General features: G+C 42.6%; 6 protein-coding genes and 2 pseudogenes across 9 annotated transcripts in view; 4 read left to right on the forward strand and 4 right to left on the reverse strand.

Annotated features, from left to right (window-relative positions):
* Window positions 1-6,775: 6,775 nt before the first annotated feature.
* On the reverse strand, window positions 6,776-7,453 carry LOC107527864 (small ribosomal subunit protein uS2 pseudogene; annotated as a pseudogene).
* A 30,937-nt stretch (window positions 7,454-38,390) lies between these two features.
* CYB5B (cytochrome b5 type B) lies at window positions 38,391-65,116 on the reverse strand. The gene is made up of 5 exons (XM_016200800.2): window positions 64,937-65,116; window positions 53,709-53,837; window positions 53,175-53,204; window positions 45,032-45,060; window positions 38,391-42,000 (listed from the first exon to the last, which is right to left on the reverse strand). The coding sequence occupies exons 1-5, from the start codon at window positions 65,096-65,098 to the stop codon at window positions 41,907-41,909; spliced, it is 444 nt and encodes a 147-aa protein (XP_016056286.2). The 5' UTR covers window positions 65,099-65,116; the 3' UTR covers window positions 38,391-41,906.
* On the forward strand, window positions 54,827-56,822 carry LOC148091040 (ER membrane protein complex subunit 3 pseudogene; annotated as a pseudogene).
* A 27,980-nt stretch (window positions 65,117-93,096) lies between the features above and the next one.
* On the forward strand, window positions 93,097-115,013 carry TERF2 (telomeric repeat binding factor 2). Its single transcript, XM_016200796.2, has 10 exons — window positions 93,097-93,495; window positions 93,604-93,699; window positions 94,374-94,504; window positions 103,400-103,486; window positions 104,537-104,683; window positions 106,110-106,216; window positions 107,485-107,877; window positions 111,161-111,246; window positions 113,004-113,047; window positions 113,869-115,013. The coding sequence occupies exons 1-10, from the start codon at window positions 93,117-93,119 to the stop codon at window positions 114,025-114,027; spliced, it is 1,629 nt and encodes a 542-aa protein (XP_016056282.2). The 5' UTR covers window positions 93,097-93,116; the 3' UTR covers window positions 114,028-115,013.
* A 103-nt stretch (window positions 115,014-115,116) lies between these two features.
* TMED6 (transmembrane p24 trafficking protein 6) lies at window positions 115,117-121,483 on the forward strand. Its single transcript, XM_016200801.2, has 4 exons — window positions 115,117-116,776; window positions 118,016-118,142; window positions 119,400-119,551; window positions 121,225-121,483. The coding sequence occupies exons 1-4, from the start codon at window positions 116,432-116,434 to the stop codon at window positions 121,456-121,458; spliced, it is 858 nt and encodes a 285-aa protein (XP_016056287.1). The 5' UTR covers window positions 115,117-116,431; the 3' UTR covers window positions 121,459-121,483.
* Window positions 118,497-124,520, reverse strand: NIP7 (nucleolar pre-rRNA processing protein NIP7). Of its 2 annotated transcripts, XM_016200798.2 has the most exons (5): window positions 124,415-124,520; window positions 124,207-124,293; window positions 123,965-124,103; window positions 123,334-123,474; window positions 118,497-123,128 (listed from the first exon to the last, which is right to left on the reverse strand). In XM_016200798.2, exons 1-5 carry the CDS (start codon window positions 124,468-124,470, stop codon window positions 123,009-123,011), a joined length of 543 nt encoding a protein of 180 aa, XP_016056284.1. In that variant the 5' UTR covers window positions 124,471-124,520; the 3' UTR covers window positions 118,497-123,008. The 2 variants fall into 2 exon arrangements, with proteins under 2 accessions (XP_016056284.1, XP_016056285.1); XM_016200799.2 differs by lacking the exon at window positions 124,207-124,293 and having other exon boundaries at window positions 124,415-124,515.
* A 201-nt stretch (window positions 124,521-124,721) lies between these two features.
* On the forward strand, window positions 124,722-132,903 carry COG8 (component of oligomeric golgi complex 8). 2 transcript variants are annotated; one of them, XM_087827504.1, is made up of 5 exons: window positions 124,722-125,108; window positions 126,167-126,374; window positions 127,153-127,980; window positions 129,519-129,687; window positions 132,494-132,903. In XM_087827504.1, the coding sequence occupies exons 1-5, from the start codon at window positions 124,729-124,731 to the stop codon at window positions 132,649-132,651; spliced, it is 1,743 nt and encodes a 580-aa protein (XP_087683630.1). In that variant the 5' UTR covers window positions 124,722-124,728; the 3' UTR covers window positions 132,652-132,903. The 2 variants fall into 2 exon arrangements, with proteins under 2 accessions (XP_087683630.1, XP_087683629.1); XM_087827503.1 differs by lacking the exon at window positions 132,494-132,903 and adding an exon at window positions 130,388-130,852.
* A 3,432-nt stretch (window positions 132,904-136,335) lies between these two features.
* Window positions 136,336-143,112, reverse strand: part of VPS4A (vacuolar protein sorting 4 homolog A) — a 10,754-nt gene continuing 3,977 nt past the window's right edge. Inside the window, exons 3-11 of one of the 2 annotated variants that reach the window (XM_087827506.1) lie at window positions 142,996-143,112; window positions 141,589-141,647; window positions 141,372-141,491; window positions 140,705-140,861; window positions 139,967-140,115; window positions 139,516-139,597; window positions 139,068-139,287; window positions 137,902-138,042; window positions 136,336-137,190 (exon numbers count right to left, since the gene is read on the reverse strand). The exon at window positions 142,996-143,112 is cut by the window's right edge and continues 31 nt beyond it. In XM_087827506.1, coding sequence (XP_087683632.1) covers window positions 137,089-137,190; window positions 137,902-138,042; window positions 139,068-139,287; window positions 139,516-139,597; window positions 139,967-140,115; window positions 140,705-140,861; window positions 141,372-141,491; window positions 141,589-141,647; window positions 142,996-143,112 — 1,147 coding nt within the window. In that variant the 3' untranslated portion in view covers window positions 136,336-137,088. Of the gene's footprint in view, window positions 137,191-137,901; window positions 138,043-139,067; window positions 139,288-139,515; window positions 139,598-139,966; window positions 140,116-140,704; window positions 140,862-141,371; window positions 141,492-141,588; window positions 141,651-142,995 lie in introns of both variants that reach the window. The other variant, XM_087827505.1, reaches the window with a different exon arrangement.

The following is a 143,112-nucleotide window of genomic DNA, read 5'->3' on the forward strand; positions in this document are numbered from 1 at the left end:
TTATCAGATCGACTGTCCTCCTATTGCGGTGCTTGTGTTCAAGTCACCCTTATTTCACTCAGTGATGGCCCCAACGTGCAAGAGTGGTGATGCTGGCAATTCGGGTATGCTAAAGAGAGGCTGAAAAGTGTATGTACGAATAGGAAAAAACAGCATCAACAGGGTTCGGTACTAGCTGTGGCTTCGGGCACCCACTGTGGGTCTTGGAATGTACCCCCTTTGGGTAAGGGGGGGCTGCCGTACTAGACTATCAAAGGTTTGTCACAAGCACCTGTGTGCGGGCGGTGTTCAAAGGTATGAGCGCTGATGGTGTGGGCGCAGGACTGGGTGAAAGGTCCCAGATTCCTGCCACGCTCGCTGCCTGAGCTGGGGACGCTGACTTTGATCTGCCGCTGAGACGCTGGGCACAGGCCTCGCTATCTGTCCATCTAGCCCGCAGCCAGGCAGCTTGGCCCAGGCCCTGCTTCTGCTGCATTTCTGTTTCTCAACAAGTCTGCGTCCAGTGACCCGAGCCCTGCACCAGGAGTCAGAAAAATCATATTTTCATTTTTGTTGTTGTTTTGTTTTGTGTTCCTGGCTCTGTTCCTAACAGAATAGAAACAGCAATATATTTGTTGTTTGTCGGGGCTTTAGGGAAATTCAATTCAGTCCAACAAATGCGTAGTGAATTTCTACTCTGAGCCTGACCATGAGGCCAGGGTTATGGCAATGAATGAGAAGCAGACTCTGCCCTAAAAATATTTAGGATCAGGCAAAAGCCTTCTTGAAGTTCTGGGTCACTTCGGTTTCTCAACTTTTCCAGTTTCTGCTCTGGGCCAGCCTGATTGCTGTAAAATGCTGCTTTCCTCCACAGCTGGGATGCCCCCCCCCCCCCCAAGGCTACATCAGGTCTTTAAATCTAACCTTGCTTATGTCAATTGCCTTCTTCCTTCACCACCCTCACCAGATGAGTTGATATGTTCCCTGCATTGTCACCCTGTAGGAATTAGGCTAATCTGTTAATGCCTCTGGGTCCATACCCCTTCTTCGGAATTCTTTGCAGTTGTTGGTAGGCTTATGCAACCAGGTTTTAATACACGACCTGTCTCCCGACCACAGCTGACTGGTTCTGGGTGCCCGATGGGGTAGCCATTCTAAGGCTGAGCTGATATTCCAGAACTGTTTCCTCGATATTCTGACCTGAAAGCTCAGAGAGTGAACGATGGCTGGCCCCGGATAGGGAGGGAATTATGGTGTTAAGGTCTCAAGCTTGCACCAAGTAAAATCCTAGTAAGAGAGGGAGGCGGGAGAATGGAGCAGACACAGAGAAAGGGGCAGAGGTGAGAGACCATCCATGAAGCATTGCTGGGGAACAGGAAGGGAGGAGACCAGACCCAGTTATACCCAGTTAAGCCTCCTCGTGTCTCTTCTGAACTCTGCTTCCTAGCTTGGATGTCTGGTATAGCCTTCAATAGATTCTCAGTTAATCTGAGCAAGTTTGACATGGCCTTGGTTTCTTGCAAACAAACTGTGACTGGAACTTCAAAATATTTCATCCATACCACCATTATCACGGTTTACAATAAGGTGCAGATATTCTGCCTGCCCCCAACAGATGGTGATGTCTTCTTATTTGTTTATATAGCTCCCCACTCTCCCTTGCCTCAGTGCCTCACAATGGTCCACGCTCAGGAAAAGCCAGATGAAGGGATGGAGGAATGTTCATCTCTAAGTTTCTCTGCCTGGCTTTCCAGCCTTTCCCCATCTGGCTCCATATCTAACCTCATTTCCCACCACTCTTCACTACACACCCTTCCGTGTGGTTAAACCAGTCTCACCCAGACGTCCGGCTCATTTCTCGGGGCCTTTCCTCAGGCTGGAATGCCCTCCTCCCTCTTTCTCACCCATTTAGCCTTCTAACGCCAGCCCCCTCCCTCTTCATTCATTCCTCAAATATTTACTGAATGCCCACTCTGTGCCAGGCATTATGCTAAGTGCCAGGCTGGGGCACAGAACAAAACAGATAGGCTTTCTGTCGCCACGTGCTTACTGTCTTAGGAACTTTCTCCAGGAGGCCTCCTCCAAGGGCCACCCCCTCCCCAACTCCCACTCACCTCTCTCCTCTCTTACCCCTCCTAAGATTCCTTCTTAGTACTCATACCACTATGTTAACAGTTTCTCTTGAGTTTGTTTTGCCCACCAAGCCTCCTCCTGCTAACTGGATTTTGTGTGCCTGGAGGGCTAGAGCCTGAATTTTGTACTTTTTCTATTAATATTTATGTGGCTCAGCATCGGGGACGCAGTGGGCACCTAAAAAATAATTCTTCACTGCCTGCCTGCTTGATTGAAAGTGTCTCCTGCCCTCTTGGCCTGGAAAATGGAAGGACAGAGAGGTATTTGTCTCTGCAATCCCAGGAATAAACATCAGCCTGGGTTTCGGCTGATCCCAATAACCCTGGCCATAAAGCACCATCTAAATCCAGGGTAGAGATGAACAAATAGAGGTTTTATTTGTTCTGTGTAGTGCCGGGTAGTCTGGGGGAGGGCTTCACAGACCTCCTCGCCACAAACCCACGCTAACAAACAAGAAGCCACTTCTCTGGCAGCCTCCTGTACAGCGTCCTTTTACCTACGAGTCAACTCCCTTGTCCCCGGCCCTTCTGAAAGACACCTTTCAGCTCTGCGTCTTTACTGGGTGGGAGGGAAAAAAAATAGGGGCGCTAGATTTCATTCTCTCCCCAGACATAAGCAAAGGTGGCTCATCCCAAACTGAGTCTAGCGAGCCCTCGCCGCAGGATTTCCCTGCATAAAGAAAGTGCTTTCTGAAACACAGAGTTACTCTTTCAACTCCGAAGGGAAAAAATAACCCACCCACCAACCCCCAAACCTGCACCTGGCCAAAATCCTGAGGTCAATGGCAGGATCGAAGTGAATCATTTCTCTTTGCTCTGACTGCATCAGTGGCGGGCCAGGCGGCGGGGAGCTGCTTGGTCCCCAGCAGAGGCCCCACGCCACACTTGTGCCTATTTCTGATCCCCTTTCTGTCTGTCAGCAGGACCGTGTTAAATTAATGCAGGACAGGAATTAGGTGCAACCCACTGGTTGAGGCCAGGGACTGAGAGCTCTGAGAAAGAAGCTGTTGTGCCCTCTTGAGTCAAGCTCCAGACCAAGTAGCTCTGTTCGACGCCCGCCACAGCCCCCCCGAAGTGAAGTCTTAGCTCGTTTGTACCCCAAACTCTGCATGATAACAACTAGCACCTTTTGAGCTAAGTCTTCCTATGAACCCTGTCCTTGCTAAACTTTATTTATAGGTTTAGTCAGCCCTCCTGTCCATATCCGAGGGTTCTTCATCCACAGACTCAGCCAACCACAGATCAAAAAGACTCAGGAAAACAATGTTATCTTGTTCCCGACACGTACAGTGTAGTCAGGCCTAAGACGGTTGTGGTAGGATTGGACATGAACGGACTTTCTTCCTTGTCATAATTCCTTAAACAATCCAGCACGACAACTATTTACACAGCATTCACATTACATTAGGTATTAAAAGGACTCTAGAGGTGATTTGAAGTATACAGGAGATGTGCATGGGTTAGAGGCAAACGCTACACCATTTTATATAAGGAACTTGAGCATCCAGGCATTTTGGTATCTAAGGGGGGGGTCCTGAAACCAACCCCCCTCAGGTACTAAGGGACGACGGCATTGGGTTAGATCATTAAGACAAAATAAAACCAAAAAACAACCCTATGAGGTAGATGCAATGATTATCTCTCTTTTGTAGATATAAAAACTGAGACCTAGAGAAGTTAGGTGGCTTGTCCACAGTTAGTAAGTAGCTGAGCTGGGACATGAACCCAAGCCAACGGACTTCAAAATACAGGCTCTTCATCGCTACGCTAACACTTCTCTCTGTCTTCTCACCCTTCCAAGGACTTCCCATTCTCCAAAGACTGAAGGAAATTCCGTGTCCTCCCAGGTATCTGCAGCCCTTTCTTGCCTTCCCTTAACTAACTTGCTTCCTCCTATCTGTTAGCACCTCTCGGGCCATTCTGAAATAGTCATTCGTTCATGCAATAAATATTGAACACCTGTGTATGCCAGGCACTATTCTAGGAGACTCAGCAGTGAAGAAAACAGGTAAAAATCCCTGTCGTCATGGGCTTTACAGTCTAGTGGAGGGAGGCAGATAGTAAAGAATACAAATTCATGACGATATATGAATATTAGATGGTAATAAGTGCTAAAGAGAGAAATAGGCAGAGAAAGGAAATAGAGAATATGAGAGAAAATGTACAATTTTAGGCAGGGTGGCCAGGGCAGGCCTTGAAGAGATACCAGACTTAAGATGCGGTAGTCATGAGAATGAGTCATGTAGGGGGAAGGGCATTTGAAATAGAGGGAAGGGTAACGGCAAAGGTACAGAGGCAGGAGTGTGCCTGGTGTGTTCAAGGGATGGTGAGGAGCCAGGGCGGCTGGAGTAGGACAAGTGAGGGATAGGGCAGTTGGAATTGAGGTGAGACAGGTACCAAGAGGAGGCCAGACTGTGCGGAGCCTCACGAGCCTTTGTAAGGATGGTGGCATTTATTCTGAGTGACATGAGAAGCCATTGGAGGGTTTTGAGCAGAATTGTTTTTTGTTTTTTTAAATATACCTTTATTGACTTCAGAGAGAGGAAGAGACAGGGAGAGAGAGAGATAGAAACATCAATGATGAGATCAGCTGCCTCCTGCACGTCCCCCATTGGGGATCCAGTTGGCAACCTGGGCATGTGCCCTCATCGCGAATCGAACCTCGATCTCCTGGATCCTGGGTCGGTGCCCAACCACTGAGCCACACCCGGCCGGGCCAGACTTGTATTTTAATAGTATCACTCTGACTGTTGTGTTGAGAGCAGGCTGACAGGGGACAACATCGAGAAGCTATTGATAATCAAAACGAGAAACGATGGTGGCTTGGATGGAGGGAGTGAAGGCAGTGAGAGCAGTGAGATTCTGGATGTATTCTGAAGTTAAGTCAACAGGATTTCCCGACAGATTGGAGGTGGGAGGTGGGAGAAAGAGAGGAGTCAGGAATGACACCCGAGTTTTTGGCCCGAGCATCTAGAAGAACAGAGTTACCATTTACTGAGATAACTGTGGGAGGAACAGGTTTGGAAGAGGGATATGAGGAGCTCAGTATTGGATATGAAAAATCTGAGATGCCTATTAGAGATCTAGGTAAGCAGGTGGTTAAATGAACAGTTCTGGAGTTCGGGGGAGAGATCTGGCTGGAAACAAAAGTGGAAGTCATTAGGGTGAGGATGGTATTTTTTTAAGCCACAAATTGAGTGAAATAACCCAGGGAGTGAAATTAGCTACAGAGGCAAAATCTAAGGACCATGCGTGGGGCACTCCAACATTTCAAGGTCGGGAGTGAAGAGGAACCAGCAGGAGAAGACCCAGGAGGAACAGACAGGGAGGTAAGAATCAACCCAGGAGTGCTTCAAGGAAGAGGGAAAGATTAGCTAAGTCAATGGCTTCTGACAGGTCAAGTAACAACAACAGGGCTGAAAATTGACCCATCAGATAAAAAGAAGAAATGCTTAATTGAATCATTTTCTTGTTTCATTTGATGTGCATCTGTCTAGACTTCTCAACCAATGGCAAGACTGGAAAGGGCAGAAATTGTCACATTTTTCTTCTGTACCCTACTCCCCACCCCCGCCATGCCCCTCCTCCCTTTCCCAGGGTTGTCAACCCCCCCTTGCCCCACCCCCACCCCCCAGCCCCCGCTGACTTTGCTGGGATCTGGGGGTTCACTTACCAGCCAAGGGAGCCTTGGGCCTCAGCTGAAGCCCCCAAAGCAATCGCTCCAGCAAGTCACTGCTTCCCCGCTTAGCGAAGGGAGTAAACTGCGGCGGCCGCCTTAAAGGGAAGAAGATGACTAGGTGAACCGAGGGTGGTGGAAGGGGAGGGGGAGACACCTATCTAAAGGGAAGACATAGTTTGTTTTTAAAAAATGCCTGCAGTAATTTTTTTGTTTTTGTTTTTAGAAAGCAAAGCAATTCATCTTGAGGCTGCATGGCTCCTTGGTTTAGGTAAAGCCATTAAGGAGCCCCTTGTAGTAGGATCCATCCTGGAGCCTTGACTTGGGTAGGGATTGAGAATAAATTCCTCTGCACTGACTTTGCCCCTGGCAGCGGAGGGAGGCAGGCGTGTCAGAGCCTGGGAACTGGGAGAAGAGATGGGACAAAGATGGCCAGTGAAGAATTCCCAGGGGTGGGGCCGGGCTGAGAAACCTGTTTTAAGAGCAGTGAGGTCTAATATTAATTTTTTTGAGCTTTTAAAATTGAAGCAGTAATAGATAGAGAGAGACATGTGCACCACAAAAATGTGATGGGCTTTTACAAACGGAACACTCCCATATAACCAGCACTGGAGCCAAGCCCCCCACGAGTCCCCCTCATGTTCCCATCCGATCATGACTCCACCCACAGGCAATCACTATCCTGACTTTGAACAGCAGGGACTAGTTTTGCCTGTTTCTGCACATTATATAAATGGGTCATGTCTTTTATTTATTTACTTATTTATTTTTTTAGAAACTGTTTCTTTTCCGTCGACCTTATTTCCATTCTGTTAAGAGTCCGTGCAGGGACAGCTTAGGACCTCGCGGTGGTTGTTCCCACCCATCCGGTGGCCTGAGCAGTGGGCCGCGGGCCCTCTTCAGGAGGAAGCCGCGGGATGGGCACCTGCGCCTTCAGACCAGCCGCGGCCTCAGGCCGAGCAGCCCAGGCACCCGCGGCTCCTCCTGGTCACCGCCTTTCAGCAGCAGCCTGCTCTTCCTTTCCGATCCCTTCAGGATCCCTGTAGAGGTAAAGGTCAGGCGTGACTCCCACGGGTGTTCACGGGGCCGGTGCCAGGCACGCGCTGCCCCTCCCTGCCAGCATCCACCGCGTCAGGCCCACCGAGTGAGCCCCTTGCTGTTGCCGGGGACGGCAGTGCCCACAGAGCCTGGGCTGCACAGAGCGATGGGGGCAGGTTCACAGGAGACGCCCCTGTGAGAGGCTGGTGGTCAGCCCGGGGACCAGCGGCCCCCAGGAGTCTTGGTCCCCGGAGGGGCCTGGATCTGGTCGGCGAGGCCTCCAGGAGTGAAGTGCCCGGCAATAGGAGGGGCTCCGGCGGCGGCCGCGAACTTCAGCACCGCTCGCTGGCCAGTGTTCCTGGACGATATGACGCTGACATCAGCAGGGTTTTCGATGGCAACAATGGCACAAGTTGCCACCAGAAGCTTCTCCCAGGCTCTCTTCAGATTTATGATGTAGATGCCATCACTTTTCCTTTTGCAGGTGTGCTGTTCCATTTAGAAGTCAAGGTGGGTGCCGCCTAAGTGGGTTCCTGCTGCAAGGAATTTGAGGACAAACTCCTCTTTCATGTGCAGGACATCAAGGGCTCCGGACATTGTGAAAGTTTCCCTTTAAGTTTCGTGGGAACCGAGAACAAGGCCCTATGGACCCCTCTCTGGGGAGCGCGGAGGGGGGGGTCATGCCTTTTAGAATCTGACTTCTCCACCAGATTTGTGAGGTTCCTATGGTCATATATTCCCATTCTCTGCTGTAGACTATTTCAGTGTATGATTATAACACCGCTGATTCATCTTTTCTACTGTTGATGGACATAGAAGTTGTCTCCATTTTAGAGCCATTACAAATAGTGCGGCTACAAATATATTTGGGCATGTCTGATGTTTACTTTTTCCCCCTAATAGTTGATTTTGAAAAATTTCAAACATAAAAAAAATTGAGGGGGGAAAAAAAAGCCCTGGCAGGTGTGGCTCGGTTGGTTGGGCATCATCTCGCGCACTGAAGGGCTGCCAGTTCAATCCCCGGGCAAGGCACATGTCAGGGCTGAGGGCTTGATCCCCGGTGTGGGACATGCAGGAGGTAGCTGACCGATGCTTTGCTCTCTCACATTGATGTTTTTCTCCCGCTCTCCCTCTCCCTTCCCTTCTCTTTAAAATAAAATCAATTTAACACATTGTTTGTGGGTAGTTTTTATCGCGCGTTCTACTACCAGTCAACGTAAAACGTATAAATACGTTCCCCGCATACAATGTGTTAAAAATATTTTTTAAAAAGGTCTTTATTTTAAAAATTTGAGATAATTGTACAGTCCTCTCTTAGTATCTGTGGGGGTTTGGTTCCAATACCTCTGCAGATACCAAAATCCACAGATGCTCGAGTCTCTTTCATAAAATGGTGTAGTATTTGCATATAACCTCACACATCCTCCCACATAATTTAAATCATCTCTAGATTACTTACAATGCCTGATACATTGCCAATACTATGTAAATGGTTGTTATACTCTATTGTTTTGGGACTAATGACAAGAAAAAGTCTGCACGTGTTTGGTGCTGATGCAACTATCGTAGGCCTAACTACATAGTACCCGTCAAAACAACAGGACTTTTTCCCCCTCAAATATATTTGATCCACAGTTGGATGAATCTGCAGATGCTGAACCCACGAATACAGAGGGCTGACTGTATCATGCACATCTATATATGAAGCATTTATATACTAAAATTAACATTATATTTCCTTCATCACTTATCTATCCTTCTACCCATCCATAAATCCATCGTTCTTCCTCTTTCGTATCATTTCAAAGTAAGCTGTGCACAGCAGTACATTTCACCCCAAAACACATCAACATACATATCATTGACAAAGGTTTAACATTTCTTCGTAAGTTTTTCTTTGAGGGGAAATTTGCACAAAGTGAAATGCATGCATTAATAGTATGGATTTCAATGAATCTGAGAAATGCATATAGCTGTGTAACCCAAAACCCTATCAAAATATAAAACATTATCATTATTCCTAAAGTTCCCTCAGGCCCCTTCCCAGTTAATTTCCCTCACGACCACCGTGTTCTCATTTTTTTCACCATAGATTAGCCTTGCCTGCTTTAGTTCTTCTTATAATGCAATCATAGAGCATGTACTCTTTTGTCTAAGGCTCCTTTCACTCAGCATAATGTTTTTGAAATTGACTGCTGATGTTGCATGAATCAGTAGTTTATTTCTTTTCATTGCGTAAACACATTGCAATCTGTTTATCCCTCCTCCTGTTGACTGACACCTGGGACGTTTCCAGGTTGGGCCTTTATAAAGAAAAATGCTATTACCATTCTCATACTGGTCTTTTTGTGGACATATGCTTTTATTGCTCTTGGGTAAATACCTAAAACCAAAATTGCTGGGTTATAGGGGTATGATTAGTTTCATATGAAACTGCCAGGCCTTAATTTCAGAGGTTGCATTTTACACCCCACCAACTAGATAGGAGAGTTAATATTGTTCAAATACCCTTGCTGGCATTTGGTATTGTCAGTCTGTTTAATTTAAGCTATTCTGCTGGGTATGTAGAGGTACTTCATTGTGGTTTTAATTTGCATGTCTCTGATAACTAGCGAGCAACTTTTCAAATGTTCATTGGCCATTCAGTCATCTTCTTCTGTTAAGTGACTGTTCAAATGTTTTCCATTTTATTTTGGTTTGTTTATCATTTTTGCTCCTGAATTGTAGGAGTTCTAAGTCCCAAATACCAATCCTTTGGCCGATAAATGCTTTCTTGACAAATAATGTCTGCCAGCCTCTGGCCTGCCTGCCTATTCCTTTTCTTAAATGTCTTTTAAACAAAAGCGTTGCTTATCACCAAGTCATGAGTCTGATCGTACAGCATTAGTACGATCGGGTTAGAATTATTCTTTAATTATTTTATCAGATCAGTCCCTTTGCTCCTTGCTTTCAATTCCAGCAGTTCTTTTCCACCTTATAGCCAGGTAAGTCTCTTAGGACCTTTTCCAAGAACCCAGCAAAAAAGACACTAATTTCTTAATCAAAAAGAACAGCAACTAAACCCCTATGAGGCCCCTAGGATAGCTGGTCTCTTTCTAATTTTTCATAACAGCTTTATTGAGATATAATTCACATACCATACCATTTACCCACTTAAAGTGTACATTTCGATGGCTCTTAGTTTATTCACAGTATTGTGCGGCCATCACCACAATCCATTTTAGAACATTTTCATCACTACACTTTCAAAAAGAAACCCTTCACCCATTAGCAGTCACCCCTCATTCTCCCATGCCCTGCAGCCCCAGGCAACCCCTAATCCCCTTTCTACTTGCCTATTCTGGATATTTCATAGAAATGAATCATACATTATGTGGCCTTCTGTGTCTGGCTTTTTTTACTTAGCCTAATATTTTCACCCATATTGCAGCAGGTATCAGAACTTCATTCCTTTCTATGGTCGAATGATATTCCATTGTGTGGATAGACCACATTGCATTTATCTGTTCATCAGCTGGTGGACATTTGGGGGGTTTCCACTTTGTGACTTATTGTGAGTAATGCTGCAATGAACATGGTATGGTGTACGAGTTGTTTAGACATCCAGTACGTTCTCAATTCTCTTGGGTATGTATGTCTGGGAGTGGAATTGCTGGGTCATATGCCTCTTTATACTTTTCAATGGAATTATGTATCAATTATCTATTCTTGCATAGAAAAGTACCCCAAAGCTTTATGGCTTAAAATAATAATCACTTATTACCTCTCACAGTTTATGTGGGTCAGGAATTTGGGAGCACCATGAATAGGAGGTTCTGCCCCCAGGTCTCTCATGAGTTTGCAGTCAGATGCCGGTCAATGTGGCGGTCAATGTGGCAGTCACCAAAGGCTTGGCTGGAACGAGAAGACTCATTTCTAAGATGGCTCACTCATACCTGGCAAGTTAGTGTTGGCTCTTGGCTGGGGGGCCTCAGCTCTCCCCATGGGCTTCCCACAGGGATCCTGAGTGTCCTCAAAGTAGTTGGCGTCTTCTAAAAAACACCAGCCAAGAGACCAAAGTGGAAGCTGCATTATCTTCTATGACTTAGGCTCAGAGGTCAGACACTATCACCTTCACCCTATCCTACTGTCCACCGGGCCAGCCCTAATTCACGTGGGAGGAGACTAACGGGGAAGATACCGGAGAGGCAAGGTCGGAGATCATCTCATCCTGGAGGCCGGCTACCACGGACAGGCTGACATCGAAGCTCTATTCTCTGTTGCTCCTGTAGAGACAGTTCAAATTTACAGACCCCAGGCAGGAGGTCAAAAAACACATGTCAGAGTTTGGAGGATCCTGACAGCACTGTGATTCTCTCCCTGACTTGGGGGACTTAACAACTTGCAGTGGAGCTTCCTGACTCTCCTGCTAGGGAATTTGAGAAGGAGGACTACGCAACAGAAATCTGTTCAAGAAGTCCAAGCCCGCCTCTTGTTCTTGGAAAAATTCTCCTGGTATTCACCTCTGGAGAAGCCAACCCTTTGTCTCTCTATTGACATCAGCAAAACCTTTCTGGAATGTCACCTGGGTTATTTAACCAGGTCATTAATCCACTTTCTCTCCTGGCAAATCAGCAAGTGCTTATTAAGCATCCATTGTGGACCCACGAGCTAATCCCAGAATCATCTGAGGAGACTAGTGTAGATGGGTAAGCCAGAAATACCCAGGCAGGACCAAAATAGATTATTGTCAAACGCACCTGTCTTGAGGCTTCAAAGGCAAGGAACTGAAAAGGACTTTTTTTTTTTTTTTTTTTTTTTTGAGTTAGCCTTTAGAGAAGTCACAGCCATGAGAATGCTTTCAGATTTGTTTTCATTTAGAAAACTCCCAAGGACACAAAAGACAAAGATTGAAAAATAATTCGAGATTAAAGAAGACTAAAGACACTTGGCAACAACATGTGATGCTGATCCTGGATTAGATCCTAGATGGGGGGAAAGTAGCTATAAAATACATTATTGAAAACTGATGAAACTGAAATAGGACCTGCAGATTAGATAATAGTATTGGATTGACCTTAACCTTCCTGAATTTTAGAATTATGGTGTGGTTATGTAGTCAAACGTATTTGTTCTTAGAAAATACACACTGCAGTATTAGGGGTAAATGTGCCTACAACTCACTTTCAAGCAGTTCAGATATATACACACACACACACACACACACACACACACATATATATATACACACACACATATACGGGGTGGGGCAAAAGTAGGTTTACAGTTGTGATACAAATATATACAATAATAAATAAATAATAAACTCTGTGTTTCGTGTACTCAGAACTATAAGTCTACTTTTGCTCCACCCTGTATATACATATATATACACACATTTTGAAGGCAGTGTTTATTAAAATACATTTCATTTTCCAAATTGAGCTATCAGCTGTTGAAGTCTGTATACATTTTTGCAGGACACCCTGTACATAGAAAAAGAGAGAACAAATGCAGCAAAATGTGAAGAGTGAACTAGGTGAGGGTATTCTGGAATTTTTTGTACTACGTTTGCAGCTTTTCTGTAAATTTGAAATTATTTCAAAGTAAAAGTTTTTTTAAAATAAAAGGGAACTCCTGAGGGTCTTCACGAACAGACTGTGATGCCACTGCCCCTCACGGAATGTGAAATGGTAAATAGGAGGAATGGAGGCCAGATGGTGTTGATCACTCACACGACCAAGCTGACACTGCGTCTAAGGTGCTAGAGGTGACAACTGCCAGAGCTGACACCATCTCCTGGCAGCTGTTAGGAACCCCAACATTACTAAAACTTTGCACTATCCTTGTGACCCCCAGTCAGCCCCTAAAAGTGGCCGTCTCACCGTTCCACCCCCTGCCCTCTGGCGACCATCTCAGTGGCTCCTCCCTGAGATCCAGCTGGACAGTGGCATCGCTTGCCCCTCGCTCCCTGCGACTGAGTGGGTCCTTCTGCTGAGCTGAGCCCTGGGCCTGAAAACAGGAACCTGTCCTGTTCCCTCCAGATCAGAGACAGCCTGTCCAGAAAGCCGCGCTGCAAAAATCCCCCAAGTTTCTATGAACATCTCAGAGCCTCAGAATTAGAGAAATGCCTTTGAGCTGGCCTCAAGTAAGAAACCCCAGCCCATGGCACTGCTCAGTCCCAGGCGGCGAGGTGCACTTGCTGGTTCCTGTCGCACTAGATGGCTCAGAGGAGGCTGGGAGCTCTGCTGATTGCCCAGAGACAGACCCGGTCAGGGCCCTGAGGATGCCCAAGTTCAACACATTGGCCCTCCGGCCTTCAGAACCCACTCAGTATGAACTCTACAGCATAGTTTCAATGTCAGCCAAGCCTGGGTATCACCATCTGCCCGCCAGAGCCAACACACTGGCTTCCAATTAGCAGTGAGAGGAAGTGGAAAGGCCACCAGCCCCAGGGGCTTCAAAGAGGAGGAGGTCGGGGAGATCCCGAACAAGAGAATCAGTCACAGTCCTGAATGGGAGCAGCAGGAGGCGGGACTTTCTAGTTCGCCTGAAAGTGGTTACTAGACTGTGATGGCCCCAGGCAAGCCCATGCCCCAGAGGCCTCCTGCTGAGGACAAAGACACTTCTCCTCCAGCTCCAAGGGCTCTCTGATGGGTGTGTGATTAAGATCAGCCTCCTGCTGTTGCCATTCACGGAGGACGTTCTCTGTGACTGCCGGAGACCAGGCAAGTGACACCAGCCCTGCACATGCAAGTTCTCAGGAAAGCAAACACTTTCATCGCAATCCCGGAGCTCCAGGCACGGTCCCAGGCACCCTACAGGTAACACCCGTAACGCCCCCAGTCATCCTGTGAACATGGTACTATTATCATCCCCATTTGGTAGATGTGGAAACTGAGGCACAGAGAGGTAGAGTAACATGGCCACTGACCTAGTAAATAATAAAGCCAGGATTTGAACCTCAGTGTCGGGCTTGAGTCTGTGCTTTTAACCACTTCCTTGTGCAAGGCCTCCCTATGCTCCGCTTCTAAAAAACCCATAAATGAGGAAATAAACTCATTTCAAAACTCATATAGACAAGAAGAGATGGATAAAGGGGTATGCAAAGCGGGTTGGGCGATGGTAGGAAAGAAGAGCAAGCCTCACGGTGGCCGCATTGACTTGCAACCTGTGCTGTATCATTCATTCACTGATGCACTCATTCATTCATTCATCCTACCAAAGTTAGAAATCGGTGTTGGAGGGGGAGGAAATGAGAGGAGCGCAAGTTAGTTACTAAAATGAAACCTGAGCACACACATAATCAGAGAAGGGAGACTTTAGGCCAAGCGAATGGTGCTGACCTCAGGGGCATCCGAATCACCCCAGGATCCTGTGAAAATGCAAACCCTGCCTCAGTAGGTGCCTGTAATGACCTGACGGTCTTCATTTCCAACAAGCCCGCTGGTGATGCTGCTGGTCCCTGGGCTCCACTTCTTTGATCCCTGGCCCTTCCTAGCCCCAACAGAGCCTCAGTCCATGCCAGGACCCTCTTCCTTCCTCTGCCCACGTGCTCCCCGAAAGCCCTTCATGTCGCCTTAAGCACAGGTTCCACTGACCTCCTTCCCAAACCCAGGCGTGAATACCACCTACCAAATCCATGCAGTTCCCACAGAGTATGGTCCACTAGTCCCGAGGGAGACGGGTGAGGGGGGCTCCTGGGGTCAAGGACATCTCCCAGATCATGTCACATCTCCTACAACTCAGGGCCACAGCACGTTAGCATCCCTGAGGCTCCAGAAGTCCTGCCATGATAAAGCTCCGCTCAGGAGCTGAAGGGGTGGCTGGGATGACAGAGACTTAATGCCCCATAATCTCCATCAGCACCACCTCTAGCTTCTCAAATCTAAGTACAGTAAAGCCCTGGTGTTGGCTCCACATCGGTGGCTCACCACTGGAAACAGGCCAGGTTTGTCGCTATTGCAGGGGAGGGTGGTGCCAGTCAGCGGTGCCCCTCTTTTCTAACTCTTCAGGACCCTGATTCCTAGTCTCCTTTTTCTCTCCTCTTCTTAAACGACCTGTTGCCTTTACACCGAATTGTACTTCACTGAGAAGACTCTATGTCCCCTCTGAAGGCTCAGTCTCAGTCTGTTCTTCTACCCCCAGTCCAGATCCATTTTTTAGCTCTCTGTTCCCGGGAGGCTGACCCCTGAGGATCACACCACCAGGCCCCTTCATCCTCTGGCTTCCTGCTGGGTTTGGCCAGTGGGGGACCCTGCCAGGAGACCCGAGGGCAAGAGGAGGGAGCATGGAAATATTTCATCCCCGCTGCAGCCTCACCCCACAGGGCTGTGGCTGCATCTCTACAGCCTCTGTCCCCCTCAGGGAGGCTCCTCCACAGCTCAGCTCCCTTTGGCCCTTCCACCCTAGGGTGCTGCTACCAGCTGCCTGCTGTCCAGGCAAGTCCCAGGGTGCCTCGCCATCCTGCTGGCTCCTTCCATCCTGCCCACTCCACGGTAGATAGTCCTGTCCCTAATTGCCTTATTTTATTTTTCAGTTAAATCCTTTTGAGTGTCCTTCTGTTTCCTGCAAGGACTCTGATACAGAATGTTGCATTTTTATTAGCTACAAGGTCTGATTTGACTTAGTACAAGCTCTAATCATAGAATGTGGGGCTAGAAGGAGTCCAGAGAAAGGAGGCATTTTTGAAGGGGAAAGTGGGCCAGGGTTTCACAGCACCTTGACATCCAACTACATCGAAGCCCGGAGGTTAGCTTCAGCTTCTCAATAATTGTATTCTGAGCAGCAGCCACGGACTAAGCAGCTGCGTGTTCCAGACACAGTGCTCAGGATTGTGGGAACTAAGGACGACAGAGACCAGGCCCCACATCCCAGAACCTCACAGTCAGGGACACTCAGGGCAGGATGAAAGCCCTGGACTGGAATTGAATGTGACAGGCAGCCAAGCAGGGCAAAGCCACGGAGATAAGGGCCTAATCAGAGCTCAGACAGAGAACAGTGGCAGAACAGCAGACTGGGGCTTTGTTCCAAAGCTGGAGACCTGGGAGGACCTCACAGGGTGGAGGAGCAGGTCATACAGGACCTTGGGGCCCCTCAGCAGCCTCCGCCCAGAAGCGGGAGCAGGCCCCTCTCTGCAGCCTCCTTGGCCTCCCAGGCAGCTTTATCTGCTCCTCCCACGGACTCTTCCTAAATGTCCACTTTCCTCCGACAGCTCCCAGGGATGATCAAGTGCTTGCCCTGGGCAGACACCATGCTCATTCAATCTTCCCAACCACCCTTCTGGGTGGGTATTAATCATCCTATTTTACAGTTATGGAAACTGAGGCTCATTCCAAGTCACTGGCCGGCAACTAGAAATAGATGCTAGAGGAACCGGAGTTTGAATCCAGTCTGCCTGGCTCTGAAATGCACGCTCTCAACCACTGTCTTATCTGCCTTGATTTCTAACCCTTAGAGGAAGAGCAGTACCTGCGACCGGTCCCGGTGGTACTGAGCACTTTGCATGGTGTGTCTAATCTAGTCTTCACAGCACCCCCGTGAGGCAGGCGCTGTGAAGAAACCGTTCCTAAAGAAGAAACTGTCCCTCCAAGAGGTTATGTCACTCCCTCAAGGGCCCACTGCCAGGTCATGGCGGAACCAGGGTTTGAACCCAGTTGACCAACTCAGAGTTCATGCTCCCAGCCACCACATTCCTTGAGGACAGGGCCTAGGCTACTTTTTTTAATAGACTTTGTTTTGTAGAATGTTTTTAGATTTATAGAAAAATGAAGAAATTATAGTGTTTTTAATTGCTCTGGTGAGGACAGATAATACAATGTTGGATAAAAGTGGAAAGATGACTATATCTTATTCCTGATCCTAGAGGAAAAGCTTTGTTAGCTTCTACCATCGAGTAGGATGTTGGCTATGGACTTGTCATATGTGGTCCTTATCATGTTGAGGTACACTCCTTCTACACCACTTCGTTGAGAGTTTTTATCATAAACGGATGTCGAATTTTGTAAAATGCTTTTTCTGCTTGTTTTGAGATGATCACCTGACTTATTCAGTTCATTATGTGATGCAGCACGTTGATTGATTTGCATATGTTGACCCATCCTTGCATCCCTGGAATAAATCCCATTTGATCACGATGTATGATCCTTTTAATGTATCGTTGAATTCGGTTTGCTAATATTTTGTTTGCTAATATCTATGTTCATCAGGGATATTGACCTGGAATTTTCTTTTCTCGTGGTGTCCTTGTCTGGTTTTGATATCAGGGTAATGCTGGCCTCATAAAATGTTTTTGGAAGTGTTCTCTCCTCTTCTATTTTTTGGAAGAGTTTGAGAAAGAGTGGTATTAATTCTTTGAGTGTTTGGAAGAATTCACCAGTGAAGCCATCTGGTCCTGGGCTTTTGTTTGTAGGGAGGTTTTTGATTACTGATTTAATCTCCTTACTAGTAATCAGTCTGTTCAGATTTTCTATTTCTTCATGAATGCGGAAAGACAATAACGTATGATCTCACTCATAAGTAGAATCTAAAAAGAAACAAACAAAGACCAAATTCATAGATATAGAGAAGAGATTGGTAGTTGCCAGAAGCGGAGGGTGGTGGGCAAAAGGAACAGTGACAACAACAAAAAGCACAGTGTTGCCATGTTCCCCAAGCCCAGTTTCTCCTGTTAACATCGTATATTAGCGTAGGGTTTATGTTACAAGCAAGGCACCAGCGTTGACATGTCATCATTAACCACAGTCCACAGTCTATTCGGATTTCCTTGGTTTACCCAATGTCCTTTGTGTGTCCCAGGACCCCATCCAGGATAGGACATTACATGTAGTCATCAGGTCTCCTTAGGCTCCTCTGACTGTGACAGTTTCTCAGACTTTCCTTTTTGATGATCTTGACAGTTTTTGAAAATTGTGGTAAAATATGCTTAATGAAATTTACCATCTTAATCACTTTTAAGTTTACAGTCAGCCCGGCCGGGCGTGGCTCAGCAGTTGAGCGTCGACCTAGGATCCAGGCGATCGGGGTTCGATTCCCGGTCAGGGCACATGCCTGGGTTGCGGGCTCGATCAACGACTCTCTCATCATTGATGTTTCTATCTCCCTCCCTCCCTCTCCTTTCCTCTCTCTGAAATCAATAAAGATACCTTTAAAAAAAAAAAAAAAGTTTACAGTCAGTAGTGCTCTAAGTACACTGACATTATTGCGCAACAATCCTCCAGAACATTTTCATCTTGCAAAACTGAAACTCTACACTCATTAAAAAAACTCCTCTTTTCCCCCTCTCCCAAGCCCCTGGTAACCACCGTTCTCCTTTCTGTTTGTAAGTGGAATCATGCAGTATTTGCCTTTCTGTGACTGGCTTATTTCAATTAGCATAATGTCCTCAAGTTTCACCCATGTATATCGTATGTATATTCCACATTTTGTTCATCCATTCATCCACCGATAGACACTGGGGTTCCTTCCACCTTTTGGCTATTGTGAACATAAGTGTACAAATATTCTCTTAGAGACCCTTCTTTTAATTCTTTTGGATATATGCCCAGGAATGGAATTGCTGGGTCATATAGTAATTAAGGAACCACCATACTGTTTTCCACAGCAGCTGTACCATTTTATATTTCCATCGACAGTGCGTAAGGGTTCCAATTTATCCACATCTTTCTCAACATCTGTTATTTTTTAAATAGGAACCATCCTAATGGGTATGCAGTTATGTCTTATTGTGGTTTTGATTTGCATTTCTCTGATGATTAGTGATGTTGCCTTTCCACGCACTTATTGGCCATTTGCATACTTTCTTTGGAGAAATCTCTATTCAAGTCTTTTGTTTATATTTTAATCACGTTTTTGTTGTTGTTGAGGCATAAGAATTCTTTATATATTCTATATATTAACCCCTTATCAGATCTATGATTTGTACATATTCTCTCCCAGTCTGTAGGTGGCCTTTTCACTCTGTTGATTGTGTCCTTTGACACACAACCTTGACAGCCCTGGGGACTGGTCAGGTACTCTGCGGGACACCCTCTACTGAAACTTGTCTGATGTTTTTCTCATGATGAGACTGAGGTTATGGGTTGTGGGGAGAAAGATCAGAGTTCAAGTGCCATTTTCATCACATCATATCAAGGATACATACTATCACCATGATTTAGGACTGTTGATGTTGACCTCAGTCACTTGGCTGGGGCAGTGTCCGATTCCCCACTGTAGAGTTACTCCCCCCAGCACCCCTCGCTCACATTTTCCACACACAGTAGTACTCTTTGGAAGGAAATCATCATGTAAAACCTTTGTGGTTTCTCTGCACTAAATAGACCTTCATAAATAGTCCCTTTATTAGACACTCCTCAAATTAAGGGCTGGGACCCTGGCTACAACACAGACAGATAACAGGTTTGATTTTTTTGTTTTTAAAAACTTTGATTGTGGAACATTTTAAACACACACAAAGTAAATTGAATAATGTACCTCCCTCCCGCTTTCAACAGTCATGAACATTCTGTCATTCTTGTCTCATTTCTACCTGTACCCACGTCCCACCCCTACTCTGTGTCATTACTATTTTCTTACGGCCCCCCCTTTCTTTAGGTTGATTTGTGCTGTTCTAAAACTTCACATAAATGCCATTGCACAGTTCGCACTCCTTTTTCTTTTCCTGGCGCCTTTGAGTCCAATGCCTTTGAGGTTCACCCACGCTGCTGCGGCCTATCAGTATTTCGCTGTGACTTTTTATTGCCGAGTGGTATGCCACTGAATGCACGTGTCACAACTTGCTCGCCCGGCCTGTTGGTGGGCACTTGGGTTGCTACCAGTGGGGACTACTGTGACGAAAGCTGCAGTGAACATCTTTGCACAAGTCCAGGCTTTTTTTTCTCATTTCTCTTGCGTAAATGCTTTTTTGTACGTTTCTGGATCCACCGGTGCACAGGGTCAGCACTCAGAAACAAACGTGATCAAATGAACCGAGTCACGGAACTAAGAGCTATGAGGGGGCGACAATCGTGTCATATACTCAAGTTCCAGTGTGAACACGAACACCAGCAGCAAAGGCAAATAGAAAGAAAGGACAGCTAAGGTGGCGGCTTAGGGATTCCGTTAAGAATTCTGAAAACGAACAGGCTTTGAAGAAGAGCCAAAGCATGGGGACAACCAGGAGACTTGCCCCTGCAAGGGACAGAGACTTCTCCCGCACCCGCTGGCTGGACAGGGAGTCCTGGAGGGTGTTCCTGCTGGAATCACAACCGAGGGCAATTAGGGGGAGGCAGGCCCAGCTACAGCAAAGGTTACGATGCCCATAGATTGTCAGTGAGATTTTTCACGATGTTTTGTGTCCTGTTGAGGAGCATTAATCCCCTTTGTTTTTTCCTCTCTAAATGCGCTCCTGAATCGCCACACTGAGAGCCTTTGTCCTGGCCAGGGATAATCCAGAACAGGAGACAATCCAGCAATTTTTTCTCTTTGGCTCGGGAAGATGTTTGTGTGTAGTTGGGAAATCTGGATTTCTGCCACTAACTAGCCATGTGTGCCTTTGTCTGCAAAGTTTCCTCCAGCTCTGAAGTAGTATGACCCAGCAACTATACTGCTCTTTCCAATACATGGTTTTTTTCTTATTACAAAGGGATATGCATTCACCTTAGAAAGTTAGAAAATACAAGCAAGGGAGCGGAAGAGAATGTAAAATCGCTCATAATTTCACCACCCAAAGCTGTTATTAGCATTCACTCATTCACTGAACACATATTTGTGGAGCACCTGCCATGTACCGAGCTGTTTGAAATATATCGTTTTAGACAATTTATGTTGTAATGAAATGTTTTAATGAAATTTTCCTGCTTTGTAACCTGGCTTTCGCTTAAGAGACAGTTGTGAGCATATTCCCATGTCAGTAAATATTTCCCTACGACGTTCCAGTTTTTCATGTTAATAAACACTCAGAGCTACATTCTGAGCAAATTTGTAACCGTTTCTTTAGGATAACTCCTAGAAGTAGAATCCCCAGGCTAATTAGTAATCACATTTATGAGGCTTTGGGCAGGCAAGGCCCAAATGGCCTATATCCCCAGCATTTCTCTGTATCCTTCCACTCATACATATGCATTAAAAAGGGGGTAGAAGTTAGAGAAAGACAAATAGCACATAATCTCACTTACAAATCTAAAGAACAAAATAAACTGACCAAAAAAATAGGCCAGAGGTACGGATGCATGGAACAGAAGAACAGACCTCAGTGGGACTGCCCCCAGGGGGTACAGGGGAGGGGACAGGAAGAGATTAAGCAAAGAACATATATGCATATATGCATAACCCCAGGACACAGCAAGGGGAAGACCTGGGTGGGGCGGGGTTGGGTGGAGGAGGCAAAAGGGGAGAAAATGGGAGACATCTGTAATACTGTCAACAATAAATTTAAAAAAGAAGAAAAAGCCCTGGCTGGTTTGGCTCAGTAGTTAAAGCATCGTCCTGTGTACGGAAGGGTCCCAGGTTCGATTCTGGCCAAGGGCAGGTACCTGGGTTGCAGGCTCGATCCCCAGCCCGGTCGGGGTGCGTGCGAGGGGCAACCAATTGATGTATTTCTCTCATATTGCTGCTCCCCCCCCCCCCCCCCGTCCCCTCCACTCTCTCTAATAATCAATGGGAAAATATCCTCAGGTGAAGATTAACAGAACCAGGCAGAACTGAAAGTCCTCACTGAAACACCACGTGCCAGCCAAGGCACCGGCGGCGTGTCGGGGTGTCCCGGCTCACCCCAGGGCCCTGAGCGCCGCGTCCCTCCGAGGCCCGCGGCCAGCTGCCTTCCCCGGAGGCGGGCTGCGCTCTCCTCTGGACGCCGGACCTACCTGGTTCCAAAACGTGGCGCTCCCAGTGCCTCGGTTTCCTCCGCGTGGGCTTCTAATGCCACCTGAAACGTCAAGCCCTGGAGGACACGGGCAGTGTCTACCAGTCCATCTCAGTGAGTGTATTCAAGCACAGCAAAAACGGTAAGGAGAAAACAGAAGACGCAGTCCTCCCTGCGGGGAGCTTGCAGTCCGGTGGCGGGTGCGCACACCCACCAGGTCGCTAAAAGCGCCAGAGAAACACAATGTCAGGCTCCTCGTTGTAACCCTGGGTGTAACCCCGAGTGTGATGGGCTGGCTTTTCCTATGTGCCGTCGCTGGGGCTGCTGCTGAGACCGTCCGGGGCAGTCAGGACAGGTGGACCCTGCAAGGCCCACTCCCTTCTGGGTTGCTCTGAAAGGCCCGAGACCTGGAGTCATGGGAGACACAGACCGCTCTGAGGCTGCTGGCGGGACAGGCCAGGGGTTTTGCTGGAAACAGAGAAGCCCTCCTACCAAGCAACTAAGAGCAAAATTTACAGCACAGAATTTCTTTGTCATCAGGGTCTTCGTGCACCTCCGTGGTACATTGGTGGCCACCATCAGTCTCTCAGTTCAGAAGAGGCAAAACAGATGGCATAGATTCCATCTCCCCCGTAGCCCTAATTGCTTTCACCCTAACTGATTCTCGCTAATGAGCCTGTTTATCTCGAGACCCAAACAACTTTCTCCGTTAGATTTTCTGGGACCATTAAGTCTTCTGACCATGAAGGAATGCGTTCAATCATTATTCTTGAACATCACTGCCCTCAGCACACACCCCCATGGTCTGGAAAAGGCAGTGGACCCCCAGTGGAAACCAGTTTTCACCCAAGGAGGCGCTACAACCCGGGGAGCCTTGGGGCCCTTAAGGCCCCCTCAATGCGCTCACCTGGGCTCCCCAGCCAGGGACGATGGGGAAAGAATTGGAATTAGAATTGAATTTGGATCCCAGCTCTGCCACTTGCTAGCTATGTGACCTTGGGCAATTTACCGAACCTCTCTGAAGGTCAGTTTCCTCATCTTACAAGAAGAAAAAGAAAGAAAAAAAGGCGATAGAACATTCACATGAGCCCTGCAGGGTTACTGAGATCGAGGTATGCAGTTGGCACTTAATACATATCAGCCCTTCCTCCCTCCTCCCGCCTGCCAAGCAGAGTAACATCCTGAAGACAAGAACAGCCAAGCAACTTTCTCTTAGAAGGATTTGTGTCTTGGTTATTGTTTTTTTCCTGGAAGGGCACAATCAGAAACCCGGGGACTGGCAGGGACACAGTCACTTTGGCCCTTCCAAAGAGTAGTAAACGCAAGTTTCCACAGGGTCTTAACCGCAGCTCATTCTAACATATTATGCACTAAATGGTCCCCGTCACCCCATCTGTACCACCACCAAGAGGTGCCGCCCACCGTCACCCACTCACCTGGCCCACGACCCAGCCTGGCACCAGCTCTTGCTCTCCCAGAAAACGCTTCTCCCCACGGAGGCCACTTCTCACTGCAAATTAGACCCGCCAGGCAGGCACCTGCTCTCTGCACGCTCCGCTCTTTCCTGCGACGCCCAACCCTGTCTTGCCGACCCCTCCCATCCCATCTCCCACCTCCCCCACTCCTGACTCTGCGCCAGACACACAGGTTTTTCTTTTCCTCAAACAGGCCAATTTGTTCCAGCCTCAGGGCCTTTGCGGCTGTTCCCTCCACCTGGAGCTCTCCTCCCTCAAATGGATGCTTCCTTTTCAATGCTCAGTCTTCAGCCCCAGTGCCACCTTCTCAGAGATACCTTCTCTGATCGTGTCCCCACCATCACATCTATCGCTTCACCCAGTTTTACCTTCATCCTTGCACTTGTCTCCACCTAAAATTCTCTGCCACTTTGTCTGTCTTCTTGGCCATGGACCCCCAAGACCTAGAACACAGCCCAGCCCACAGCAGGCACACAATATGTGTTGGTTAAATAAATGAACCTTTGTGGCCACGTTTAAGCATAAATCAGTGATCTTCAAGATGGTCTCTCTTGGTTGTAGAGCTTCTAATATGTAAGTGTCTAGACAGTCCTTTTATTTTTGGCAGTTTTGGCAAAGTGACTTGCTTCTGGAATTTAACAAAACCAGACAACGCCTGTCGCCCTAGTCTCATCCAAAGCTGTGCCACCTCTTCTAGAATCTGCCTAGACTCTAGCTGCCCAGCCTCTTCGTAATAACGAGGCACAGATGAGCCCAAGCTTTTACAAATCCCACTGGAATATTCTGCTGCCTGAAAAATTGAAGTGTCACTGGATTGGAGCCTTCAAGCCAGAGGCAGCCCGAATCCAGCCAGGGCCCCTGCTCCTCAGCGGGTTGGACACGTGGGATTAATTCCGGCAGACACGCTGGCCCCTGAGAAGCACTAAAAAAAAGGGAAATTTAAGATTCAGACTGAAAAGAAAGCAGGAGAGGGGAGGGAGAAAGTGGGTGGAGGGGTAGAAAGAACTCACCCTACTTAACCCAGGGGATCTTAACCTGCTAGGATTGATATTACATGTTACTTTTGATGTGTATATGTGTTTAGGGAGAGGGCCTATAGTTTTTAATCAGGATTTCAATAGAATTTGTGCCCCGAAAGGTTAAGAACCACGGGGCTGGAAGGCATGCAATTAGGTTAGCGAATCATCTCCATCCTAAACATGACCTGAACTGAAACAATCACGAGAAAGGAAAAGTGCTTCGTGCTCCAAAGAAAACAAAAGCCATTTCCAACAGGAATTGGCTGTCACATTCTCTGCACTAGGAAAAAAAAAAATCAACAGAGCATCCGCCCAGCCTGCCCAGGGCCCATCCCTTAAGCCCAGGTCTCCAGGGAAGGCAGTGAGCCTTTGTTTTCCAGTCTGTGGGCAACTGGCTGGGCAGGGAGCCAGAGGGGAGAGACCTCGATGGAAGAAAATACCGAGATGTGCCAAGTTGTGCGGGCTAGAAGCTCCTAGAGGTGGGCCCTGGCCGATGCCACAAGACCTACCGGGTAAGAAGGAGTGTGCTGGTCACAGACTCTGTGCTCTCTTGGGCTTTTTGATTTGTCACCAGCCAGGCTGTTGGGCCAGCTTCTCCCTCTGGGTGCTTTGGGGCCTGAGTGCTTTTCTAAGTAGATTTGGACCCTTCATGGTTGGCAAGCCCATGTTTCTCCTTGTGGCCACCCCAGCTATCAGATGGGAGCTCCTGCCTATTTAAGGCTATGTGTCACATCTGGTGTTCAGAAAGGACACTCCCTTCCCCTGGCCCTTCTTGCCTTTGTAAGGGGAGGACCTGGGACGTGGCAGAAGTCCCAATAAATTCTGGAAGGAGACGCGTGAGCAGGCGGACAGGCCCGGAGCCAGCGCGTTGTGCCAGCACTTGGTATAACCTCCAGGGAGGGCGCAGTCCACACACGTCCTGGCTTCCGAGAGGCAGGCCCTGGGTGTGAGCCCACAGCCATCTCCTCTCCATGAGCCCCACAGATTCTCACTCAGCCTTGTTACTTTGCAACGTTTGTGTATGTTCCATCTTTACGAAATCCCAGAGGGGATTTTTTTTTTTTTTTAATATGTCTTTATTGATTTCAGAGAGAGGAAAGGAGAGGGAGAGAGAAACATCAATGATGAGAGTCATTGATCGGCTGCCTCCTGCAGGCCCCCTGCTGGGGATCGAGCCTGCAACCCGGGCATGTGCCCTGACCGGGAATCGAACCCTGATCGCCTGGATCCCAGGTCGATGCTCAACCGCTGAGCCACGCTCAGAGGGGATTCTTGATTTCCTCTCTCAGAGCTGATTCTCCTCCAAGCTTCCCCTTCTCAATAAACGGCACCTTCATCACCAAGAAGAGGCTCATCCTTCGGGACCCAGCTAAACAGTGCCTCCTCCTTGGAAGGACCCTCCCAGGCACCAAATCTCACTGCTCCCCCAGCCACCCCCACACCAAGGTGTCCCCTCTTCCATCTCAGCCTGTTTGTTGACCACGTTCTGAAATTCTTTTAGTTTTCTGCGTCTCCCCACGTACAGCCCATGAGGAGAGACAGTCTCCGTTTGCATCTCCAGGGTCTCCCCAGCCCTCTCCCTGTCCTCTCGGCCTGAGGAGGCCGACATGCGGGGAGAGCGGACGGGGAGCGGGGCTCCGTCCCCGCAGCGCCAGCGCACCAGCCTCTGCGGCTCTTGCCGGGCCCTGGTCGTGCCCTTCTCCCCTTGCCCTCCGAGGCCCGGCGGGAATGGCTGCCCTCTGCTGCCAGCCCAGAAGTGCCTCACCACCCCTTCCCCAGCGCCCTCCTTACCCTGCGCTTCTGAAACAGGCCCTTCATTCAGCTCTCCTCAGCCACCCTCTTGAATGGGCTGCTTGTTACCTGACGGCGGTTCTGGCCAACCGTCTAAGTCACTGACCACTGTTTCCCAACAATGAACGGCCCGCGCGTCTCAGGTGCTTAATACACGTGTTTTGAATAAATAAATGAATGATAAGGATATTGTGTTTTTGTTTACATCTTTATAAAGATGTATGTAATTCACATACCATAAAATTCGCCCTTCTAAGGTATTACAATTCGTTGGGTTTTAGTATATTTGCAAACTTATGACACTACCATCACTATCTAATTCCAGAACATTTTTATCACCTCACAAAGGAGTCTTGTAGAAGGGAGGTGGGAGGGGATGAAGGGGGTCAAATATATGGTAAGAGGAGAACAGACTTTAGGTGGTGAGCACAGAATGCAATGAACAAATGATATGTTATGAAATTGTACAGCTGAAACATATGTTATCAACCAATGTTACCCCAATAAATTGAATTTAAAAAAAGTAATTGTGGATTAAGGTCACTGTATTTTTTTAAAAAAGGGACCCTGTAGAGAATTAACATTGTTACAGATTTAATGCAATCCCCATCAAAAGTCTAATGGTATTTTTCACAGAAATAGAACCAAAAAAATCCTCAAATTTGTATGGAACCACAAAAGACCCCAAGTAGCCAAAACAATCCTGAGGAAAAAAAAACAAAGCTGAAGGTATCACACTTCCTGACATCAAATCATACTATAGAGCAAAAATAACAGCAAAAAAACAGCATGGTATTGTCAGAAACACAGACACACAGACGAATGGAACAGAACTGAGAGCCCAGAAATAAACCTATACATATATGGGCAACAAATATTTTACAAAGGAGGTAAAAACATACAATGGAGAAAGGAGGGCCTCTTCAATAAATGGTGTTGAGAAAATTGGAAAGCCGCATGCAAAAAAAAAAAAAAAGAAAGAAAGAAAGAATGAATGAATGAATGAAATTAGACTGCTATCTGACACCATACACAAAAATTAATCCAAAATGGATTCAAGACTTAACTATAAGACCTGAAACAATTAAAACATAGAAGAAAACACAGGTACTAAACTTAAGGACCCTGGTCTCAGATGGGTCCTTGTGAACTTGATCCCAAAGGCAAGAGCAGTAGAAGCAGAAATAAATGAACAGGACTCCATCAAACTAAAAATCTTCTGTACAGCAAAAACAAACAAACAAACAAAAAACCATCAACAAAACAAAAAGGCAACCAACTGAGAGGAAAAGATAGTTACAGATGATACTTCCAGTAAGAGACTAATATCCAAAATACATAAAGAACTCGTTATATAACTCAACAACAACAAAAACCAAACAATCTGCCCCAGCCAGATACATTTCCCAAGAAGACATACAGATAGCCAACAGATATATAAAAAGATGCTCAACATGACTTGTTTTAAGGGAAATGCAAATCAAAACCACAATGAGATACCACCTCACACCTGTTAGAATGGGTATTATCAGCAAGACAAGAAACAACAAGTGCTGGGGAGGCTGTGGAGAAAAAGGGACCCTCAGTCACTGCCGGTGGGGATGCAAGTTGCGGCAACCTCCATGGAAGGTAATATGGAAGTTCCACTCTCTCTAAAAAATTGATGGGAAAAAGTATCCTTGGGTAAGGATTAAAGAAGAGGTTCACTTTGAATTATCTTCAGCTGTACCTAGGTGCTTACCCACTCATGCACCATTCCAAAATTCTATTTCACAATCCAAAGTATAAACAGAACAGAACTCAGGTCTAGGTGTCAGGAGGCCTGGATTCCAGGTCAGGTTGACTATTAAAGAGCTGTGTGACACAGGCAAATTATTTAACCTCTCTGCCTCAACTTTTTTAATCTCTAATATGGGGATGATGATAACAACTGTCACTTATTCCAGGCCTACTATTTCGAGGCACCATGCTAAGTGCTCTTACATATCAGTAGTCATTATGTGTGTCCCTTGGGCACAAGAAACACATAACTGAAGGCAGTTTAAGCAAAAAGCGTTACAAAGATGCAGAAACGTGTTGGGGGACAGACGGGAACTCTGCCTCTTTGCGTTTCCTTCCCTGAACGTTACGTTCTTCTCTTTTGCTGTAAAGTGGTTGCCTTTGTTCCCCTGTCCACGTGCGAGAAAATGACCACCCACAACTCTCAGGTTTGTATCTTCCGCATTCAAGACACCAGCCAGACTGAGCTGGAATTTCTCAACACAAATTAGAAAGTTCCCTGGAGAAAGAATTCTTACTGCTTCAGTTAGGATCCAGTGTCCATCCCTGATCCACTCAACCGTGGCAAAGGGACAGCATCGCACCATGCAAAATGCTGCGTGCTAGGGACAAACATCATGAAACTCAGTGGGGACTGTGGACGGCTGGCGGTCAGCCCACGGAAATCTAGTTCTGGAAACATGTACAGTCCTAAGCTGCCTTCAGCTCCTAGAGAAGAGAGTGGACAGACAACCCAATACCAACTGCTATTTAATCTGCTCTGTATAATAACCTAATGAGGTGACGTTGATATCCCCATTTTACAGATGAAGAGACAGAATCAGATAGGACCCAGGGATTTTCCACAGCAGCACCATTAACATTTTGGGCTGAATAATTCTTTGGGGGGGGGGGGCTTTCTGTGCATTGTAGGATGTTTAGCAGCATTCCTGGCCTCTCCCCACTAGATACTAATGGCACTTCTCCAGTTGTGACACTCAGAATGTCTCCATATTGTGAAATGTCCTCACACAGGCTAAGTAAATGGCACACCACCACTCTACCAGTAGGCAGGCCGGTATTCAAGCCCAGTTCTGACCCTAAAACCTGTCTCTCATGATCATATCTAACTTACCGACTTCCCAAGGTTGTAATGAGGATATAATTATGTGAAAGGACCTTGAAGGGTTAAGTGGAACATAAACGTCTCCACATCCTTCTTAGGAGCACCCTTCCAGTTCTGTGGATCTATACGGCTACTCAAACAGCACAGGGCTCTACATCTCTAGAAAGTTGAATTCCATGGTTCAGACCACCAACCCATTTAGTTTCATGATGTGATTCCTCTCCAAATCCTCTCCCTCCTGAAGACTGATATTTCCCATTCTTGCTGCCGTATGTCCAATTCCACTCTCCAACCTGACTTACAGTAACTTTCCTTAGCTGGCTTTCCTGGAGCCAAGTCTTTCTCCTGATAATTTGGTCCCCGAAGCCCACAAATTCTTTCACAAACTGACTAAACATGTTACAACTCTTCCTCCATGAACTAGGTCTCAGTAACCTAGGCTGCGTGAGGTTCATGGTTACATTTTTCCAAACCCAGTGTTTCCCTTGGAGTGGATCCTCACGTAGGTAAAATGCATCTCTGAGAAAGTTGCTTGACAAAGCCCTACATGGAGAGACTCCAATCTGTTAGTTTTGGTTCTGGTGTTTAATATTCGTTGTGACTGAATTATAAAAATGATAACGTCCTTCATTTGCAAGGCTTTGAGGCCCTCCCAGTCAAACCATAAGGGGAAACATGTTGGCTGAGATTTAGAGGGGGTTGGCCATACACTAGTGACAGGAGGTCTTGACAATGAGCTTCTGGAACTTTCTCAAAGAAAGCATATCCTTACAGTTTAATTTGGCTGCCTCGTAAAATGACCATGATATGTCATTCATATCCTTCCAGTCAAGATATGAACAGCTTGTTTGGAAGCCTGGTTACAATATAATATTTTAAATAAACTTTTTTATTGAAGTATAGCTTACGTACAGAAAAGTACACAAATCATAAGTATACAGCTCAGTGAATTTCTCCCTAAGTAAACACACCCGTATAACCACCACCCAGATCAAGAAATTACAAGCATTCCAGAAGCCCCTCTCAGGCCCCCTCCCAGTCACTAGCCCCACCCTCTCCCTAAATGTAACCATTATAATTTTAATCTTATGACCTCCCTATTTTTTATGTATCTGATGGCCCAGATAATTATCTCTGGAGGCCAGAGTTAATCAGAAGCTGGGAGGATTGTTTTCCCATGAGTCATTTCTCTTAAGAATAGCTTATCAGTGAGGATGCTTCCAGCTGCAAGTAATAGAAACCCCAATGCGGATGGCTTAAACAATAAGAAAATTTATGATTTCCATAAATGCAAGTCCTGCTGTACTCGTGATTCAGGATTGATTGAATCAGCAGCTTGAGTCAACAAAGTCCCATGGTCTCTCATCTCGCCACTCAGCCATCTTGGTGTTTGTTTCATTGTAAGGCTGGTAGCAGGGTGGCCACAGTTCTTTCTGTGACTCTCTCTTTGGAGAGGAAACTTCTTCCAGAAGTCTCATCCCACTGGTGAGAATTGGGCCACTCGTGCAACCACTCAGTCCAGGGGTATGGGATTGCCCCAAGTGTCTTAGACTTATAGTCGGGGTGGGGGGTGAGGGGGTTTGAGAAGCCCACTCCAATGCTCCCTACAGAAAACCACATAATAAAAATGGGAAATGTCTAGCTCAACTCATTTACAAAAATGTGTGATATTGCCAAATGGTAACAAGGGTTATAGTGGAGATCTGTGGCTGAACATACTGTTGGAGATTCAAGGTTAGAGGTAAGTAACTCTCTGTGAGGAAAGAATAAATTGACCGTGACAAAATAAACACAGCGGCTCTTGCCCTCTCTCTCCTCTCCGAATTGCCTGTTTGGGCACTGAGTCATAAATAAATTTTTTAAAGTTATTGGGATAGTGTCTGTTGCCAGTTATGTTAAGCACAGGACATAGCGTTTCAGTATACACCTAGGACAAATCTTACCTTTTCACAGATCACATGATGGCAGGCCATTAAATGCTACACGGTGTGTGCGTCACGGCTCCTCGACGGATTCCAGTTCTTTCAGTTACCGTGATAAGCCCCGACAGCCATTCAGTCCCCCTAGATATTTGAATATTCTCCACATTAAAATCCCGAATTTTAAAGAAATATTATTATAAATGAGAGCCATATATATATACATATGTATGTATCAATATTTATTTGCTTAAGGTAGTCGGGAATGTAACTTGTTTACATCCCTCTATCAATGTGCTGGTCACGAATTAGAACACTGGTGGGTACCTGGTGGAGGATCTATCATCGAAGAACATCTCGGCAGGTAAGGTTGATCCATCAGTGAAAGCAGTGATATTCTCGTGTTAAATGGTAAAATGTACATGTCTGTAGGTGATAAGACAAATAGACAGGTTTTAAAGATAAGGTATTACATTGTACATGTATATAAATTTTACATATATGTATATGTGTACCACTAACTATATTTTGTTTAAAAAAAGAAAAAAGTCTTTAAATAATTATCTATACTGGATAAATACATAACTAATACTATTCTCAGCATCAATAAGAAAGGGTGAGTATAAAGGCATTTCCAACTGAGGAGTAAAAAATTCAGCATATCCTTCAGAAAAACATTTATCACAAAGCTAACATTTCTGAGGAAATTTTTTCTCATGACTGTTTCTAATTTTAATTGCTATTATATTTATAAGGTAACTATCAGCACAAATATTACATCTAATATGTATGGTTCTAATATGAGAAAGTACATCAATAACCCATCAATCTCAATAAGCCCAAGCCCCTCAAGTTCCAAAAAGTTTCTTTTTAACTAAAGTGAAAACACAGTATCCTGTGATCAATCATTTTAGTTGCATTTTTTATATCCAACAGCCATCAAGTATCCTCTGGAAATTTGAATGTTTGTTCTAGTTCTTTCTCAAGAACAACATGTGAGGTGTATATATTTTCCTATATATTCTTATGTCCACTGAGAATGTATCTTTTATTTATAATCCAATACTTCCCCCCTCTCCTTTTTTGGTATAGGTTAGGCCTTTTTAAAAGAAGTTGGATATTTCACAATGCCAAGGCCCAATCCAGTTAAGGATATTCTAATAAGTGCTCTAAATGTCATGAAGAAGCCTCTGTTAATTTGCTCTATAAAGGTCAGATGGAGGTTATAGATTTTAAGAGAAATGCTCTTTTCTGCCATACCAGCAGAGGGCACATTTCCCACTTCAGTGTAACTACTCCAACCTATCAAATCCAATGGGTGGCATTGGGTAAAATCTTAGAGGAATCTGAAAACTAGGTAATTCTTTTTTAAAAATTTTTATTGATTGATTTTAGAGAGAGAGCAAGGGAGAGAGAGAGAAACATCGATTTGTTGTTCTTCTTATTTATACATTCATTGGTTAAGTCTTGTACGTGCTCTGAGCAGGAATTGAACCTAAGACCATGGTGTACGGGGACAGCACTCTAACCAACTGAGTTGTCGGGCCAGGGAGGCAATTCTTGAATAAAGAATGTGTTTAAGAAAGAATAGCTTGGAAGGAATATGCATAGCAAATATGGAAAATCTCATTTAGAAAAAGCCCAAACCTTTTAAGAATTACTACCAAATTATGCGTGGTAATTCTTAATTCATATGAACAACAGATTTCTTAAATGCCCTGAATTCTAGGTTAAAAACATTTTCCTTCAGAAGGCATTGTTCCACTGAGTTCTTGTTTACAGCGCTGCTGTTGAGAAGTTTTGATATCTGTTTCCTGATTCTTTGTAAGTGAACTATTTTTTTTCTCTTTGGACGCTTTTAGGACAGTGGTTCTCAAGCCTCGCCATGCACCAGATTCCTCTGATTCAGAGATTGTTTCAATTGTACTGTCAGGGACAAATATTGGTGTGGTTTTTTTTTTAACATTCCAAGGTAATTTCAAGGTGATTCAAAGTGTGGCCATGGTTGATGGTTCTGGATTTTGGTCTTATCTCTCCTGTTCTGAAATTCCACAATGACAGGCTTTGTTTGGTGTAAGTTATTTTTCATCATTGTGCTGAGCACACAAGAGATCCTTTCAGCCTCAAAAAATCATGATCATTAGTTCTGGGATGTTTTCTTGTATTATTTCTATAATTATTTCTTCCTCTTTTTTCACTTCTAGATCTATTGAGATAGGGTATCTCATGGTATGAACCTCTAATTTTCCATCTTTTCCCTTTTTTTCTACTTTGTGGGAGATTTTCTTATTTTTATTTTCCATACTTTCTCTGGCTTTCATTTTTAAGACCTTTGTTTTGAAGTACTTTTAGGCTTACAAAGTCTTGCAAAGAGAGTAGAGTTCCCATGTATTCTTCACCCAACTTCCCCTAATGCTAATGTCTTATGTACCTAAGTGCAATTGCTGCAGACTTCCTTGGTCTCCTCCAGTCTGCAACAGTTCTTCAGTCTCCCCTTGTCTTCCGTGACCTGATACTTTTGAATACTGGAGAGTGGTTTTTTAGAATGCCCATCAATTTGGGTCTGTCTTGATGTGTTCTCATGACTAGATTGGGGTTAGGAATTTGGGGGAATACAACAGAAATGATGTGACCGTCTCAATGTGTCAAGGGTACATGATATGGATATGTTATTACTGGTGATGTTAAACTTGATCACTTGGCTAATGTGATGTCTGCCAGCTTTCTTCAATATAAAATTACTGCTTTTCTCTTTGTAATTAGTAAATACCTTGGGGGGGATATTTTGAGGCTACGTAAATATTCTGTTTCTTCTTAAGCTTTTGCCCACTAACTTTAGCATTCATTGGTAGCCTCCAACTTGTAATTGCTAGACTTATTCTCTGAATGTTCCTTTTTAAATACCATTGTATGTTTGTATTCATGGATACAATATCATCTCTCAGAAGTTATTGGGCTTTTTTTTCTTTTCTTCTACATTATCTCTTCCTCTGACTTTTTCTGCTATTTGTCTTGGTCACTATCTTTCATGTTAAGGCTTTCCAAATAATGGCTGATAGTCTAGTCCACTAAAAGCCTTTTGGGATGCTTTGTATCAGCGGAGCTTATTGAAGGATTTCACTGCGGGGTGAGCATGTGGAAGCTGCCAAACATCAGCATCTGTAGATCTTTTCTCTTGGACTGGTGAGCTTCTCCAGAAAGGAATCTTCCTATGCCCTGCCTGGGGTTATAAACTTGGCCGTTGGGATTCTAGAATGGGGGTGGGTGTCAGCAATTAGGATGAACTTCCTCTGAATCCCCACTCTCAGCTCCATGCTCACCAGTGCCCTCAGCTTTGCCTGGTAATCTCATGTTCAAGATCCTCTCAGGTTCTGGCCGAGAACCTGTCCTTTCAGTGCACAGGACGCCCCTCAACTAACTGAGCCACTCCGGCCGGGCTATCCCCTTCTACCTTCGCTGGCCTTCCGTCTTCCAAGTTTCTTGAGGTCCTTCAACAATGGAGGTGTACCCTCTCCTTCACTGTGTCTTTCTGGACTTTTGTTTATTCTCATCATTTATGTGGCTTTTGGAAGGGAGCAGAGATAAACAAGTTTGTTCAAACTACTATGTTCAATCAGGAACCCTGTATTGTTATTTTTAGGGTAGTCAAAACACAATGAAATGTTAATCAAGTATAAAATTCTATGACCCACTATCCTATGCAGAATTCCAAATAATCTGTGTAGATACTTCACCCTTAAGGAGGTAAAGCACAGCTCCTTACTCCTTAGGTGTGGGCTGCCCATAGTGGCTTCCTTCAGATATGGAGCAGTAGGAAAGTTCCTCCTGAAGGATAACTTTCTTGTAGAGAAACCTAATAAACACCACCTCAGCCCGGTGGTCAAGGTCAATATCAACAATCGTAAGGCATACTGATGGCATATACCCATGATATGATGCGATAAAAATGGCAATTTACCTCTATAACTTCTGTGGCCTCCCCGCAAACCTATAACCTCAGTCTAATTATAAGGAAAACCCAAATTCCAATACAGGGCATCCTACTATGTGTCTGACCAATACTCCTTAAAACTGTCAAGGTCACAAAAAACAAAAGTCCAAGGAACTGTCAGAGTCAAGAGGCGCCTAAGAAAAAACATCACGACTAAATGTAACATGCGATACAGGAACAGAAAAAAAGGCATTAGGTGAAAACTGAGGAAATAGGAATAATGTATGGACTTTAATTTTGGAGGGCTTTAATAACGTATCGATACTGGTTAATTGTAACAAATGTAACATACTAATGTAACATGTTAACAGGGGAAACCGGGTGCTGAGTTTATAGAAACTCTGTACTATCTCCACAATTTTCCTGTAAGTTGTAAAAAATTGTTCTAAAAAATAAAGTTTACTTAAAATATTTTTATGAAACCAATGAATGCTGGCAGCTGAATCTATTTACAGAGAAAACAGGATTGGCTTGTAGGTATGCCGGAGTGAATGGGGTTTTTGGTTGTTAGTGATGTGGGTAACACTGGGATTCATCTCAAAACTCTACTTGGGAGTCCTAGATAGTTATTCAGCAAATTTGGCTACGGTTCAAACACAGCACGATAAACCATCCTGGATCACTCAGCCTTCACTGTGGTCCCGCATGATATAAGACACCCCGAAGAATGCAGAAGGCCCTTCCGTCAGAGGTTATACAGTCCATTAATGAAGACTTAAAATACACACACACACACACCAAGTTTGTGATTATAGTATCTGCCTTGGGTTTTAACCTCAGAGACATTTCTGTATCTTATTCTACAATAATAATTAATCTGAGTGTGTGTATATCTTTTTTAACGTGAGGAATATTTCTTCTTCCCGAAGACATCCAGACTTGGCACAATAAAAATGAGTTTCTGCCTAAGTATACATGAAGAGGCAGAACCTTTACTAAGACATCACCGAGGCAGGCGTTTTAAGGTCAGAAAAATTGCAGAGGCCATAGCAGTCAGGATATGTGTGTCTCGGACACCCACTTCGAACCAGTTTACACAAAAAGCAAAGTTACTGACGCACACATGAAAGGTCCAGAGGTAGAATTTAGCCTTAAATGAAGGTCAGCAGAGATGTTCAAACAGAGCTGCACTAGTTTATATAAATGGTCCAAATTCTAAACAAATCAGCTTTATTTCTTCCAAATGTTCTCTATGTGGTACATTTTTGTACCACAATACTTAAAAATGAAGAGAAGCATGGCCAAAGAGCTCCCTTGTCATTTACTGGGTAAAACAAAAGGCAAAATAGTTCAAAGTAAAACATAAAACAAAGGGGCAAGGCAGGGGTTAGGATGGGAGGTAAGGAAAAAATCCCCCCCAAAAAAGTAAAAAGCATCCAGAGGAAAAGCAGGTCATTGAAAGTCTTGGAAAGCTCAGTTTCCTGTGCTGCTCCTGGTTTAGCTTCTCCCAACTTCTATTTCTATTTGCTCCTGATAGATTTCTTGGGTAATTAAATCAAAATGGGCAGATTTGGGAGGCCTGTTTTTATTGTGGACACCACGCTGTAAGGTAATGCGACACTCATTTCTGAAAAACTTACATGAAGAAACTAGAAAAAAGGATCTCCAAAATAAGCTTTTTTAAAGGAAAAATGAAATTCAAGCCCCTGGGTCTTTTTGTTTCACCTTCCAGGTCCATGTGGTTCTAAAGTTAATGTTGTTTCAGTCAGAGATTAGGATCCAGAGGAAACAATAGGAAACTGCTTTGAGACTGGCACTGACGGATCAAAAATGACATCTGTCACACTTGTAACAAATGGCACTTGTATTTGCATTATGTTGTGCTTTCTCCAATGAACTTCAATCATCTTTTCATGATACAGTATAACAATTTTGAAAGCTGGAAATGACAAGTTTCCAAATCTTATGCCACATGCTCAGGGTAGATTTCCATGATTCAGAGAGGTCAGTCCAGATGAGGCCAAGGTCAAGCCAACCAATTAACAATTACTTCTCATTAAAAACAATATACATATATAGGTTCGGGTTAAATCTCAATCCAAGATCGCAGGTTGGGTGATGGGATGGGAAAAGTTATGAAGGGACTTCTCATCTGTGCTGCTTAAAGATTTCCTCAACTCTCTATTCTGTACAGGCTACCTTTTATCAAAAGTTGTTTCTAATAACATAGTTCAAATCTAAATTCTCACTAATTGGCTTCAGGAAACTGTTTTGCAAGGGATGTGAGGATCATTTTAAATAAGTTGTTTCTACTGAATCAATATGATTCTCTTCAACAACTAAGACCTCTAAACACTAGCTATTTTGTAGTATCTACTACTTAAGAAAATGATAACATTATTGGTCCCGTTTTATTCATCATACACAGAAACATCTATATGGGAATCATTAGTAGATATACTGGGCATATTATTTATTTTGGCACAGTTTGAGCTTGGTTTTTATATGGAACCACCAACAGTAGAAACCGAGTCTTAGGGCTAGATTTGGGTTTAAATTGTAGCTCTCCTGTTAGCTGTGTGGCCTCAGGCAAGTCAAGCGGCTCTCTGAGCAAGCCACTGGTAAAACTGGGATTATTCCTCTCCCCAGTCTATCATGTAAGGATCCTATCGTGGAAGGGGCAGAAATGTTTGTAAACTATCCAAGACACTGCATGGCACATGGTAAGTGTCATATAAATGACAGTATTACAACTGAGTCCTCATGTTTCATCTGAAAGCAACTCCAGTCTCTCCATAATGTTTCATAAAAGAATTAAGTATTTAAAATGCTGGTAATATATGCAATTAAGCTGAGTGGGCGCTGAAATACATAGTATAGACTTCTACTTAGCTAATTAAAGTTAGGTTACTGACATTTCCTACAATTACCAACAATTTAGTAGACAATTTCTTACCTTTAAATTTACATAACTGGAATCATACTCTTCTACCCTGGGTTTTCAGGAATCAGCCAGGATTTGTCAAGCACCTGCCAAATACTCAGGATCAGGAAGAATGCAGTAATGTTAATTATTATGACTGAAGATTACACATTAGATTCAAATGCTAGCAATAAGAATGGACTATCCTCTCCTGTTAGTAATCCTCAGTTCATGTGATAGTGAAATAACGAAGCCCTCATGAACTATGTCTCATTAGTAATGTTAGAAGGCTATCAGTAGGTTTTAAAAGTAATGAGAAAAATGGTTTATTTCCCTTGCTTTATTAAACAATCACTAGAACTTCAATCTGGGTGTTTAATTTTCCCCAACAGTTTAGCTATTTCCAAGAAAAACAATCATTTTGAAGACTGGCATTGCAGATAACAAAATATTATTACCTTGTACTGGCTTCTCTTTCGCAGATGGTTTCAGTAAAAACAGAACTCCCAATGTGTCTACCTGATGGCCCCTTCATATCCATCAATACAGCAAGTATTGATTTTTGCCTCTCATGATTATCAAACGAGCCACTCCCTTCAAGGAGAGAGCTGCAAGAATCCTGAACCGCAGGACTGCCTACCACGTTACACTAAACACAGTATTAGCACAAAAACAGGTGACTTTAATGCTTCTCCAATGCTTTTCTTCTAGAACACCTGAAGATCACAAAGGCAACACTTCTACTTTTAAAAAACAGTTTGTGTGTGTGTGTGTGCGTTTTAATAATTGTAGTCAGGGCAAGAAAAGGCAAACAGTGTCTTTATTGTGTTTAGTTCTAACAAACATTCACTGTGTGCACATTCCAGCAGAAAGAGACAAAGATCTTTGTTCAAAATATGTTGAAATAAAATAGGTAAACAAACTCCATTATTAAATACACAAAAGGAATGTTAATATTACTTGTTCACAGTTGAGGGTGAAGTAGAAAGAAGTCAAATGATCGTAATATTTTGTCAAAATAGCAAGTGTAGAATATAGATGCAAGCGAGTGCAGTTCCTAAAACTCAGGAGTGAGACGCTAGATGTAGGGTAGGTAACTTACATACCGCTCTGCTTCTGGAACCTCCCTCTGAGATCACCCCAAATTCCAACCTGGGCTTTCAGCGCACAACAACCCAATGTGACCAAGCTCCCCATTACTTTTGTGATATTTGGAAACCGAATGAGATGGCTTAAAAAGAATCAATTTCTTGTTGAGACAAGACATGTCTGAACCTATTTCTCCTGGGGAAGGAAGTAATAAACATTAACATTCTGCATTTTAATCTCCTAAAACGGAATTTAACCAGATAGCTATCGCTTGAGATTTTAGGCATGAGATACCACGGGTAATGATATACCTGGCCTGTAAAAAGCAGTTTTCATTGCTCCACATTAGAACTAAATGGCTATAAACCCAGCAATGCTCTCATTTCCCAACATATGCATTTATGACAACTGCTCAGAGAATTTTATAGACTCAAATGAGGGGTTCTAATGGATTTTTGTGTTTCTGCTTAAGCAGTCACAGAAGAACTAAACACAGTATGTCTTGTCTTTACAAATGTTGAAGTTATGTGGAAAACAAAATTCTTAAGAGAGAGGGGGCCAGGAAATTTTGGAAACCTGGCACATCTCTCTTTCGGAGGCACAAATGTTCCCTCACCTGCTCTTTGCGACGCCCAGCCCTTATGTGTACAGCGTGGTGCGCAGCAGCAGCTAATCGCCACTCGGGAATTAACCAGCAAACACCCCAGGCCAGTTCCAGGGGGCCCGGGCAGCCAACAGGGGCAGGCCCCACGTGTTCCAGAGGGGTTTTCAAGACCTACCAGTGTTGAGACTGTTTTGGGAATTCGAGTCTACCTCTTAAAACAAAAGCCCTTTTTGATGGATTTGGCTAACGTACTGTATTACTTTATTGTTTAGAAAAACCTCTGCAAACTCCCACACAAGTTCTACCTTTCACCTGGCTGTTTATGTAGGCAGCAGAATAACAGTAAATGGACCCAAAAGTGGTTTTTTATAATGTAAAGTGACATCACATTAGCAGATCAAAAGAAGCCCTGGGTATTGGATGAATTTCATAGATGGCAGAGACAAAGTCTGAAAATCTTTTCCTCTGGCTCTCAGTCCAGATATAAACAGGAAAAGACAACCAATATGAAATAGAAAAACATACCTTTTGCATTAATGTTTACCCTAAAAATATCAAAAACACCAATTTTACTTAAGGCTATCATTCTTCAATGTTTTTCATAAGCCAGATGTTTTTCATTCAATTTTGGAGACTGCCAAGACATTTTTGATCGATCCAAATTATCTTCCGGCTTAGTTTTAGCTTGAATGTTCCCTTTCCAGCTCCTCAATACTCCTTTGTTCTCTACTTCTACCCCAATGTGGTCCCATGTAATCATGCAACTTATAGCAATTATATGCCAATTCTTATTCAAGGAAACCCTTCCTTGCCTTCAAATAAAGGAGCATCCATAGTCACACCACTTTTGCTACATAATAACCAAAGATTATTTTTTTCAAGGAATTGTCTTAAAGTGGCATCTTATAATACATACAAAATTTTCTCTAATGATAGAAGTTTGACTATAGCATATCCCTGATACATAAAAGTCCACCAGAAATCCCAAAACATTACTCCATAGTGTCATATGCAAGTGTGCAGAAATGGGTAATATTATTTTGATGAATTCTGAATTTAGTCAACTGCTAAATCACAGGATACAAGACCTGGGTTGAACTTTTTCTTAAATAGTTTTCATGGGCAGAAACTGGTTTGCTGGGCAGTTTCCGGTCTCGCCAAGTCCCTGGCAAGCAGGAAGCAGGAGGAGGTACTAAGCAGCGCCCACGACCCTTCTTGAACCATGCTGCTCCCTGCTGCCTGTGACAATGGCTCAGAAGCAGACGGGTGATCCTCAAAAGATGGGGAGAAAAATCCCCACAAACAGTGGTTGGCAGAAAACAGCCAGAGTGCTGTCTCCTCAGGTGCTTTCACATGGGGGGAAAAAAAAGTAAAGGCAAATATGCCAAAGAAATTCCTGAACCAAGAAGAAACAGTAACATAATTCTAAATAATAACCGACTCTTCAATGAAACACTCATCCGAGAAACACACACACACACACACAACTACCAGTTTTTAAATTCTCAATGGAAAAATAACAAAACCACAAATTAAAGCCATGGAGGTAAAATACAGATGAAATGGAAAATATTTTTTTGTCACCATCTCCCCCCTTCCAAATGCCACTCGACTATGGAATTTGCTTAATTGGGCAAACAGAAGATCAAATACTGCACCTTTGATCAATTTGGAGTCTCTTACGTTCATTAAAACAGAGAATAAAAATTTTGCTACTCAATAAACAAAAAAGCAGCAAAAATCCCTGGTAAAGCTCTACAGACATAATTACAAATTTTTATTTTACCAATAAAGATGGTTAAGGGAAAGGAAAAATAAGAAGGTGGACAGCTAGAAACCGCTGCCAAACCAAAGGAAAGGATGAAGTCTTTGGCGCTTTTTCTAAACTCCCATCCTATAGCAGTGTTTCTCAGTATTTTCCAGAAAAACTCGCCCTATCACTCCAGTTCATCTCTCCCTTTCCGTTTCTCTCCCCCCAGAAACGAAAGGGAAGCACAGTTGCGTCCAGCACACGGTGGCCGCGGGGGGCTGGAGCCGCCTGCCGCGCCGGCCCCGAGGGAGGGGATCCGCGGCTCTTCCCGGCTTTAGCGAACAGAAACAAGGAACAAGATCACCTGGCAGGTGTGTTTTTAGTTACAGGCGTACAACTTAGTTCGTGAATTAAACCCCTTATGACAAACAATAAAATTAAGTCAGAATTTAAAAATAATGTTTACTTAAAAGAAAAACGGGAAAAGGAAAGCTTCAAACCCAGAGTGTGCTGCTGTGTTAAGGATGTCTACTGTGCAAGGTACTGGAAAGCATCTGACCAAAGGAGGTGTCACTAGGGCACATGGATTGCAGTTATTAACAGAAAAGTTTGTAACATAAAGGTGCTCATGAAAACCAGTGAAGACAGGAAACCTCGGCAAGGACACCGAACAATGAGCGGGTGCTTTGGGAGTAAGGCTCTGAGAGAGGGACACGGCCCCCAGGTCTGAGGCGGGTGCGCAGCCAACCAACTAGGCTCCAAGGGAGAAGGAAACGGCAGGAAGGGTCTGAGAACAGGGCACCGCTGCGGCCTCCAACCAGTCTCTAGTTTTCACTCCCAAGTGGGCGTGCTTTCCAGACGTCAGCAAGGCCTCCTCAGGAGGATCTGCTTTCCGACGAGTAGTAGTAACGGTACAGGAAACCTAAGAGAATAGCGCCTATGATGGGGAAAATCCAGTATGTCCAGCAGCTGGAAGTTGGGGGAAAAACAATAACATCATGAACATTTTATACCAAACGTTCGCTATCTTTCAACATTCACATTTTAATATTTTTATGAGCAAAGAGTTCTGATCTACTTTGGAAATTTTAACTGCTTTTATCACACAACAGTTGGAGTAGAACATATATATCTGGATTGGAATGACAATATTAAATAATAATATTAAAAACAATGTACAGTATGTTACCGAAAAAATATACACATATACACATATATGTATATATGCATGCATACATGCATATATATGTATACATGTATACACACACAGCTTCATGTGTGCTTTTACAGAGTCATATAATGGTTCTTTCTCGGTTATGAAATTATGGACCGTTTAAATTTTTCTTCTTTGTGTTTTACACATTTAATATTTTAACAGTTTAAACAATTAACATTTTGAAACAGAAAAAAAAGCCACCATTTTATATATATATAATTATAAATTTAGAGGCATTAACATCTAATAAACTATTGGCAATAACTGCCTCACATGTATTTTTAAAATTTAATCCTCACAACAACCCTATAAAATAGGTTCTACTGTTATTCTCATTTTCTGCTTAGGAAATATAAGCTTTGCACCTGAAATCACAAAGCAAAGTTAGTGAGTCTGACTCTAAACTCACCCGCTTAATCTCTAGTTAAGTTTGGACACTAATAAGCACAGACGGACACACACACACACACACACAACATGTTAACTGTTCTAATAAAGTTAGAGAAATGGCTTTAAAATCCTGTAAGAGATTTTTCTTATATATTCAGAAAAGTCACCATTCTCCTTAAAACAATTCTCCTTCTCTAATAGAGCTTACTAGCACTGCTAGTTTGAAGGTGTTAATTCATGATCCAAATGACCCGGCTGGCCTTCTACTTAAGACATGTGCAATTTTGGTATTAAAAGGTTTTGAAGCCAATAAACCCAGCTTAGGTTCAATAACAAAAATGACTCTCTGCCTAAACATGTTTAGCACTTGTACATTTAAGTATGGCAAAAGCTGCTCTGGACAAGTTTAGCATATTTAGCCAGGAAACTTTGTTTAAAAATAAAAAGCAAGTTGGCATGTACAACAACAGTATGACAGGGGGGAGCTTTGAAGTAATGTCCCCATAAGAGTCATGAATTCGGGTGTCTTGGAGAGGAACCACAAGAGGCAGAAGAGCTAAAGAGCAGGATCCTTGACAAAGTAATGAAAAGGAATCCTTCAGCACAAAAGACCGAAGATAGTTGACCACCAATCCTCACATAATCCTTGGCAATACTTAACTGCCGCTGAGACTAGAACCAGAGAAAATGCATTTATATCGCATCAAAGGAGACTTAGGTTCAACAAGAACTTCCTGGCCACCACACCGAACTCTCTTCTTAGCGATTCATTCAGGTTATTGCATGTAGTTGTGATTCATTTATTTTTATTGCTTTGTAGCATTCCACTGTGTGACTATACCACAATGAATTCATTCATTTTATTAATGAATGGTTATTTGGGTTATTTCCCTATTTTAAGATCTTGAATAACGATGTTATGAACATTCCTGTACGTGTGTCCTGATATACCTGTGCATAACGTTTCTCTTGAATACATGCCTAGAAATAGAATTGCTGGGTCAAAAGATGTTCATATTATGCCCCGGCCAGTTTGGCTCAGTGGTTAGAGCGTCGGCCTGCAGACCGAAGGGTTGGAGGTTTGAGTTCTGGTCAAGGGCATGTACCTTGGTTGCAGGTTCGAGGTAACCAATCGTCTCTCTCACGCCCCCTCCCTCCCTTCCACTCTCTCTAAAATCAATGGAAAAATAACCTTGGGTGAGGATTAAAAAACCCAATCAAACAAAAAGATATTCATACTGTCAAGTTTAACAGATGATGCTAAACTATTTTCCAAAGTGATAGTCCCCTAAGAGGGCCTAAGGATCTTGGCGATCTACTTCCTAAACAACTCCTCTAATTTCAAATCTAAAGATTTGAAATTTTTGCCCATCTGGTAAGTATGAAATATACCTAATGATTTTAATTAGCACCTCTCCGATGACAAATGAAATTAAACCTTTCTTTCATACTTATAGTTGTGTTTTCCTCTTCAGTAAGGTGCTTAAACCTTTTCCTCATATTCTACTAAGTTATTTTTTAATTGATTTATAGGAATTCTTTAAGTATTCTGCATAATAATTCTTACTCAGTTTTATCTGTAGCATAAGTCTATTGCAAGTTTAGGGCTTGTATTTTTGAATTCTTTATTAAGCATAAGCCCTTAACGTTAAGGAAGCTGAATTTACTGTTTCCTTCAGATTAGCACTTTTCTAATACTCTATCACCTCAAATAAAAAAGACATGACCCTTTTATGGGAGAAGAAGACACATTCTCTCTCTCTCTCTTTGAAGTGCTTTAAGTGGGACCTCAGAAAGATAAAACAGATAGCTCTAGGTAATCTCTATAAAAGTTTTTTACAAGCCAAGGATTCCACAATCATCTCAAGTAGAACCACTTAAGGAATGGTAAATTTATACCTCTCAGAGCTTTATTATTGCTATTACTGCAAAGTAAGTACACTTTTGAGAAAACCAAAATTCCTGAATATAATTTCAATACATAATTTTTTTATTCTGTAAAGGTAGTAACAGTACCTACCTTATAGAGTGATTGTGAGGATTAAATGACATTAAGTTTTAAGTGGATGTTGCACAGCTGAGCTGAGCTGCAGAGACTGGGCTTGACTCAATAGTAGTTACTTGTCCACGCATACCAGCCTTTTACTGAGTGTGATTCCAACCTGATTTAAAAATTACTACAGGCATGAACTTTTGAGATTACTCAAAATGATTAAAACTGTAAAAATTAATTTTGCTAATGCTAAGAAACTTCTGAATTTGCAATAATTTTGGCCAAAAAGGAATTTGCTGTCACACTGTACTCTGAGGTTACGTCATACATGTAGATTTCTGGAAGAACCTCTTGCCAGACGTTACGTTGAGCATAATGAAGCGCATTAAGGGGATACTAACCTTTTGCATGCGTTATTTTTCGAAGGGTCCTGAAGAAGATGCATATTCAAATATGACAAACAAAGAGAATGAAGATTAACACAGAGTACATAAATCTTCTTGAATACCTGTATAAACACTGTAGCTAATAACAGAACTTTATCAATCATGCAATTTGATATCTACAAATCTATATGCGTTGGGAGTACCAGGAATTCTATTTCTGATAATATACTGGTATTCCCTAGTGAACAACCATTAATGAAAGCATAAAGAAATGACCTAAACATTTTTTAGACATTAAAAAATGCTACTGATACAAACTGTATTGAAATGGAACAACTTGTAGTCACAATAATATGACTGGTTCAGTAGGGCTTGCCACTGGCAGTAGCTAAGATCACATATTCTGAAAACATATTTTAAAAATAAAGTCTAGTCTTATAATATATACATTAGCTGTGAAATGCTCTAGAGCATGGAGATGATTGTTTTACGGCTTACAGAAATGAACTGGCTTACTCTCTGAAATCATACTAATTACGATTAGAAGCCTCAGGGATTATTTCACAATGAAAAGGGGAAGAATGGAGTTACAGGGGAAAAAGTACCAAAATAACCTTAAAAACGAAATTTTGGCAATAAAAAGAAATCATGCTACAGCATGGATGAACTTTGAAAACATTATGTTAAATGAAAGAAGCCAGATACAAAAGACCACATCTTATATAAGTCCATTTGTATGAAATGTTCAAAATAAACAAATTTAGAGGCAGAAAGCAGATTGCTGGTTTCCTAGGGCTCAGGGGAAGAAGAGCTGGAGGAAAATTGAAAATGACTGCTAATGGTTTAGAGTTTCTTTTTGGAATGATGAAAATGTTCCAAAATAGACTGTGATTATGGTCGCACAGCTCTGTGGATATACTAAAAATCCTAACAACAAAATTTTAGCATAAATAGATAAACTGGATGGGATCTGAATTCTATCTTAATAAAGCTGTTACTAAATTTTTAAAATTCAATTTAAGTAAATATCAAATGAAGTTACTGATTCTATCAATAAACTGTGTAGTACAAAAGACCTGCTAACTTACTGCCAGAGGGCAATAACCCACTAGTGTAGGCTACTGCTGCCCAAAATATCATCTTTGCCAATATGCAGAAATACTCCAGGGTGTGAACACAGAACATTAACTGTTTAACAACCATTATAGTAACCTCCCAGAATTTTCAAAAACCCTACATACTGGCCTAGATACTTTAGAGCAGACTGTGAAATGAGTTTCAATCTCATATATCCAAAACACTGTCATGCAAATGAATACATGCCCCAAACCTGAAAGAAATTAGTCTATAGGCAAGTAAAACTTCTAATAAAAATTTTTAGATAAACCATATTAACATACTAGTACACTTCATTGAGACCTTGATGATTACTCCTATCTGGGTCATATCTACTGGAATAGCACGAATTGGGCTAATTAAAACATGTCGCAGGTCAATCTTTAAGAAATACAATAGATGTTTTACAGATTTGGAAGGTGGTGGCAGTGATGATGGTGTGCATCAAGTTAATTTATAATGTTGCCTTTTAAAATATTAACAATCGTAGCCAAGAAGTAATTGAATTCCATCAAGAAAATGTCCATGGTTTTTTATGCTTTATCCACATATACACCAATGATTTAAAAAAAACAAAAGATACAGAATTAGTACTGATTTTCAATGGAATGATTTGAAAGATTTACATGACAGCACTGTGGAGTGATGTATGTATTATGATGTTGAATCTGCATCATTAAAGGCCATACATATAGTTCATATAAATGGATTCTCTAGATTTCGAAGCTTTTATAACCAAAAACCCTGGATGTGTGCTAACTAGAGTGAGTCTTAGACAACGTAGTGAACTGAGAGAAGAAAGAGGAGAGACAAGAGAGAACCAAACCATAGGATGCTGAAATTGTAATAGTTTCTAATAAGCAATAAAAAATTAAAATGTATGTTTTTAAACTAAATTCTTCAACCCCTGTTTTAAGAGCAATACATCCCTGGAGTCAAAAAGACCGACTTCCTAATGCCGGAGGAAAGAGGAGAGAAAGAAGCATACCTTCTCTTTAAGATACTGACAGCCAAGGAAATGCCAAGCTACAGTGACTCCACTTTTAATCAACTATAATGAAAGAGTTATTTAAGACACTGCTCTTAGTAGCCAAGTACCTCAGCCAACTTTGGAAAGAAGCCAAATAAGTTATTTTTAAATTTACAAAATTAAAAAGAAAAAGGTTCTATTAACACAAAACCTTCCCTCATCTCCGCCCTTCTGTACTCTCTCTCGTTTCCCAATTCTCATTTCCATTCCAAAGCTCTGTGCTGGATCTAACGGATGTTTAAGTGAAATTCCTACAGTTTATGACTGATTTTAACTTATCCCTTTGGGTGTTCAGGCATACTGGCTGGTTATGTTCTTGCACACATTTTAATTTACATGCAAGATTTTTGGTCGAGAGAACAGTGACTGCTCTCGATTTCTGGCATGGAAAGTAGTAATTGCGGTACTATATGATTTTAGTTACAAGAGAGCAGATCAAATCCAGAATTCTAGCAAAAGCCTTACCAGGTAATTAATATGCATGCTTCTTTATTCTCCAAGGAGTCTGGAATACACTTCCAAACAACCACAAGTCTACTCTGATTTTAGTTCAAAATGAACAGAAATTAACTGTTTAACTATATTGGTTCCTAAAGTTCGAGATTCATTAGGGGCTTCATTTCCTCGTAAAATAAATATACACATTAATATACATATAAAATTCAAACCTGAACTTTGCAGAATAAAGGAAATTTCATAATATCTGAGTAACCTTTTTATAAAGCTGCTCGTAAGTAAAATTATGTCTCAGATCTTCAAGCTCAACACTAAATCAATTCCCTCACTTGTAAAATTGAAGGCTCAGACCAGATGAACCTGAATTCTAAAGTCACATTCAATTACCTCAACACTATTTTCTAACCCAAGGGCATTTTAGCAAAACCTACCAAAGCAGCTTTCTGAAGGTTAGAGGAGAAGGAAACACCATTCCCCCATGTCTAGGAAGACTGAAGGAGCACTACATGTACATTTTTCTACCTGACATCAGGTTTATAAAGGCGTGTTCTAGCCCTGGCTGGTGTGGCTCAGTGGCTTGGACACTGTCCTGTGCACCAGAAGGCTGCCAGTTCAGTTCCCAGCCAGGGCACATGCCCGGGCTGCGGGCTCGATCCCCAGTAGGGGCGTGCAGGAGGCAGCCGATCAATGACTCTCTCATCAGTGATGTTTCTCTTTCTCTCTCTCTCTGCCCCCCTCCTTTCCTCCTTCCTCTCTAAAAAAAAAATCAATTAAAATATATATATATATTTTAAAAAGGTGTGTTCTTCTAGATAGTCTTTCGAGAGGCACTGCGCCATTAAGTTCTGACTCTCTTTGAAAAGAATAAGGAAATGTCATAATTGACAAATATATGAGATGGGACTTGGGGGTCAGCAGGGGTGGTTTCACTATGGAACCCTGTTTATGAGAAACCCTGTTTACACACCTAAAAAATGGTGTACTCTGTCATCAGGACATAAACATAGGAAACAATGTGCCAGAATTATGATTATAATGCATTAAAACATACAGAAGGGGCATTATAAGTGTACCTTCAACCTAAATCATTTATATTTAGATTTCAAGGGTTTAAATAAAAGAGAAATACATTATAAGGTATATAAGTAACTTATGTTTTAATTCCTCACTTGGGTGTCTGCTCTTACAAGAGGGTTCTAAATATTTAAAATTAGAAGTGGATTTTAAGCCACAGGACACCTTCAGCAAATTTAATGAGTATTTGGGTGGTCTGGTAGTTTTTACAGCTTTTTATTTAGAACACATTTGTACCTATGTGGCCAGTACTTATGAAAAACAACTTGGAAAATTTTGGCTTCAAATACTACTAGAGAGGATTTTCCCCCCATAATACAATGGACTCTAGCATGAGCTATCACTGTATGAATTTTAGTATTAGGTTCATCTTATGACCTAAGAAGTTTAATTACTAAAAGTACATGATTTCAACATTTTATAGTCCCAACGATGACACAGTCACGTGGTATGGATCTTGAGGACAACCTTCTCATGTCCTAACATTTCTTTCTGGATGAGAATACTGTTTAACAATTACTGTCTTGCAAAAAGCATATATCACTAGAGTCAACCCAGTCACAGGAAAAATATTTCCCTGTAGATAAGGGCAAAATTCAAGGATTAAAAACATCCTCTAAAACAAATTTCTACACAACTCTTTCAAGACACCACTGTGATACAATATATAAGACATCACTGAAGAAAAAAAAATTAAAACACTCATAGGATGATTCCTACAGGGACCTAAGAAATAAAAAAATTGCTATAACATTGGCATGCTGATTTAAAATGGATGTTACCTTGTCTTCTGACACCTTGTTTTGCAAAACTATGTATCATTTCTAAATAGAATGTTACAGAAGACATTAATCCTTGAGAGAATCCTTAAGATCCCTCGGCAAAGAGTATTTTGTATTTCAGGAGTGATTTTGCCATTATATTCTATGATTTATTTTAAAAGATTATATTACAAAATACAAATGTGAGACAAAAACAGGAAACAAAGTAACTTGAAAAAATTCCTTGGTAAATGGCAATCACTACTCATCTAAAGGGCATCTACCTCCTCATTCCAAATTTTAATAGATTAGGGTGTACGTATGATAGGAATATTAAAGAATTCTTCAAAGGAAATCTTCGGTATAATGCAACCAACTAACTATATTACATGAAAAATGTATCCTTCTCTCCTGTAAGAAAAGGTAAACTGAATGTTATGTATGGATAATATGTTATGTGTAATAGAAAACTGTATGTATAACAAAAGAAAGTAGCATGTGGGAGAAAAAAAGTATCTGCCTTTAAATGCAATGTATGGATTGCTTCTAATATGTGAAATTTACTAGATTTCAAAAGTTAAACTTAAGTTAAAAATGAATTTAAAAAGTGTTTAAGCCTTTATGGAGACAACCTTATTTGTTTTTCAAAAACAGGTCAAATTCTGTTACAGCAAATGTCATCTCATTAAAACTTCTGTCTACGAAATACTAGATATATATTTAAAAGAATGAGGAAGATCTTCATGAACTGATATGGGACAATCATGAATATAACATTTTTAAGTAAAAAGAAGCAAAGTGCAGAATAGTATTATGAGATTTTTTTTTTAAGGAATAGCTGCTCTGCCTATCTATCAAATAATCTATTTATCCACCCATCCATCTGTCTATTTATATTTATGTATACACAGAATCTCTTTGGAAAAGTAAACAAGAAAATGGTAGCTGGCTACCTCTGAGTAAGGGGAACTAGGAGACAGAACTGGGGATCGGAGGGATTCATTTTTTATACTACACTGTCTTCTTTTTTTTAACCATGTACATTACATACTACCCATTCAAAAAACATAAATAAGGAATGGTCAAGTTATTGGGTCTAGTCATTGTAATGAGATTTGACTAGTGAAGAAGCTGAACTGTCACTTAGGTAATATCTGTTGGACAAATGAATGAGAGGGTGCCCACCTTTTTGGTCAGGATATGTGTGTATCTTATCTCCTGAATCGACAGCAGTGATAAAACAGCTAATTGGGAAGTAAATGCATGCAGTACAGTAGGCAGGCAGGCAAACTGGCACAGAAAACACTAAGTCTGCTTCCAAGGCGAGTTTCCATAACCAAAAGCAGATCAAAAAAGTGTTAAGTCAAGTCTGAAGAAAAGGTCGATGGCTCTCAGCATGGGGACTAATCCAGCAAGGGAGACTGACAGAGACAAAGAGGTTTTTTAACTAGTTAGTTATCTTTGACTGAAGCAGGTAAGAAAAACATCACATACTCAAAGAGGTTCAGAAACCCTTAACCAAAAGAAAGTATTAATAAAATTAACATTACATCCATTTCAAGGTGAGTATTTAAACTAGGACAGTAAAATTTTTAAAAGAGACCTATTTAAAATCTCTGTAAGAAACAAATCTGAGGGACCAAGAATTTCTTCCTGGGCCTGAAATCAGGTTAAACTACAGGTCTATGACAGCCTATGTAGGTGGTCTTGAAAATTTTCCAAAAGGCTTTGCTTGCCTGATCTGCCCGAGTACAGCAGTGTGACTGAAAACACTCAATTGCCAGACTCTCTGCTTAATGGAGACTGTCCTCTGGATACAACATTCATGATAAAAACAGATACTTGAAAACACTGCCTTTAATCACTGTTTAATCCAGACAGGAGCCGAACTACATTTGGAGACTTCTAAATTATTACAGAATTTGGTCAGCTGAAAGAGTTTCTTTTTCTATATTTATTACAAGAAGTCCAAGGCTCAAGAGTTAATTTAACTGAGACATCTCTAATTAATTCTTTGGCCTATAGAAGGCAGACAGTGCTTTTTACGGAAGAGAATTAATTAAAGTTCCCTAAGTTTCCCAATGAAAGACCAACATATCATTCAGCAAAAAATCTGGTGCTTGGCTACCTAGATTACTTTAAGTGCAAATTCCCAAGTCCTATCTCCAAAGATGATGAATCAGTAGTAATGGAAGCCAAGAAGTACACATTTCAGAAAACATGCCAAAGGATTCCAATAGAGGTGGCACAAGCAGAATTTGAAAATCACCACTCTCCATTCCTATTAACTACATACTGTACTACCAAGGAAGGAAAACAGCAACAAGAAGCAATTTGTAGACTTTTAGACATTATAATTCCAAAAATATTTTTTCCATTATTTTAAAAAATTTATTTATTGGAGGGAAGGGGGAGAGAGAGAGAAACATCGATTTGTTGTTCCACTTATTTATGCATTCATTGGTTGATTCTTGTATGTGCCCTGACCAGGGATGGAACCTGCAATCTTGGCGTATTGGGATGATGCTTTAACCAACTGAGCATCTCTTGTACAAATGGGACTACCCCTCAAATCAAATGTTGACCTCGAAGAGCAATGTTTTCCAGACATTTCAATAAACAAGATCAAGCTTAGTTCAAATTTTCTCTCTCTCTTTTTTTAATCTTACCCAGATACGTTTTTATTGATGAGAGAGACAGAGAGAGAGAGAGAGAGAGACAGAGAGAGACATTTATCAGTTGCCTCCCAAACGTGCCCTGACTGGAGATTGAACCTGCAACCTTTTTGGTTTACAGGATAACACTCCAACAAAGCCACCAGCCAGGGTCAAATTTTCTTTTAATTACACAAGTGAGGATTCAAGAATGAATAGTACATGTGCTAGGAGGGGAGGACAGACAAACCAATAGTGCTCACAAAGCATTTAAAGAACCATGTCATCTCCTTCATAAACAATGTAGCAGTTAAGAGGAGCAGAGTATAGCAAGACAGAAGAGTTCATTTACACACTCTGGGCTGCAGGGTAACCGACGGCAGACACTGTCAAGCAATCTCGGGTTGAAAGAATTCTTGTGTCTAGGCCAACTTTAGCTGCTGTGTCAAATGTGTTCAATAATTCCAGCTCAGTGAGGGGAGGGAAGCAAGAAGCTAGGAGGAAAAGGGGAAGGGGCATCACTTCCTCGATGTTCTAGGCAGTTACTGAACTGTGGTGCCTTTAAATCAGAGGGTAGCGTAGGAGCTGATGGACAGAAATCAAGGAAAATTGTGAGGGAATTGGGAGATGAACCACCCAGCTTGTGGGAAGCAAAAAAAGCTTCCATATTTTCTTCTAAGATTTGTAAGAGAAAAATCAACTTTCCAATTCTTTGTCCAATACAGGAGCAATTATCATCACCTGTACTATTTAGTGTAGGAATAATAAATATTTTTCTACAACTGAACCCATAAACTAATTTCTTTCAAAACCATATAGGGCATGGCTTTAGAATTTCAATTTTTTTAAAAAAAGTAAATAGAAACATGAACAAATGTTTCCTACTGTTCAAGACTCAGCTATTCTTTTTTCCTGAGATGGCACTGAGTCCAAATTCCTGAAAAACAGGATTTTTGCTCGAGGGATAAATAAACACTTCTCTTGTTAAGATAATTTCTTAAAATTCTATTTGAGTAAATAGAAATATAAACACTTGAAACACACAAGAAAAACAGATGACTTCTTACCTTGCTACCACTTTCAGGTTTAAGGTCATTCTGTGAAAAGAAGAAAACACGTAATATTTTAAGACATATCCAAATGAACACTCACTATGTGCTTGTTTCTAACCTTGGAACATGAGACTACATTCTGACAGAAGTGAATTCCCTGACAGACATCAGGGTCTGCAGAAGGGTACTGCTCCCCACCTCTACGCCATACCCGACTCTGGGCACATCAAGGTCTCTTGTTAGAATGGTATGGTTTAAAAAGTCCTTTAGAAAGGAATCTGCAAGAGCAACCAAACCACTATTTTAAGCAGAGATGTTAACTGCATTACAAAAATGAACCCATTAAACAAAAACATCCAAAATCAGTTTCCTTAACTTTTCAGAGATACATGTGTTGCTTTACAAATGAGATGCTATATCGTAGCAAAGTAAGGCAGGTGATTCTGGAGAAAATTTAGCCGGATGGCTGGGCCAAATGAATTTCCACTGTTCTGTGACTGCTAGGGCGCTTTCCTCTCCATAAACACTCCTAGCCCAGTTGTTTCTTACCGGATGCACATCACCAATATAGTATTGCTTTAGCATTTCTCTGGCATCAGAGGAGTGGCCTACATCTTCGAAGCTTTCACTTGCATCTGCCCCAGCCTGTTCCAGCAGAACCTCTTCTCCGCCAGGATGCTACAAGGGAAAGATATTTACTGAATAAAAGGCTCTCTGAAAAGCGAACCAATAAAAGTTACTTTCCCTCCCCCTCTCTTTTCTCTTCTCTCCCTTTAATGGGAGTAATGAAACCAATAGGCATTGTATGCCACCTGATAAGACGCAATGGGAAGAACACAACATAACTTCCGTGATATTCTGGCCAAAAATGCACAATGTGGGTATAATTGTGAGGAAACCTAGAACAATTACCAATTGATAGTCTACAAAACCATGGACCTTTGATCTCCAAAAATATCAAGGTCATGAAAACTAAGGGAAGACTGAAGAACTGCTCCAGGCTGAAGGAGCTACAGAGAGACAAAACTGGGAACAGCGTGTGCTCCTGGGCCGATTCCTTTGCCAGCATTATTGAGATGGCCACAGAAACCCAGAGCACTGGGCAAAGAATAGATGAAGTCCTTTATTCTATTCTTGCAACTTTTCTATAAGTTTGAAATGGTTTCAAAACAAACAAATAAATAAGTAGTGCCAAAATTACTACCTCTATACCTAGAAAGTAGATTCTATCTATAACTTACAAGCTATATCACCCAGGACAAATTAAGAAATCTTTGTTTCCTTATTTATAAAATGGAGATAATGAGTACCTATCTTAACTACTGTATTGAAGGAGATAAGGATATGAAATACTTTGTACTCAAGAAGAGAGAGTTTGTATAATATACTATCATCTGTGATTTTAGAAAGCAGATACGCATATGTGTGCATATGCACAGGATCTCCCTGGAAACAGTGATGACAACATGGCAGCTCGGAGACAGGATGGGAGAAAGACTTCAAACTACATATCCTTTTGAAATTGTTTTACCTACTAAAGTATTACCTACTCAGAAAATAATTTTTAAAAATATGTTTTCATTGATTTTTTTAGAGAGAGGAAGGGAGAGAGAGAGAGAAACATCAATCAGCTGCTTCCTGCTCGCTCCCTACCGGGAATCAAGCCCATGACCTGGGTATGTGCCGACTGGTAATCAAACTGGTGACCTTTTGGTGCATGGGACAACATGCAACTTACTGAGCCACATTGGCCAGGACCAGAAAATAAATCATTTTTTAAAAGTTACATTTGGCACAGTCCTTGATCTAAAGTAAACAATAAACATTTACTTACACCTAGCAAATTTAGAATTTACATTATTTGACATATCTAAATTTGATTTTTGAACTATCAAGTAATGCTTTTAAGTAGTTTCTTTTTATAATAACCTTTTAAGCAGGACTAATATGATCATCCCTCTCTTAAAAATGAATTCAACTGAAGCATAAATGTAAGTGTAACCTCCCAGTCATACCACTTGCCTATGAGCTCCCTAAGGATAATTACTTCTACTTTGTCTCCTAAAAGGTCTCCAGCCAGTGGGTGGGTCTCCCATCCCAGTATTTAAGCATGCTGTTCTAAAGCAAGAGTAAGACAGTCACCACTCATCTGCTATTACATCTGAAACCTCTCAGCTCTATTAAGCCATTAGTTTTGAAATGTCCCAATTTGCTCTATGTACCTAAACTATGAAAGATACGTTTCTTTATGACATATCACAACTATTATGTTGCTTTTCAGAGTAAAAGGATAACAAAAAGTCTTAATAACTTGAAATATTTCAGGGAATGGTTAAATTTATGACTTCCTACACAGCTCTTTCTATGACAAAATATTTCAACGATCTCTCACCACTCATAAATAAATACTACAACAGAAATAACTACAATTAACATTTTTAGTGTGTAATATTCCAGTTTTTCCTATATATGCAATCATTTCAAACATTAGTCCATAAATTTTATTTGTAGTTACTATTTTACGTAATAGGCAGTGATAAATAAAAGGTTTTTGTGTTTTTACAAAAGTGAATGCATACAGTATATACTGTTCTCAGCCTACTGGGGTGAGGGGTCATAGTAGTAAAAAAAAACCCTTATACTTAGTAGCTCCAAAATGTGGTTCTGATACAGATGGTTCGGAACATGCAAAGAAGATTTCAAGGAATCCTTGGTTTCTGTTTCAGAATTCTATAACCTTTAGATACTCTTGTTTAAAATGAAATGGCATCCCACCTGGAGTCAGTGCGCTATGCCTGAGGCCCAGGCCTGTCCTGGGCCAAGATAATACCCAGGCTAAGGGGTAGGAGGCGGCCCTGAGAAGAATACTGGGGGGGGGGGGGGGGGGCCGCGGACGGCGGCAGCTCACCAGGGAGGAGAAGCCCTGGGGCCCTGGCTTAGCTGGCTCTCAGTGAAGATGGGCATGAGCTGCTGCTCTACGCCAACATCAGGTGGCCCTGTCCATCTTTATGGTAATGATCCACCACTATGCGTTCATCCTGCTGCAGAACAACAAGAAGCTTAACCAGAAGCAGGGATCGGACAGTTAAGTCCTAATTCGAAGCACAATCAGGTAAAATGGAAATTATATTCCCAGCCAGTCCTTGACATGAAAATTACTTTAACAACCCAGAGGATAGATTTAAAAAAAAAAATCCTATGAGTGATCCCACTATGCTCACTGACATAATGAAAGGGAATTAACAGATGTCCTCCCCATGAGTCTTATATTGTTAAATGAATCAACATTCTCAGGCTTTGTCACAACCAAAGTTGTATTTCCAGTGACCCTGTTTTAAGCCTATGCTATAGCAAGGAATCAAATTACTCACATTAACTGCATCCTGGTACTTATGCTATCTATTTGGGCTTCAAAGCATTTACTGTCTCTGATTCTGGGCCAATATAATGCCAATGACCAATCAAAAATTATGCAGGAGCAATGGCTGGAGCAGCCCTGGCCATGCCTGCAGACACCAACAAAGCTTTCAGACAAAGTGGGAAATTTTGGAGCTAATGGATCACCAGTGGGCACTAAATGATGTCAATGAGGAGCTCATAGCCAAAGACCTCCATTTTGAAAGCATGTTCAAAAAGGAATTACAGATCTCTATCTTTTTTTGAAGACCAAGCAGGGATTAGCTCTACTGGAAACTTGGAGTAGCCCTTAATCTTGTAACTTTTGCTTGAAGTGAAACCTCATAATAAAAAAGAGAATGCATGAGCTGACAGGCATGCAGCAAGGATCCTTCTTGTCTAAGCTGGGCTCCCCTTTGTGTTTGAAACTAACATATTATGTGCTGGGTGGCATAAGAGAAAGGGTTATTTTTTAAATGCTTTAAACTTTCTTTCTGGTGACTGTAGAAACGAAAGGCAGACAAAGAGGAAAACTCAAGCTAATATATAAAAACTTAGCAAAAATTCAGTCTTTGGAAGAAATACTGTCAATTATAATTACCATGTGTAATCAGCCTGAGTTCTAACCACAGTAAACTCTTATTTTCTTGAGATGCAAACCCCCTGTAAAATTTATGTAGCTGGTATTTTATAACTTACAAAAGTAATAATTTTATAACTCTACAAAAGTAATAATTTTCATTAATGAAAATTTAGAAACAATGGACGAGCAAAACAAATCTCCCTGTATTGTTCATTTTGAGTCTATAGAATGACATAAAGAACAAATGTGTCAAAACTTTATTCAAATAAACTATTTTTCAGAGTGGCTACTCAGAGGCCTGGGACAGACTTGGCAAACCTTCCATATCTCTTAATACTGTCCAGGGGAAATCAGTGACCTTGAGACACTGCTGGATTCTCCAGGACTTTCAGGATGACCAAAGATGGGTTAAACAATGAGAGGTCCTTGATCTGAAATTCAGACTATATCTAATCCACTGGGGGGGAAAAAAATCAATGGTTCTGTACTGTATATGGCCACTCAACTGAACTAAAAGACCCAGTTATTCTGGATAAGAGAGTTTATATATCATTATAAGAAGGGAGAAAGGGCAATTCGTGGTAAAGGCATAAATAAGGGTTGCTCATGAATAATTCTGTCTGGATTAAATGTTCCAGGGAAGCGGCAGGGTGTCATTTCTACAGCAAGAGGTAGGTGTAAGTTGCATGTTGAGAACTATAATAAAAAACAAGTAACTCTAAACTCTACAAATTAAACCATCCTGTTTTCTCTGTAAAAGAAAAATCAAATGTAAAAAGTAAAGCTGGAAATCAGAATAAGATTTGTCAATTATAAAAATAAAATAAAAAGATTATATCAATGCTAATATCACGGTTGTGATACTGTACTAACTTTGCAAAATGTTACCACTGGGGGAAAATGGATAAAAGGTACAAGGGATCTCGCTATTATTTCTTAGAACTGCATGTGAATCTATAATTACCTCAATACATTTTAAATTTTAAGAAATCAAATGGAATTTCTAAGTATATAACCAAGAAAAATGTATATAGATACATGTACTTATACACACGCACGCACACAAATGCTCACAGCAGCATTATCATTATGACCCTAAACTTGAAATAGCCCAATGTCTACAGCAGAGTATGAAGACATTGAGGGCAGTGAGGAAATACTGTTTAACGGGAACAGAGTTTCAGTTTGGGGTGATGAAAAGTCCTGGAGATGGATGGTGCTGATGGTTGCACAACAATGTGACTGTACTTAATGCCGCTAAAATGTACACAAAAATGGTTAAAATAGTAAAATTTATGTTATGTATATTTTACCACAAAAAAACTTGGAACAAATATCATGCTAAGTGAAGAAAGCCAGACACAAAAGGACAAATATTGTATGATTCCACTTACATGTGGTTCCTAGAATAGGCAAATTCATAAAGAGGCAAAATAGAAGTCACCAGGGGGCTTGGGGAGAGCAATAAAGGGGGAGTTGTTCCTTAGTAGTTTCAGAGTTTTTGGTTTGGGATGATGAAGTTTCAAAACTAGATAGTGGTGCTAGTTATACAACATTGTGAATGTAATTAATGTCACTGAAATTCTACAGTTAATAATTAAAATGGTAAATTTTACATTACAAATATAAAAAAAGAATAAAGCTATGTTTACCTACCTATAATTAAAATAAGTCAAAAATTTGCTTTTGTCTGAATCACAGCAAAACAAAACAAGTAAGGCCGAAGGAATTTGGGGGTTATCCTCAGTAACCTAGATTGGCTGTCCACACTATTCAAATCTACTGAACAATCATAAATTCCTCATTTTTATTAAATAAATCTAATATAAGGCAGTGCATATTTCCCATTTTTAATTAATATAATTCATTATGAATTTGCAAAAAAAGATGATTTGACCTTTGTGTTTTAAGACTAATGGACCTTGCCTCAGCTTATATAATGCAAGCAATTATACAATATTACAAATTAAAATTTTTCCAAATTAACTATACTGCAACCAAGATCATAAACTGTCAGAAAAGATGAAACAATGACTGTGATCAATTCATTTCTATCTCAGTCAAGCAATAATCAAGTGAAATATTTTACAGAACAAAGGAAATCTTGTAATATATCCTCTTTTGAAGGATTTTAGTTAGTTCAACTGTCCAAAGAACATGTGGAACGGAGCTGGGGAAGCATTCTGGCATTTTTCTTTTCATTTACTTTACTAAGTATTATTGAAAAGAGGGAAAATTTACATTTTAACATAGAAAAGAAAAGGGGACAGGTTACTAACAGAAAACACTACTTCATTACTAATTCTGCAGAAAGAACAGGGGGCAGATGGGCAGAAAAGAGAAGGTGAAGAATGACAAACGGTTACAGAATAAAAACCTTGCTGCGGGAAAAATCACACAAATTCTCTGTGGGTGGAAATGCCATACTGATGTAATAAAAATGTAACAACAGGGATGACCTAAAGACCACCTGACTTGGAAAACGTAACCTAGAAACATTAAGCAGGATTGCGGAAGCTGCGAAATTAGGCCAGGCGATGAGAAGGCCTGTCAGCCAGGTTCGCAGACGCCGCATCGAAATAAGCAATGGAGGCTGACGCTCTTTGAAGAGGGAAAACCCCTTCCTACAAAGTCTGACAAGGCAGAGAACGATGATAAGCCTGGGTGGGGAACTAGAAGAAATGGGGCAGTTCATAGGTATCTGCCTTTGGATTAGAAAGAGCCAGGGGTGTCACCTACACAAAGTCACCACTGCCCAGGGTCTGAAGTTCAGGTCTGCAGGTCCAAACATAACTTGACACCCTTATCCCCACCAGATCAGGTCCCCCTGCCATAGGTTTTCATAATTCCTTACACACCTTCATGGTATTTATTTATCACAATTACAATTATTTATTTAATGGCTTTCTTCCCTCACTAGACTATAAGCTCTTAAGAACAGGGACCACCGTTCTCTTACCAATGGCTGTGTTCCAGAACGCAGCACAGCACCTGAAACAGCGAGACCTAGGGAGCACTCTGCCCAGCTTCCCTCACACCTGCCCTCTCTCCGTCCCTGGCACGTGCTCACCCATGCTCACATACAAAAGAAATAAATTTATTTATTTATTTATAAGGAAAAATCAATTTGTTGAGCAGGGCCTCTCACCTGGAAAGTGCTGGAGGTTAAAGTTCACATCTTATTCCCAGCCTTCCTTAGGACTGGCCGCTTGAGGCTGCTCAAAAGAAGATAGCACTCTTTCCATAGGTGTGTTAACTCCACAAGATAGGTAAAATTGCACTTTCTTTGGACCAATCTTGGAGAAATCCGGTAAGAATTGTTATTAGTCAAACTCTGAAGCTTTCAGGAGTTATTCTAGGCTTGCACCAAAAGGAGCCTGCATTCTGTCTTACTGAAGGCAAGCCCACGCTCTACCTTCATTCGCCCTGCAAGTCCAAGGCAGCTAATTCATCTTTAAATCTTCTCAGCATCTGCTACTTAGTAAGCACTCAAAAGATGTTGCAGGAAAATACATTTTATCAATAATTAAAATAACCACTAACATTTACTGAGCTCTTTATACCAGGTACCATAAGTCGTTATATGCATTATCTAAATTAACTGTCCCAACAACAATCCTGTGGAGTAGGTACTATTACCTCCATTTTACAGAGCTTATTTGCCCAAGGTTACATAACTATTAAGTGGTAAAGTAGGAAACTGAACCGGACATAAATCCCAAAGCCAGCACCCAGCCTTTAGAATTCTATTTCATATATACAATTCCCCAAAATTCTCTTCAAAAGACACTGTTAAGAAAATGAAAAGGCAAAATACAAACTGGGAGAATATAGTCGCAATAAATATATATACAAAAAGGACTCGCATCTAGAATATATAAAGAACATTTCCAAGTCAATAATAAGAAAATAAATGACCCAATTAAAAAATTGGGCAAGACTGAACAGACACCTTACAAAAAGGCATACAAATGGTGAATCAGCTCTTAAAGATACTTAGTATCATTAGTCATCAGTGAAATGCAAGTTAAAACAATAACTATATGAGAGTACACACCCACCAGAATCACTAGAATGGCTAAAAGTAAAATGACAAATACGGTGTGTAGATGATGTGGAGAAACTGGAAAACTCATGTATTGCTGGTGGGAATGTAAAATGATGTAGCCATTTTGGGGAGAGATCTGGCAATTGCTTAAAAAGTTAAAAAAAAAAATATGACCCAACAATCTCACTCCTAGATATTTACCCAAGAGGAATGAAAACATATGTCCACACAAAGATCTGTACATGAAAGTTCATAGCAGCTTTATTCATAATAGCCAAAAAAATGGAAATAAGCCAAAGGTTAATCAAAAGGTTAATAAACAAATTTTAGAATATCGTACAATGAAATAAAAAGCAATAAGTAGGAACAAAACTGCTGATACACAGAAAAAATATAGGTGAATCTCACAGATCTATTAAGCAAAAGACGCTAGATACAAAAGAGTGCAAACAGTTTTCTAGCATTCGAAATCAAATCAATGGTTGTATGAGGGCAAAGGTTGTAGAGATATTCTATGTATTGATTGTGACGGTGATTACACAGGTGAGGTTTTTGTCAAAATTAAGTGAACTCTACATATAAAATCTATACATTTTATTTTATGTACACTGGCTCTCAACAGAGTTCACTTGAGGGGGGGACCAAGCTTGCAAAATACTACTAACAATGCAAATGTTTATCAATAGAAGACCACTTAAATAAACAATGATCCATACAACAAATTCTCTGAAGAATAAGAAGTGTTCCAGGTACCGAAGTGGAAAGATTCCTGATATGTACGGTTAAGGGAACAAGCAAGGCACAGAGCAGTGTGTACAGCACACGACCTTCTAGAAAAAAAAAAAAAAGTGGGAGGGACTGTGTTCACTTTTGCTTACATATGCAAAACAAAACCCTGGAAGGAAACACAAACAACAGTAGTTAACTTTAGGCAGATGGGAAGGCTTTCCACTGTATACCTGTATGACTTATTCAAAAATAAAAAATTAGCCTGAGTTCCAGAAAAAAGATACCCATTCTAATTTCCCTACGTCACACTCCCAATCGTTCCAAATCATATTTAAAATGTGAAAGAACTTGGCTGTAAACAGGCCTAATTCCTTAAGTCTTTCCCATCTCATGTAATAGAAACCCTATGCTCCCAGACCTGCAAGCCAAAATCTTTGGTGTCATCCTTGACTCGTTTCTCTCACTCCTTAAATCCAATGCATCAAATCCTACTGGCTCTATCATCACAACACATCCAAAATCTGACACTTCTCACCACCCTGGACCAAGCCACCATCTCTTTGCCAGCCTCCTTACTAAACTGGGCTCCTCAATTCCACCCTTGCCCTCCTTCAATCTCAACAGTGCAGAGTGATACTATTAAACCATTAAGTCACATCATGTCACTCCATGTCATTCCTCTGCTCCACTGTTGTTTTCCTTCTCAAAATGAGTCAAAATCCTTTCTAAAAAATGCACAGTTTCTTTTAGAACTTGATATGCTACCCTCTGGTCGTGATGACTTCATCTACTACTATACAGCTACTATGACCTTGCACACTGTTTCTCAAACACACCACGCATGTTCTTACCTCAAGGCCTTTGAACTTGCTCCCTCTGCCAGGAATGCTCTTCCTGCAGACACCCACATGGCTGGCTCCCTTAACTTCTGCTGGCCTTTACTCAAGTCATCTTAATAAAGCCATCTCCAGCCAGGATGCCTAAAATTTCAACCCATCTTTCTCATACCCTCACCCCAATACACACCCATAGTCCTCTTCTATGCTTTACTTTTCTTCTTAGCACTTACCACTATCTAACATAGCATATATTTTAGTTATTTACTCTGTCTACTTCCTACAGATTGTAATCTCCATAAGGGCATGTGTTTAATTACCCACTGTTGTATCTTCAGCACCTAGAACAGTACCTAGCACATAGCACACACTTGAACCAGCAAGTGAATGAACAGGCTTGGAATGAACAAGAAAACAGGAGCAGAGACTACAGAACAGGTAAGTAAAATGGCTAACTTGCAGGTTAAGATCTGCAGCTCAAGTTTCAAGGGAAGATTTGGCAGACCTGTGATGTCTCTGGCTCCATCAGCATGTAGTAAACCAGGTTAGCAACCATTACTCAAGATTGAATTTATGTCCCTTACATGCACTGAGCGTTCCTGAGAAACTTGGGGAAAAACAAATCCATAAATGAAAAACATTATTACCTACCCATTATGAACTACGCTTTAACGTGCTGCAATCTACAACTGAAAATTATAAGGCATACACAAAAGGACATAGCTAAGGCTAGAATTCTGAAATAATACCATGTAGACAAGTTTAAATCTGAAGAAATCCATGTAGACAAGATATATTTAAACCAGACTCTGCCACCAATCACCTGTACAACCAAAATCTCTCTGAACCCGTTTCTTGTATCCCTGTTAAAAAAAGGATCACTACTATCCAAGGCACTCTCAAATAGTTATTTTGAGGTTGAAATAATGGGAAAGTACTTTTAAAAGCACAAAATGCCATATACCATACAAATTCAAAAAGTTACTAAACTTTATGATGTTAACTTATTGGCCACTAGAAAGATTTATTAAAAACAATGTCCTTTTGGGGAAATTTTATGTTTTAAAAGGTTTTATAGATTTATGAATCAGGGTGTAGAGATTTTCCCCCAGATTAACAGAAAATATATTTTACTTGTATATTTGCTTCAGAGAAAGAATAGGAAGAAATTTTTTTCTCAATTACAGTAAGGTTACATTATGCAAAACTTTCCAAGGAAATAACCCAAAGGTTATTAATTTATTACTCAAAATGGTAGAAACCCATATGTAATATATAATAAATATTTATATGTATAAACACATCAAAGTCTCAGGATTGGGGATGGGAAAATAACTATTGCAAGTGAGCAAGAGGGAACTTTCTAGAGTGGTGGAAATGCTAGTAATTGAGGTTTTGATTACATGGGTGAACATACTGTCAAAACTCATCAAACTGTACGTTTTAAGTGGGCACACTTCACTGAATGCAAATTACATCTCAATAAAGTTAGTTTAAACAAATTAAACGTCTCTTCTGTTCCCTTAAATTGAAAGAAAAAAAAGTCACTCAGTTGTATCCTGGTCTCAAAGAGAACTTGTGTAATATCTAATAAAACACCTGGCAGGATGACAGAACCTGAGTCGATAGCCAAAAAAAAAGGTCAACTCATGACCCTCTGGCCTCAAGATAAACTCAAATTAGAAAAAAATAAACGCAGATAATGGAATGGATGAATCTCAGCTTATAAAGAAAATGAAAAACAAAAATGGTATTAGTTCAGAAGGCAGTGTGGAAAGAATAGAGGTTTGGAGCCCTTCAAAACTAGGTTTGAACGGCCCTAGGCTGTTAAGTGTGTGACCCTGAGTCCTCAGACTCTCTGAGACTCAGTTGTCCTTTCTGTAAAATGGGGATCATTTTGGCCAAGTGTAGCCTAGCACACAGCAAGTGCTCGATACAGGATAAGTAATACCCAGGATATTATTCAAGGCACTAGAATTTAGCGCTGGCTGGAAAGGCATGCACATATAATCCCCACCCACACGCCCCCAGTTTCCCTCTCCGAGGGTTGCGGCCCCTTTTGTGCGCTTTATCGCCCTCAGCCTGAAGTCATTCCCCCCCCTACACACACCCCTAGCAGCCTTTCCGGGCCGGACCACCCCTCATCCCAGCAGCTGCAAGAGGCCGCCCATCGCCCGGGCCCCACCTCGTTAACGAAGCGGGTGATATCGTAGACTCGCCCGTGGATCACCAGCCATATCTCCTTCAAGGTGCTGCGCTTCGCTACCTCCTCCAAACGGTAATAGGTGACGGGGGTCTCCACCTCTTGCCCCTTCCTATCGCTGCTGCTTGCTCCCACACTCGCCATTAGGCCTGAGAGGTCTTCTACACCGCTACCCGGTTTTCACCGCTAATTTCCGTGAGCTAGACTCTTGCTCAGCCCTCCCCGGCTTCCGTAACCGAGACCCATAAGGCCTTCGGAGGGCTCCTGGCAACAGCCAATCACGCTTCCGAATAGTCTCTGGTTAGTTTTCTTTTTCCCAATGAAACGAGGGATTCAGTTTAAAGTCCCGCCCACTCCTCACCTGTTCCTCCGGACGTGCCTCGTTCGAGAGCCACGTAACCAATCAGAATCGTCCATCCCCTCCAATCTCGCCAATCGATACTGTGATTTTGGAAAAGCGCCTAGTGGAGCCGCATTGAACGGTGTCACCCAGAGAAGTTTGTCCTTTGCTCAGCACACAGGCCCGCAGAGTCCCGAAGGAAGGATCGAGTCTCCCTGTCCCCGTCTCCCTTCCCTTCCCCTCCCCTCCCCGTGGTCCCTCCTGAGCCGCGCTAAGCTCGTTTTCCCCACCGCCCGCGCGGCCCGTCTCCAGCCCCCGGTTTACGTCTTTGCTTCGCATTGAGACCTGGCAAATCCCTCCTAAGGCTCAGTTTCCTCACCAGTGGGCATGATAACTTACACCTCATAGAGAAGTGCGGCCGTTTAAGTGAGAGAGTGCGTGTGCAGAGGTATTGGCACACAGCAATCGGAACTGAACCGGCGGCGTTGGACGAGGCGGGGCGGCTGGCCCGAAGCCTTGGACGGCGATAAGGGGTAGGGTGCGGAGCCGCCCAAGTTTCTGCCACTACTGAGAATCTGATTTTGTTATATGTCAATTATATCTCAATAAACCTGAGGGTTGGGTTGATTTTTAAATAAATCTGTGGTGATCAGAACAGACCTGCACTATTTTCGATTCTACGTGTTCTAAAATAGAGATTGCCTCGACTGGCATGGGATAGAGGCCGCCAGCGTTGTGGAATAACAAGGTTTGTGCAATTTTGTGAGCTAATCATTTTTAACTGCCATTACAACTGACAAATTGTGGTGAAATATTTCCATCAAGTCACTCTCCCAGGCTCTCCACAACCCGTCCCCAGTCCCTGTCTAATGTTTTACACCTTCCTCTTTTATAAGCCTTGTGCACCGGCCACTCACTCCTAAACCTGCTGGTAATAAAGTCGCATCTGTGGTCATACCAGGCCCATCCCCTTAAGATACCCCTTTCCTTCCCACGCCTACTCACTTTTCAAGCTCCTCCACAAATTCCTCCTGTTTCACAAACTCTCCTACCGTCCTGAGCTCCAGTGATGCCGTCTCCTTAGAGCGCCTAAGCATATTAACTATTTCAGGAAACCCTCTGTATCTAAAATCTTAACTTTCCACATTTACCTCCCTAACTAGATTGAAACTGTGAGAGCAAGCCCGAATGATTCTTAGGATATTCTACAAACTCTAGATTCAAATATTTTTTTCAGAGATATTTACTGAACATTTGCCGGGTCACAAGTACTGTGATTAACTCTAGGGATAGAAAGGTGACAACAAATAAGCCCTCTGAGATAAACAAAAGCATATACAGTATAGATGTTAAAGTGCTAGAAATAGAGATTTGTACCAAAGAATATGGGAAACAGCTCTGAACACATATTTGTTAAATAACACCCCTGGTGTGTATGGGTCACCTGACGAGGCTACGTTAAAAGGGCAAATTCCCTCCCATCCAGGCATGGAGTGTCTTCCTCACCTTGAATCTTGGCTTGCCTTACTTTGACCAATAGATTGTGGCATGAGTGGTGCCGAGCACATTATGAAGTCTAGACTTCAAGAGGCCTTCCTTGAAGTTTCCATCTCCACCATCTTAAAATATCACCCCAAGTTCATGATGGCGTGAAGAAGGCTGGGATTAAAGACCAGCCATTTAAATACTGTCTCAGCTGAGCCCACCCAATAATCAGTCTGTCACTGAATGCAAACACATGAGTAAGGCTAAATCAGCAGAACTGATCAGTCAACCCACAGAATCATGAGAAACACTAAAGCACTGTTTAAAAAAAAAAAAAAGCAGATTCCCAGCCCCACCTCCAGAGGTTCAGGTCCAGTGAGTCTGGATATAGAACCACAAACCAACATTTTTACCAAGTATTTTGGATGACTCTGAGGCAAGTGATCTGTAGATAACTCTGGAAAACACTGAACTTTAAAAAAAAAAAAAAAAGATATGTGTTTATCTCTCATACAATGAATTAGTAAAATTACACAGCATTTCCTTTTCTATCTCCATCTCTAGGCAGCTGAGTCCAGTAGTGTTTTTAAAAACTCTATGAGGATAGCCTGGAAGAACCTCTCAGAATGCAAGGGGTTGAAGATATATATATTTGTAGTAACACAAAAGCAAAAGTAGGCTTTCTGAGAAAAGTGGGTGGGATTCCTCCAGTAGTAGTGATGCCACAAGCTTCCTTAAAGGAACCTGAGTGGGTGACAGGACTGTGGAGGGGAAGGGCTATATGGTGCATGCAGGGAGATTGGACCCTCGGTGCCAGGGCTTCCAGCTAGCAGACATATTTGAGCCCTAGTGTGGAGGCTGTCAGCTCTGTAATAGATCTTTCCATGACCAATGTGGACTGAACTAGAGGGCCCTTCCTGAATGTTTTGTACCATGTGAAACCCCGAGAGACGAGAAGAACACCCCTATACATGACTGAGACTGAATTTGTCACCATCATGGCAAATGGAATTAGGATCAAATCAAAGTGTTTTTTAAATTAATATTTAAATTTCTGTTTTAGAATTTCAAACAGGTAAGTGGAAAGAATAATACAATGAACTCCCATATACTTCTAATTTAGATTCAGCGATTGTTAATACTTTTCCATATTTGATTTTTTCTACATAATGTTTATTGCTGTTGTTAATAATGTTAAGCCATTTCAGAATAACTTGCAGACATCATGACCCTTTACCTCCAAAGAATTCTGTATCTTCTAAGAATAAGAAAATACTCTTACATAACCCCAGTATGATTTTTAAATTCAGGGAATTTAACATTCATACAAAACATTATCTAACATGCTGCCCATATTGTTTTCCAATTATTAGAATAATGTCCTTTGTGGAATTTTGGTGTGTCTGTGTGATCCAGGATCCAATCCAGATTCGTGGCATTCTTCCCCCAAACCCATAATCCCTGTCTAAGCATGAGAAAAACATGAGGCAAACCCAAACTGTGGGACATTTTACAAAACACTTGACCAGTATCCCTCAAAACAATCAAACTCATTTCAAACAAAACAAAGAAACAAGGAAACACTGAAAAATTGCCAATTCTCACAGCCTCAAGTGGACTAAGAAGACACAACCAAATGCAATGTGGTATTCTGGATTGGATCAAGATAAAGTAACAGTAATGTACCAGTGTTGACTTCTTAGTTTTGATAAATGTACAGTAGTATATGTAAGATGCTAACATCATGAAAAGCTCAGTGAGAGGTACACAAGAACTCTATACTATTTTTGCAATTTTTCTGTAGATTAAAAATTATCCCCAAATAAAAAGGTTATTTTTTAAAACCAGCCTGTTAATTTCTGTAAAAGCTTATAGATGAATTTATAGAGAATGAACATCTTAACAATCTTAAGTTTTACAATCCACAAATATGGTATACTGCTCCATTTATTTGAATCTTTTTAAATTTGTAGCTTTCAGTATAGAGGTCTTCTACATCTTTTGTTAAATGTATTTCTAAATATTTTATGGCTTTTAATACTATTGTAAGTGGAATTATTTCATTTTCCAGTTGTTTGCTGCTATCATAGATAAATATAATTGTCGTTGTACATTGACTTAGTATCTTATGACCTTGCTAAATTCACTTATAGTTCTAGTGGTTGTTTTTAGATTTCTTGGAATAAACTTAAATGTAGCAATCATGTTACCTGCTAATAGAGACAGTTTTGCTTCCTCCTTTCCAATTTGTGTGCCTCTTTTTTTTTTCTTGCCTTATTTCACTGGCTAGGACTTCTAATACAACATTTAATTAAAATGGTGAAATGAGCATCCCTGCATTGTTTCAAATCTCAGGAAGAGGAAGAAAGTATTCAGTCTTTCATGATTAAATATTATGCTTTCTGTAGATTTTTCAGTAAATGCCCTTTATCAGATAGAGGACAGAATTGCCCTATAGTCCTAGTTTCCTGAGCTATTTTTTTTTAATCATAAAAGGATATTGAATTTTGTTTAAAATTTTTTCTGCATCTATTGGGGTGATTTATGATTTTTCTTTTTTATTCTGTTAATATGGTGAATTACTTTGAATGGTTTTCAAACAATCATCTTTTCATTCCTGGGATAAACCCCACTTGGTTATGATATTGGTCTTTTTTTATATATTGTTGGATTCAATTTGGTACTCATTCATAAGGATTTTTGCATCAATATTCATGAGAAATAATGGTTTGTAATTGTTTCTTCTTCAATGTCTTTAATAGTTTTTTTTTCTAAGCTCTTTGATAAATATTTACTAAGTAACTATAGCTAAGTATGCTGTCAACATGAGTAAATATTAAGTAAAACTTAGCAAAGTGCCTGCCACAGAGTGTTCTCAGTAAATGCTGGCTATTTTGGAGTTATTATTTCTAGATACTATAAATGAGGCCCAGCTCTTAAGGAAACTTACTTTCTAGAAGGAAGATGGCACTTACTACATGAGACATTTTTAACATTAACAGCTTACTTTTGCTATTTTTACCTATTAGAAAATCCTCTCCCTGCTGCTGTCCAGGTGTGTGCTCTGAAATTTATCTCAAATAATAGCAGAAGCAGTGTGTGAGATGCTGCTCCAGGGGAGTTCTTATTTACCTTGCAAGTTCCTTTTACTGCTTTTGTATAAACAGTAAAATTGGAACAGGAAGCCATTAAGGAAAACACTATGCCCACAATCTAGGTACGTGCCCTGACTGGGAATTGAACTGGCTACCTTTTGGTGCATGGGATGATGCTCAACCAACTGAGCCACGCTGGCCAGAGTTGTGCAATTTTATCTATAAGATATATTCCCAAGAGTGGGAATAGCTGGCCCAAAGAGTATGTGCTTTTATATTGTGGTAGATATTAACAAATTACCCTTCATATAGGATGTACTGATTTACACACCTACCCACATTGTGTGAGGATGCCTGCTCTCATAAAATCTTACCAACAGTGTGTAGTCAATAGACAGAGCAATGAAACAAAACAGAAAGTCTTAAAATATACAATCAAGAATAGGAGATATGGTAAAAAATGTTTTTTCAAATCAGTGAGGAAAAGGGGGCCTTTTCTAGTTGAAACAAAATCATAATAATTAAAGCTTTTCCAGAAATTATTTTCTGGAAAGAAATAATTTGGCCATGTATCCATATACCAAGAGAAACCTCAGCTTGATCAAAGATTTAAACATAATAAATGAAAAAAATAGAGTCTTATTCCTCCTATTCAAAGCTCAAAAACAAAACAATTACAACAAAAGCAGGAGTGATGAAAGAATAAATAGAAAAAATGGACTTTATAAAAATTTAAGTTTTGTGCTGCAAACAGTACCATTAAAGACTGAAATGACAATCCACAGAATGGAAGAAAATATTTCCAAATCACATACATGCATACCTTGGGGATGCTGTGTGTTCGGATCCAGACCACTGCAGTAAAGTTGAGTGTTGAAATAGAGTTGTAATCTTTTTGCTGATGGAGGGTCTTGTCTTCAATTTGTATAAAGACGCAACACCTGTGAAACACAATAAAGTGAGGCACAGTGAAAGGGGGTATGCCTGTGTCTCATAAGGGACTTGTATCCAGACTGTATAAAGAAACCTTACAACAATAAGAAGACAACTCCATTTAAAAATGCACAAAGGATTGCCCTAGCCGGTGTGCTCAGTGGTTAGAGTAACTAAATATAAAATATTTATGCTTAGTTTTATTCACTTTTAACTTAAAGATAGCAAACAATTCTGTTTTATTTCTCTCCATAGAACTCATGGCTACGTGATATTTTTCTGATTTATGTGTTGAGGGATCTGCATGCGCAGCATTGTATCCCTGGTATCTGACATGGTGCTTGGCACACAGTAGGTGTTTAACAACTATCTGTTGAACAGATAAATGCCCAACTTCTGGAATGAAGAAAAGGGGTTAAGTTTCTGAACAGGGTTTTGTGAAACTGGAGTGTGGGAAAGGAATTTGGCCTTGTTCCTGGGCTGAGAATGCCTACAGGCAGCCCCTAACCCAGAAACTTGACTCTTAAAGCATTTTAACTTTGTGCTAACTTTGAACATTGGACGTGAGACCCACCCTCGGTTAAGTTCAGGTTACGTTTGGGACACTGGGATATTTTCTTTCATCCATAATCACTGGATCAAGGCCTATAAATCAAATAGTTAAGACACAAAACACAAACAAGGTCGTAATTTGTTTCTTCCTGCCCTCTGTTTTTCTTGGCAAGGAAAAATTCAAGCTTTTCCTGACTGGGGATGGGTAATGACACTGGGGGGGTGATTCATTAAAAGTGGCCTGAGTAACTGGCCTTTTATTTCTTCTCATTCTTTCCCCTTATTGTCCCAACTCATGTAAGGAAACACATTGAATAAAATAATTCTCCTGCTGATAAAGAACTTTCCCTTGACTCTTTGTTCACTTGAAGCTATATGTTCCCAGAATCAAAATCTTGGAGCTCGGAGGCCAGTGTGGCTAAGGGTGATGTGATGGGCATTTCTGATAGAGAACGAAGGCCAAGACCTCTGGCTTATGGAAGCCAATTCTTTTACCCCCCTTTTCTTAACAAAGCTGTCCATTTTGTTAGAAAATCTTTCCTGTGTGCATGAGTTGAGTGTGGCTGTGGGTAAGTCTGAGAACCTCAGTTCCCCATCTCTAAAATGGGTGTCACAATACCAGGACTTTCCTCTTAAATGTGGGACATTAATGTCAACCATTCCTAAGGCCTGGAGAGAGAAAACAAAGTGGCAACAATAAAAAATATTCAATTTAATAGTACGCACAGATCAAAATGTTAAGAGAAACAGCAGAATATACTATTTTCATCTTTTACACTATACACTGCTATACTTATTTGAAATATTTTAATAATTTTTTAAAAGAAATAAATAATAAAAACATGCATAGAAAACAGGCTGCCCAATGACAGACCAAAACACCAACGGCTATCTCAGGGTGAGGGCTTGGAGCTGATTTTCGTTTTCATCTTTATCCTTTTGTGTATCTTTGTAGTTCTTTTCACAGGTTGTGTATTACTTTTGTAATTAAAAAATAATACTACTACTAAATGTTATTTTATTTAAGCAGGTTTGTGGGCCCCAGCCTCCTGCACCTTTCTGTGGAAGTGGAACAATTTATTTTCCGAGAGGTGGGTGTAGAAGGACACAAGTGGGGCGGGAGAGGTGGGGGACAGATGTGACTGTGATGCGGGTCAGGGTGAGGCTGTGGAAAAATACCAGGGATGCCACACCCTCAGCATAGTTTGGGTGAAGGCCACTATTAAATCACCCCGCCATTGTTTTTGTTCCCCCCTCCATGTGAAATAATCCCAGTGCCTCTCACCCGCTGCTGTAAATCCAGCGTCCTTGCCTTCCCCTGAGCCTGCTGCGAGGGCACTGCACCATCTCCCTGGATTCCCGGGAAGCGGAGAGTGAGAGAAGAAACCTGTGGGTCCCCCATGATCGAAGTTGGTGGTCCGCGTTGACTTTTGAGAAGGGGCTCAATAAATAGCATGCCTCTCCCCTACTCAGGCTCTGAGTCAACTGACGGTCTGATAAGGGCCGAGGTTAGAGAATGGGGCTCAGGGTTTGCGCCCAATAGCCGTTCTTGTGCCCTAATTTTTTTTTTTTAAATATATCTTTATTGATTTCAGAGAGGAAAGGAGAGGGAGAGAAAGAGAGATAGAAACATCAATGATGAGAGTCATTGATGGAGCCCGCAACCGGGCATGTGCCCTGCCCGGGAATCGAACCCTGATCGCCTGGATCCTAGGTGGGCACTTAACCGCTGAGCCACGCCCGGCCGGGCTTGTGCCCTAATTAAACAGGCTTTCCTGCCAGCCCCGCGCAGCGGGGGGTCAGGGGGGCCTTCCACTCTGGAGGGAGGGAACTGTGCTCCCTCCCAGGATCTTGATCCCAGGAGACCAGAAAGGGGAACTCACTGGGCAACTCATGTCCAGTTTTTTCTAATTGCTTTTCCTTCCCGAAGTGCAAAAGGTGAACGGCATGAGGAGGAGCCCGGAGCCTAACTGAAGACCCGCCACAGGGAGGAAATACCTGGAGTGGGGAGAAAGTATTTTCCTCTCCAAAAGTTCCTACTATTTCTTGGATTACAGAACGTTAAGAACATAAAGCAAGCTGTAAACCACCACCTCAGAAGAGGGCACGCAAGGGCTGCGCTTCAGTGCTAACCGTTTACATCCGCCTGCCCTTTTCCCTTTCTTCTGGTGTCAGTACCTGTTCCTTCTCCAGTCTATGGTTAGCTAGTGGGGCTGTCAATCAATAAGCCCCGCCTCCCCTTGCTCGCAGGTGATCCAACCTGTCCAATCAGAGAAGCTCATTTCCAAGGCCCTATTGTTTCAGAAGCCGGCATGGATTTAAAGCAGCCAATCAGAGACGGAGAGCTAAGTAGGGGAGTGGGGGAGACAGGCGCCTGCACCTGGGTTTGAAGAGTACTAAACCGGAAACGGCAAGGCTCGGGGCGCTCCGCGGCTGTTTTGTCTGCCAAGTGGGAAGAGTCTGAAGAATGGGGCCCAGCAAAGCAGAAGGATGGCCTGGGGACACTCTTGAGCCCTTGAAGTTAGTCATAATTAAATCTAGACTTGTTCCGTGAGCTACTAAATTTGCCTTTTTTCTTTGTTTCTCACGCTAGCGAGAGGTAGGTTTCTGTTCCTTGCAACGTACGAGCGCGTGCGCACAAAAGTTGGCCCCCACGGTCGCAGGTGCTCAGACTACGAAGCGCAGACCTCCCCCGGACGTCCAGAGGCTCTCTTTCTGTCAGCGGTGCCCAGTATAAATTTGAAAATTGACCAAGGGCTCTAAAAGATTCGGAGAGCACCGGCCACTGCGCCTGGGGCCGGTAAGACTTCGCGTCTGCATGTTGGCGCCATTTCTGCCTGCCGGCAACTGGGAGACCATCCTGAAAGCACAGGCCAGAGGACACGCAACTCGAGAGAAAACAAGAAACACGGGTGTGTTCGAACGCGGGAAATGCTAGGAGAAAGTGACTAGTCTTTTTCTTTATGCACCGAGAATGAGAGTTGGAGGTGGGAAGGAGACTCCCACCCAAACCAGAGAAGCTGTGTGAGCAAGTTCACCTGCAAAAGCACCAGGAACTTCATGCAGGAAGGTGTCGAAAAGGCTATGGGATAATAACAGCGAACATTTTAAGCATTGGCTCTAGGCTAGACATTACACTGAACACTTTACATGCATTATAATAATTCTAGGTGGTGGGTACTATTGTTATTTCCATTTTACAAATGGTAAAACAGACTGAGAGGGGCTAGGAACTTGGTGAGAGGGTCCCACAGCTCACAGAGTTCAGATTCCACAGTCGGGGCAGACTGATTCCTGAGATTCCTTACCACCATGTCCTTCCTGTCTGTCTAGAGACCTGGGTTGCAGTCTTTAGCTTCTGTCACTTGCTGGTTGAGGGACCTAGAGCAAATCAGCCTCTCTGAGCTTGTTGTCTCATCTGGAAAATTCAGATATTATACTAGATACCTTTTTTTTTTTTAATCTCTTTCAACTCAGAAGTGCCCCCCCGGCAAAAAAAAATTTCACAAAACTTTAAAAATCCGCAACTCATCAAACTAGGATTTGTATTCCTGCTTTGAGCTCTCCCCCTCAAGACCATATACATTGGTTTTCCCATGGATTTAGGATCAAAGGGTTTCTTCGGGTTATGTGTTCCTTTGAAATGGATTCAAAGGCATGGTTTTCAAAGTGCAGGGGGAACTGGAAGGCCTTCATCCTTGCTGAGTGAATCAGCATTCCGGAGCACAGGTGACAAGTCCTGACCCATCCCTTCACTGTCTGATAAGCCCAAAGGTCACAGCTCTGAATGACCCCACTTTTCCTTCTTCCTGGCCCTTTTGTGGTTCTTCTGATAAGGTGCCCTAAGTCAGCTGTGACAGTTTTTTCTCTCTGCAAACACAGTCCCCAGGGCATGCACTCAGTCTGTGAGCTCCGCAGCTGCTTCCAGCTCTCCCTCTGCTCACAGCCCTTTAATTGCTGCATTCCAACAAATTAGCCATGTGACAGAAGATTATTTTTAACTTCAATAGAGCAGCTCCTTCTCTTTTAATATATCATGGTTGGCCCACATTCCCTCGGTGAAAAGGGCACCATCGGCTACTTCTGAGAACTTTTAATTACTCTAATTGTTTGCAAAACTCTTAGAAGTTTGGGAAAAAATGCATTTCTTTCCCCTTTCCCAGTTTTCCCACTTGCTATTTAATAGACGCTGAGGCTGAGTCCAACCAGGGGACTTACCAACTTTAATGGGTCTCCCCCAAGTCCCCTCTGGACTTCTCCCACCTGTCCCTCTCCCACCTGTTCTCAACAGGAGGGTTTTCTAAAGTGCAAATCCACTGCGAGGATGAAGAGAGGGCAAATTCCAGTGACAGAGACGCCCACAGCCCCACACAGAGCCCAGAAGGTGGCAGAGTGGGGATGCTGATGGCCCCAGGAAGACAGCACTAAGCACCTTTTAGGTCTGAGAACCCTCCGAGAAAGTCCTGATGACTGAGCTTGACCCTGAGTCCCAGCCTTTCACCTTCCAGTAAACCACACAGAACAATGGGCATCTCAGTGACACTGTGCGAACCAAAGGCCTTTCTCTAACTTTTCTGAACTTCCTAAACTCCAGGTCTAATCTCAGGAGGCCAAGTGGGCAGCATGGCCAGAAATGACTGCAATTGTATCACCCCCCCACCACCTAGAAAGATGGAGTTGCATTTAAGTTTAAGTCTCTCAAAACTCAGAAAAGTACACTTTCTTATACCTGAGTTTTGCAAAGTAATACGGTATGTATATCATTCCAGCCATTTTGTATGTAGTTTGATACACAATGAATTATAAAAAGATAGCTGTTTGCCCTAGCTGGTTTTGCTCAGTGGTTAGAGCATTGGTCTGTGGACTACAGGGTCCCAGGTTCGATTCCAGCCAAGGGCACATACCTCAGTTGCAGGCTTGATCCCCTGCCAGGGTCTGGGTGCGTGTGGGAGGCAACCAATCGATGTGTCTCTCTCACCTCGATGTCCCTCTCTCTTTCTCTCTTCCTTCCGCTCTCTGAAAAGCAATGGAAAAAATATCCTCAGGTGAGGATTAAAAAAAAAGATAGCTGTTTGTGCGTGTGTGTGTGTGTGTGTGTGTGTGTGTGTGTGAATGGATGTGCTTGTGTGTTGGTTAGAGGGAAGAAAGTATTCCAGGCATTGGGAACAGCATGTATGCAAGCAGTCAGACGAGGAGAAGCATGATGTGTTTGAGGAATTAAAGAAAGGCCAGTGGGACTGGAATGTACAGATAATAGCACATTATGCCCCCCTTGCCCAGTTCTTCCAAGTTTTTTAAATTGAGGTATAATTTACATAAAATGAAATGTCTACATTTTAATGTACAGGTCAATGAGTTTTGACAATTACAAACACCACCCAAATCAGAAAGTTCCATAGCTCCCCTTTCCTGTCAATGCCCTTCCAACCACAGGCAGCCACTGTTCTGATTTCTAAAACTATAGATTTGTCTTATTCTTTTTTATCCTCACTTGAGGATACCTTTTCCATTGCTTTTCACGGAGAGAGAGAGAACATCGATATGAGAGAGACACATGTGCCCTGGAGCCGGGGATCGAGCCTGCAATTGAGGTACGTGCCCTTGGCTGGAATCGAACCCAGGACCCCTCAGTACACGGGCCAATGCACTAACCACTGAGCAAACCTGTTAGGGCTTATCTTATTATTCTTGATTTACCAGCATATAAACGGGATGAGACAGTGTGCACTTCTGTGTGTCTACTTCTTTCTTTCTGTGTTAGGTGTTTGAGACTCATCTGTGTTGCTCCAACCTGCACGGTGTTTTTCTATTGGGTTTGCAGGAATAAGTTGGAGGTAGTAAATTCAGGCCGAACCAGAACAATTTCATCAATGACAGATTCCCATAGAATGGGCTTAAGGCAACTGCCATAGACTGCGGTAGGCACAGCAAGGTGTTCTTATTTATTTATTTATTTAAAAAATTTATTTATTGAGTTTAGAGAGATGGAGAGGGAAAGAGAGAGAAACATCAATTTGTTGTTCCACTTATAATTTATGCATTCATTGGTTGCTGCTTTTATGTGACCTGACTAGAAATCTAACCCACAATCTCGGTACAGCAGGACGATGCTCTAACCAACTGAGCTACCTCGCCGGGGCTGTCATTTATTTTTTTAAATAAATCTTTGAAGTTAAATTTTAGAGAGAGAGAGAAACATCAATCTGTTGTTCCACTTATTTATACATTCATTGGTTGCTTCTTGTATGTGTCCTGACCAGAGATTTAACCCGCAACCTTGGTATATTGGTAAGATGCTCTAACCAGCTGAGCTCCCTGGCCAGGGCACAGCAAGGTGCTTTTGATTAAAAAGAAGTTGGCACATGGCCAGTGTAGCTCAGTGGTTGAGCATCAGCCGGGATCTCTCAGGTCGCTTCCGGTCAGGTAACGTGCCCGGGTTGAGGGCTTGATCCCCAGCGGGGGCGTGCAGGAGGCAGCCGATCAATGTCTCTCTCATCATTGATGTTTCTCTCTCTCTCTCTCCCTCTCCCTTCCTCTCTTTGAAATCAATAAAGATATATTTAAAAAAAAAAGAAGTTGGCAAAATATGCCTCATAGCTCACCCTTTGACACAGCTATTTTGCATTTAAGAGTTTCTCTTGCAGATAGATATGCTCACACGTGTGACATGTTTGTACAAGAATACAAACAGCAGGATTACTTTTCATAGCCAAGGATTAGAAACAAACTAATATCCATTAGTAGGGATCTGATTAAATAAACCATAATGAATCTAGACAATGGAACACTTCACAGTCATAAAAAAATGAAGAGGCTTCTTATTAAATGAGGAAGCAAATGAGATGATCTCCAAATGAAGAAAGCAAGATACCAAACTGTGTGTTCACTAATTCATTCAACAAATGTTTATAGAGCAACTACAATGGGCCTGGCCCCACTCCACATACTGAGAATACAAGATTATGCAAAATAAAATCCCTTCACTCATGGGGCTCCCATTCTAGTGGAGGAGTAAGAGAAAAAAACAAATGAAAAATGTATTTGTATAGTGTGCTATCATTACTGTAGAATAAAATAAAACGGGGTAAGATAACATAAATGTGTTCTTTTAAATATGCATAAAATGCCCTGGTCGGGTAGCTCAGTTGGTTAGAGTGTTGTCCCGATAGGCCAAGGTTGTGGGTTCAATCCCTAGTCAGGGCAATACAAGCATCAACCAATAAATGCATAAATAAGTGGAACAACAAATTGATGTCTCTCTCTCTCTCTCTCTCTCTCCCTCCTCTCTCTCAAGTCAATAAATTCGAAATAAAATTTAAAAACAAATAAATATGCACAAATATCTATTTTGGAAAAGATACACCAGAAACTGGTAGCACTGGGGAAGGGAACTGGAGAGCTGGGGGACAGGGGTAGAAGAACAAATGTTACTTATGTTCTTTGTATCTTCTGAATTTTTAAGTTATTGAAATGTGTTACCTAATCCAAAATTAATGGATATAATTACAATTTTTTTTAAGTTGGAAGAAGCATTTGGCAGTGTTTCCAAGCACCTGGGCCCTCGAGTTATGGGAAACGCCCTACCATTTTTTAATCAGGGCAGGAGGAAAGGGCAAGCTCCCAGCTGTCACTCACTGCAGTCATGAACCGAAGTCCTAGCATCGCCCTGGTAAGATAAAAGAGGCACCGAGAGAACAGAAGGAAACCAAATCAGTCCTGAGTGGCATATGTTTCACGAGTATTTATAAAAGACTTAGGCAGCTTCTTCCTAAATTTGAATTAATGTCAAGAGAAAAATCATTTCAGGAAATGTGAGTTCCTCTCTGCAAACTTTTTGGGACCATACCACTCTGGTATGAATCACATAGAGCCAAGTTCATTCACAGGGAACATCTGTGTGGGGGGAGGTGGAGGGGTGGTTCCATCTGACACGGAACTTGGATACCTCTTGTCTTTTTCCCCAGCTTCCCTTTGTTGACCAGCTGCTGTGTTGTAGGGGAAGGTAGGTCTATAAAATATTTATGGTTTATTATTTGGGTTTATTCATACAACACATGAAAGTAGCAATGTGGCCCTGGCAGGTGCGGCTCAGTTGCTTGGAGCATCATCCTGTGCACCGAAAGGTTGTGGGTTTGATTCCCGGTCAGGGCACATTCCTAGGTTGAGGGTTCAATCCCCGGATGAGGAGCCCACGGAAGTCAACCAATCGATGTTCTGTCTCACATCTATGTTTCTCTCTCTCCCTCTCAAATCAATAATCATATCCTTGGGTGAGAATTAAGAAAAAAACAGTGGCAATAGGGAAAAGGAGCCTGACTGAAATCGGCACTCTGTCAGTGTTTGTATTCCAGAAGCTTCCCAGAGTTGTTGGATGCTGTTCCATGATTACTAGAAGTCTTCTTGTGGCCATTACTCAACAAAAATGGGGGGGGGGGGGAGCTCGCTTTGAATAACAAGTTTATTATTAAGTTTATAATTTTTATCTTATTAACGTTTAATTACTAGTTAATTATAGGAATACATTCTTCTTTTTTGAAAAATGGTGTTGCCGATAAAGTTTTGGTTCCCTTTAATCATTTCCCACAATGCTAATTCAGTTGGGCTGGAGTGTGGCTGACAATAAATTACTTTATTATAGTGATTTTAATATGCAGCAAAGTGTGAGAACCACTTGTCTAACTGACATAGGACCCCAATATTTTTGGAAACTCAATTCCTAGAAATGATGGGAAATATGTATTTTTCAATACAAAAAAAAAAAAAAGGTTTTCTTTAAGTGAAGGGTGAGAGTTGCCTTTTGAGACAGATTGCATTTCAGCAAAACACTTCAGTGAACTGTGCAAATAAAAAGCCAATATGGAATCCTAGAATGGAATCTGGAGACAGTGAGGCCCTAAACTTATTACATAAAAGTTGTCATTGTCGTGGGCGTGTTCCACTTCTGTAGATTTTTAGGATGTGGCCTGAGACTAGAGATTGAGGAAAAACTGACTGAAGAAGTTTCTTGCCCAGAGAGAGAGAGATGGCTGGAAAAAAACCCTGTGGAAGGGTAAGGCTCAGACACTCGAGGATTGTTCTGTCTAACACAGTAGCACCAACTGCATGTGATTATTTGATCTTAAATTTAAGTGAATTGCCTGGCCGGGCTCAGTGGCTGAGCATCGACCTAGGATCCAGGAGATTGCACTTCGATTCTGGTCAGGGCACGTGCCCGGTTTGCAGGCTCGATCCCAAGTCAGGGGCGTGCAGGAGGCAGCCGATCAATGACTCTCTCATCATTGATGTTTCTCTCTCTATCTCTCCCTCCCTTCCTCTCTCTGAAATCAATAAAGATATATATATTTTTAAAAAGAACATGTTACTAAATCACAAATTTAAAAAATAAACAAATTTAAGTGGATTAGAATTAAATCACATTAAAAATCCATGCCCTTGCTGGTGTGTTCAGCGGTTAGAGTGTCTGGCCGTGCACTGCTGCATGGAAGGGTCTCGGGTTCCCTTCCTGGTCAAGGGCACGTACCTGGGTAGCAGGTTCTATCCCTAGTCCCATTCGGGGCACATGTGGGAGGCAACGAATTGATGTGTATCTCTCACATGGATGTTTCTCTCTCTTGCTCTCTCCTGCCCTCCCTCTCTCTAAAAACAACAACAACATACACACACAAAGTAAATTCACTTCCTCAGCCATAGCAGCCACATTTCAAGGGCTCAACAGCTACATTTTACGAGTGGCTACCACTGGGTGCAAAAACAGAACATTTCCATTATTAAAGAAAGCTCTATGTATGGGACAGTGCTGCTCTAAAAATTATCTAGTGGTTAGTTTTAAATTTTCTTTCCTGAAATGTAATAACTTGCTTTATTACCAAGACTTCGACAAAGTTTTAAAGGAAAACAACAGCTCACGTGTACTGATCGCTTATGTATTGGTCAGTTTTGTTGGTTGCAGACAACAGATTCCTCTCTTGCTAACTTAAGCACAAAGGGATTTATTAAAGGGTATGGATAGCTCACAGTATCATTAGGAAAGTTAAGAAATAGACTCTAGGTTAAACACCCAGCAATGAAATGACACTTCTAAAATTACACCGTGGAACTGGTTGACCAGCAAGCTGCAATCTCTGCCACCATCCAGAGATTTCAGAGCTGCTAAGCTGCCCCGCAGCTGCCACTCCGGAGTCACATTGCCTTTGCCACAGTCGGCACCAGTGAAATGGGTGCTTCACACCTGCTTCTGCCTCCACATAACTCACGGTTCTAAAGTCTCACTCAGTGGAATCTAAATCACAAACAGAACCGCAGCTGCAAGGGAGTTTGAGAGATGTAGTGTTTAGTTTTCCAGCCTCTGCGGTCCAGGAAGCAAGCTAGAAAGGGGCTGGAAAGGATTTTGAACGAACCATCTGAAAAATCTGCCATGACTTACTGTGTGCCAAGTTCCATAACCACGCCTGATCTCATATTTCATTCCGACAAGAATTCAGTAAGAAAGGGCCTGTAATGACCCCCGTTTGACAGAGGAGGCCACTACAGTAAGTGGTGGGGGACACAGGAGGGTCAACTGTGCTTTGAGAAGGTAGAAGAGAGCACTCTGTCCACCCTGGCAGAGAAGTAAAGTAAAGCAGGGAAGGGACAGAGGCCTGGAGAGGCCCTGAAAGAAGACGACAGCCCACGAGAATAAAGCAGCAGTCTCAAGGTGACAAAGGACAGCCAGAATGAATTTGAGAACTCAGGAGTGGCGTGGCTGCATGGATTCACGCCAGATTCCAGGGTCCCTGCTCTCTCCACAAATCCATGCTGCGCTACGTGGGGAGAACCAGAGCTTAGGCACACGTAACAAAGATATAAGAACACTTCCTTGGTTCCATTCCACCAGCCCCAGTCTCCATCTGTGGCAGGGAAGAGTGTGTAAAAGTAAAAAAAACTCAGCAGGGAAGGCTTCCAGAAGGAGGTGAGTTTTCAGTTGGTTTTAGAGGAGAGGCGAAGTGTTAGCTTATGTATGGCTCTCAGAAGGCAGAGGGTTTCAGATGAAAGATCTCACATGCCCCAGTGCCAAGCCTCAGAAGCTGAAGGGGGCAGCCAGTGGAGCATATCAAAGCAACGTCCTTGACTGAGGATGAAAGAGGTGAGTCAGTGTTTGGGAGAAAACAATACGTAAGCCCGTTGGGAAAGGAACTGATTGCAGGATCAAATCACGTGAAACCCTTCCTATGGTTATAGTTATATTAAAATATTAGTAAAATATGTATTGAAATTCAATTTGGAACAGAATGAAAATCTCTGGGAATGGGTCCTAGACACTTACTAACAGAGACTCCAGGTTGATTCTCTTGATTTGCCTGTCATGAAGTTTTCTCCTGTTTCAGGTCCCCTTCCCTGTGCTGGAGCCCAGGCTTTTGGTGTGTGGGGGCTGGGGCCCTGTGCCACATCATTCTTCCCTGAAGACATACTGGTAGGATCAAAAGATAAGTATGTCAGGAAGAAGAATAAATCTCAAGGAAATAGGTCTTTGGTGCTGAGAAATTCAGAATAATTTGAGAAAGGTGCGTCAACATCCCAGAAATGTGGTTATATGCATGATTCTGATTTTGCTTACCCTTTATCAAACAATATCATTAACTAACATTTTAACAAGTCTTCTTATCTGCATGGTTCAATGCTAAGCAACTTAATAATGCATTAAATCATTTAACCCTCATAGCAATTACCTATACTAGAAGCTATCCCCATTTCACAGATGAGGAAACTGAGGCTTAGTGGTCCCACAGCTAAGAACTGGACTCTGAAGCCCAGGGATTTCACCACCCTGCTATGATGCCTTGATTTCTTCTTTCTTACTTATGTTTCCCTATTACTTTTCACATGTTATGTTGCTACAACCCTTCACTCCTTCAAAACCTAGAAGTTTCTTTTTTCTTTTTTTTATTTTAAGAGTATGTTTATTAAAGCTTGGGGCAGCGAGACAAAGGAAGGGTTTAAGATAGAAGAGGCAAGATCATAGCAACAGGAGTGAGCCTAGGCGAAGCAGCCTTGGCCCTTTAGAAAGAGAGTCACAGAGGCAGAAGAAGTAAGCCAACTGGGCTGTGTGGCCTCAGGAAGCAAGTTACAGAGGCAAAAGGAGGGCCCTTGGAGACAGGTTCAGGGGGTTAGGCCGGGACGAGCTGCTGCTGCCCGCTGCTCCCCTGGTTGCCAGTCTCCTGGGAACCTTTAGAGCTCAGGGAAAAGAAAGCCAAGATACATGCCTGAGAAAAGAAGGGGGAGGGGAGCTTGGTGTGCTCAAGAGAGAGAGCACTCCAGAAATTTCTGAAAGTGTGATGAACAAGTCTACTTCATCTTTTGACACCCTTAGCTCCAGCACCTGGCAGAGACTAGCACATAGTGGGTGCTTAATATATGTGAGCTAGACATATATGTGATACAACCATCATTCCCTTGATATACTTATCCCAGCTACCCTGCAGACATTCAACTGCTTCCAGATAACAGGTAGATGAAGTGTGTCCTCTCATTTCATATACTGCCATGGTCAAATGTGAGGGTTCTGAAGCCAGTCACAGGTTTAAATCCTGCTTCAGCCACTTATTAGCTGTGTAATCTTGTGCTAATGTTAAAAGAAAACAAATAAGTTTTACAATTTATAAAGGGTTATCTGTAAAAAGAGAACTGCTATTAGGGCATGAAGTGATATCTGGAAAAGTTTATGATTCAGATGCTTAAATATATAAATAGTAAATGTTTAAATATATATTTTATAAATGTGGTATGCGGGTGAGTTCTCAGAGGAGCCCAGGGTCTCACTAAAGTAGCCAGCACCCTGCTGACCCTCTCAGGCCCCTCCTATTGAGAAAGACCAAGCAGCAAGAACAGGGATTTGTGGTTAATATTAACTTGTGTTTATTTCTCTACAACTGCCTGTTGTTTAATTTGGCCAACCCAGTAAAGATTCTTTCGTAAGCCTGTGTGTAATTTCTAAACACCAGATCTACGACCTTTACACACATGCTAAACATTTATAGAGTGGGAGAGTTCTCCTTTTTCTCCATCAGCAAACTGAATAAATACCAACATCCTCCTCTCCCCTCCAAAAAAGTATTCTTTGATCTATGCTAAAGATAAACTGGTAATAATTCATCCTGATCTGCTAAGGGTTGTAAAGCAGATTCTTTGATAAGCCAATTAATTTCAGAGGGCACTGGGGCTTGTTTCTTGCCGATGCTCACTTAGATTCTTAAAGACATAGAATTTTAGGGCTGGGAAGAGACCTTTTACGATGATCTCATCGAACTGCCCGATTCTAATGAATAAGAAAATTGTGAGCCCCAGAGAAGAAAGAGAGGGGCTATTTAGACTCATGTACAGATGTTAATAAGGATCTGCAGTGGAAATATTTTGTCACAGCAATTCCTACAGCATTTTAAACTTTCTGAGGTATTGCGCTTTTTTTTCTCCTTTATAATCCGGTGATCCAAATACAGTGTTTGGGCCTGAAACTGGAAATCTGTAGACACTGAACCTCAGCTTTGGGTTGATGACAGAAATATTTGAGAATCACTGCTGCCCCCTGCTGGAAATTTAAAATCTCACAGGCTCTCAAGGTCCTGCGGAATTTTTTTCACAGCAGAAAAGTTATAAAGGTAACATTTCCTTAGGTTAAAAAGTTTAAACAGCATGAAAGGGAATAAAGAGAAAAGCGAAAGTATCCCCCCTTTGGTCATACTTCCCAGCGATAGCCGTTGTAAATTTTTTTCTGTTTCTTTCTTTCATACTTCATTCCTTTCTCCTATTCTTTACAATTCCTTCCTTCCACTACTTTTATATTCACTCTATTCTCTTGCTAACCTGAGTTTGAGTGCTTTACTCATTTGTTTTCAAATTTTCTTCTTCAAGACTACATTTAAGCCTACAAAATGTGCTTTTAATGACGGTTTCATGCTGCATCCCACAAGTTTTGATATGTAATAAATTTATTATCATTCTAGTCTTAAATGATGCAATTTCATTTTGCTCTCTTTTTATTTTTTATTATTATTATTTTTAATATATCTATATTAATTTCAGAGAGAGGAAGGGAGAGGGAGAGAGAGATAGAAACATCAATGATGAGAGAGTCATTGATTGGCTGCCTCCTGCACGCCCCCGACTGGGGATCGAGCCCACAGCCCTGGCATGTGCCCTGACCGGGAATCAAACCCCGATCTCCTGGATCCTAGGTCGACGCTCAACTGCTGAGTCACGCCCGGCTGGGCTGCTCTCTTTTTAAATTAATTCACAAATTATTGAGGAGAGCATTATGGTTTCTAAATGTGTACATATCAGTTATTTTATTAGTTTTCTCATTATTTATATTGCTATTTTTTATTCTTGAGCTCTCCTCTAATTTCCATATAGCCTGAGAATGAATGTGGTCTGTGTTATGTATTTTTTAAATTTGTAGACTCTGCCCGGCTGGGCGTGGCTCAGCGGTTGAGCATCAACCTAGGATCCAGGAGATCAGGGTTCGATTCCCGGTCAGGGCACATGCCCGGTTGCGGGCTGCAGCTGATCAATGACTCTCTCATCATTGATGTTTCTATCTCTCTCTCTCCCTCTCCCTTCCTCTCTCTGAAATCAATAAAGATATATTTTAAAAATAAAAAATAAATTTATAGACTCTAAAAATTATGTTATTAATTTTTGAAGATATTTTTGAAAATAATCCATTATATCAAATTTGTTAATTTTATTTTTTATTTCTATATTCTTACTTTAAAAAAAAAAAGTTACATAATCAATCAGTATCTTGTAGTGATGTGTTAAAATCCCCTCATGTGCCCAGCTGGCATGGCTCAGCGGTTGAGCATCAACCTAGGATCCAGGAGATCACAGTTGGATTCCTGGGCAGGGCGCATGCCCCGGGTCGTGAGCTCGATCCCCTGTGGGGGGCGTGCAGAAGGCGGCTGATCAATGCCAACTCTCTCAGCATTGATGTTTCTCTCTCTCTCTCCCGCTCCCTTCCTCTCTCTGAAATCAATAAAGACATATTTTTTTTTTTTAAATTTAAATAGTTCCTTTCTGTACATCTCTTCTCTGTCCTAATTCAGTGATGGTGGGGGGAGAGTGAATCTTTTAACACCCCCCCCTTGTGATTCCTATGTACACGCAGGACTGAGAATGGCCACAAAATCTACCCATTTCTTGCTACACGGCAGCAGATGGAAATGTGCTCCCACATCCTAATCTTAATGTGGGTCACTCATTTGTTATTCACCCGATGCTTATCGAGTGCCTACTGTGCGTGCAAGACCCTATGCTCTCTCCCCCAGAGGCAAGATTGTGCAGAAGGCGTGGTTATGGATTTCACCACTACCATGGGTGGTGGTGCTGGGGGCCAGTGGGTGTATTGGTCTGTGGCTGGGGTTTGGGGAGGGAGCAGTGTGTGGGTGAAACTCAGGAATCCTGCAGCACTACAGTGGCAAGAATTTTAAAAAGACCCAGCCCTGCCCTCCATGACACGTGCATGTGTATAACAAACAAGGAGCCAGTGCAATTCTAGGTCTTCTTAGGCAACTGCTACTGGGGGTCACCACAAGCCAACACATGGCACACAGCACAGTCCTTTCCCTCTAGGCCCTTCTAATCCAGATAAAATACAATCTAAATTAAACATATAATATAAATGGGAAATGTGCCAACAGATAACAGTCATAAAATGAGATGACAGACTCCACCATCATTCACAGTCCACCCAAATATCATGTCCCCTGGCAGTTCCTGCTCCCAAAGCAGGTGGAGTCTCCATGTATTCCATAGCGCTTGAAATATAACAATAGAAAAAATAAAAATACACAAACACAAAAACTACTACTGTTGCTCCCTGAGCCTTATTATATCAGAACTTCTAGCCGCTCTACTGCATGACCCTATTTTACTCTCCCAACAGCGCAAAGAACTCGGAGAAGTTCAATAACTAGATAAAGGCCACACAATTTGTTTAGTAGCCTGGTCTTCATAATTTTTCGCTTGCGCATTCCATCAAAATAATTTTGAAAACTGTATATCCCTAGGAACAGATACACATATCTAAGGCCACATAATTTATAACGAAGGAGGCACTGCAGGGGGGGGACATTGATCCGCTGCCCCCTGCACCCACCCCTACTGGGGACAGAACCCAAAACCCGAGCATGTGCCTGACTGGGAATCGAACCCGCCACCTTTTGGTGTATGAGATGACAGTCCAACCAACTGAGCCACACCCACCAGGGTGTAAGAGATCTTTTTAATGAATGGTGCTGGGACAACTGGAAACCCATATGAGGGGTGGGGGGCAGGATGAAATTAGACTCTACTTCACTCCATACACACACGTCAATCCCAGATGGAAAAAAGACTTAAATGCAAAAGGCAAACATCTACAACTTTTTAGAAGATAATACATGAAAATAGCTTCATGACTTATGAATAGGAAAGGATTTATTAAACAAGCCGCTAACAGTTCTCACAATAAAGGGAAAGAATGATAGGTTCAATTACACCAAAGTTATACACTTTGGTTCATAAATATGCTCCATAAAGATAAACCACAGAGTGAGGAAAGATATTTGCAACAAATATAACTATATGCTCATCGGGTTGTTGCAATATTAGGCTAAGGCCACAGTGTTAAATGGTACAGTTGCTTTGGTAAGCAGTTTGGCATTCTTTTGTATGTATGTTATATTTCACAAGAAAAAGAAATCCAGCACCTAATAATATGTATCCCCTTGCACATTTTAAAGTTGGCATCTAAAAGTTTTCACCGTATAGTCGTCCCTCCTTCCCCGAGGGAGTTACATTCCAAGACCCTCACTGGATGCCTGAAGCCTCGGATAGTACCAAACCCTGTATATACTATGTTTTTTCCTATATATACATACCTATGATGAAATTTAATTTATAATTTAGGCACAGTAAGAGATTAACAACAATTACTAATAAAAAAATAGAACAATTATAACCATATACCGTAATAAAAGTTAGGTGAGTGTGGCCTTTCTCTCAAAATATCTTCGTGTATTGTACTCACCTTTCACTTAAAGGAAGCACTTTATGGCTTCTCTCTGGCATATCCGAATTGCCAGCATCACCACTATTGTGCTTTGTGCCATATTAAGTAAAATAAGGGTTACTTGAGCACAAGTACTGCGGTACTGACAGTCGATCTGATAACTAAGATGGCCAGTAGGCGACTCACAGGTTGGTAGTGTGCACAGTGTGGACACACTGCACAAAAGGATGGTTGACACCTGGGTGGGAGGGGGCGGGCCGCACAAGAGCTCATCACACTACTCAGAACGGCGTGCAATTTAAAACATTAGTTATTTCTGTAGTTTTCCCGTTTAATATTTTTCAACTGCAGTTGACCGTGGATAACTGAAATTGAGGAAAGTCAAACTGTGGGTAAGGGGAGACTACTGATTTTGTTTCTTTTTTACTTAAACAAGAATGCTCATAGCAGCCTTATTTATAATTGCCCCAAGTGGAAAGAGCTCCAATATCTATGGAGAACGGATAAATAAAGGGTGGATTTTCACACAATGGAACAGTACTCAGCAATAAAAAGGAACAACATGGATGAATCTCAAAAACATCGTTATGCAAAAGAAGTCAGACACAAAAAGTACCTACTATATCATTCTGTTTATACGAAATTCAAGGACAGACAGAACTAAGGTGTTAGAAACCGAAACAGCAGTTGGGGGATGGAGATTGACTTGAAAGGGGCATAGGAGAATTTTCTGGGGTGATTTGTCATGCACGTAACTAGACACAAAAGATGCATTTTCTGGCACGTTACAGATCTTAACATTTAAAAATAAAGCTGTTCTATCACTGCCATAAATACATCCAATGAAATATAAATACCACAGTGATTTGATATCTACTATCATACATTTAAAAATCAAAAGGTATAGACAAACCCTTCTTGAACAGTCATACATTTTATTTGAATTTAATTTTTTGTTTGATTTTTCTTTTTAGAGAGAGAGGGAGAGAAAGAAACATTGATATGAGAGCAACATCAATCAGCTGTCCCCTGCACGCCCCCCACTGGGATCGAGCCTGCAACCTGGACACCTGCCCTGACCAGGAATGGAACCAGCAAGCTTTTGGTGCACAGGAGACAATATCTAACTAACTGAGCCACACTGGCCAGGGCTGAATAGTCGTACATTTTCAAATAACTTTTTATCACAGAATAAAATTCCTTATTATGAACATACCATGACTTATTTAATAATTTTATTACCAGATCTTTTCAGTTCTAATTTTTTGTATAAGTAATGCTGTGATAACAATCCTTATACTTAAATCTTGGTGCTCATTTATGATTATCTCCATAGGACAAATTTCTAAAATATGGAATTTTTATGGCTCTTGCTGTTTGTTTTGTTTTGTTTCTGAGTTGCTCTCTGGAATGGTTGTACTGATTTATGCTCTCACTAGCAATGGCTGAAAGTGCCTGTTTCACAGACACCACCCCCCCCCCCCCAATACTGGGTACTATTACTTTTTTAAAACCTTGCTAATTTAATTGACATATATCAGGTATTGTGTACAGGCCTTATCTCATTTCATCTTCACTACAACCCTATAAAGTGTCCAGTTGATAGTGCGTTCCTCTTTAGCAGATGGGAAAGAAGGATCTGAGAGGTTCTTTTTTGTTGTTTTATTTTTCAATAACAGTTGACATTCAATATTATTTTATATTAGTTTCAGGTGTACAGCATAGTGATTAGACAATTATATAATTTACAAAGGGATTCCTCAAGCCAGTAAATCCTTGGGGCAGGGTAAGCCTATTGGTTCTTAACATGCTGATTGTGGCTTTTCTCCTATATCACACTGCCTCCTGCTGGTGCCCGGGGAGAAGGCGTGAAGCTCTGAAATTCCTCAAAGCAGATTCCTTAGTGAGCTGGGTATTTGTTCTGAACAAGGAAGACAGTGATGTTGGGACAATCATATGATGGTGAGACTTAGAAAAATGGGGAGAAAACTTATCAAGCTTTACACTTAATATTTATGTACTTTATATAAGTTATACCTTACGTTTTTTAAAAAAAAGCAAAATTAGAAGAATTTTCATAGAGAAGCAAAGAAAAGATTTTTCAGGAAGACACTGGATGAGTTAATAAAAATAGCTTATATTTGCCCTGACCGGTTTGGCTCAGTGGGTAGAGCGTCGGCCAGTGGACTGAAGGGTCCCAGGTTTGATTCTGGTCAAGGGCATGTATCATGGTTGCAGGCTCGATTCCCGGCCCCTGTTGGGGTGTGTGCGGGAGGCAACCAATCAGTGTGTCTATCTCACACGGATGTTTTTTCTCTCTCTTTCTTCCACTCTCTCTGAAAAGCAATGGAAAAAAATATCCTCAAGTGAGGGTTAAAAAAAAAAGCTTACACTTGCTTAGTCCTTACAACGAGCCAAGGCCCCTACTAAGGGCACTGGAAATAGTAATTCATTTAATTTTCAAACAATTCCTGTGAGGTACCTCTATTATTTGGGCTTAATAGCTTCAGAAACAGAGGCTCAGAGATGGTTAATTTGCTCAAAGTTACACAACTAGCAAGTGGAAGAGTCAGCATTTGAGGCAGGTAATTTAGCTCCGTGTTAAGGCCGATAGCCTGGGATCACAAAGCAGCCACAATCACCAAAGATCTGTCAAACTGAGAGGCCTCCTCCCCTATTCTGGGATGGCCACCACATGGAGATCTTGTCAGACCAGGATACTGTAAGATTAAGGTCCATGTCTAATTAATTCAGGGATCTGGCATGTGATTTCACATCTTCAATGATCCTGCCACTTGCCTTCCTGAGTTGTCCTTTAGTGGCCCCAATGTGGATCTTTGCTGGGGATTTCTCTCTTTGGTCCAGATACTGTGTGGTGAATTCCAAGAGCATCTGAGACACCTGTAGGTGACTCACACCCTATGTCCCCACTTCCTTCCTACGCCCACTATAGGCCCACCCAGGCCTCTGGAAATGCCCCTCACTCCCCAGCCTGTGAAAGATATAGACAATGATGCACCCAAAGAAGGAGTGGGGAATGGACTCTCCAAGGTCAGTGTGGCAAACCCATCACAGAAATGCAAAGAAGAAAGTAAGGTTCAAGAATGTTTCCAGCAAGATGGGGGCGTTAAAGTGGATGTATAACGGGTTGGGCAGGAAAAGTACTTAGAGAAGGAGAGAGGGACCATGATTTTTAAAAAAGTTCTCTCCAGGCCTATCTGCAAGGATAGAAAGGGAGAAAATGACTCAAGGAAATTATACTGTGCAGTCATGACATTGTGGAGTCAACTGTTCTGTATCTAGCAAATCATGACACAAATACATAAGGAATGGGAGGCTGCCCTAAGAATGCCCCTACTTCAGTTTACTGCTGGGCATGGAATTCAATTTCAGTAAATATAATTCTTCGGCAGCACAGTCTATCAACGTGTATCAAAAGCCTTATTCATGTGCCTAGTCAATTCGATTCAACCTCAAGAAGTGTGCCGGGCCCTGGACTAGGTTCCGGGACATGGGGTGAACAAGCAGAGAGGGTGCCTGTCCCCAGGGGAGCTAACTGTGGAGAATGTATTTCAGGAAGGGTGAAATACGAGGTCCTAAGGGAGATTCAACCCAGAAAGGATGAAATGTCATTTTAAATGAGGCATGAAGGACAAGAAGGATTTAATTAGACTAGATGGACAAGACGAAGGCTCCAGGCAGATTGAGTAGCAGGTTAAAAGGAAATGATAGAAGTTGTGTGGGTATGAGCCCAAAATGAGGCTGGCAAACAGGGAACCTCCTCAGGCTTCAAAATCGCTGTTAAGATGTCTGCACTTGGTTCAAAAGCAAAAGGTTGATGAGTGATAAGTGAAATGTTCTGATCTGTGTTCTACTGTGTATTCCCCGACTCAGTAATTCCACTTTAAGGAAATTATCCCAAGGAGATAATTATGAGTTTGTGCAATGATACAGTTGTTCTAATATGGAGATTGTCTAGAATTACAAAATTTTGAAAAACCTAAACACCTCACAGCAGGGGTTTAAAGAAAACTTTGGTTCATCCATATATTGGAATGCTATGTAGCTGCTAAAATCACTGTAGAAAAAATATTTAATGGAATGGAAAGATATTCATTACATGTTAAATGAAAAAGGTTACGTAGAATATACATAGAATAATTCATTTTTTGCAAATAAATATATATACACACACATAATAGATATACAAGATATTGGACGTATTTTTTCATGTGGGATTATGGATGACTTTTACATATTAACCTTTTATTTTTTTTTTCTAATTTTCTACCACAATATGTGTTATTTATTATTTATTTTGTTTAAAATATTACAGATGTCCATTTTTCTCCCCAGTGTGTTATTTTTGAAATTTAAAAAATGTTATACCCTCGACTGGGTTAACGCTGGCCTTTGCCTTAAATTTGTTAGTGTAAATTTGTTTAATATAGTTTCCTCCACGTAGGTTGCATTTCGCAATTTTAAAAGTGCTTAATAAACTGAACGTATTTACGTTTCAGTATCTCATACACTGACCCGCATCTCTGATTTGGGAGCGAAGTTGACATCTGACTGCAGGCACCGGTTCGGTTACACGTCTGGGCATTGTGGACTACAAGCCCCGGTAGGCATTGCGGCCCGCATTCCGGAACTACGGAGTCCGAGACGGGGCCCGGGCCCGACAGTCCTTTCCCACCCACAAGCCCGCGGGCTGCTCGCAACGCTGTCGGTATCATGGCCGCGGGAGCCGGGACGGTGGGCTCCGCTTCCGGCCCAGACGTTCTGCGTGATTCGGCGGCGTCACAGTCGAGGAAGCGGCCGGGTCGGGAGGGTGGGGAGGGTGCGCGGCGAACGGACGCGATGGCGGGAGGAGGCGGGAGCAGCGACGGCACCGGGCGGGCTGCAAGCCGGCGGGCGTCCCGCAGCAGCGGGCGGACTCGGCGGGGGCGGCACAGTTCGGGGCTGGGGGGCGCCTCGGAGCGGGGCTCGGGGGAGGCACGGCTGGAGGAGGCTGTGAACCGTTGGGTGCTCAAGTTCTACTTCTACGAGGCTCTGCGGGCCTTTCGAAGTAGCCGGTACGGGGACTTCAGGCAGATCCGGGACATCATGCAGGGTGAGGGCCGGCCCCGGGGAAGAAGGCTGGGGCATCTGGGAAGGGGTCTCGGGGGCCCGGTGTCGGGGCTGGGGGCGATCGCCGAACCCACGATGTCTTCTTTCCCAGCTTTGCTTGTCAGGCCCTTGGGGAAGGAGCATACGGTTTCCCGGCTGCTGCGGGTTATGCAGTGTCTGTCGCGCATTGAAGAAGGGGAAAATTTAGGTATGGCAATTTCTGTCTTATTCCCTGGGCTTAGACTTACTCTGTTACCGAATCTGCATCCAGAACTGAAGGATTCGGAATTGAGGTGCGCTGTGTTTTCATCACAGTGGTCGTTTTCCTTCTAGAATGAGTACGCTCTGGTTCTAGTTTTCTTCAGTTGAGATTCTCTTGCCAGCTTTCCGGTGTTTTTTGTTTTGTTATGTTTTTGTTTTTTTAAATTTCTTCCCACCTGTTTCTTGCTTGCCCCAACTTTGCTATCTGAAGTGAGTTATGTTAAGATGGCCACATCTTTTCCCCCGTAGTAGAGTGTTTTTCAGAGTAGAAGCACATTTTTTTTTTTTTTTTTTTCTGAATTGAACTAGATAGCTGTTTAGCAAAAACAGTCTACAGTTTCTGGCCGCTTGTATCTGAGGAGGATGTGTGTATCCTGAAATTTGAGATGCATGTGTTAAAAAATAATTTTCTACCTGTGTTAAAAATTAAGTCATTTCAAATGCATTGACTTGAATTTGGACTCTTAACATGTTTATAAGCCTATAGCAAGTAAGTGAGCAGTTAAATGCAAATCTCACTATATTTGCATGTTTCTTGTCCATAAATATATGTATTTTTGGACATAATCTTTCTGCTCTGCAGAAAATAGCTTAAAGTGAAAACTGTGTTCTTTGTCCTAGACTGTTCCTTTGATATGGAGGCTGAACTCACACCCCTGGAATCAGCTATCAATGTGTTGGAGATGATTAAAACGGAATTTACACTGACAGAGGCAGTGGTGGAATCCAGTAGAAAACTGGTCAAGGAGGCTGTAAGGCTCTTTTTTTCTTTTTTCTTTTAACAAAAATCAGGGGTCTTTGAGGGTACAATGTTTATCTTTGTGTGGGGTGGAGGAAGAATATTGGAAAGAGAGTGAGCACACTCAGGTACATGAATATACACAAACATACACATAGATGTTATCTCTTAGGCAACCCCTTCTCAGCCCAGACTTGGAAAGAACTATTAAGGGATAGGTGCTCAGCTTTTGTGATTTTGGTGGTCTTCTGTGTGGCCCTGGCAGGAGGTGCCACAATACATAGGAAGTGGGTTGGCATGCCATTTAGGAGAACTGTGGAAGGGCTAGAAGTGACTGGTTTGGTCACCCTTGTTTATGATAAACCAAGGAGAAGAGCTGGGGCTTTGGGAAATGTGGGAGTTTGAGCTATTTCATGCAATTACAGAAAAAGAGGCTTAGGGAACATTCCCCTTGAATAGACAGAATTTTAGAGGTACTGTGATAATCAGCCAGTTAGAAAAACAGTAATGGTAGAAGGCTTCCACAGGTAGTGTTCTTGACAAGGAAAAAGCTAGTGGAGTGTCTAGGAATTTGGAACTGTTGACTGTATTATGGCTCAGGTAGCTTCAAGTAGTAGAACTTATTTTTATTTCAAACATAGAAGTGGCCATGGGAACCAGTAAGAAAAAGCTTTTTGTTCTCCAATAACAAAGACTAGGGATGTGGAAGCAGATTCAGAGGTGGAGACTGAGGAACAACAGCTCAGCATTGCCTTGATGGTAGAAAGTAAGGAAATTGGTAAGAAAAAAAGAGAACACCCCCTGAAAGGATAGGATGGGGCACTGAGGATAAAGCCTTGCTTAGCAATGAAGGCTTTCTGTCCCTTGGCTGTGTGCTGAGTACTCAGGTACCCTGTTCAAAAAACAACTAATGTGTGTGAGGTGCAGATATTTATTCAGTTAAGGACACTGGAAGGAACTACTTTTTCTCTTGCAAAGAATGCTTAGATAATTCCAGTTCCAAGGATATAATTTTGGTTTAATAAGTCAGGTTTGTGTTAGAGGGAAAATGCCAGAAAAGACATATTAGCAAGGGAGTAGCTTTTGAATGGGAAGAAATGGCACCAGGTGAGGTTAATTCGTGTAACTGCTGTTTAGTAGCTGGGTGATTCAGAAATACAACTTCAGAACACAAGGGCTATAGATTTGTTTTGTGAAAGAATCTTTGTGGGCTTTCATCTTTCAACTGTGTATTATTTTAAGTTCATAGATCTTTTGTTTAGGAGCTTCATTAGAAAAAATCTTCATAATATCTAAATTCCCTTAAAATAGTTAACCATTTTCTTATGTTGATTCCCCTCTGCTTTTCCATTTTCCACCAGGTACAGGATCTCTTGTTATACTTAACTGTATTGCTGTTACTGCTGTGTAACAAGTTATCTCCAAATTTAGCAGCTTAAAACATTAAACATTTTCTCAAGTTTTCAAGAGTCAGGCGTATGGTAGTGGTTTAGCCAGTGTATTTCTGGTTCGAAGTCTCCCATGAGATTACAGTCAAGCTGGCTACTAGGGTTGAAGTCATCTCAAGATTCAACTAGGACTGAAAGATTTACTTCCATGCTCACTCACACAGCTAGCAGGACTCACTTCCTCGACTGCTGTTGGCTGTAGACTTCAACTTCAGCTCTTTGCCTCCTATAGGGCTGCTTACGTCATGGTAGGTTGCTTTCCCTAGAGCAAGTGATCCAGGAGAACAAGAGCCCAAGACAGAAGCTGCACTTTTATAACTTAATCCCAGAAGTAACATATCACTTCAGCTGTATGCTATTGGTTACATGGACCAGACCAACTCTGGTTTAGTGTATGGAATGGGACTATGCAGGAGATAGGCATCGTTGGTGCCCATCATAGAGTCTGGCTACCAAAATCATCTTGATCTCTGAGTTATTAAGTGATACTATATCACTTGTCTGTTCATTTTTTTAAATTTTTTTTCCCATTTCTCATTTCAAGTCATAGAATCTGTTAGTGGTCATAGGGAAAATACCTTGGGATGCCAAGGCTCAGTGAGGCTTTTTGGTGCATTTTAAGCTTTGTAAAGTGTCACGATAATTTATTTAAAAGTATATTAGATTTTTTAAAAATTTTATCAGGTGAGTTATTTTTTAAGTTAGATCTTCTCAGCATATGGTCTGGGGATCTCTCACAGTTCTTTAGGACCCTTTAATGGGTCAAAAACAATTTTCATAACAATGCCAAAACGTTGACTTTTTCAGTACATTGATATTTGCACTGATGGTGCAAAAACAGTGATGGGTAAAGTTGCTGGTGCCTTAGCATGATCAAGGTAGTGGTAAATTGTACTAGTAGTCATTGTATTCTCCATTGCCACATGTGTGCAGTTAAAAAAATTCAGTTTCAATTAAGAATGTCTGAGTAAGCAGTAAAAATTATTTTATTAAATCTAGACCCTTGAGCAAACATCTTTTCACTATTTTGTGTGACAAAATAGAAAGTTTGCCTAAAGCATTTCTGCTGGAAACATGATGGTTGTCTTCAGGAAAGCACTTGTGTGATTGAGTTGCAGGCTTACCAAGCTGCCTTTTTAATGGAACACCATTTTTACTTGAAAGAACTGACAAATGCTGGGTATTTGGTAGTCAGTTTCTTGAGAAAGAACAAAGTGAACTTGTCACTTCTAGGAAAACCATTGACAGTATTTGTTACTGATGATAAAATTTAAGCTTTCAAGTGAAAGAGTTTTGGAAAACTTGTATTCATGTGCTTGTTAGCTTTCTAATTCTTCAGCTTTTCTGATATACAATGATGGTGGTATTAACAACTGTGACTTAAAAATATTTTTAATGAATGGGTCAGTATTTTGAAGATCTACATAATTGGATAAACCAATATTTTCTAAATGATTAATGCATTGTATTACAGAATCATTTGTGGGTAAAAGATCCATTTAAAGTACAAGATAAACTAACACATTTTAATGTAACAGGTGATTAAAAGCTCACTTGCCAAAGTCTGGTGTAGAGTTGAAGAAGTATAGCCATAATTTTCTGAAAAGGCTATTAAAATATTCCTCCCTTTTCCGACTTCTTATCTGTGTGAAGCCGGATTTATTATTTTTTTTTACTACAACCAAAACAACAGAGTAATTGCAGAAGCAGAAATGAGACTCCATCTTTATTCTATTAAATCAGATATTAAGGAGATGTGCAAAAATGTATAACAATGCCGCCCTTTTTATTAAACTTTTGTCTTAGAAAATATAGTAATTTTTCATAAAGATATGTTATTTATGTTAACGTGTAATGAGTTTGTTATTTTTTAACAAATTAATAAATATCTTTAAATTTCTTCAGTTTTATATTTCTAATACAGTGATTATTAACAGATATAGCGCACATAAATAAAAGCTCTTTGGGCTCCTCATTAACATTTAAGGGAGTATAAAGGAATTCAAGACCAAAGAGTTTGAGAACTGCTTCTGTAAGCTGTTAATGATACTAAGACTACATTGGTTTTCTCTTCACAACTCAAAAAGACATTCCTCAGTTAAGATTTCTGTCGAAAACAGGAGAGAATAACATATATTGCATGTTGTTGGGGAAGCACTTACTTGTTGCTTTTTGCTGTTGCAGCATTCTCCCCGAACCTTGGTAACAGCACCGTGATTTTCTTTTGGTGCTTTAACCCATTTGCAGGGCTGCTGCATCAGACACACTCTCCTAGAAGTTTAATTCTTGAAACAAAGCTTTGTTAAGGCTTTGAGCATGCCTGCTTCTTATAACAGACTGGATTCTTTCTGAGTTTGCTTTAGCCTTTCTTCACTACTTTGAGTTTGGTTTTCTCTTCCTGTGCATCTGTCTCACCTCTATTGAAAATCTGTGCTTAGAATTGTTTAAGTTAGTTGACCATTGCCACTGCTTACACCCCAAGAACCTTAACAGACACATGAAAGAAGTTGTTACACTTATTTCTGAACATTCTCAAGTGAAAAACAGTGGTTCATCTCTTTAAAAGAAATCTTCACAGGAAATTAATACTTAGTTTTAAAAGATAAGCTCATAGCACAAACTTTGGAGGCAGACTTTAGGATTTTTGAAAGCATTCGCATTTCCTTTCTTGTTTAACAAGTTAAATATAGTAAGACCTATGTTCCAGTTCTGGGATAGATTAAGGATGCTCTCTTCTGCTTCCCTTATTAAGTCCTGCACAAAATGTGTGGAACAGCTCTCTGAGGACTCAGAAATGGTAAATGGTAGTAAAGCAGATGGTGAAGAGCTCCAGAATTTGAAAGTCTATCAAACTGGTGATGAGTAGTTTATCATTTTTTCCCTCTCCAGTATCTTCAGCCTGAACTTGGCTCCTGAAACATGGAAGTGCAGTCCAGGCATGAACAGAAAGAACTCTAAGAGAGGTTCTCTCTGGTCTTAGGAGCAGGAAAGAGATCTCCAAAGGATCAGAGAGGGTGGAAGAAATTCCATTTTTTTGTGTTTTCCTTTTCTCCCTTCTCTTCTGCTCCAGCACCCAAGCAGTACTATAGTGGCGGCAGCAGTGGCCCAGTGATGATAGTGGCAGCAGAGCAGGCACCTAAAACTGAAGGAAGAGAACCTCTTTTCTCTTTAGCAGTAGAGCTGTGATTCCTACAACTTGGAGCAAATTCCATTGTGTTTTTTCACTGTACATCTTGCTGCTTAGCACTGGATACAGATGCAGTTAGTGTGTGGCACAGTGGGGAAACTAAAGCCCAGAAGTGCAAGGCTGGTTCAATATTTAAAAATCTATCAGCATAATCTACCCTATTAATCTAAAGAAGAAAATCCCATGACCATATCAGTTGATGCCAAAAAAGTATTTGACAAAACTCAATATTCATGATAAAAACACTCAGAAACTAGGAATAAAAGGTAATTTCTACCTGATAAAAGGCATCTATAAAAAAACCCTACAGCTAACATCATACTTAATGGTGGAGGATGACTGCTTTGTCCTTAAGATCCAAAACAAGGCAAGGAGTCCATTCTTACCACCTCCATGCTACATCATACTAAAAGACCTAGCTAGTGCAGTAAGTTAATAAAAAGAAATAAAAGGCAACAGACTACAAAGGAAGAAATAAAATTGTCCCTATTTGCAGATGCTATCACCATGTATAAATAAGATCAACACAAAAATCAATCATATTTCCATATGCTAGCAGTAAAGGATTTGAAATAAAATTACCAAAGCAGTGCCATTTACAATATAGCAGTCCCCCTTATCGGCAGGAGATACATTCCAATACCCCCAATAGATGCCTGAAAACTTGCCTAGTACCAAACCTTATATATACTATGTTTTTTCCTATGCATATATACTAATGGCATCTCTTTGCTATATCCTAATTACCAACATCATTACTTTGTCCTTTGGGGCCATTATTACGTAAAATAAGGATTACTCAAACGCAAGCATTGTGATACTATGACCGTCAGTGTGATCACCGAGATGGCTGCAACATGACTAACAGGTGGGTAGCATGTACAACATGGATACGGTGGACAAAGGGATGATTCATGTCCCAGGCAGGGTGAAGCTGGACAGCTTGAAATTTCATCATGCTACTCAAAGCAACATGCAGCTTAAAACTTATGAATTGTTTATTTCCATTTAATATTTTTGGACCGCAGTTGACCATGGGTAACTGAAATTGCAGAAAGCAAAACTGGATAACAGGGGAACTACTGTAGCTCCAGAAAAGAAAAATACTTAAGTGTAAGTCAGGCAAAACGTGTAGGATCTGTATGTGGAAAAATACAAAATGCTGATGAAAGAAATTAAGACCTAATAAGTGGAAAGACATACCATGTTTGTGGGTTGGAAGACTTTATAGTATATAGTTAAGATGTCATTTTTCTCCAGTTGACCTATAGATTTAATATAATTCCAATCACAATCTCAGGATGTTCTGTAGATACAAACTGATTCTAAAATGTTAGGGCAGAGGACTAAAACAATTTTGTAGAAGAATAAAATTGGAAGACTCACTACCCAATCTTAAGAATTACTGTAAAGCTACAGTACTCATGACTGTAGACATGTAGATTAGTGTGGAACAGAAGAGAGTCTAGAAATAGACCCACACAAATATGACTAGCTGATTTTTTACAAAAACGTGAAGGCAATTCAATGGAAAAAGGATAGTCTTCAACAAATGGTACTGAAACAAATGTCCACATGCAAAAGAATGAATCTTGGCCTAAATCTCATCTCATACAAAAATTCATTCAAAATGGATCATAATCTAAATGTAAAGTGTAAAGCTATAAAACTTTTAGAAGAAAACATGAAAGAAAATCTTCATGTTCTGGACTTAGGCAAAAAGTTCTTAGATATGACACTAGAAGAGGGAAAAATTGATAAGCTGGACTTCATCAAAATTTAAAACTTGTGTTCTGAGAAAAATGCTGCTAAGAGAAAGAAAAGATAAGCTACAGACTGGAAGAAAATATTTGCAAATCTTATATCCGACAGAGGACTTGTATCCAAAATATATAAAGAACTTTAGAATTGTGCACCTGAAACCTGTATAATTTTGTTAACCAATGTCATCCCAATAAATTCAATAAAAAGTAAAATATATAAAGAACTCTCAAAAGAAAAGAAGTAATCCTATTTTAATGGCAAAAGACTCACCAAAGATACAGATGGCAAATAAGCACATGAAAAGATGCTCAACATCAGTCAATAGGGAAATACAAAGTAAAAACCATAATGAATACTAGGACATACCTATTAGAGTGGCTAAACTTTAAAAACTACTAACTCTAACAAGTGCTAGTGAAGATGTGGAGCAACTGAAACTCTCATACACTGCTGATGGGAACGTAAAATGGTATAATCGCCCAGTAAAACCGTTTGGCTATTTCTTATGTTAGACATACATTTTCCATATGACCCAGCAATTTCACTCCTGGGTGTTTAACTTAGAGAAATGAAGTTATGTTCACACCAAAATCTGTACATGAATGTTCTAGCATCTCTATTCATAATCACCAAAAATGTCCCCCAATTGATGAATGTTAGGTAAACTAGTAGATTTATACAATAGGATATACTGCTCAGCAATAAAAAAGGAATTACTGATAAAGCAACAATATAGATGGGCCTCAAAGGCATTATACTAAGGGAAAAAGGCCAGTCTCAAGGCTATGTCCTTTAAAAAATAGGTGCTATATACTGTTTGAATCCATTTATGACATTCTTGAAGAGCCCAAACATTGAAAAGATTAGGGATGGGGAATGGAGTGTCTACAGAGGGACAGCACAAGGGAGGTTTTTGTATCTGATTTTTGTATCGTGGTGGTTACAAGAGGCAATACATGTGTTAAAATTCAACAGTACACCAAGAAAAGTTAATTTTACTATATGCAAGGTAAATAAAATTTAAAAACATAATAGGACCTAACTGATTTGTAAAAAGGTTTTACTAAAACCTTTGTATTCAAGAAAGTAAGTATAGTTTTAGTTTAGTTTTTGTGCTGAAAATGATGTAAAAGTGAATATGGCCATCTGATTAAAATGAAAAGACTTATTTTGGACCTTTCCTGAGCAGCAAGAACTTAGGCTTGTACATTCAGGAGCATTTGACTACAGTTTGCCCTGTGGGGCTGTGCTTAGCATGTTAGCAGGATCACCAGAGATCAGTACTTAATAAATTCCCTTGCTCTTTCTCCTACTCTTAATCTGTTTCTCCTTAAATTCTTCCCTGTGAAGACTGAAACCAATTTTTCTTCCTTTTGTATGTGAAATGTCTGATACCTCTCTTGACACAGGATCTAAAGTAGCTACTTTATCCTATTAGATAACTCTAAGTGCTCCCAGTTTTCCCCTGGCCTTACTAATTAAAAAAAAAAAATGCATGTTTTTAAAATATCCTTTTTAATTTTCAATTACTGTTAATTTCCCTCTGCTACAGTCTCTTGGGGATTTGTGTGTGTGTGGGGGGGTAACTGAAGGACTCTTTCTCTGGCTGATAAGACGTCATCCTAACTGGAACTCTGTCCTCTTTCATTGCTGCCTGAGGATGAGCTGGGGTTGTCTGTCTCAGTAATTCCCTGCACACTTCAACTGGAGCTGCCAGCTGGGGTGTACGGTAGTGAGAGGCTGTGTTAGTGCTACAGAACTAGCCTCAGGCCTTTCCTGAATGGAACTAGCACAGAACTCTGTAATCAGCAATTTTTCCCCACAATGTATCACCCCCCCACACCCCCTGCATTACATCAAAGCTTTTGCATCTAAAAAGAACCACCAATTGTTCTGGGGACCTGGAATGACTTGAGTCCATTTTGCCTTTCCTTAGGAGGCCCTATTTGGGTAAATGGTCTATAATCCAGGGGATCAGATTTTGCTATAGCAGGCATCTTTTTTAAAAATCCAGTGTAGCCCGGCTGGTATGGCTCAGTGGTTGAGCACGGACCCTTGAACCAGGAGGTCACAGTTTGATTCCTGGTCATTCAGGGCACATGCCCAGGTTTTGGGCTTGATCCCCAGAGGTGGGGGGTGGGGTGGTGGCGGTGGTGGCGGTGGTGGTGGTGGTGTAGGAGGCAGCCGATCAATGATTCTCTCATCATTGATGTTTCTATCTCTCTCTCCCTCTCCCTTCCTCTCTCTGAAATCAGTCAAAAAAAAAAAGAGAATCCAATGTAATGCTGAAAATCTACACCCTATACATGGAAAAAGAGCTTACAGTTGTTCATACCGACGGCTTGAACAATAATTGGTAGTTTTTAAGTATAGGAATTTGATAGAATGTGAAAAAGTTCTTGGGTATATAAGACTCAGTTTTACTTTTTAGTACAGTGTATTTTGATATTTGATATTCTCATTACTCCTGTTATTACAACAGTTAAAGGTTTGTTTCCCCCTTTTGTAGGCTGTCATTATTTGTATCAAAAATAAAGAATTTGAAAAGGCTTCAAAAATTTTGAAAAAACATATGTCCAAGGACCCCACAACTCAGGTAAATTTGATATTTTGCTTGTAAGACTTAAATCCTTTTCATTGTTTTTTGTGGGAAAACAGGGAAAGGGTTCTTTGTTAGGAATGTTACCTAAATATGCATCTTTAATATTCAGCAGCTTTAGCTTGTTGTCTTTTATATCCTGGATAACTTACTGTTAGATTGGCTCTTAAAATTTTATTTTCTATTAGATATATTTACATAAGTTGTTTCCTTGCCCATTTCTGTCTGGTTTGTGACAGAACTTTACTTAAATGATCAGCACCAGGTATCAAGCTATCAAGTTTTATAACACTTCTGACTTTACTTACATAAATGCTGATTCTGTAGACTTAAGAATCTGCCTTTGTAAGGACTAACTCCTCTGTTTTCTGGTGTCAAAAGCTCTGTTGGTATCCTCCTATTTTTCCCCCTTTAAATTTTAGTTTTTGAAAAGGTAACATGTACATAATACAAAATTCAAGAAGTACAGCAAAATTGCTTAGTGAAATTCTCTTATCTCTGACTCAGCCATCTCGTTCCTCTCTCCAGAGGCAACCAGTATTTTTTGCTTTTATCTTTTCAGAGATATTGTGTATATGTAAGCAAATAAGTGCGTGTGTGTATATACAGACATATACATATATCCATTCTTCCTGTTATTCCCATAAGAATATGTGAGCATGTTCTACACACTAATTTGAGAATTTTTGTAACTTGCTTCTTTTACTTACTGTATCTTGGAGATCATTCTATATTAGCACATAAGGAGCTTCTTTATCCTTTTTGTGTTTTGGGGATTTTTTTTTAAGTTTAAAAATCTTTATGTAAATGTATAAAGGCACTTTAGATCCTAAGTTCTTCATCATTATTTTATAGCTGTATAGTAACTCATTGTAGCGATCCATCATTTACTGACCTATCCTTTGTGGTAGGCTTCCTTCCTGTATGTGTACCAGTGGTCTTCACTGAGTGCTGTGAAATGTCCAACAGTGTTGTTTCAACTCATTATCATTGACTTTTTACTAGAGTTCTCTTTTCTCATGTTGCTCATATTGGTCCTTTGTGTAGAAGCTGAGAAATGATCTCCTGAACATTATCCGTGAAAAGAACTTGGCCCACCCTGTTATCCAGAACTTTTCCTATGAGACCTTCCAGCAGAAGATGCTGCGCTTCCTAGAGAGTCACCTGGATGATGCAGAGCCCTACCTCCTCACGGTGGGCCTTGGCCTTCTCTTCCCATAACCATGATATGCCCTGAGGATGTGCAGGCAATTAGAAAAGGACAGTTCTTTTTAGAAGTGCAACAGTAAATGTATGGAAAAGACTGAATTATATGTACTATCTTCCTTAATTAAATGCCTTAAATATACAGAAGCTGAGATCGCGGCAGAGGCAAATGGAACAAAACTCATCTCCCTTATCTCCCATTTTTACCTCCTCTACATGTCATTAATCTGTTGTGGTTAAAGCAGGAGAACATTCATCTTAAAATTGATGGTGGTTCCCAGAGGAGATGAAATAGTTAAATTTGGGAGGAAGAGTAGTTTATTAGCTATAGTATGATGGGGTTGTTAACAGGAAGAAGGCATAACTGGAGAAAAGGTGTGACTAGAAGTATAAGTCAGAAGAGCCAAATGCAGACATTCTTTAATTGGATCAAAGAGATAAGCATAAAGCAGGGAAACAATGAGGCTCAAGACAGTTAGTAGAAGAGTCAGAACCCAGTCTTTCCTAGAAGGTGGACCGGTGGTAAGGGGAAACTGAGTGAGGGGGTTTTTACTAAGCCAGGATTTTGAGAGTATTGAAAAGGTGGCTCATAACAACAGATGTGCAAGGCTTTTATATCGCAGTCATTTAGCAAATGTCAAGTTACTTGTAAAGCAGATAGTTTGGAATAATTAAGGAGTTAGAGTCAGGATACTTGTGCTAGCCTAGGGTCCTTTCCTTTGTATTCCAGGTAACTGGGGGATAACCTGCCACTATTTGTGTGAGGATAGAACTCTCAGCTCTTAAGACATCACTTGATACAGATACACATCTGAAAGGGAATATACTGGGCTGATTGGAAATGGGTACAACTTCAGTCAGAGGGAGACAGATGAGCACAGAGTTAGAGAAGATTGGCTACTCAGGGCTTTATGTGTGGTATAAGTAAGGATTTTCAGAGTTGTTGAAAGGCAAAACATATTTGTGGAAATATAATCATAAAAATTCTATACACAAACTAAAAGACATTAATATAAACATTAGTTATCATAAATTTGAAAAAAAAGTTTGGCTTTTATACATGACCCCAAAGGTGTATTTGGGATTCAGAAACTAGATTAGGGATGAGACTGGAAGTATGGAAGGGAAATGGGAAGTAAAATCACATAATTAAAGAATTTTTGCAATGCGAAGGTAGTTAGCACTACTCAAACTGAGTTCTCCTTCAGCATAGAAACGGTGAACCATTTTTTGAAAAAGAAGGAAGAAATGAGATCATTCTTATAAGTTCTCTTCCTTTTTATGTCCTTTACTTTATGCCTAGATTGGATTGTAGGTGAACATGTTTGCATATTGAGTATGTTCATGGTTAAAGCAGAAGAGAATTAATGAAATTCTGTGGCTTCCTCTCCTGATGACATCCTTCCTTTCCCAGATGGCCAAAAAGGCTTTGAAATATGAGTCTGCTGCCTCAACTACAGTGAAGGAAGATAAACAGCCAGTGCCGGAACCTGTGGAAAAGCCACCCAGAGAACCTGCGAGGTGAGAGGGATGCCCTTTTGTGATCTTGGATGAAACACTGGGGTGGTCTATTGGAAGCACAGTCTCCTCCTTAGAGCAAGATCAGTTCATTCCTCCTGGTGATTTGACTCCCTAACATGTTACTGGGTTACTTATACTAGGCACTGTGGGTGGACAGCACACCCTGGGAAAACTAGAGTATTGAAGACTGGATGTCAGATCCCTGAGGGAAGTTCCTGACTGGCTGTCCCTCAAAGGTTCTTTCCTCCTGTATCTCTCTCCACCTCGTCCATATCTATTCAGCACTTCCTTGTCGTCTTACCTCCTAATACAGTGTTCAGACTTGTGCATCAGATTCCCAAGACCAATTGTGAAAGTAGGGGTCACGAATTTAGTTGCCTTTGGGGCCTGGTAGAAAATTTAGAGGAATGCAGTGAGTCTAGAATAAGTGAGAGCATGGGACTCTGAACTAGAGAGGGCATGCTTTTCAGCTTTGTGTTGCTGTGTGAGACTATCCCAGGATGCCCAAGCTTCAGTTCAAATTTTTGTGTGAGATGTCCATTTTTAAAAAAAAATTTTTTTTTTTAGCTTTTTCAATTTTTGAATGTTGGTGGTTATCCAGTTTTAAAAAACACTTGCATAGGTTAGAAAACAAGACATCTGCCAGCTGGGTTTGGCCTATAGGCTGCCAGTTTGCCCTCCCCTAACAGTTTTTACTTAAAGCATACTAGCTGTTCCAAATGACAGATGAACTTCATTTTGAAAAGGCAGTTTCTTATTCCAAGACTGTGTGGCATGCTGCTAACTCTGAGAATTCTCAAGATCCCATTCACAAGTGTATTGTAGGAGAAAATGGGCAGAATGGAGACCAGTCTTTCTCTTTTGTTACATGAGGGTTGGACTGGGACAGCTGGAAGAAGAGTTTAGTCTTCAGTGAAATTGCTGGATTATCAAGAGGTTGTCCAGATGGCCTTGTACTTGCTGGTCACTATGCAGAGTGCTTACAGAAGGGAGAACACTGCTTTTGTCCATACAGACTAGTGGGTTTGACTGCATACAGGCTAAAGAGGTGTCTGGAGGGAGTATCCTTAGCCCTAGTTCCTTTAAGATTCTCTGACTTGGAGTTTAAACTCCATAGTTCAACTTAAAGGGAAGCTTTTATAAATAAAAGTGGTATCAAGCAACCTCTCTCTCTTTTTAAATGAAAAGTCTTCAATTTGAGGAGTCTTCTGCTAATATGAGCATCAACAATGGTGAAACTGATCTTTGTATGTCTGCCTTATTTGTAGGCAGCCACGGAATACTCCAATCACCTTTGGAATTATGACTCTGAAAGCAGCTTTCAAGACTCTGTGCAGTTCCCAAGATTCTGAGGCGGTCTTCTCGAAATTGGACCAGAAAGATCTGGTACTTCCCAATAAAGCATCCCCGCCATCGCCAGCCCTCAAAAACAAGAGACCGAGAAGAGATGAAAACGAAGGTTCAGCCCCTGCTGAGGGAGAGGGTGGCTCTGAACTGCAGCCCAGGAGCAAGCGTATGACAATAAGCAGATTGGTTTTGGAGGAGGATAGTCAGAGTTCTGAGCTGTGCCCAGGCCTCAGCTCCTCTCAGGAAGTCATTCCAGCGGTGCCATCCAAGCCTGCAGTTCTCAACCAACCCCTCCCCAGGGAGAAGAATCCCAAGTATGAAGACCTTTGTAGGAGTTTGGGGGCTGGTTGGTGGTCCTGGTTGGGCCTGATATTGCTTCTGTGAATGAAGTAACTTTCAACTAAGTTATTCACCACCAAGGCTTGCTCAGACTGCTAGAATGTGACTCGGGAGTGGGGAGTGACGACATAGCCACCCCTGCCAGTTCTGAAGCCCCACATGTGGGCTTCCAGGCATTGCACTAGGGCATGAGTGAGGATGGAAGGGTTTCGGAGCCTCCTACTCATTGCTACTTTCATTTTTAGCAGACTTCTGAGTACCTTGACTACCAACTAGAGATTTAAGAGTTTACAGCTTTGCACCTTCTATGAGCTGTTGAGACTTGGCAGATTCAGTAAATATTTACTAATCTCTCACATTCTGCTAGGTTCTGTGGAGCAGCTGTTAGAAAACTTTCATTTTGCTCCCCATCATGACCCCTGACCTGGTTTTCAAGTTTTGCTACCTTTGTGCTCTCTTGTGGATCCTTCTTCCAGGCAGACTGGTCTGCCTGCTCTCTCTGGAACACACTGTTTGTTTCTACTACTGTATTCTTGCTCCCTGTCACTCCCCGCGGTTGGACTATCATTCCCTCCATCACTGCTTGTCAGAATCCCGTCCGTCCTTCAAAGGGAAGAGAAGCACTTTTTGTGGGCCAAGTATATTTGTGTATTATATTACTGAATCTCTACAGTCCTCAGTGATCTATTATTAGTCCCATTTATAAATGAGGAAGGTTCAGAAAAGTTATTAACTAGCCTTAAGTCACACAGCGGAAAAATGGCAAAGTTGGGCTGTGGGATTATTAATCCAGGTCAATCTGGACTCAAAGGCCCATGGCCTGTACACCATTCACTGAGCAGGCTGCCTCTTAAAAATTCTGCCTCCATGAGTCCCCTGGTCACCCTGCTGTAAGTGATCACCTCTCTGAGGCCATTGCCATCTCTACCATTGCTCTCTGTTGTAGTTGTTTGGGGACCTGTGCTCTGGCAGCATGTGCTAGGTGCCCTGCAGGGTGTGGCACCTGATAGGTGACTTATACTCAGACACTAATGTGCATTATATGCACCACTACCTGCATTCGGAAGTGAGCGAGTCACGGCCGAGCAAGCAGAGGCAGCTCAACACACTTTTTCTCAGCCTATACATGATCTCCTTGACTCTTTACAGTGATCCTGTGAAGTGTAGGTATTGTCCCATGAACTGAGAAAGCCAGAGAGTGCATGACTACAGTGGTTTTATTAATGGGAGGATTTGTGAAGGTTTCAGACATAACCACCTCTCTCGTGTGCCAAGGGTAGGAAGTATGATGGACACTCTAAAGCAGAGGTTGGCACACTACGGCCCCTAAGCCCAATCTGCCTGCTGCCTGTTTTGTAAATAAAGTGAAGTTTTATTAGAACACAGCCACACCTATCACTTATGTATTATCTGCAGCTACTTTGATGCTACATTGAGTTGAGTAGTTGCAACAGAGACAGTTAAGGCCTACAAAGCATAAGATCCTATCTGGCCCTTTATAAAAAAGGGGTCCCATAACCCTGGCTCTAAATGAAGTGTGTGTGAGGGGCCCTGGGAGCTCCAGGGAAGAAGAGCTGAGCCTGCTAAGCAGAACTGGTGGAGCAAACCTTGCAGAGGAGCAACGTTGAGCTGGCTTTCAAAGATAAGAGGTCATCAAGCATATTGGGAGGCTAGGAGTCCTAGGTAGCAGGAACCCCTTGCATAAAGGCATCAGAAAGCCTGGTATGCTCCAAAAAATGTCAGTCTGTGTGGCAGGAGAATACAGTGCACAGAGGGTGAAGGAGAGGGAGAAGAGTCTGGATGGATAAATAGGCCAGAATTTGAGTTCCTATTCTATCAGGCAGAGGTTCTCAAACCAGGCTGCATGTCGAAATTACCTGTAGAATGTTTACAAAATACATATTCCCAGGCTCCTGACTACTGAATTAGAAGGGGCCGGGGGATGCTCTGTAATCTGCTTTTCTAACTATGCCCCAAATAATTTGAACCCAACTAGTCTGAAGGTCTGATACGACACCACTGAGGGTTCTGAATAGGCACCGAGGGAAAGGAGAGGAGGGTGGCCAGACACTGCCAGGCAAGCAGTCAGAACCTGGGGGATGCTGGGCTGGTGGAAGAGGAAGGCAGGATTGGGGTATATCACCTGGAGGGCAGGGCCACAACTGACTAGATTTTTATATCCCACATAGTACTTGGCACGAACAAGTGCTTACTGGGTATTTATTAACCAAATAAAATAATTATTGGTTTTTGCAATTTAAGGGATTACATGTAAAAGTTCTATAAAAGGCCAGCAAAAGGTTAACATTTTAGGCTTTGCGGACCACTTCTGTGTCCGTTGCATGTTCCTTTTTGTTTTGTTCTCTCACAACCCTTTGAAAATGTAAAATCCACTCTTAGTTCAAGGACTGTTCAAAAACCAGGATCCACAGGCTGTAGTTTGCCCACCCTTCTAGACCACTGCTCATCAAATTCCAAGTTCACCAGTGAGGATGACCTGACTTGCTTGCGAGTGCACAGCCACTAACAGGATGAGGACCCAGATCTCAGCCCCTTCCACAGCATGAGAAATTACAAAGTACCAAAACATTTGCACACATAAGTACATGCCAAGTTCAGAGGAGGAGCAGGAGGTTACCGCTGATCTGCAAAGACTGCAGGAAGAGGGAACAGCTACTTGGGTGAAAATGACAGACCTAGTGGTTAAAATCATTTTTATCCCAGCACTAGGATAAGTAGGTAGAAAACTTATGCTTTCTAACTTTCATTGATAAATAGTAATTAACACAACTAATATCCTGAGAAGGAAAAACATGCTTTACTTTGTCTCAAATTAGTTATTCTCAGAAATAATATTTTGAGGGATATGATCCAATTTAAAACCAGGAAAGTAAACAGTACAGCCATTTAATTGGGTAATTTCATAGAAAACTCATGGAACTCAAGGAATTTTTTTCAAGCCTATGCACTTATTAAGCAAATTGCTTTCATTAATCATTTGCAAAATAACCAGAGAGCCTTAAAAATAAACATTCTGAGGGATGGAGACATCCTCAGTGCTGAGCTTGAGAGGTGGTCTTGCAGCCTGGGCGAGATGATGTGGAGGTACCTGGCCAGGTCTGGATTTGGGAGTTGTGTGTAGGTGAATCTCAAACGTCACGGCGGAAGAAGAAATACAGGGCTGCAAGTGAGCCAAGGACAGACTGGGATGACCCGGGACGAACCGTTTCACACCTTGTCTCCCTGCTCTCTCCTCAGGCTACCCAAGGGCAAGTGGAACAGCTCTAACGGGGTTGAAGAGAAGGAGACTTGGGCGGAGGAGGACGAACTGTTTGATGTTCAGGGTAAGCCGGAGGTTCTCCCTGGTCTCGTGGCACCTGCTGACGTGTAAGATGCATGTCACTGTCACAGCAGTGTTCCAGGCACTGCTTGTCTCCCAGCTAGAAAAGTCCAGTAAGTTCCTCATTGTGACTCACGAGGAGTCAGTTTTATGTCCTTTCCCATTAAACCATGGAGACTGTCCAAGCAGCACTTTGTATTTAAAGAAAATTCCTGGTTTGGTTTTAATAAATCCTATCTTTAATTGTAGTCTTTCAATTAGGAAAGGTAGAAGTGGTCATTCCCTGCATTCTTGTTTAAGTAAAAAAATCTCTTACCAGTTTCTGCATGTTTTTTTCTAAGATGAGAAATTTTGCTTTTCCATAATTACTGAACTTCATAGCATCTGCATTAGACTCTGTCCCACCACATATTTGTATTCTAATGGGAATATCTAAGTGCTAAACCTTAATTTTGGGGATGCTAAGCACTTTTATAACACACAGCATTAATCATTGCCAATCCCTAGGTTATGTTTTTAAAAAGTAACTTCAGTGGTAAAAACGTAGTTGGCAAGATCAAGATCACAGGCAAAATGGGAGAAGTAATAAAATAAAAAACTGGCATTAAATAGTTAAAAACAACAGGGTATAAAAGTTCTAGGAAACACCCACTTCCAGTGCAGTCCAGACTTGTCAGCCTTAGAAATCGGCTTCCACTATAATATGAAATAGTTCATAATTTAAAAATAAATAATCTGCCCTAAACCACCGTCCTCCATTGTTTCGGAAGCACTGCTGGGACAGAGGCATCTACTGAGACATGTAGCAAGTTTCATGTTTATGCAACTTTGCCTTTTCTTGCAGCTTTTTAACTAGCTCTCATTGGCTTGAATTGGCATGTCTTTTATGCTTGTGTAGCTGTCTGGCCCTTAAAAAAATTATCTTGGTCATTGTTGAGGCATAATCTCTTTCTCTATGGTGAGAGGGTGGAGCTTGAGCAGATTTCACATGATCTCTTGGTGTGGGAAGCCATGTTATTACCCTGTTCTTTTGTTTAAGGAATTGAACCTAATTTTTCTTATATAAAATGATCAGGGATTTGAAAATTCTGGCATGAAACAGGAAAACTGTTATTTCAAAAAAATGGTTAGCAAGCAAAGGGTTATAAAGCAATTATATATGTATAAACATGTATATATATTAGGTTTTTTGTTTTGTTAATCCTCACCTGAGGATAGTCTTTTATTGATTTTCAGAGAGGGTAGAAGTGGGGGGAGAGAGCAAGAGAGGAGAGAAACATCAATGTGAAAGAAACACTTCGATTGGTTGCCTCCCACATGCACCCCAACTAGGGCCTGGGATTGAATCTGCAACCCAGGTACGTGCCTTTGACTGGGAATCAAACCCACAACCCTCTGGTGCGCAGGCCAACGCTCTAACCACTGAGCCACACCAGCCAGGGCATATATTAGGGTTTTAAATACCACAGTCCCTCAGCAATTTTAGAAAATGTTAGTTTTATTAAAGAGCCCCAAATCCATCATTAACCACCATTTATTGAATGCCTTTTAAGTATTTGTTGTATACAGATTTTCATAGGCTGAAATGATTGATATCTTGCAAACAAAGGACAAAAACAAATTATCCTTTAGTAATGTCTTTTCTCAGAGTTTGTGAAATTTGAATCAAGCTTTTCCTTTAGGGATGTTCTGTGTGTTTTTCTGGTGGTTTGTGCAGAGAAAGGCAAACTCTGAAATGAGTCTACTTTTAATGTTTTCTAGCAGCTCCAGATGATGAGAGTTCAGCCAGTATAACAAAAAAGCAGGTAATTTAAAATTCTCTTTTCTGATCTTTTCTGGTTATGTGGGTAGAACAGAGGTAAAATAGAACAGATAGACTACCCATGCACCTGGCAAAAAGTTGTGTTTTCTGACGATCCAAACTAAATTAAATATAGCAGGTCCTCGAATAGCTTCCTTTTGTTCAACGTTGTTTTAATGTTGATTAGATAATGTAGAAACTTAAAAAAAATTTTTTATTATTGATTTCAGAGAAAGGGAGAGGGAGAGGGAGAGAGTTAGAAACATCACTGATGAGAGAGTCATTGATCTACTGCCTCCTGCACACCCCTGCTGGGGATCGAGCCCACAGTCTGGGCATGTGCCCTGACTGGGAATCGAACTGCGATCTGCTGGGTCATAGGTCAATGCTCAACCACTGAGCCATGCTGGCGGGGCAATGCTGTAGAAACTTAACTCTTGTTTATATCAGTTAGCCTATGGTAAAATTGGTTTTGTTATATGTTGTTTTGCTTAAAGTCACATTAAATGAGGACTTACTATAGTTATCCTCTGGAAGAAAAATCTAGTTGGACCAAAACCTGACACATTTTCCTGACCATGAACAATACATGTTTGGAGTTTGAATGCACAAGTTTGATTATTAGTTGAAGATGAAATGGCAGGACATTGACATTTTTAAATGTCCAAGTCCAGTGTTAATTTATTAACTGTATCATATTTTAAAAATATAAACCTTCTTTTGGGTTCAGGTTATTCTCCTAGAATTCTTGCGTTTACCTCCTCACTGTATGAAAATGTGAGTAAGTAGACAGGTTGTGATCAATCTTTTGGTTTTCTTTTGCAGAAGTGGACTGTAGAAGAAAGTGAGTGGATCAAGGCTGGAGTGCAGAAATTTGGGGAAGGAAACTGGGCTGCCATTTCTAAAAATTACCCATTTGTTAACCGAACAGCTGTGATGATTAAGGATCGCTGGCGGACCATGAAAAGACTTGGCATGAACTGAAACAGCTTTCATTTCCACAGAATTCACAGGAGCATGGTTCCTAATAATAGCCCCAATAGTCTGCTTTTTCTTTCAGAAGCTGGGCTGGGATGAAAACTTTGGGCATCCTCCTCTGACATGGAGGAGGTCCCAGTTCCACTTCATCACTGTTGGAGATCATGGAGCTGAAAGACAAAGCCAAGTCTACCCCATGTCCTTGGCAGAGACAACAGGCAGGCAGCTTGTACAGTGCCAGAATATCATTAGTATTTCCCTTTTTCAGTGGTTTGCTTGAATTTAAATCCCCGGTAATCAGTAGAACCTTCTCCTAGGAAACTGTGGAGTCTGTTAGGAGCACTTATGACTCCATGACCTGCTAAAACCAGCAACATGAGCATTATTTGGAGTGAACTTGTTCCAGGTAAAACTTTAGCCTTCTGGTGCAAATGCAAAGGAACTTCGTCTGTCAGAGCCCAGGCTGATGAGAGACCAGTCCTGGTGGAATCTGGATCTCTTTAAAAACTGTTTAGCCTGTTATGACATCAACACCTAGACCTAGTCTTGGCATTTGCTCTTCATATTTGCTGGGCTACGTAGGCAGGTTTAACCTCCACTTATGTGGTTAAACCAGTGTGTTCTTTGGTGATTGTAGATACGCTTAGCCCCTCCCCCAATTCTCTCTTCCCGATTCCCTTACGTTGGACTTACAAAGCTTAAAAAAAATCCTGATTGAATATAAATGCCTAATTCCATTCTTTGTGAAATGATTGCTTCCACCTGACTCCTTAATTGTGCTGTGTTAGTGTCTTGCACTGGAATTCAACATTTCCTTCTCCTTTTGTACTGTGTTGTGCTTGCTGTCTCTCTTGGACATCCTTAAAGACTGTCTTTTTAGCAAAAAAAAAAAAATTCAGTAAAGTGTTTTCTGTAATCATTTTTTAAAATTTGAGAACTAATTATTGTCCATAACCTGTAGCATTCTTCATTAAAGTCTTGCTTCTCTCAAATGTAATTAGCTGTTTAATTGCAGCACAGCATGAGGATCACACAGGTAGCAAAATGTTAAACAAATTTTGCTGAGCCACATTGACTGTTAAAAAGCCGATGTCAAACTGTATTGGATATTCTAATCCTTGGAAGCCGTGTCGCACTTGTTTTCTCTTTTGAATGAAGGATGTAAAGAAATGCTAAAGTTTTCAAATTTATCTTGTAGTTACAAGTTGGAAACTTTGTACAGCTTAATTACCTGTTAACTACGTGTTTGGGGGTTTGGTACTACTGTTTTTCTGTCAATTAACCCCAAAGGAAACTACAGTGAGAACTTGATCTCTCAATACAGCTACCTCCTCTTGATCTGGTTTCAGCTAGTGTGGCCTCCCTCTAAACTGAGTTCTGATCCAGAAGCTTTTCTCCCTCACTCTCACCTCATTAAGATGGCCTCTTTGGGTAGAAGAGAGACACTGCGCTGCATTTAGGGAACCAAAATATCCTAATCAGTGTTTCTCAAAATTGAAAATGCACAGGTCCATTAACATTTTTAAACATAACTTCAGTGTTGTCATAGTGTTACTAAAATGTGTACAAACAAAAAACAGCCTAGGGTTGCTAGAAAACTTACCGTGTCCTGTTGACTGGTTGGCTCAATCTAAGTCGCTGCTCATGACATGAGTAGTGCAAAAGCTCTGGCAGTGGTGGGACTCGGGTGGGGGTGCCTGTGCCACTGTGTTAAGAAATGATCCCAGTCTCTCCCACCTCCACCTTAGTGGGACTGCTGCAGAGCCACTTTGCTCCAGAGTGCTGTGACATCATTTGGTGTCCGCTTGAACTGACCACACTTGTGAAGTCTGTTCTTTGCTGTTTGCTTGTGATAGTTCAAATACTACCTGGAGTCAATGCGATGCGTCTGAAGTAAGACTTGGTTAGAAGCTGCTAATGCTGTTTTGTTTTTTAAGCTTATGGCTGAAATAAAAACATTTAGACATTGGCACTACTCAGAGGCTGACAGAAACACTGTCTTGGTAGGTAGGAGTGTGAGGTGCTCAGGGCCCCTGCTGTGCCAGCTGGAATCTCTGTCCATTCCTGTCTTTTGCTCACACTCTCATGGGCTTTGATCTGCACTGGGCAGAAGTCCACTGAAACATGTTGCCCCATGTGTCTTACTGGAGCGATAGGTATCATGTAGCAATTTGATATGAGTAAGAAAAATGTCCCCAGCCAACTTCTGTCTGTATATTCAGATGGCTGTAAATAAACAATATCCCCAAGAAGGAAGAACTAAAAAATGACAACCAATAGGAAGAATGGAAGTACCTCTTCTGAAGCATTCTATCTAGCGCCCCTGAAGCAGGTTTGGTAAGCCCCTGAGTATTTCAGGTGAAAGCGAAAACTTCCTGTGAGGAAGCATGGGGTATCACGCCGGTCTATTATGGAATACCTGTGTGGCCCTGAAACGCCCGTGAGAGTCATGCAGTTAATGATTACCCCAGCAGCTGTCGAAACTGCTTGGTTCCACTGGGCTGCAGGCAGCTCACCTGCAGAGGAGTCTCCAGGAACCAGCATGTTCCCTTTGTTTGTTGGGGCTGGACTAGTGGTTCTGAACCTAGTGACCCCTGCCAGGAGCCAGAAAACAGAACCCCTTAGTGGCTCTGGGGACCAGCCACTCTTCCGGGAAGCAGATCGCTATGACTTTGCCATCATGATCCCTCCAGGAGGGATAGAATGCTTTTGGCAATTTGCCCACCAGGCTGGATACTTCTATTTCAGTTATGAGGTAGGTAACTGGGCTCCTCTGGCCATACAGGGCACTTGGTTTTTGTTTCCTTTTGTAAAGTGGGTCAAGTTCTAGAGTAACACGAGGTTCTGGCTGTCTTTGTATGCTGTGATTCTCCATCTGTTAATGAAATGGGCTTGCAGTTAGATGGAAACTCCTGATGGATGAATAATCACTAACATATGGCTTGCTTGGCTTCTCAAATTGGGGGCAATGGAAGTTTGTGCAAAGCCATGGGACAAACGGGGTGCCTTTTCCTGGAGAAACAATCATCATGTTTACTTGGATTTGGAGATGAGAAGGAAGAGAAGTACATTTTTAAAATATTAAAATAATACGGATATGGAAAGTCACCCGAACAGAGACAGACCCAGAGATTTCAAAGACACTTCAGTTGATTGGGTTGGGAGAGCATTTACTCTTGCTTTGGGGGTAATTCTGGCAAACTGGAGAATCACTGGCTCAAGTTTCTCTATTCGGCTAGACAGTCCTGTTTGTAGGAAGGTAAATGTTTTCAAGTTGCCTGTTCGCAGGCGAGGTACGTTCATCCATCCTGCCATCTTACAGCAAAGGTCCAAGGATGGTCTGCTCAATAGTGAAGTTAGAGGCTGTTCATTTCATTTGTTCTTCATCTTAGAAACCTGTTAACTTTCTAATCTTTGTTTACATAGTAATAGGTTATGTATATTGACTTCACTATAACTTAAAACTTATTTTAAATGAACTTATCAGAGCCTTATCTCTAAATTGTGACAGAAGAGTAGCTATATTCAGCTCACTGTAGCCTGGCCTTACCAAGACCCAGCTGGGCAATAAGCACCTATTAAGTGCCTTATTTGCTGTCAAGCATGAAGTAAGCCCGTGTGTGCAAGAACACCAGGGAGCTCAAAACCAAGCTAGTTCAGTCAAGAACTCTACAGCCAGAATCTTACACATCAACCGATACACACTTGCTTTAGGGTCTGTGACATGTCGTCCTTACATGGGTACTATCAGCATTTGGGGCAGTTCTTTGTCCTGCAGTACTGTTTCTAACATGGCAGGATGTTCAGCTTTGCTGTCCCTCCCCACCCCACCTCACCCCAGGCTGACACCATTGTTTTCTCAATCCAGATTCCCAGAAGGGGCTGTGTAGTACCGTCTCTGACTGAGAACCACACGGGAAGTCAATCTTACCACTTACCTAGCTTCTTGGTGATGTACCAGGGGCTTTTCTCCCTCTTTAATGTGTCTTGGCAGGTTCAGCGGACACTGGGAATGTCACATGACCGGCATATTGCTGCCACTGCACATACCCCACAAGGCTTTCTCATAGAAACCTCTCAGAATGTTCGGGGCCAGATTAACTTCGCTACCCATGAGACAGGTCTGGGTTTTTTTGTTTTTTTGTGTGTTTGTTTTTTGTTTTTTTTTAATCACCACAGCTATTATAATAATGTTTCTTTTAAATTAGGAAAATGAGGAAGTATTGAAATTAAGAACCTAAGATGTAAAAACCCTGGTTTTTTCACACACGGATGGTGAAACAGTAGGAAAGAAATTTAGCCTAGAACACCAACAACCAGTTTTCCTGGAGACTGCCTGCCAAAGTCTACGTGGCAGTCAACTGGCAGTGTGGGGGAAGCCTCCAGGTGACTAATTACAACTGCAGGGTCCAGAAGCTCAATTTTATCTCATCTCCAACTGACCAGAATATGGGATAGTGACCAAAACAGACCCATTTAAGATACAGAATTCCAATACATTTATTATAGGATGATATCTCTTTCCAGTCACCAGAATACTTAAGCCAGTTACCAAAAAGCAGACTCAGAACAAGAGGAAACACACGGCCACGAAAAATATCCATGTTTCCCAACAAAGCATTTCTCCGGTCACCAGAAAATTCCATAGCCAGATCGAACCTGTCCCCACCCGGGACAGCGCCACTCAGCAGCACTCTCTACCAGTCAGGTGTACAAAAAAAGATTTTTCTCAACAGGAGCATAAGATGATCCTTCATTATGTAGCACAGGATACTCAGCATTATAGGATAGTTAGCATCTTTGGCCCCTACATGCCAGTAGTACCTTCCAATGATTTTGACAAATACACTGTCATGCCTTTCTAATCCCACTCCTCCCCCACTCCCTCACAAGGGGAGAGAACCCCAGCCAAGAACCAGCACCAGTACATGTCCAAAACCAGCAGTCCCTGTACAGACCACCTTGCAGTTAGTTACACCTGCAGGATAGTTTCATTCACAGCACATCAATTTTTGCCTGGTTTAAGTTCAAGATGGTATCCTCCAGCTCTTAATTTCAACTCAATTTGAGAAATTCCTTAATAAGAGATAATAGGTTGAAAAAGAGGGAGGAAACATTGTTTTCTTTTCAGTATACAACTAGTTAGTAATATTTGGCAAAACAATTATTATAAATAATATTTGGTAAAATAAGTTTCATGTAAGATGGGTGTCTTTCTTTCAAAGATCAGAAATTGGATCTTTGTACTTGCTAAGTTAAAAAAAGGTGCTAATGTAGTATACTGACCACTGGAGAACAGACATCTTCAAACTTAGAGAGTGAAAGATAAACAAACGGTGGGAGACCAAGACTTGGTAATGATCTAAGGATTCCTACAGGTTTTTATCAACTTTGTCTAAAAAATCAGCAAAATCACTTTGGTTCTGTGCAAGTGTACCTCAACTTTGGAGTCTTTTATGAAGGGCCTGAGATGGACCACAAACAGAAGAATGAAAGAAAACAAATGAATGATACTCTGGATGCAATTGAGGTAATTGTTTTGTGGGAGAGAAACATCTGTGGAAACTGATTTTAAATTTGGAGAAAAGATTAAAAATATGGGAGTAATATCATTTGAGCTGAGCACTCATTTGGGTAGAAACCAAACAGGCAAAGGGATTTGAAGCCTTTAGTTTTTATGACTTGGAGCTCTTGAAATTCCTCATTTGTTTTATACCAGGGACTAGCAAACTATGGCTCATAGGCCAAAGCTGGTCCACTGCCTGTTTTGTTTTAATTTATATATAATTCACCATTTTAGAATGTACAATTCAGTGGTTTTTAGCATATTCCCAAGGTCCTGCAGCAATCACCAGCATCTGATTCTAGAAGTTTCATCACCCTCAAAAGAAACTCCATACCCATTAGTCACTATCCATTCCCCATGCCTCCCAGCTCTAAGCACTCACTCATTTGTCTACTTTTTGTCTCTATAAATTTGCCTATTCTGTATATTTCATGTGAGTAAAATCATACAATGTGGCCTTTTATCTCTGGCTTCTTTCATTTAGTGTTTTCAAAGCTCATGCACATTGTAGCACGCATTAGCATCTCATTCCTTTTTATGGCTGAATAATATTCCACTGTATGAACGTACCACATTATTTACCCAACCATCAACCAACAGCATTTGGGTTATTTCTGGTTTTTGGCTATCATGAATAATGATATGAACATTTGTATACAAGTTTTTGTGTTTTCATTTCTGTGTATATAGAAGTAGTGTACTCTGCTGGGTCATATAGTGACTTTGGTTAACTGTAAGAAATGCTGTTTTCCACACCGGCTAAACCATTTTACACTCCCACCAGCAGTGAATGAGGGTTGCAGTTTCTCCACATCCTCACCAACATGCTGTCTTATTAGCCACCCCAGTGGGTGTGAAATGGTATCTTCTGATTTTGAATTGTCTCCCTAATGATACTGAGCATCTTTTCATGTGCTTTTTGACTATTGGAATATCTCCTTTGGATAAATGTCTATTTAAATCCTTTGCCCACTTTAAAATTGGGTTGTCTTTTTGTTTTTTGAGCTTTAAGAGTTTAATATATTCTGGATATAAGTTCCTTATCAGATAAATGACTTACAGGTACTTTCTCCCATTCTGTGGGATGCCTTTGCACTTTCATGGTAGTCATCTCGATGCACTGAAGTCCACTGCCTACTTTTGTAAATGAAGTTTTACTGGGACACAGCCATGCTCAGTTGACAATTACATATTGTCTATGGCTGTTTTGTGCTACAATGGCAGAGTTCAGTAGTTGTAAAAGACTGTAGGACTGCAAAGCCTAAAATATTTACTATACTATCTGGCTCTGTAAGTTTGCAGGCCCTTGTCTTCTATCATATACAAGAGCTGAAGATACTACTCAGGAAAATGATGTGTTGAGTGCGTATCTAAACCTAGAGGTGCCTGGAAGAGTTCTCTAATTTCAAAATTGAAGTTTTTCACTAAAAAAAAAAAATTAACCTTAAGTCCAGGCCATTTCTTCATATACAGCAAAATTACCATTTATCAACAACTACAATAGTTAACTTACTACTTATCACAAAATCATGTTACTCAACTTCCAAATAACTTAGGTTAGTACTGGTGAGCACCCAGGGGAAGCTAGAAGGGAGGCAGGGAGGAGCCCTTTCCTTATCTCATTGTCTGTCCAACAGGAAAGTACACGAAAGGTACAGAAAAATATCTTTCACATGTGGCGTTACTACAACTTTGCCCGCATGAGGAAAATGGCTGACTTTTTCCTTCTCCAATCAAACTATAACTATGTGAACTGGTGGTCGATGGCCCAAAGCCTTGTTATAGTTCTTTCTGGGATCCTGCAACTGCATTTCTTGAAGCGTCTCTTCAATGTCCCAACGACTACAGACACAAAGAAGCCAAAATGCTAAGCTAAAATAACTACAGTGCCCTGGCGCCTCCTCTGGGCAGAAGCTTGTCAAAGCTTTGGTTAAATCAATTTTGTAAAGTTATCGGGGGAAAAATCTATTTCTCCTCTTAGAAAGTTTTAGTCTATTGCCCTCATCTACAGAGGCAAAATGGCAATAAAAGAGTAAAAATGTGTAAGTTTTGACATTTGCTATTTCTAAAGTATGCACTAAATGCTACCATCAAAATACTGTTCATCATATAGTGGTCCTTTAACCTATTTAGAGTCCATTTAGAGGTTAACAGAGAACCTTGGAAGGGTGAAGAGTTGAAAAAAATAGGACAAAAACATATAAAACCCAGTTTTTATATGGGTTTTATATGTTGCATACAAAATCAGGAGTTGGTAGAATGCTTTTTTGGTAGTTAAAAAGGGTTTTATTTTTAGAGATGTCACCTTTGGAATCTAAAATAAATAGTATATTCATTAGAGACACTGTTTTTCAATACAGATAGTTTTAAAAATACTTCTCTGAAATGTTTTTCATTAAAAAAATTTTTTAATAATTCTAAAAATGATTTTGAGAAGCATGGGGGAGAATGAAGGAGGAAAATTATTTCTGGGTCTCTGATCAGTGCTTTTTGTCAAGTAAAGTAAGTAAAGGTTCATAAGGAAAATGTTTTAGGAAACAAAGGTGATGAAAATAACATTCAACCTGAGATCCTACCATCCAGGGGAAAGAAAGACTAAGAAAACAGCTTAGAAAAACAAAAATAATATAATCAAATTATGCATATTAGATCCTACTCTTAGTAGCAGACACACTCAGTATATGCAACCTAAAAATAGTTCTTACCATTTATTCCACACCTGTCATTTGCCAGGCATTGTGCTAGCTGCTTTACAATCACGATTTCTAATTCCAAAAACCATTCTCAGGTAGATGTTCAAAGCTGTTTTTTGAAACAGAAGAAAATGAAGCACACTAAAGCTTAATGACTCATGACTCATCTAAAGCATCATAGAGCTGGCAGGTATAAAAACTAGGGTTAGAATCCAAGTTTTCTTCCAAACCACACAGCACCTACCATAAGGAAAATTAGCAGAATAAATTGCTTTTAATATTTTATCCAAATTTCATTTGTAAAATCCTAGACATGGCCTACTATTCTCATACTGCAATATCTATCTTTCATAGTATTAATAAATAAAAAAACCTGTTGTGTTCTTATGAGTTTGGAAAACAGTGTTATCACAGATAACAATAAGCTATTCTTGTCAATTCCAATGATTTAGAACCTTTCCCTGAAAATAAGAAGCCCTCTAATTGAAATATAAAACACAACATTCTATTTAGTAACAAACACAAACATCCGAAATGCCATTTTTGACCCATTTCTGCTTAATAAGAATCCAGCCTGCATTTGTCCATAACTGAGAGAATATTAAACTAAGAAGTCCCTGGAGAAGTCAAAGTGTTGACAAAATTCAACATGATGGTGGAGCCTACACAGACACAGGAAACAAAGCTAGGCCCTTCCACACAACCATAAGTCTTTGCGATGATTTCTTTTAAGTCAGTGTCTCTTCATGTCGCACATATTCCCCAATGTCTGCCTGATGAAATACCACAATCGCCATGGGGTCTACTTTCCTGCAGTCTTGTGTAGACTTTGCTGCCACCCCAAAACCCTGGGATTCAAAAGAAGAAACAGTGATTCACTCAAATCATTCAATAAGCACACACCGAAGGCTGGAAATAACAAAGAAAGTACAGTTCTTTGAGAAACTCAAATGGTGCTCAGAATTTAATCTCTCCAGCCCACAGACTGAAAATACATCGTTCTTGAAAATAAAAAGATCCTTAACTTTTCTAATAGCTACTATCTGTACTCACCAAAGGGATGTCTGCCATGGAGTACACCACTACTCCCTGGTACTGAGAAGTATTTTCAGTGATTCGACCCAGTCCAGATTTTAACACATGGTTCCCATACAGGAAGGACTGCTCTGCTCCTGGCTTTATCCATACTTTGTACTATAAAAAAAGAGAATCAAATCCAAGAAACATAAAAATGCTAACACTTATATCCCTGCAGATAAGCTAGCTGCTGGATCTATTAGTTTCTTCAAAGATGCATGTTTCCTTCAAAGTGTTCACCCCCTAAACAGAACTGCCAGGTTCTTTCCTCCACTCTACAGGCCAATTCTCCCATGGACAGCTCTTTTTCTGGACACACTATGCTCCTCATCAGTCACCTATTTGCTTTTCGATCTTCAGCTGGGTTTGCACAGGCTTTTCTACTTTGCTGGAGATAATTACAACCAGTATTCACAGCACTGCTGCCCCAGAGCCCTAACCATACCCAAAGAGCAAGACGTACAAGCACCTCCACGTGCTAGCACTGATTCCAAGCACTGTCAGCGGCTCCGTGGCAGAGAAGCTGCCCAATTATCCGCGTTCTCAGGCGGCCCTCATCCCTGACTTCCTCCATCCCCAGCGGCCGACTGGAAACCACCCCACAAACCTTGGCATAAGGTGCGAGGTAATCCAGAGCTGTGATGTGCAACCGGAATTTATGGGTCTTAGTGAATTTCCCAAAGCAGGTCCCCAGCGACACCAGCTTGTCACCGGAGACGTTGGCGGCCAACTTCATGATCTTTTCACTAAAAGGGTAAGGAAGAAAGAGGTGTCATAAAAGGGGAAGGCAGAACAAGGGTCATATAAGGTTGCTGGTGGGACGCAGGCCCCCACCCGGGCCCTTCTCACCTCACGTAGTACACCCGGTCGTTGTGCAGCCTGAAACAGTAGGTGCCGTCGGGCCTGTCGACCAGCAGCTGAAGGTTCTCCCCGATGCTGTAGGCAACAGGAGGACTGGAGGCCGCGTCCCAGTGGACCGGTCCGGGCCCTGCGCGCCACTCCACCCCCGCCCTTCCCACCGTACACACCCTCCCTCTCCTGGCCCGCGCGCCCTTACTATTTTGCTATCTTCTCAAACATGACACGGGTCTCCTCTTCAGTCAAAGGCCGCATTTTCCCGCTGCTGGAACACCGGATCCTCGTGCCTCAGCCGCCGGAAGCGGAAGTCAGCCGCCAGCCTCTCCTTAGCAACCCCAAAGCCCACCTCTCTAGCCGCTTTCCATTGGTTCCCCACACCAGCGCCCCCCAGCCTCGAGGACTGTCGGGGAGAGTGCGCCGTGAGAGAGCGCGCAACCGTGTCGCTTCCGCTCCCAGGGTCGGAGTCAGCGCCCTCTCTGGGCCGGAGGGGGAAGTGACGCTGCTGCCGAGAAGATGGCGGCGGTTGCGTCCTGCCCGTCGGCGTCCGCCACGGCCACCGCCGTGGCTCTCGGGGAGGTGGAGGATGAAGGGCTCCTGGCATCGCTGTTCCGGGATCGCTTCCCGGAGGCCCAGTGGCGGGAACGGCCCGACGTGGGTCGTTACCTCCGGGAGCTGAGCGGCTCCGGGTTGGAGCGGCTGCGGCGCGAGCCCGAGCGCCTGGCGGAGGAGCGGGCCCAGCTGCTGCAGCAAACGCGCGACTTGGCCTTCGCCAACTACAAGACCTTCATTCGCGGCGCCGAGTGCACCGAGCGCATCCACCGCCTGTTTGGCGACGTGGAGGCGTCGCTCGGTCGCCTGCTGGACCGCCTGCCCGGCTTCCAGCAGAGCTGCAGGTGCGGTGGGCCCGGTGCGAAAGGGGCTTTTAAACAACGGTAGTAAGTGACATTTCCCGTGGTAGAGGTGGCGAACACTTAACGTGGCGCTTACCAGGTGCCAGGCTCTCCTCTGAGCACTTTATTAATCCGTTTAAACCTCACTACACTCTTGGAGGTGGGTACTGGTTTTCCCATTTTACATAAGAGGAAGTGGAGACAGGGAGAGGTTAGTGACTGTCCAGGGACACAGCCAGTAAGGTTCGAAGTCAGCACTGGAACCCAGCAGCACGTCCCTCCCTCAGAGGGCTGTGTGAACACTAAATAGAGAATCCGTGCAAAGCACTAAGAATTGGGCCTGACATGCTTAGCTATCAACAACTGGCAGCTTAATATAGATGCACATTTACGTAATATACATAAACACACACATAGACACAACACAACAGCTTAGACCAGGAGTCATCTGCTCCAAAACTTTCCTTGACAGGAAGCTGACAAGGAAATCCTTCCATTTGGGGGTAGCAGAAATTGTTTTTAAAAATCCCTCCTTTTTGAGTCATGTTCTGCTTCCCTAGATCCTCAACACGTTATCCCTAATTCTGCCCTCTAGCCTTTCACGATAAAAGTTTTAAGTTTTCTTTTGAGTCTTTGGATATTTGACAATAGTTTTTAATAAATATAGCTATTATTAAAGGAACATTTACTCTGAGGCAGGTTCTGTGCTACTTTATACATATCATCTCATTTAATCCTCACAGCCTATGAGGTGGGTCCTATGATTATTTTACCAATGAGGAAACAGTTGTGAAAGCCTAAGTACCCTGCCACAGCTAGTTAAGTGGCAGATCTGGGTTCAGATCTTTTTAATCATTTATTTGTTGTGTGATCTTGCACAAATTGCTTAACCTCTCTAAGATTAAAGTTTCCTCGACCGTACTTACTTCATAACTTGGTGTGAAGATTAAGTCAGATAAACCATCCATCCCAGTGCCCAGTTCATAGTAAATGCTGGGTAATTTCAGTTTAAGATTTGGGTGCAGAGCAGTGAGCAACCAACATTCTCCTGATTCTACTAGGAACTTTGTGAAAGAGGCTGAGGAGATCAGCTCCAACCGTCGGATGAACACACTGACTCTAAACCGGCACACAGAAATCCTGGAAATCCTAGAGATTCCTCAGCTCATGGACACCTGTGTCCGGAACAGCTATTATGAAGAGGCCCTGGAGCTTGCAGCCTACGTACGCCGACTGGAAAGGAAATACTCCTCCATCCCTGTCATCCAGGTAGCCAATCTCCCCAGAGATGACTCAAACTGATATTCTTGCAATCAGTAATTTTGTGATCATCACTGAACCTTTAGGCAGAAACCTTAGGAAAATTCTTTGCATGTTTCACATCAGTTTCTGCTGGCCAGACAGGCTTGAACATAAAACATACATTCATTCATTCATTCAACTGAGAAATGTGAATCTGTGTACCAGGCACTGATCTAGGTGTTGGGTATGCAATGTGAACAAAGCAAACCAAGGCCCTGGCTCTCATGAATGAAAGCTGATAGTTGGCAAATAAACATAAACAATGTGATCCTTTCAGATAGTGATTAAGTGTCTGGATAAAACAAACCAGGGAACAGGATAGAAGGAGACCAGGGTGAGTTACTTTAGGGAGGGTGGTCAGGAAAGGCTCTTCTGGAGAGAGAACATTTAAGTTGAGACCCAGATGATGATAAGGACCCAGCCACACGCAGATGTGAGGAGAGAGAACAAACCAGAAAGTGGAGAGAATAAGTACAGCAGGCTGAGGAGGGAAGTTGGAGTGTTAAGAAATACAAAGACAGCCAGTGGGACTGGACTGCAGTGAGCAAGGGGAGGAAGCCAGTGAGGTAGGAGAAGCAGACAGGGCCTATAGGCCACAGTTGCCCTGTACGTATCAGCTTTAGGAAATGTACTTCGTATGTCAGGAAAGCAGTGGGAATACTGATCTATAATATTTAGGGTTAGTGTAATGGCTTCCAGGCTGTGTCTTTACAAGCATGGTGTGACTCACTCTCTGCATTGTCAGGGTATTGTGAATGAAGTGCGCCAGTCGATGCAGCTGATGCTGAGCCAGCTGATCCAGCAACTGAGGACCAATATCCAGCTCCCTGCCTGCCTCCGTGTCATTGGCTTCCTGAGGCGCATGGACATCTTCACTGAAGCTGAGTTGAGGGTGAAGTTTCTTCAGGCCCGAGATGCATGGCTCCGTTCCATCCTGACTGCCATCCCCAATGATGATCCCTATTTCCATATCACAAAAACCATCGAGGCCTGCCGTGTCCACCTTTTTGATATCATCACTCAGTACCGTGCCATCTTCTCAGACGAGGACCCATTGCTGTCCCCTCCCATGGGTGAGCACACGGTGAATGAGAGTGCCATCTTCCATGGCTGGGTACTGCAGAAAGTCTCTCAGTTTCTGCAGGTGCTGGAAACTGACCTTCACCGGGGGATAGGTGGCCGTCTGGACTCTCTGCTGGGCCAGTGCATGTACTTTGGGCTGTCCTTCAGCCGGGTGGGGGCTGATTTCCGGGGCCAGTTGGCTCCTGTTTTCCAGCGGGTAGCTATCAGTACGTTCCAGAAAGCAATTCAGGAAGCGGTGGAGAAGTTCCAAGATGAAATGAACTCCTACACCCTCATCTTGGCTCCAGCCATCCTGGGCAGCAGTAACCTGCCTGCTGCTGTGCCAGTCACTCAGCCAGGGACCCTGCAGCCACCCATGGTGCTCTTAGACTTCCCACCCCTTGCCTGCTTCCTCAACAATATTCTGGTCGCCTTCAATGATCTTCGCCTTTGCTGCCCCATAGCTCTGGCACAGGATGTGACTAGGGCCCTGGAGGACGCCCTTGCTAAGGTGAGCCCATACTGTTGGCTCTCTATTGGAGTCTTCTTTGGTTACAGGAGGCCAGGCTTTGGTAATAAATGAGTCCATATGACAGTGGTAACTGCTGACTTAGAGAGCTTTAAGGTGGTTTTGGAGGTTTTTAATGGATGAGCAGCTCTTAACCAGTTAGTCCCCCTTCATGGAACCTAAAACAATCCATGAAGTGGCTCACCTATACTAATGACTCTGTAATGTATTAGTTTTCTATTGCTGCATAACAAACTCCCACAGACATTTATCATCTCCCAGTTTCTGTGGATCAGGAGTCCAGGCACAGCATAACTGGGTCCTCTGCTCAGGATCTCACAAGGTTGCAATCAAGGTGTTGGTCAGGCTGTGGTCTCATCTGGAGCTTGGGTCCCCTTTCAAGCTCACTCTCACTGGCAGATTTCTGTTCCTCCCCTCAGTTCCTAGAGGCCACCCCACTCCATAGACAGTTCATACTGTGGCTTTTTGATGCATCAGGGCCAATGGAGGAGTCTTTCCTGAACGAATCTCTTTTAGAGACATCCTCAGCCCTCTTTTAAAAGGCTCTCTGATTAAGTCAGGCCCACTCAGGATAATCTCCCTTTTGATTAATTCAAAGTCACTTGATTAGGGACTTTAATTACAACTGCAAAATCCTTCATCTTTGTCATATTCTTTTTTTTTTTCTTTTTTACTGTTTATTGAATTTATTGAGATGAGATAGGTTAACAAAATTACATAGGTTTTAGGGACACAATTCCACAACACATCAGTAAAATTCAAGTAATAGTAACCAGCTAACATTTATATAGAATTTACTCCATGCACTATCAGCAGTGCATGAAATTAAGCACAAATGTGCAGCCCTCAAGTTTTCATGAAGACTTGATTCAAAACCCTATGAACTAGATCCTGTTGTTGACTCTACTTTATAGATGAGGAAACTGAGACAGAGAGGGCATGGAGGGCTTAAGCAATCAGATGGAAGTCACAGAACCCGTAAGTGGCATAGCTAGGACTTGAACCAGGACATCTAGCACCAGAGTCTGTTATTAACCCTGTTAGCATGACACCTGTCTGTAATGTCAGCTAGGCCCCTCTGTTCTTTGTATTCGGGACTTCTTTTCCAGCTCTGTTTCCTCCTTTCTTTACAATTTTCTACTGATCTAGCTTCCTGGAACCTCCAGGCCTTACTCACTAATAACCTTTTATAGTTTTTGCTTCATTTTCCTGGATCCAACATAGTTCTGGACAGTCTCCCATGGGAGTCAAGAACCATGTATACTCTTCCACTGGAAAAAGCACCAATAATGAAACAAGTTGGGTTAGAAATACATCAGTGAAGTGACAGAATTGTGGAGAGTGACCACAATTCTGAATTTAAACAAGACAGTAATATAATGTACTGTTTGGAATGACTTTCTTCATGAAAACTTGAGGGCTGCACATTTGTGCTTAATTTCATGCACTGCTGATAGTGACATACTACTATCATAGTATGATGGACTACTGCAGTGACTGATGGTACCTTTGTTTCTTAGGTAACCAAAGTAATCCTGGCCTTCCATCGTGCTGAAGAGGCTGCCTTCACCAATGGGGAGCGAGAGCTCTTTGTCCAGTTCTGCACTGTATTCCTAGAGGACCTCGTTCCTTATTTAAATCGCTGTCTCCAAGTCCTTTTTCCACCAGCTCAGATAGCACAGACTTTAGGTAAGAGAAAGGAGAAAAGATTTTTCAAACTACTTTTTGATATTATTCATATACTAATTAATTCACCCATTTGTAAAATTCAGCGTGTTTTAGTAAATGTACAGAGGTATATAATCATTAACACCACTCCATTTTAAACATTTCCATCACCTCAGAAAGATCCCTTATGCCCAGTGTTATCATTCCCCAATCCCACTCTTAGCCCCTGGCAACCACTAATCTACTTTCCGATGCAAAATATTTGCCTTTTCTGGACATTTCATATAAATGGAATCATACATATGTGTATATCTGGCTAAGTGGAAGAAGCTAATCACAAGAACCACATATTGTATGATTTTCCAATTTGCCTTCACTTCCCTGTATCCACACACTCTGAGACAGAACTTCCCAAGGGCAATGGGCCAGTAATCACACCAGCAAACGGCTGGCCACTTTTTCTCCAGCTTTTCTCTTGGGCCTGTCACAAGAAAGCCAGTGCCTACTGAGGTTCTCTTGACTTTTACTTTATCCGCCCTGAACTGTGCTGTTCTGGATTACCTTCAGAGTCTCGCTTTACAGTATAGGTTTGTGTCCCGTATCACAAAGATGACTTATATATTGAAATATGGTAATTGTGACTGTTACTTCCTGTGACACATCAGTATTTACACTTTTTAAATGTTTTTTTTCCATTTCACTTTGTCTACATCTGGGTCAGGCATTCCACCCACTCAGCTTTCCAAGTATGGAAACCTTGGGCATGTGAACACTGGCATCGTCCAAGAACCTCTCGCCTTTATCCTGCCGAAGAAAGAGATGGTCTTCTGTCTAGATGAAAAGGAGCCAGTGCCAGAGCCCACAGCTCCAGTACCAGAACTCCTGGCCGAGGAGTCAAACCTCGAACCCACCACTCCGGCTTTCCCTGAGGAGGGGCAAGAGCAGGTTGAATCAACGGAACCACTGAAGGACGATGTACCCAGTGGGAGCACTTAACAGGGGTTCCCCGCTCCCAGAAGTAGGCGCAGCACCCAGGGTCTGGGAGGCCTGGGAGCTTACTGCAGCGCCCAGTGGGACAGCCCAGGGGAGAGGCTGCCAAGGCACGCATGAGAGGAAATGAAAGGGGGAAACCTCCTAGTCACTCCTCTTACACTATAAGAAATGAAATAAAATAATAAAGCTAATTATGGTTACCTAGAAGCGGACAGCATTCTGTAGGCGGGAAGGCGCGTGAGAACTACACTTCCCGGCGTCCCTGGCGGCGGAAACGCTTGGCTACTAGGGCCAAGAGAGGAACCTATACGGCTGGGCGGCTCTATTGGAGCGCACCATGGGCCGATTGGCGGCCAGGCCCCTGCTGGGGTCGCTGCTGGCGCGGACGCATCGCCTCGTGGCGCCGGCTCTACCGTGGGGCGAGGGGTTGGCGGGCGGCGGCGCCCGGGCCTGCAGCTCCACGCTCCCCCAGGACGGCCTGGAGGGACCGGCGCGCCAGCGCTCCTACTGGCGCTACCTGCGGCGTCTGGTGCAGGGAGCGCCCGAGCCGCCGTACCCGCGCGTGTGCCAGGTCGGGGACCCGGCGCTGCGGGCCGTCGCGGCCCCAGTAGATCCAGCGCAGCTGGCGGGGCCCGAGCTGCAGCGGCTGGTACAGCGGCTGGTGCAGGTGATGCGGCGCCGGCACTGCGTGGGGCTGAGCGCGCCGCAGCTCGGCGTGCCGCTGCAGGTGCTGGCCCTGGAGTTTCCCGAGGCGCTCTTCCGCGCCTGCGCGCCGCGCCTGCGCGAGGCCCGCCAGATGGAGCCCTTCCCCCTGCGCGTGTTCGTGAACCCGAGCCTCCGGGTGCTGGACAGCCGCCTGGTCACCTTTCCCGAGGGCTGCGAGAGCGTCGCCGGCTTCCTGGCCTGCGTGCCTCGCTTCCAGGCCGTGCAGATCTCAGGTGCGGGACGGCAGGGGCCCTGGGGCGGCTGGGTAAGCGCTTGCCTCTCATCTGCCAGTGGAGGCTACGGCCTCGGATCCCACGAAAGTTTCTGTAAAGCTCTAGTTCAAGTGCAAACACATTGATGGCTGGTCAGTGGAACCTCCCGGCATGAACAAAGGACCTGGGAATGGACAGGACTCGGGACTGACTGACTGGGATGGGAATGAAGCCCCTGTGAGAGCACAGCCATGCCGAGGGAGTGGGAGGGAGGTGTAGAGTGGGGGTTGTTAGGGTGGCCTAGTTAGGGTGGCCTGATTTCGCTGTTCTATGCTGGCCCTCTGCTCTATGCCTCCGCTCACTCTGTGTCTATTACACACACACACTTCTGCCCCATTGAGATCTATCATGGTGGAGTGGGAGAAGTGGGACCTGCTTTGCCCAGCCCCGGGTGAGGGTGACAAGTCATTCCCTGTCATACCAGGATGTTTTGTGGAATGTGGTTCTTTGCTAGGGTTGGGATGATTGTTCTTCCTGAGCAAGTCATTTGGTTCAAGAGGGTTAGAAATCAGTGGTATCTGTTACTTTATATTGTACCAACCTGAAGTACTTTTTGTTAGGAATTGAAAGCAAACAAGCAATACTTCAGAAGTGGGAGGAGTGTTCAGAAGAGAAATACCTTATTAGGAAGATTATTTCTCATCTCATCCCCATAGTAAGCAGAGCAACCTGGGAACCAGGTTAACTACTTGATAATAGGCAGAGTGCATCTTTTCCAGGAAGGAGAAGAGGTGTTAAGTTCCTTTCTGATGTTGCCACATGTAAATAGGAACATCCAAGGGCAGGGAAAGTTGGTAAGGAGGTTGAGAATGATGCAGTTCAGCATGTCCTCACCCAGACTGTAACTTCCTTTGCAGGGCTGGACCCCAGAGGAGATGAGATGGTATGGCAGGCCAGTGGGTGGGCAGCACGCATCATCCAGCACGAGATGGACCACTTGCAGGGCTGCCTGTTCATTGACAAAATGGATAGCAAGACATTTACAAACATCCACTGGATGGAGGTGAATGACTAAAGCTTTCGTGCTACATCTGAGGATTCTGAAAACCAGGAGACAGACACTTTGGCTTTGAGCTGGGCATGTCTTACTTGGCATTGACTTGGCTCCAACGGAAAACAATGGAATTCCAAAGCATGCTGAACTGAGTTGGAAGAAGGTGTTAAAATGATAGCTCCAAAATGAGCTATGAAATATTGCCTTCAAACTGAGAAGAAAACGAATTCCTCTAAAGGAGTGGGTATTTCCTGGTAATTCTGTATGGAGGATGAGCAGGGCAATAACCACTCTCAGTAGCTCAGTAGACATGACTTCGTAAGACCTGTGCAATCTATTCCCAAAGCCAAGATTTGATAATAAATGTAGTCCCAAAATATCTGAAAGCTGTGTTTAAAAATGGAGGTTAAGGCTGTGATTGACCTTCTTTACCAAATTCTTATTTTTACAAGGGATTTGTGTGTCTTATCTACAGACTCCCTCCCTCTTACCTTGGACACCACTGTGCTTGTGGAAGTAAACACAGGACAGAATGGCCCCAGTTCATGGAAGTGTTTAGTGAGAATATCAACATAAATGAGTACCCACATGTTTTAACAGGTTCGGATACAGTTTAGGTTTCCACCTTTTGCTTTCTACCTTTATCAGACTTAGGGAAGATTTTTCTGAGATTTCTTGGGCAGCTGGCTTGTTCTTTGGGTGGAGGCCATGGAGCAGGGCTAGGGGGAGGGTGGAAGTTGAGAAAAAGCCAATGAGCCTCTTCCTGAAAGCAGATCTTGTGCTTCCTGGTCACCACACTTGTTTTGGAAAAATAAATTAGCATCGCACTGACTAACCAGTGTTTAACCTTAAGATGCTGTCAGAGGTGAAGGAATTTGTTTCTTTAGGTACTTGTCTTACCTCATTTTTATGTTGTTTTGCATTGCTGGTACTCTTAACCAAAGTCCTTAAAGTATAAGTACCCATATAGTAAGAAGTCCAGTAAGTTGTTTAAAGAGAATGAATTTTAAACAGCAGTTCATTAAATGAACCCAGGAAAGACCCACTCTCCTCTATCACTTTTTCTAAACAGCCCAAGTCTGGGGGGCTTATGAAGCTAAGCAAAAGTGAACTGGCTCTCTGTGCATTAAACTTTGGAGAGGAACAGGAGCTAACACTACTCCAAGGTGAGGTTAGACACCCAGCCATGAGGGAAGTCTGTAGAAAGCTCTCATTAATATTGAAAACATGGGTCCTTAGGGAAAATAGAATTCATGAGCCTCCTTTCCTTTAGACAATGTTCAGAAGCTCCTGCAGGGTGGCCTCAGAACATTTTGGGCCTATGCCAGTAGCTTAGTTGGTTAGATCATCTGGATACACCAAAGTTGCGGGTTGGGTCTCCAGTCAGGGCACATACAAGAAGCAACTCGTGAATGCATAAATAAGTGGAATGACAAATCGATGTTTCCCTCCCACTGTCATACTCCCCCCCCGCCACTGCAAAGTCAGTTTAAAAAAAAAGAACATTCTGATGCCTCCTTACAGTGCTCTGAGGTTAAAAACCCTTAGTAATGCCTTTGTAATGTACTTCAGTAGCATCGGACTTCAGCTTCCTGACCTGAAGGCCCGAGAGTAAATGACTGCTCAGAGTAGGCCTTGGAGAAAGCCAGAGACTATCTGTTGCTGACAATATATGAGATTTACTGTTGTGACCAAATCCACATAGGAGGAAGGATTTGGTCTACTAGTTAAGACACTACAGCCCAAAGGCAAATCCTTCCATTTCCAATAAAATCTCTTCCACCTCAGGCAGATAGCCACAAAAACCACACACACAAATCAGCATCTGGAGCTAATGAGAATGGAAGTCGACTTCCACAGTGAAAGCCAATATAGGCAGAAAGTTTAGAAAAGAATTCCAAGTGGGGAAGAAGTGGATTTCAGAGTAAGCACTTAGGGGAGGGAGTTCCTCTGCACATATTAATTAACAGAAACCATAAGGCCACAGCATTAGTCAGGTTAATTCAGCCTCAGGGGCTCTGGGAAAGCTATGACTAGAGTTATGGGGATGAACCCTAGCAGCCATAAGGTTTCTGTTAACCCCTGTGGCTTGTCTAGGTTTTCAAGCAGCAGAAATGAGGAAGCAGGTTTTAAAAAAAAGCAAGGACCTCCTGATTCAAGTAAAGGTAACTGGAGGTAGAGTAAGAAAATAAGACTAGCCGGCGGTTGAGCGTTGACCTAGGATCCAGGAGATCAAGGTTCGATTCCGGGTCAGGGCACATACCAAGGTTGTGGGTTTGATCCCCAGTAGAGGCATGCAGGAGGCAGCCAATCATTGATGACTTATCTTGGCGTTTCTCTCTCCCCCTACCCCCCTCTGAAATCAATAAAGATATTTTTTAAAAAAGAAAAGAAAGTGAGACTAAACATAAAGTACAGGCAGGGGGCAGTGTCCTATCCTAGCTTCTAGTCCAGCATTTACAAACATAATTGGTGGCTGAGGGAACATAACTAACCAAGACACATGTGGGAACTCCAGAGCAAGCAACAAAAATTCCAGTCACAATTGCTGCGTCAGGCTGGCTGGCACTCCAGGTAACAAAGTGGGGCTAACCCACCAGCAATGGAGAGGAGCACCGAGCCTAAGCCTTCAAGAAACCAAGCAAAAGTTGGCTCAATTCAGCACTCCTAACCAGATCAAAGAAACACCACAGTGCCCTAGCAGGTTTGGCTCAGTGGTTAGAGAGTTGGCCCGAGGACTGACGGGGCCTGATTGATTCTGACCAAGGGCACGTACCTTGGTTGCAGGCTCAATCCCGGTTGGGTCAGGGCGTGTGCAGGAGGCAACCAATGAGTGTGTCTCTCTCACACTGTTGTTTCTCTCTCTCTCCCTTCCACTATGTCTGTAAAGCAATGGAAAAAGGTTTTCTCAGGTGAGGATTAAAAACCAAACAAAACACCATGACCACAGTGCAAGGCTAACATGATCTAAGAGTTGGCCATGTGGTCACACACTCAGCTGTAGACCACTCGGGTTTGAAAATACCAGAGGGAGGGGAAGGCTGAACCACCTGTGCCAGGCCTTTTCTGTGTTCATATTCTCATGGTCAACATGTGACAGCCTCTACTGCTTCTGCTCTGTCAGGCAGCATTTCCAGGTCTGCCAGCTCTGGACACCCGAGTGTCTCAGAATCAGGGGTCACAAATTCAAATGGCCAGAGGGGCTAGGCAGACAATGCAAATGTGTGAGCTGGCCACATGGGGATAGTGAGCTGCAGAGCATGTTGTCATCTGAATAGGGCCACCCCTGCTCAGCTGCAGCTGGTAAGTTGCCTCATGGGGACCCAGGCCCAGCATTACCTAATCTGAATTTTTATGTCTACTCTTGATTTTTAAATGTTGGCAGCAGAGCAAACCAAACAGCTGCAGGTAACATCTGGCCCACAGGCCTCCCAGTTTGAGACTCTGATCTAGAGGCTGGACAATACAAAGAAATGCCCAAGCCCCTCCCCTCAAACACCCCTGGCCACACTTTCGAGGCTCTGGGGGGAAGAAAGGTCTCACAAACCTAACTGGAGTATAGGCCTAGGCACAGTGGCAGCTGGTGACATAACCTACCACCTAGTCTGCTGAAGAGAAGACAGCAGAGAAAACCAGGTCTTTCTATGGGAAGCAAGCAATGCTTTCAAAGAGCCCAAGAGTCAAAGAGGCAATCACTCAGGTGGCTCAAGAAGGGACAAGGGTTTATTGGCCCACCTCCAGGTCAGGGACGTGGGCTGGTGGCTGGGTTCGGCGTTCTCACATTCAGAGGGAAGAAAAGGCAGCAGTGGGACCCGCCTGACTGCCTTCGCTCGTTCTGATTTACACAGCTTGGTGCTCACAGACTATCTTCTCCTCCTGCAGGGAGGCCACAGGGCTCAGGATGCTGGCCTAGGAGTGCGAATGGCTTGGCTTTACTCTTGGCCTTGACAGGCAGAGCTTGGGCTGGGGATCCAGGGCATCAGCCATTCAGTTCACAAGGAGCAAAACTTGGGTCTAAAAGGAACAGGCCATGGGGACTTCTGCAGGTCTGCTGCACCAACCCCACAGCACGGGCTGCTCCCACTCCTTGATGCTTCCAGGTGATTTTAACTTTATTTATAAACAAGAGGAAAATCCAAGCAGCATTAATTTAGGGGAACAAAAAAGGTTTTAAAAAAACAAACATGGAGTGTGGTGGGACAAGGAGTTGGCGAGCATCCAAAAGAGGAGTAGAAGTAGGAAGAGCCAGTATTCCACCAGCTGCGGAGCGTGCTTCTGCGTCTCTGCGGCCAGGGAGCCCCTTCCTTCCTGCTCCTTGGCTGGTGGCCAGACAGCACAGGGGACACTGGAGTGACTTTAGGAGGAGCCCTGGAGACCCGTCTGGCCACTGACATGAGGAGTGCATGAATTTACCACAATCAACTTTCCACCTTCACCGTCACCAGAATGAAGAAGCTTTTAACTCTCCTGTCCAAAGTCCTCTGAGAATTTCTTCACTTTCAGGAGGTCTTCTGCATTCACGGTGGGCCGGGTGGTGGCCAAAGACCGGAGCATGTCCGACTGCAAAGACAAGAGCATGTGGCTGAGGAGTAGCCAGGCTCCAGGTCCTCGGCCTCCCAGCATCACACACCCATGGAGTCTAGGGTGGGAAGAGGCCTGCCTGGGAGGTCAGCCCTACCCCAAATGCAGATCTCCCTCTGGTTGCCTGGCTTTGCCTGAATGCCTCCTGTGACAGATCTCTTCCCTCCTGAGGCAGCTTCTGTCATTTCCAGATGGGCCTACTGCCGGTCCAAGGGAATCTAAGCTCCAATGATCTTGCTCTCATGAGAAGCTCTTTCTAACTGCACACCCACCACACCAGCCACAAAGGCAGACACTCGCCATATAGAATGGGCAAGACCATCGGCAAGACCAGGATAAGGAGAGGTTAAGACTAGCCAGGAGAGGCTGCCTGTTCAACTACATCAAATCACAACGTGCTGACATACATTCGCTGGCTCTTCCTGTGTACAAAACAAGCTAAATCCATGGAATGAGGCAGTCACATAACCTAGCCTTTTCTCTTTTTGCTGAAGAAAATATAATGCTATTACTAAGGCTTCCATCCTGTGCCCTCACTGAGTCTAACAGCAGGAGCCTCAGCTACCCAAAGCCCCAAAGGCCATTCTCTAGGAGTCACAACAGCCTAGGACAGAAAAGAGGAGAAGCTTATTTTTGGATGCAAGCCCCCAATTTTCTGGACTGTGCAGTCCTTGCCAGCTGGCCACTTACCATGCAAACCACAGGCTCTAAGAGTTTGTCACTAGGGACATCCATCCAAGTCATCTCCATAGCCCCTGGGTCCCCTGGTGAGCATGGGGTCAGGAGGTCATCGATCATAACGCTAGGGTTGGTGCGGGAAGGGCCACAGACCTGAAACCAAAGAGAAATCTGATTGGCTTGGTTTTTGGGGAAGGAGCAAAACACCTCAGATTTCTGAGTCCTGAAGAGAAGGTAATGGCAGGATGGGAACAAATGCCTGGGATTCTAGGTCATAAGTCTGAGGAGGGATGGGCGCCTTCAAAACTCTCGGGCTAAGTAGTCAAAGTGGCTGGAAGTCTGACTTCAGAATCTCATGATTACTATGGAATTCTAGCCACTGGTCCTCCAGAACCTCATTTTGTGGCCCCCAGATATCTTGGTATCTTCCTCTTCCTCATTAACTCAAATCTCACCACAAATGCAGTGACATTAAAAATGTTTTTCCAACTGAAATGTGTTCCATTGGCAACATTCTCCTAAATATCTGAAGGCTCATTCCCTCACTTTCTTCAACTCTTGACTCAAATGCCACCCAGTGTGGCCTCTCCTTGAAGAGTGCAACCTGCTCTACCCCCTCCAAACCTCAGAAATGCTAGACCTCCCTTCCCTGCTCTACCCCGTCACCACCCTCTGAGAAATGAGTCTGTTTTGTTTGTTCCCTGTCTCGCCCACTAGAAAGGAGACTCCTGGAGGGCAGGGACTTTTGTCTGCTGTGGTCAGTTACAAATGTCTCTTCAGCATCTAGAACGAGACCAGACACATACTAGGACCCTTGGTGATACTTGACAGAGATCTGTGTGAATGGAGTTCCTCCTTAGGGTGTGTGACTTTGTACCCACCACTTTCAAACACTGAGTAGGGCCCACCACACACAACAGCACAGCACTGACTGCGGGAGTGGCAAAGGTCACTGCCATGGTGCTGTCCTCTAGGTTCACACAATCTGAGATTATCAGACTCAAGGAAGAACTACGGGGAAGGGGAGAGCAGGTACCACCCCAGCCCCTGGAGCCAAAGGGCTTACTTTGCTCTTGCCCTTGGTTTTCCAAGAGACTCACGATGTGTCAGCTGGCAAAGAAAGCTGGTATCCCCTTTCCTGTGACACTTTCTCAGCAATTTCTTGCTGGCTCACTCACCTTTTTGAAGTGTGTTGCTGACTGTACTTTTCTAACAGGCTGCATGAGGGAGTCGCGCACAATGATGCTGATGTCGGCACCTGAGTAACCCTCTGTCTTCCGGGCCAGCTCGTGGATATTGGCGTCCGTGAGGCTGTGGGGAGTGCTACCCAGATGCAACCGGAACATCTGGGAACGGGCAGCCTCCTCTGGCAACGGGATGTAAATCCGCTTTTCAAACCTAGAGAGCCAAGCACATGGCTGGACTTGAGAGCAGACGGAGGAGCAGTCTTAATGCAAAGGCACAAAGGGGGCCCTTCAGAGCTGGCTTCACTCAGGGCTCTGCTCGTCATGCAGACACGAGGAGCCTCCGGAGAAACAGGGTCAGGCTGCATCCCTGGCTGCTAGCAGGGGGTTGACCATGGCGGGAAAAGACCTCAGACCCTGGCTCCTACTGGGGAAGACTCACCTCCTTCTAATGGCCGAATCCAACACCCATGGGATGTTTGTGGCACCAAGAACCAGAGTCCCATCGTTGTTATTACCCACTCCTGTGGACAAGGAAACAGACGCTGACTCAGAACACCTGTAAGGATCGGTCAGACCTGCTGGGAAGACCCTCAGGTGTCTTAACCTGACCTGAAGCCATCCCTGTGCCACCTCCAGCAGCGGCCTACCAGCTTCCTGGAGCAAAAAGCCTGGCTACCCTGACTGCCTTGGGAGGGGCAGAAGGGTGGTGGCAAAGACTGCAGGGACCTCTCCAACATGAAGGCCTGAGGAGATGGAGCTGAGAATTGCTTCTCTGATATTTCCCTCCACCCCAAGGACAATCATATCCAGCTGCAGCTAACTAACAAAACCCTGGGCTGTCTTTAGGTGGACCAAGAACCAGGGAGGAAACCCAGAACTAGCACACGCACCCTGCATCTGGACCAAGAACTCTGTTTTGATCCTTCGGGCAGCTTCACTCTCATTTTCATTGCGGGATCCGCAGAGGGAATCCACCTCATCGATAAAGATTATGGAAGGCTTGTGCTGCCTGGCCAGCTCAAACAGGTTCTTGACTAGCCTGTGAAGGTGAAAAATGGGGTTGGGACCTGGACAGCCACACACACGCCCAGCCAGGGTCCCAGTCACCACTTCTCTCGCCCTTGCCATGAGGTCAAGACTATAGTCATGCTTGGATTTCAGAAAAAATAGTAGTGACAAATCCTCTGGCAGCACTACACCAAGAGGAAGAGCAAGCCTGGTATCAGCTTTAATCCTGGCAACCCCATTCATTAACTCTGGATTTAAGACAAGTTGCTTTCCTTCCTCTCAGCCTCAGTTTCATCATCTTCAAAATGGGAGTTGGTGTGGTGAATATGTTAACTATATAAAGTCCCCAACAGCGAATACTCGCCTGATACCCAGTTATTGGGAGTGCCTTTCTCTTCCCTTCATGAAGACTCATCTCTCCCAAGTTCCCTTCCAATTTCAGCTGTCTTGGTCAGGACAGTGTCCCACCCAATGAGCTAGCAAGATACCCTTTTGCTGGCTACTTCTCCCTGACATCCAAGAGCAGTTTCTCTGGGAGGTGACTCCAAGGCCAGGGAAGCTGGACCACCAGCAGAGAGTGCTGGGGATGCCCAGAGAGAAGAGCCTGGTGGCTGACTTACTTCTCACTCTCCCCCAACCACTTAGACATCAAGTCTGAGGAGGACACAGAGAAGAAGGTGGAGTTGTTGGCTTCTGTTGCCACTGCTTTAGCCAGGTAGGACTTCCCTGTGCCAGGGGGTCCAAAGAGCAGTATCCCTCGCCAAGGGGTACGCTTCCCTGCAAGAAAGAATAAACTGGACTGAGCTTCCTTCTGACTGGGGAAGAGGAACAGAAAAAAGCAGAGGGGCCTTAGTCACTGTAAATACAGTTGGAAATGAAAAGTTCTACAAGAAAACTGATTCTAAGAGCAAAGGAATAAAGGGAACTAAATTACCTGCCTAGGCTTTGTCTTAGCCCTGGCTCATGACCCCTGTGACCTTGCAAAGTGACAGTGGCTGGCACTGGTTCCTGACCCTGCCCACCCACTGGGATGGCCAAGTAAAAGTTCTAGTTATAAAGGTGTTTCTGACACCAGAGAGAAGCCAAGGATTAGATGATTGCAATGGGCAGGCCCTGGGGCCTTTCCCAAGTGGGAGCCCATGGGAAGGCCAGGCCTCCTCCATTAAGGGCAAAGGGAGTCGAGTCGCCACCTGCTCCTGGACATCTTCGGAGTGAGAGCTCAGAGCTTGCTCTCTCTGTAAATGCCTGTTATTTTTACATCTGGCCCTATAGTGGCTCAACTCTTACCTGTGAACAAGTGTGGGAATTTAATTGGCAAAATGACAGCTTCTTTGAGGGCCTCCTTGGCCACCTCCAGCCCGGCCACGTCACTCCACCGAATGTTGGGCTTCTCTATCACAACGGCACCTGAAGAAAGAGGCAGAGCCTTGGACCCAGAGCCCCGACCCACCAGGGGCGCTCACCACATCCCCCTCCCATAGCCATGGGGCCTCCAACCTCTTACCCATCAGTTGTTCCTGCAATTTCTTTTTCTCTGGATTATCCCCTTCACTGTCACTATCACTGCTGGGAAAGGAGACAGAAGATGACAGGCTGGAGCAAGAGGAGGTTGGTAAGGAGGCTCTCAGAGTGAGGCCAGGCTCTGGCTGCCAGCACAGTGATAAAGGGATGCTTTCCCTTCTCAACAATGGTGAGAGATCCACAAACAGGTACCCCGAGGACATTCAGGGCCTACAGTGGATCCTCCAGCAAACTCTCGTAACCCATCCTTGTTTTTTCATTAAAGGACTAAGAATAGAGACATATGCCCTTTCTAGAGACTGGTGAGGGACATGTGCTTTGGCCGGACTTCAAGAGCTGCCAGGCAAGGCAATCAATTGCAGCTCTCATACAGACTCAAAACCAGATAGCAAGTGGCTCTGACTTGGAGAAAGGGTAAGTCCTCTGAAGTCTACAGGGGAGCAGCTGGAAAAGGAACAGTCACTGACCATCCCCTACCTGTCCCTGGCCAATCCCTGTCTGGATGTGATATACCATCCTCAAAACTCTTGCAGCTCTCTTGGAGATGTTTGGCCTTCTGCCCCTTCCTTGGTGTGTCTCTCACTCCAGGGAATCCTCTCCATCCAGGAGCAGAGCCTCTCACCTCCGGTGATGCAGCTGACACAGCACCCACCTCTCTCCTACTCCATGACCTTCCTGCCCAGGATCTTCCCCTCACCTCCAGGACACCATTGGACTTTGTGCTCAGATAACTGGAATCTCCATGGTGGGCACACCATAAACGTGAGGAGAAAACTGCAGAGGGAACACTGGCTTTGGAGTCAGAAACATTGACCCTGGGTATGGGTCCAGACCCCATCAAGTCCCAGCTCTGTGACCTTGGCAATCTCTGAACCTCTAGTCTGCTGCCTCATAAATCAGATAGAGGATAACTGATGACAACAGTAGCTGACATTTGTTTAATCCTTATGTGCACCAAGCTCTAGTCTCAGGGCTTCCCCCTATCATTTCACCTGCTCCTTAGAGCAACACTAAGAGGGAAGCCCCACTATCTTCCTCCTCCTACAGATGTGAAGCCTGAAGGCACAGGGAGAACATGGCACTTGTCCAAGGTCACACAGCTAGGAAGTGGCAGAACCAGGTTATACCCGGAGAGTCTGGCTGCAGAGTCCAAGGCTAGTAACCTCCGCACTGGCTCCCCATCCCAGACCCAATGAGATAGTGCGCGTGGAAGTAGTCTGTAAAGTGCTTGACAAAAGCAGCTATGGGCTGCTGTGAGTAGACTTCCCCAAAAGAAGGTGCCGTGGAAGTCCAAGGCTGCACTAGCACCAAAAATAACAGCAACAAAGGAAAAGGGCACATGCTCGTGGGGGTTCTGGCCCCGGCCGGTTCTCCACTCCTCAGTACTCACCCCTTGCTCTCACTCTGATGCTCTTTGACTGGCTTCTTGCCTTGCTTCTCTTTGTTCCGTAAATAATCCTTCAGCTTCTCCGCCCGGTCTAGGTACTGCATGCACTTGGCTCGAATG

This window comes from Miniopterus natalensis, chromosome 18 (genome assembly GCF_054644295.1).
Source record: "Miniopterus natalensis isolate mMinNat1 chromosome 18, mMinNat1.hap1, whole genome shotgun sequence".
NCBI classification, from domain to species: domain Eukaryota; kingdom Metazoa; phylum Chordata; class Mammalia; order Chiroptera; family Miniopteridae; genus Miniopterus; species Miniopterus natalensis.

Bases quoted from the DNA above. Each gene is read 5' to 3' on its own strand.
- CYB5B (XM_016200800.2), bottom strand. From the start codon at position 65,098: ATGGCGAGTGTGGGAGCAAGCAGCAGCGATAGGAAGGGGCAAGAGGTG. The intron at 53,838-64,936 runs GTGGGGCCCGGG...TTTCCCTTGTAG, and splicing joins TCACCCGCTTCGTTAACGAG to CATCCTGGCGGAGAAGAGGT. The intron at 45,061-53,174 runs GTAAGAAGTCAT...CATCTTCTTCAG, and splicing joins AACCTGAAAGTGGTAGCAAG to GACCCTTCGAAAAATAACGC.
- TERF2 (XM_016200796.2), top strand. From the start codon at position 93,117: ATGGCCGCGGGAGCCGGGACGGTGGGCTCCGCTTCCGGCCCAGACGTT. The intron at 104,684-106,109 runs GTGGGCCTTGGC...TTCCTTTCCCAG, and splicing joins CAGAGCCCTACCTCCTCACG to ATGGCCAAAAAGGCTTTGAA. The intron at 113,048-113,868 runs GTAATTTAAAAT...TTTCTTTTGCAG, and splicing joins CCAGTATAACAAAAAAGCAG to AAGTGGACTGTAGAAGAAAG.
- TMED6 (XM_016200801.2), top strand. From the start codon at position 116,432: ATGGAATACCTGTGTGGCCCTGAAACGCCCGTGAGAGTCATGCAGTTA. The intron at 118,143-119,399 runs GTCTGGGTTTTT...GGATTCCTACAG, and splicing joins CTTCGCTACCCATGAGACAG to GTTTTTATCAACTTTGTCTA. The intron at 119,552-121,224 runs GTAATTGTTTTG...TCTGTCCAACAG, and splicing joins ATACTCTGGATGCAATTGAG to GAAAGTACACGAAAGGTACA.
- NIP7 (XM_016200798.2), bottom strand. From the start codon at position 124,470: ATGCGGCCTTTGACTGAAGAGGAGACCCGTGTCATGTTTGAGAAGATA. The intron at 123,475-123,964 runs GTTTGTGGGGTG...CTTTTTTTATAG, and splicing joins ACCTCGCACCTTATGCCAAG to TACAAAGTATGGATAAAGCC. The intron at 123,129-123,333 runs GTGAGTACAGAT...TTTGAATCCCAG, and splicing joins CCATGGCAGACATCCCTTTG to GGTTTTGGGGTGGCAGCAAA.
- COG8 (XM_087827503.1), top strand. From the start codon at position 124,729: ATGGCGGCGGTTGCGTCCTGCCCGTCGGCGTCCGCCACGGCCACCGCC. The intron at 125,109-126,166 runs GTGCGGTGGGCC...TGATTCTACTAG, and splicing joins GGCTTCCAGCAGAGCTGCAG to GAACTTTGTGAAAGAGGCTG. The intron at 127,981-129,518 runs GTGAGCCCATAC...TTTGTTTCTTAG, and splicing joins TGGAGGACGCCCTTGCTAAG to GTAACCAAAGTAATCCTGGC.